Source organism: Nipponia nippon, unplaced genomic scaffold (genome assembly GCF_047370975.1).
Source record: "Nipponia nippon isolate SJK-2023a ecotype South Korea unplaced genomic scaffold, ASM4737097v1 scaffold_3, whole genome shotgun sequence".
NCBI lineage: Eukaryota > Metazoa > Chordata > Aves > Pelecaniformes > Threskiornithidae > Nipponia > Nipponia nippon.
Window position 1 is genome coordinate 91698444 of NW_028262347.1, and position 144179 is coordinate 91842622.

Genomic DNA, 144179 nt, shown 5'->3' on the forward strand with positions numbered 1-144179 from the left:
ACCCCGTGAGAGCAGAGCACAGGTTTCAGACCTCCTCAGTCAACACACAACACTCACAGACAAAGCCCTGACAAGTAGGGAAATGTAAGGGCAGCAGTGGCTGCCAGACCCTTCCCAAGAAAGAAAGGTAAGAAGGCAAAACAATCCTTTCACCATTCAAAGACTGGCTGATAAGAATAAAGTCCTCCTTTGTTTCTCATCTGGCAAGCTGAGTGCTAGAGGATAACCTGCTTTAGACTAAATGCCTAGAGATTGCACAGCAACATAAGTATCTATAGATAATCTCTGTTCAGGCAAATTCTAGTTTCCAGATCATTTTTAATTTGAACATGGTATTAGTAGGCAGGGAGACAGCTTTTTCTTAGCACTACTGATCTAACAAGGTCCTCACAAACAGAAAGAGAAAAATTATGGCCTCATGTCACATCCAGGTAGTAGTTATATGCCTGAGTATGACCTAAGGAACAATGACCCTGAAAAACTGATTGCTCAAGATCCCCTGGGAACTGGTAGGGGGTAGAAGGAATATTGCAGCATCTCTGACACAGTCTAGGTTCAAGTAAAACTGCTTGTTCCTTAGAGATGTAGTGTTTTTATGTGAGCTCTTGATTGCAAAATGTTGGTTTCCTTCCCTCCTCTCCTCTGGTGGTATGTAAATTACATGCAAGAATAACATTCTGCATTAAGCTCCTGTGACTGACTCTTACAAGGCCATTTTAATTATAAAAAAGGGTGGTCCCCAAAGCCCACACCTTTCTTTGTCAAGAATTTATGAACTACCTTTAAGCACCATTGACAGCCTGATACATGGGTCACTTGCAAATCAGTTTTTCTTACTGAATTATTACACTATTAACTCTACAGCTTTCTCAGCTTTACAAAGTGCACTTCTGCAGCGTGTGTGAAGGATGAATAGCCTCAATAAATTCCATTATACAAAGGAACAATGAGGATAGCATATTGCTGACTTTAGGATAATGAAAGCAACACCGGATTTCAGATTGTTTTGATGTGATTAGCATTGTGTTCTCATTTCTCTAGGTGGATGATTTTTAAGACTCTCATTTTCTAGAAGCACATATGAGAAGTGGATTTCAGGAGATGAGACAGGATTTTATTATTATTTATTACAGTATTATTGTTACAGTAGCTTCCATATGAACCATCTGATAAAAGGTCTCATCGTGCTTTATGTTTGATAAGCATATAACAACATGCAAGACACCCCCTGCCTCTGACAGCTTACTTAAAGCACACAACGAGCAGGCAGAAGGAAGCATCAGAGCCCCATTTAGTACTCTGGGAACTTGTCACAGATCCAGTCTTTGCTAAACTTCAACCACTTGCCTGAGTGGCTACAGGACGTGGCAAGATCAAGAATGTCTCTTAAGCCACATTTCTTGACCGTAGTCTATTCTAGACTGCATGCGCCAATCTCAGACCTATATATCATCAATGATACATCAAATATTAGCTGTTTGAGAAGTCACTGCTGTTAAATTTTCTAGATACAGGTTTAGGACTTCACACTAGGGTATGCAAGTTGCCAAATCACTGCTATCAAATAAAGCTTGAGTAAGTAAAAGCCTCAAGTATGGAGCCTTTCATTTCTCTAAGTACCTATTTCAGTTTAGGTCTCACGGTGTCAAGGCTTGCTTCCCCATAAGTGTTAACATTTCTTGGTTAATACTATGTTGAAAATAAAAAAAAAACTACCACAAAAAAAAATTGTTTTATTATGAGTCTCGGCAGAAACAATAGAGAAATTTCATATCCATAACCCATAATCTGGCAATAATTTTAAACCAACCTTTTTAACTTCAGGTCTGTTCACAAAGATCGTTAAGCTACAGTCATGGAAATCTTTTAACAGCAGTAAGCTGCTCCTACTTTTCATCAACACAACTGAGATTCTTTATTTTAACAACCTCTGTAATTGTCTCAGACACACATGCCCTCAGCAACATAGAGAAGCAAAACTCTACATAAATCAAGCAAGCTTTTTTCCCCTACAGGCTGGAAATTAAGAAACTGAGAATGTGATACTTGGAAAACCTCAGGAGCCATGGAATGGGGTTCACACTGTAAAGGTACAAAGCCAGGAAAAGCTAAGTCCCCAAGGACAAAACCTGAAACATTGAAGAAATTTTCTTCATAAACTGCTTTTCTCAAGATCTGCCCCATGACTAACTGGCCATAAGCATATAGGCATCTAAGCTAAATAAGAAAACAAGGACATAATTACTCATAACAGATCTTAAGGTTTATCATCAAATAAGATACTTAGTACCCAAGCGTCTGACAGAAAAATGAAGAAAAACGGTATCTTTTCACTTACCCTGCTAACAGCCAAATCAGCTGCACATGCAGGAAGAGCAATGCTGAAAGTCAGTTTGTGGTGTTACAGTTACACGTTGCCCTGTTTTCTCCTTTTCACTGTTGTATTCCTTGTTCAGCATGCAGAATGAAAACTGTATACTGACAAGTTTTAAGGAGAAACAAAAGTCATTTTAAGAGAAGAACAAGTGCACCGACATTTCAGGCTTTTGGCTGCTTTGTCTGTTTTCTGCAGTACCAGCACAATCACATCTCAGCCCTTCATCTGCTTCATCAAAGCCTTCATCTGCTTTGTACCGTGGACAATACACAAAGTCCCTGAGCTTGACCACCCAAATCACCTATTACAGCTTGCGGTGATCTAGAGGCCAGCTGTTGGCAATGGGGAGAGATCCTCCTTCCCCCTGCTCCCATGCATATGATTTCCTCCTGCTTCCTAGTACTCTAGTGATGCTTGGTGAAGCCTGCACCAAGCCAACCAAGCTTTTTAAGTTCACAGAAAGTTATTTGCTTGTTCTTTTTCTCTTGCCAGGTTGAATTGGCTCAGCAAAGGAATCGAGTAGGGCTGGAGCCAGCACAAAGGATAAAGGGAGGAATGGGCAGCCAGCGCCACCAAGGGATGTGTGTGCGTTGGGAGGAGTAGGAAGTGGGATGTCTCCTTTTGATGGAAGTGAGGTGTTAGTCTGGCTTAGCTGTCTTCTAAGTTTGCTCTATGTGTAAGAAAGTAATATAAAGTTCCTTAGGACAGAGTAGGTCTCTCTCCAATCTGCCAGTTGCTAACATTTGGTAATAGCATGAAGTAGTCATGACACTTGGTCAATGTACAGCAGAAAACCAACATATTATGAATGTATCATGTTAATATTCCAGTTAATAGTTTCAAAGCTCTGAGAATACCTTAAAGAAAACAACACAGATGGCTATCTCTCTGCCTGTCAATGTCTTTAAATATTCGAATACGTAAACAGTGAATGCGCTCCAGGAATGTGAGACAATCAAATATTTTTTTCAACCCTAAAAATGTTTCAGCTGCTCCCTACCAACATCTAGCAAGAGTAGCATTCTGACTGCTGTAAAAAGTATTGATAGGCTGCTCGGCACCTGTAATGAAAGTCAAGCTAGCTTCAAACTAATCAGCTTAGATACTGTTAACAAAGCAAACCATACAGCATAAAACCTGTCCAAGACTACAGGAAATAGCTGTATTAATAAGTAAATAAGAGAAAAAGAAACAGAGTCTGAGACCAAGGAGCCACCCTAAGGTAAGGGTTGTCATAGCTACACAGCTAGTTGTAGTTGAGCCAGCTTGTTTAAAACAAGGTTGGATACGCCTTTGTGACCTGTGGTTGAAGCAGAGCCTGCAGGACAACATGTCTCACCTAGACTGACTAAAGACTGAACAATCTCTACCATCACCCAGGCAATTCCAGCAGAATAGAGCAAACATTCACCTTGGAGTAGGACTGTACAAATACCGGAGCCACCTTCAAGACAGGGAACTACAAAGTCCCCCAGTCTCCAAATGAAAGCAGTCAGATGTTTCGCCACTCATGCCTCCCTCACGCCTGAACAGTGTTACAGCTGAATCCACTTCTGAAGTTATTTTTCCCTTTTAATTTCACTTATAGTCCTTTTTTTTTTTTTTTTTGTCTTTTCAATGGGAAAGTGGGATAAAATTTTACAAATTGGACCTGGAGAATGTAAACAATAGGTAAGCTTTAAAAATACGGTTTATAAACTTATACCAAAATAAAGCTACAAAACATTTACAAACATATGTAAAAAGCCTAAAAAGTAAAATTTCTATTTTAAAAAAGTCCACTGCATTTCTATAAAAATTTTAGTGAGAAGCAAACATTTTCTTTTCTCTCTACATCATTTCAGAGGAAAAACAACACATACTTTTTTTTTTTTTTCCTAATATATAGATACGGTTTTCTCAGATGCCTGGACCTTTGCGGCTGCTTCACACAGCTGTGGACCCAAAGGCTGTGAGCATACAACAACACTTCCCCAATGAAGTAAATCCCAATCAGTGGGAGCCAAAACCTTTTCCGTCAGCAGGAATCAAAGTACAAAATCTTTCTCAAAATTTATGGGAAGGGATGTCCAATGCCCTTACCTAGGACCCTTCAGAGAATTTTTTGGGAGGCCTCAGGCCAAGGCCCTGAGAACGAGCTGTGCTGCGGACAGAGCAGCACTGGCACAGAGCTCAGCGGAGATCCCAAGCACCTCTGCAGCCACAGATGGCAGAGATCCTGGCATAACCTGCAGCTTATCTATAATGATCTAATTATACTATTAGAACTCACTAGGTGAAAGCTTTCATTCTGAAATAAAACGGCCTCAGTTATTTCCAAAGTGACTTAAAATGAAAAGGAGAGACGTTTATAGTGCTCTCCTATAAGTTACAAAGAGAGAATTATATCACTATGCTAATAAACACAAATTTTCCTGCAACCACAAGCCCACAGACAGACCCCTGCTTTCCAGTTCACCTGGACCAAAAAGCTGGAGCTCATGAAGACACAAAGAGATTTTACAGTTATTTCACATCTCCTCTGCTGAGGACTGCTTATGCCCATTCTGCCTATTTAGAGAGACAAAATCACATTCTCGCTACTTCCACAATTATCTGAACAATGCTTTCATTAAAAAAAAAAAAAAAGCCTCTGATCTCCATCCTCATAGATTAATGGTCTCAAAAAGCTTTCAGCATGCCCCAATGACAACCTGTAGCAGCTTTCAAAGTAGAGAACGGATCCCCTCACATTCACATTAAAAATCACCATCAGGTTCCTGCGCAAACTAAAGAGAACAGGACCTTGAATTATCAGTGCTCATTCAAGCAGCTGACACACACATAGTCCAAGGCTTTTTTCTGCTATATGACAACGGGCAGCAGTCATTGCAAGCATGAAAATGCACGAACATCGAGGAGGCATGCTTCCTAGTACTTATTAAATTGATGAAAATGTTTTTACCTAAAATACTAGCTATAGAAAAGCACTAGCAAATTGACTTACTTTACCTAACAACTTGCTAAAATACTCCTTTTTTATACTGAAAGGATATTAAGGATTTATCCTAGGGAAAAAGAGCAGATCCTCTCCTTTCTTCAGTGAACTTAACATACTTAGTTGTACTATATGTATAGATGTAATATTCAGGTACCATGAAGTATCAATTAATTTCAGATTTTTTTTTTCTAGGAAAATAATTAATGCAAATGTTCCGTTTCTAACCACCTCATTTTGTATGAAAATAATTCATTTTAATAAGTCTGCCTATAATGGTTCACTCAGAATTATGTGGAGAAAGTTCTAAATCCATATTTCCCAAGCATATTGCCCTATGGCAACTATATTTGAGACTTACACTTTCTCCTTCTGTTCTGGCTCCCTGGAGGAACGCCTCTCCCACAGGACTCTGCAGCTCTTTAGCCCAACAAGTACCATCAGCTGGGAGAAGGGAGCTTCATGTTCAGTGTAATTCCTTGGCACAGAGCACGTATGCAGAATGTATGCTCAGACATTAGCATGTTTGTGAAGAATTTGCCTCACGCAGTATTTTGCACAGCGCTTAGCAACAAAGGGAACTGATCTCAGCAGGGTATTCTAGATGTTACTGTAATATAGATAAAGAATAATAATGATGTTTATAAAAGCAATGAGGCTTTCAGATGAAATGCACTACATCAATGTAATCTATTACGAGAAATTATTCTTTTCTATGGGAAAACTTCTAAACCTCCACTTAAGAAGTCTGAAAAATGATGCAGCTCCTGCAGATGGAACATGTCTTCCTTTACCACAAAAGCATCCTACTATTTTAGAACGTTAATGACCAAATGATAATTGGACTCTAACAACTATTTTTCATAACTAAGATTCTTAATCCATTTGTCATATGATTAGAAAATAGAATTAGTTTTGGAATACTTATGATAATCCTTAAACTGTGCATAAATAGCATAGAAATGATTAATTCTTAAGAAAACATAAAATTATGAGAAGGCAGCAAACACTTAGTAAAATATGCAGTTGAATATTTTATAGTACATTAACACAGCTGCAGATGACATACAACTTCAATACAACTGAATCAAAGTAGTAAAAGAGGTCATCATGTTCTGTGGGCGTGTTTGTATTTTTGTAATGCAAAACAAAGTGTGTTTTTTGGGTTGGGTGTTTTTTTGGTTTTGGTTGGTTGGGTTTTTTACCCCAAAATATCCTTTATGGGGCTGATTACATAAATGAGCATAAAGTAATGTTTCTCCAGTCCTTCCTGAACTTCAGCAAAAGCATCTTATGGAGAAATTCAACCCACCTTCCATCCCCAAAACATTTCAAGCTCCATTTGCTGCAGAATGCTGATACCCACCATTACCTGACCTAATTGAGAATCATTATGCGCAGCTCTAACTAAAGGTCCCCTGTGATCTCTAAACCTCCTCTAATGTCTTCATAAGAAGCAGCACCCAGAGACCACGATCGGTGTACAGACCTGACTACTAAAATGTAGACCCAGGAGAGATTTCAATTTGTTGTTTTGAAACAGTGTGAGTGGACATTTAATGACTCTGCTTTAAAAGTATACAGGGACTACTGAAAACAGAAGTGGTTAAGAATTCTTTTTTCCGTGACTATTCATAGTATACATTTAAATACTTTACCTTTTATTCTATTTTAGTTTGATTACTCATACAGTAATTTGAGCTATATTTAATTTAACGCACAAAAGCAAACTTTCTTACTTGAAACCTAAAGAATGCAGAAAGTTGTACTTTGTCTTCAGAATTCTAGGCTATAAAATAAAACATCTGCAGGAAAATAAAATAATGACCTTTCTCTAATTTCAATAAAAATCTGCATTAATAATCACAAATTTTAACAGGAATAAATTGTATTTCCGATTTAATTATATTCGTGCTACTATGAAATGTCTATTACCTTATCTTTTTAAGCTTTCAATAAAATGATTTTGGTAGAAATAAGGAAGAGACATTACAGAAACAGTCTGAGCATTTCAATACAGTAGATCACAGTGTTATTTAAAATGTAAAACAAAACAAGTTGAGAAAATTATGAGCAAGAAATAGCAAGTTCTTCTACAAACACTATCAGGTATTACAGAATGACAGGAAACCTGGAAAGTGTTTTGTCTTTAAAAAAGAGGAGAAAACAATTCTAATTTAAAATAATAAACTTGATATATATTGTATCTTTTAAGTAGTCTTTTCAAAATACTTATACAGATTAAGAACAAAGAGAAGGCATTTTTAATAGCATTTTTAGAGAGAGAAAAGTGCTTTTTTTTCCCCTGACAAACAGGCTTTTGAGAGAATTGGATATTTGAGTTCAGATACTAGTCAAAACAAGGTTCAAGACATTGGATTTAAATAACAAATAGAGATAACAGAATTAAGGCCCTTAAAAGACAATACAGACATTTAAATAAATCAGCTGTTTCACAGGCAGCCAACACTAGAATTTAGGTTGTACATAATGCACCTTTTTCAAAATCCACTAATATCAACTGACAGATTCCCACTGACAAAAGAGCTCAAATCAGTCAGCAATCATGCTACTTCACTCAGAGTAAGCAGCAAATGATGAAGTAGCCCAGCTGAGATAAAGACATAACTAAAAATTCAATTTTCAATGAAATCCAACATATTGAGGCACTGAAAGAAAAGATTTAGTCACAAAGCAATGCTAATGTTTGCGGTCTCATTCAGCACATCAAAATAGATCCCCTCCCTTCAGTAAGGGAACATACAGAGGGCCTCCATCAAACAACCAGACTTTTCACGCCCAGGTTAAGGTTTGACTCAGGTCCAGCAAAAATGAACACGGTTTTTGCTTTTCCTCCCAAGAAGAATGAAATTGATGGGGTTGAGACTGACAATGTTGCATCCTGGGGTAGAAAACTACCCCAAATCCTACAATCATGTTAACCACATAGTGATGAAACACTAGTGTTAACCGGTTGTTCATCTGGAACCACTGGACAGCAGTCCCAGTCCCACCAGGCAGGTGACCATGCCCCAGCACACCTTCATCAAAACACTGACAATGCACAATGTCCCTTCCCACAGCCTCTGCCTCCCAGCTATCGGGAGGCATTCACACGTTTACTGCAGGGCAGAGCTCTACACATCCAAGAATACCAAGCAATCATATATTACAAAGAGAAGTAACCCCCATCAGTAATGATATTATGTTAAGAGCTGACATTCCTCATATTATTTTGTTGGGTTTTTTTCACAGCACATTAGTCCTAGCCCTGCACCTCTGTCATTGATGCTGTAAAAATAGAGTAGAACCAGCACATAAATGGTGAGCCTCTCACAACACAGAAACATACAAATATCTCTACTGGAGACAAAATTAAAGTCTCTTATTGTCAAACTGAAAGAGCACAGAACACCTGCAAAGAACGTCACAGGTTTATCACTGCCATCAGCTGCCCAAGTCATTTAGCATCTACACAAAGAGGCTACCTAGTGACTGCTATAAAAACAGAAAAAAGAAGTACTCACCTTTGCCCTATTACTGAAAAGATGATAAAGACAGATGAGGGAGTAAATTATGGATCACAGTGAAAACCACTGAACTCATTACACCAGCCAAATAACTTCCCTTAAGCTTTGCATAAGCATTACGGTGGAGGAGCATTGTCATGAACGATAGGAAGAACAACAGAGGGGAGCTTTAGTGATATTTTTTGGAGCTCTACCTGGTCCCACTGGCATTAGCTACATTGGAAGAAATACAAAGACATTTCAAAAAACTGGTAAGTGGGAGGACAGAAGATGTCAGGATGAACAGTTAAGCAGTAGGGATCACATCTGTACTGGATAAGAAATGACAGAAGGTCAGTCCTAGAAACAGGAAAGGAATTTTTTAAAGCAGAGAAGATAAGTTTTGTTTAATGTCAGATGGGAGAGAACAGAATTGGAAAGAATAAACTTCGAAAATTGCTCTGAATACAAAACTAGAGATAGTCTGTGACAAACGAGAGAGAGACTGAGTGTCTTGTTCCTGGTCACTGACAGAACAAATACGAAAGCTGAAGACATAAATCTGATCCTAAAGTCTTTAATCATTCCGCATTTGCTTTGAAATACAAACTATCCATCTAAAGTACAAGTATCCAAACTCTTTGCAGGTATACTTGTGAAGAGTTAAAGTGTGAAATCTCTTTACGGCTCGCCAGCACCAGGGCATGTTGCACTGTAGTCACTAACCTTCTCCTGATGTCTATGGACCGCAGAAGCAGAAACGTAACGCCATTCCTGGTGTAGCTTACTGAATGCCAGTAAGTCCAAGCCTTACTGATTTTTCCCTACATTAGACCTCAATGTAGAGTTAAAGAACAAGCAGCTTTGTGCAGCACAACATAATATAATGCTCTTCCACCTGACCTCAGAGCAGCATCTACAAAGGCAAAGAAAACATCCAGGGTTTTTCCACAAGCATTATGCACCACAAATAAAATCTGCACTAGGTGACTCTACTCGCAATTTTCATAAGTAGTTATTTGAACGCAGCAAGGCAAAAGGTTGACTAAGTATATTATTTTTGTTTCTTACTTTTCTAAAAAAGACCCCCCCCCTGCACCCCGCTATAAAAATAGTGCAGGGAAAAAAGTCATTTACTTTTTCTACAGGGTTTTGACCCCCACAGTTTTCAGCTTGTTCATGAACTGCTCTTACAGAGTTCTTCCTACTTTCATGAAAATGAAGCCATGTGATTCAGCACGTTACATTTCTCTTTGACCTTCAGTTTACCTACTCTATTGGGATGCAATTTACAGTTCTGCTAGATGAAAGTGGAGTTCAGAAGAAAAAGGATGGAGTTGTTAGCAAAAACAGCTAAGCTAATTTTTGCCTGCAGCAACATTCATAAATCTACTGCAGGCAAAGTCTTAACTCTTTCACCGGCAAAACTAAGGGAAGAAAACTATTTTCCAAAGTCACATTCAAGACAAATGAATCATGTTCACTTTCAAATTTCTTAGAAATGCAGTTTATGAGAAATAAGGCCTGCAATAGCAAATGAAATTTACCAAAGGTCATATAAATACACATCTGTATACTTAAACCTAACATGAAAATGTTTCTGCAAAAGGAAAGAAAAGTAGCTGTTAAAATATAAAGTAACTGCCCATCAAATTACTTCTTTCTGCACTACAGTGAGTATGCTATATTTAATAATAGCCAAAATGCTAACTGAAAAATAATGCATTAGAAGTCTTGGTCTTTATCGATAGGCAGACAGCTTGTGGGTTGTTTGACCCAGTCCTTTTCATCCCACATCGAATCACATCAAGGCATAGCCTTTTTTCTAATGCTCCTTCACCCCTGAAATCTGTTGTTTATTTTACTGCTCTTTTGGCTAATATGGAGTAGGCAAGAACTGCCTTAATCACACATTTTAAAATAATTTCAGTGAGGCCTTTTAGCATTGATATATTGTCTTGCCTTTTGAGAGAAGCCCAGTTTTGATTCTTAGCTCAAGCTAGGTACGTGGTGATTACACATAAGTACCTGTTCAGAAGTACTGTCAGGCAGGATAGCGTTGCTCTCAGAGAAGACTGATAATTGTCTTGTATAGGTTTGATTGTGGGCAAAGCCTGGACAAAGGATCCCATGGGTTTGATAAGCAGTTGATATTCTGGGGATGTTCAAGTTTAATAAGATAATATTTTTATAACACGTATCCTCTGCGAATCTGAAATCCTGAGAAGGCAACCAGCTTGTCAGATGACAAAGATTTTCTTACAGAGGCGGTCTGAAAGGAAATCACTGCATCCCTATTATGTCTTTGTGATAGTACTGGAAACAGGTAGGCTTTTACGCAGTTGCTCCTCACACCTTGGAAGAGTAAAGGCCAAAGAGTAAAGAGCTTTAGAAGAATAGGAATTTGACTGCAGATTTTCAAGCTTGGATCCATTTCTAGTTACCTTCATTATCTGAAGGAAAAAGAAAAGAAGAGAAACTAAGATTTTATCCAAACAGCAACTTCACAGCTGCTTCTGTTGCTAACACGATCATGCCATGGAGGGAAACAGCCCACTTCCTCCTCTTCTCTGGGCTTCTACTGTCAAACACCAGAAGCAGCAACCCAGAGGTGGCTATGTTCTCACTGCTACTACCAACCCAACAAGCTACTAGAAAACAGCATTATCTGGTCAGGTTTCAGTGACAAGCTGTATGCATTACCCTCTTTGTTTCTTGGAATCCTTAATTTCTGGAGTAAAACTGTCAAAACTCAGCAAGAGCAGATAAATATTTCCTTCTTGGGAAGAGCAGCACAGCTCAGCAGGAGGCATTGGAAGCCAGCACACCCTACTAGAGCTGCAAATAAATCTTGTGTTTCTGTTCCCTAGTTACAACAGCAAATGAATGTTTAACTCTTATTGTTGCTCACTGCTAAGACTAAGATCTTTGCTGATCCTCAGTGCTTGTGGAGTGGTTCTGAGGATTAGTTGGTGGAGCCATAACTGAGGCAGACTGCAGAAAACTACTACAAGAGAAAGCAGCGGTACAAGTAGCACTGATTTCTCCATCTCTTCTGGTAGCTTTTACCATCTTAAGCTGCATCTCTCTCTGCAGAAGCAGCATGGATTGCTCACTGTTGTCACCTTGGCTTCAAGGTTTTCTCAAAATTACAGAACACATCTTTTCTCCATAGTTTTAGGTGCATTTTCCAAGAACCACCACCTTTGAACATAGCTCCTTCAGGTTATGGCAGAAGCAACCCAAACTGTAGCAATAGCAAATGTCCTTGAATGCAAACAGGGACAAAACTGAAGAGAGGGAGGAAATAAAAACCAAAGTGTTTAAGATGGAAGTGGCATTAAAATACAACTTATGCTCTTTTGTGCCAAGTATATGGGAAATTATTCAAGTTATGGAAAACTGAACTTTTGAGTCTTTTCCACTAACCTTTCTACCATCTGTTTCTTGATTCTTCCTGTGCTTTACAGGTCACCAGTGTACAAGTTACTGTCATCAGTGTCAGCCTGACTGCTCTAAACTGATCGACTGTCAAAATCACCCAGGTGATCCAAAACAAGACCTTCCTCGAGGTCACCAGTATCTTTCACTCTGGTTCCCTCTCTCAATGGCACTTCTTTCTGTATTCATCTGTATCACTCCAGTTGCTAACACAGGTATATTTCAAAGAGACTGCAAAGAGCCCTCAACTTCTTCTCTCATACAAACATAGGAGAAAGATTATGATCTTTGCAATAGCATGGGATTTTTAATTTATACCTGGGCAAATTAAAAGCCAGTCAAAAGGAAGACAGACATTTTGAAGTTAACTTTACTAATTCTTTCTCAGTACACCTTAGCCTTCTGTGCCAACCTTTCTTCCCATACTCCCTCCTTGCCAAGTATGAAATCTCTTTGGTCAGCCTCTGCCTTTTATCACAGAATTGTCCTTTATCATCACCTATTCAGAAACAGTCTCAACAGTTATAAATGGCCTCACACTTTGTTGTAAGAGGCTAAGATGTAGTTTGGAGTTCGAGTCTTGCGTTTTCTTTTGTTTCCTCTAGAAAGGTGGAATGATTCTTTGAACCAGTTTTAAACAGAAAGACAAACTCTCTTTCTGTGACCCCCAAGGCAACCTGGGACTTAGAAACTGACCTTGATTCCCCTCCTACGCTATTTTCTTCAAAGTGAGAAGCATTTTAAAAAATTCTGCTAGTGTGGGTTTTCTGAAGAAGCAGAATTATATTGTATAGTCAATGATAAATCGGATACTGATACTTACACTGAGCTTGAGGAGGTCAAGCAAGCAAAAGCACACTGGCCAGAAGCATTGCTGTAGTGACATGACGGAGCAGTGCTACTTTTGCACAATGCTCTTGTGCAGAGACATATTTACTAAGACAGACAAATTTAGAAAACTACTATCACCCTCAGTTAGACGTTATCCATGTGTCATTGAACTGCCTTTGATATGTTCATTCACTGGAAGTGAGGGAACTTAGGTACATCGGTTTTCCTGGCATTGAGCTACTTTGTCAGGGAAGGAAAAATTTCACTGCTTGTTCTGGTTGGCAAACACAAAATCCCTGAAAGACTTAACACCTATTGTTTGAGGAGCAGGAACAAAACACATTTTATCAGTGTTTGAAGACTGAGTGGTTTATAAGATTCTGATCTCTAGCTTAATTTTAATTAATTTCTTTATCTACCTCAAAGCTATCCAGGTAGTACAAACTTTCAGGTTGGTTGGTTAGCAGGGACTGTAACTACTGAAGAGATAAAGATTTTGACCCATTCTATTTCCAATTAAATTTTCATCCTCTCACTATAAATGAGGAGTGTGCAAACAAATTGTTTGAGTCTACAGCTGGTTTTGATGCCTGTAGGCCAGAGGTACTGAAATAAGAAGCTGACCTAATTCCACTAATACCAAAGGAAAGACCCTTGTCAACCTTCATGGGCTTTCATCAGCCCATGAAACAACTGCATTTCGATGAACTTGGACAATGCTTTCCTTTTTATTCTAATCTAAATCAAGCTTTTCATAAACTATATCTATTTCGTGTTCAAAAATAAGACAAGGCTGAAGGATAGAACAGTTTTACTGGAACATCTAAGCCAGGCTTAGCCAGCTGTACCTTTGAAACCACTCTTCTGTGTGATTACAGGTAACCAAGTATTACCCAGCGAAGAAATGTCATTCAAGTCAATTTCTATCTAGCTACCAAATTCAGGATTCTGTGCAAATAGCTTGTAGGCATTTCTGCTCTTTTACTGAAATAAATTTGTACTGACACCTAAGAAAAGCCTACCATCTGTTGGGAGCCAGTGAACCCTTATTATTCCTTACCTGAGATGAGCAGGCATTTAAAGGTCATTTTTCCTTGAATGTTCTTCAGGTTCCTTTGGTTAGATAGCAAAGCAAAGCCCATGTCAGTGAGAAGGTCAAGAACAGCCAAGTGACTGCTCTTAATATTAGCAGAATAATTGGGCCTAAAATATAATAAAAAAGTCTGGCACCAATAAAAAAGGAAAAGCCAAGAAAATTTCACTCTACTAACTTTTCTTTACCACCTGTGGAAATGAGCCTCAAAAGTGTTAAAAATAAAGAAATTAAGTAATTGAATACACCAAGATGTCGCATTTTCAGCTTTCAACTCTAAAGCAATCACTTGTGGCTAAATGAATTGTTTGGCTTGGGTCTTGATCCTCTTAATGAACCCAAACCCACCCAAGAGGACAACATAAACATTCATGCAGAAATATTCTGTAGTTATTTTTATCTGAAAATCTCTTCTTCTAACTTTCAGTTTTGATTGCACTGCTTTCAGCTGTGCTAATTAAGAGTCTATAGATGCTGCCTTAGCAAATGATCAAGTAGATGTACTCTGTACCATTCTATCTTTTGTTTCCTTACTCTGAATATCCTCAGTTTCCATCAATAACGCAGTTCCATCTGTTTTCAGTTGCTCTACCTTTACTTAGGACGGTGTCATTATTATCTTATATAAACTGTATCCTAAGGGAATTTAGTTTGTCATCAATTAAAAAAAAAAATAAAATTCAAAGTTGATCCTGTATCATAAACATCTCCAAAACTACACGGAGCTATGCAGCATGTGCATAAGTGACTAGGTGACACAGAGCACTACGTAAGCTTTATTCTCTTGCAATAGCACTGACACGACAAAGTGGAGCACCCTTGGTGATGAGCAGTGAACCCAAAGGTGAAGCACTACCAGAAGGTAGAGGGGAGGGCCACAGAACTGTCTTCTTAATTAGATTTAGGAAACAGCAAGACATGGAACCTTTCTTATGGGTTGCATGAAGTAATTGTATCAGCATATTTTTGTGAAGGGTTTGTTCCCTTCTGAAGTCAATGTTGAAAGCTAAAGTGTAGAGTATGCTTTAAGAACTTTAATAACATTTTGGGTTGCCAAGACCTCTGATTCTTACCAGTTCCCTCAAAAATTAGGGACCCTGGCCAATCTCAAAAATGCATGGGCAACTCTTCCCATTTAGACACCTGAATCAATCTTGCAGTAGTTCAGATCTGTCCCACATTCTATTAATGCAGGCAATATTTCCTAATTACTCTGGCTGATCTGAATAATTAGGACTTCATTCTTTTCATGAAAGTTCCCTAATATGTGTGAGCAAAAGAAGTTAATGCTAATTAACCTACCCTTCAAGTGCCCTACTATCAAAGCACATGCTTTCAACACATTTTGAAATGCAGCCTCTGACTTCAGACATTTATTGACTTACATTCCATGAAAAGGCTACATCCAACAGTAGGGAGGCTCAGACAGTATTAGCTGCCAGCCATCACTGAATAATGACGTTCTGAACCGTATTTGCTTTTACTTATCTGTAAGACAGTTATTTGTGATCCTCTCTAGTACTTTCTGTTTAACATGCAGGTGAAAAGAATCAATCTTTCTCTTGAATATAACTGGTTCACTGAGGCGCAGGTCCCCACCACATTCCAGCAACATAGATTAGGTATCACTTCCTATTGCAGTAGAACTGGGCAAAACCAACAGTTATTAGGCACATGGCAGTTGACCAGACAGCACAGCTGAGCTTGATTACCAAATGAGAATCTGTCCCAGTTCGCCGTGATCCCATACTCAAACAACATGGTAGTAGATACTCTGCAAATCCTTGCCAGATTATTTTCATGAAAATAGTTTTTACTTTTGTTTGATTATACAAATTACATCTGAACCAAAAGTGAGAAAACACTTGACTCTCACAGCCCATACTGAACTCACTACAGTTAATGTAGACGAGCCTGTGATTGGGTTCTGCTGAGGTGAAGGGGTTCACTCTTCCCAGCAATGAAGTACCAGAAAGGAGAACCACATGAAAGCAGATGATATGAAAGGATATAAAGGAGCCCTATGGATTTCCACAAGTTTTATTTTTCTGTGACACTGATGGCATTATGCAAGAAGTTACATTTCTCACTAAAATGGCAGCTTTTAACATCCTCTCTCAGGATATGCACATCACTAGAAATACCCAGGAACACTGCAATTAGAGGCCAAGATTCTGCTCTTCACACTAAGACATGAAGCACTCCACACACATCTACCTTCCAGTCTCTGCCCTCCTCCCTACCCAGGAACTGTCTGGGCTACAGCTGAAACAGGAGCGACCTGAGATCAGAGCCAGCTTGTGTTACACAGGAAACATGCACTCATGTCTCACTGGAATACCACACCACTTTAGCGTCATCCCTACAGCACACATTGGTGTTCATACCCCTAACGTGCTATAAACATTGAAATTCAGTTGTTTGGTGTGGAAACATAATCTGAGTAATTTTCAAGACAGTAAAAATCTGACTTTAGTTGCTATGTGGATTTTCTAATACAGAAAGTATTTGCAAAATAATGCAGAAAACTCTAAGATTTAAATGATTCTTTATACCAGCAGGAGAATGATTTCACCCTCCTCCTCCCAGTTTCAATATGTTTTCTGGATGAACACTGTTGCTTTTGACAGATGAGTATTAATGACACAGTACAAGCAGGAGCTATTTAAGCTTTGGCATTATACAGTACCACTCCGTGGAAATTAAACTCTGTGTGGAAGACCAGTAGCAAGGCGCTCTGTGCCACTGGATTTCTACCATGATGTTGAAGCAAGGATCATCCGGATGACAGAGTGCAGAGAGCACCCAGAACAGAAGTACCGGTAGCTAGAGTCTGTATAAGAAAGCCAAATTCAGGGTTAGGCAGAAAAAATGGTTGGAAATTTGTTGTATACATCCATTTGTTCCATTTCCCTCCAACACGAACAAATACAAGATTTATTTAGTCACAAATATCAGGTTGTGATTATTGCTGAGTCCACAAACTTGTTTGGGCTCATGATTGCAGTAGTAAGTTTTACTATCCTGGCCTGTAACAACACACACACTACTTATTAAAAGCATTCCAAATTAAAATATTTCCTTTTCAAATATTTCATTCACTACACAGCAACTATTTCCCATAACAGAGACTTACTGAAACAAAAGGGAATGCCTTTTCATACACTCAACTTGAAAGACCACTCTCTTTTCTTTCCACTTAGCAGCAACCTTTTTTCTCCCCCCCCCCCCGCCCCCCGCGGCCTTTTTTTTTCCTTTTTAAAATAACTTCTGAGCAAGCTGGTGGTCTTAAAATGTTTCAAAAGAGACAAGATAAATGTTCATCCCATTCTAGAGTCGCCAGTGCAGGATGCTGGCTATAGATGACACTACCAGGTGCTGACAACGCTCTGCCAGTTTCTACAGTTGTTTCTAGACCTGCTCTGTATCATGTGCCATGTGTTGCCTTAAAGTGAATCCTCATTTTGATTTCCTGCCTAATTGCTCAATTCAGCATTCATTTGCTAGTGGAGTCTGTCCTCTGCCAGGCTACCATGTGTTTTTCCATCATTCTGCTTCACTGTTAGAACTGATTGAACAAACAACAATCCATAATTCACTCACATTTCCACATCTAAAATGCCAAGTTGAGTCCACAGTCATATATAAAGATCCTAATAATACTAATTATTTGTAAATATTTGTATTACATATTGGTAAGAAACACACACCAACTCTGATAATTTTGCAAGTTTAAATAAACTATAATTTAGTACTGGTACTATATTGGTCATTATCTGCTATTCATTATCTTGAATCTTCCATTCTGTTAACCCCATCAGAGCACAGACAGACACAGAAACCTTTACGGTATAAATGCAAACAATGCAGGTAGCAAACAGTCTGCCAGCTGAAACTGCTTTTCAAATTAACGGTAAATACTCTTAAATATCCCATCTTCTCCTGTGAACTTCTTTGAGAAGGGCCTTAATTACTGTTCTTTAATGACCTCCAGTCTTCCTGTCCACACCAAACATGCAACAATGGACATTAGAAGTTGAGTTTGAAGCTGCTGTGAACATGAAATTCCCATTGATTTCAAGTGGAAATACACTTAGAGAAAGACATGCTTGGCTCATCAAGTTCAAGCCCTTATTCCTGAAATTAGATAACTTACAAATAGCATCAAGTAAATACAGAAAAGGGGCTCCCACGTGCAGAGTAATCTTCTCCAGCTAACATGTTAAGAGCTAGCAGTTCCAGAATGAGTCTCAGAAAAAGTAATCTTTTATTTTCTTAAGACCAAACCATAATGCCACAGACAGAAGCAATTTACAGCTCAGATTGCAAACTTAACCTTCCCACCCCTAAAATCTAGATTCCTTCCAAAAGAAAATCTGAGTTTGTGCAAAATGGAGAAAGCCACATCAGAAGTGCCTGCATAGCAAGGACAATCCAAGGCACCACAACTGCAGGGAGCCATGCTGATTGTCCTCCCCAGTTAGGTTTCCACGAGCCTATAAATAACTTGTTCTACAGTTTTATTAATTATCTCAGCCTTGAACCAAGCCTCCTAAATCCATCTTTCTTTGGATCTCTAACCTTAGAGAAACTGCACTGAATAAAGGTGTGTGTATTTGACCATTCTGTACTGGTAATCAGGCAGAAAATTGTGGGAGAGAAAGCCAGTGCAAACTGATATATCTCAATTAACCTTGAGACTAATCTGTCTCAATGAGTTTGCATATGTTCAGCCCTTCTCTTCGTAAAACAAAATTAATGTAACTTTTTCCTACATGCAGTTAAAAGACAGGAAGAGTTCTTACCCAGCCAGTTGGACACCAGGTATTTCCCTGAACACCTTCATGTATAATATCCTATTTATTGTGCTTTAAAAACTAAATTCACTCAGAACATTTATTTGTTATCTTGTGGTCAGAAAACCCAGTCCACTCCCTTTACCACTGTTTCCTCTATTTTTCTTACTCAATAGAGTGGAGGGAGCTAGCTAATATCATTGCAAGGCCACTCTCCATTACCTCTGAGAAAGGTCACAGTCACTGGGAGAGGACTGGAAGAACATAAATGTCAGTCCTTTCTTCAAGAGCAGCAAGGAGGATGATCTGGGAACTACAGGCTGGCCAGCCTTACCTCACTCCCAGGGAAGGTGGTGCAGCAAATAATCCTGGAAGCCATTTCCAAATATAGGGAGGACAAGGCGGCGACTGGCAGTAGGTTAGCATGGATTTACAAAGGGGAAATTATGCTTGAACAACCTGATGGCCTTCTGTGATGAGAAGAGTGGCTCAGTGGATGAGGGGAAAGCAGTAGATATTGTTTATTTTGATGCCGGTAAGGCTTTCAGCCCTGTCTCCCATAACATCCTCATTGACACTGATGAAGTACGGACTAGGTAAGTGGAGAGTGTGGTGGACTGGCTGAAGTGTCAGGCTCAAAGGGTTGTGATCAGTGGCAGAAAGTCCAGCCGGAGACAAGTCACTAGCAGAGTACCCCACGGGTTGATACTGGGACCAACACAATTTAACATCTTCATTAATGCCCTCGATGAAGGGACAGAGCGCACCCTCAGCAAGCCTGCAGATGATACAGAAGAGGGAGGAATGGCTGATGCACCATATAGCTGTGCTGCCATTCAGAGGGACCTTGACAAGATGGAGAAATGGGTCAATGGGAACATTGTGAACTTCAACAAAGTTCCCTGTACCTGAGGAGGAATAACTTCAAGTACAGGCTGGGGTCTGAACGGCTGGAAAGCAGCTTTGTAGAAACGTAGCCCTTTGCTGGACTCTCTCCACTATGCCTATGAAGATGATTAAGGATTTGGAGCATTGATCATATGAAAAGAGGCTGAGAGAGCTGGGATTATTCAGTCCTGAGAAGAGAAGGCTCCAGGGCCATCTTATCAACACCTCAGGGGTGAGAAAGAAGATGGAGATAGATTCTTCTCACGGGACAGGACAAGAGGCAATTCCTATTTAAATTTTCATTTAAAACATAAGAAAAAGCTGTTTTATTGCAAGGTTGATTGAACACACTAGATCAGGTTGCCCAGAGACGGTTGTGGGGTCCATATCCTTGGAGATAATCAAAACCTGAACAGACATGGCCCTGAGTAACATGGTCTAACTGACCCTGCTTGAGCAGGGTTATTGGACTAGATCTCCAGAGGTCCCCTCCAGCCCCAATGATTCTGTGAAAAACAAGGCAATAGGATAGCCCATTCCGCTTTGTCCACTCAGAGAATGGCTCATAAAGGAGACAGACCTGAACACTCCAACAGGAAAGTGATTTACAAAACAACATTTGTTCTGGCTGACTCCGCAAGCCTCACATAGCTGCACTGCAGCCTGACAGTACAAACACCAGCCAAACCTTCCTCTCCTTCTGGCTCTTCTGTCAAAAGCAGAAAAGTTTCCAACTAACTGAAAATACATTGGTGAACTGAAGTTCTTCCCTTCCAAACAAGGAAGGCTGCTGTACAAACAAAGAGATGCCAAATGAATATTTTATCTTTATCAAGAGTCTCCAGTAGCTTTTAGTGAAATCCCCAAACAAACAAGAAGTTTCAAAATAATTATATTTTAGTTGCCAGTCTTTTTTTCAGGGGCATCCTAAACCATAAAAAACTAGCCTCTGGCATGAAATTTCCAGTGCACCTTCATGGCCAACTCACCAGTATTCCAAGTCTGATACCATATGTAATCTTTAGTGCTATTTAGTGAAAGAATCATACTGATTCTTCAACTGTTCCTTAATTGAACATGTGTTCATTTGAAATAAATACAACTGCCCCTCCACAGAGTGCTGCTAAAAGTTGGCTCCAGAGGAGCAAGCGGACCGATCCCTCTCACAATGCATTACGAAGAGCACAATTTGCAGCCCTGAACAGGGGTTGCAGACGAGGAAAACTTCAAAGCAAGATTTTAAAATTTTGTATCAGATGTTAAAACTGTCTAAAATCAGAAGTCTAATCACAGGATATAACATCAAATATTCAAATGACTCTGCACTATTACACAAAGAGAATGAGAGAGAGTGGTTAAAAATATTTTGCCATCTTAATCCCAATTTGAAGAAGCTGGGATTTTTCTTCCATCTTACAGATTAGCTAAAAGCCTGCCAAGAAGGTTAGGAGACAAAGAACAACGTAAGGAGCAAAGAAACTGAAGAAATAATTGAAACCTGTCTGAAGATTTGTTTTCTTACGATTTCTATTAAGTTAACAACTTATTCTGCTGTTTCATTGTTAGGGTGTTGGATTTTTATTTTTTTTTTTAAATTCACTGCTTTTCAAATACTAACCTGTTTCTTTCCGTGATATTAAAATTCTGAAACATCCAGATTTAGATTTACACGTTTTGCTAAAATTTTATGGAGTAATAGGCAGCCACAATTCCTGTGAATTTTCCAACTTGGAACAAGGAATTTGTGAACCTGCCTGATGACAGTGGCATGGTTAGAGTGAGGAAGCAACTCTGTTTTCAGAAGAATCCATATGTATGTGGCATGTCATTGTATGCATATTCTGGCAGATTTTTCTAAAATATCACGTAATTTGGGACCATCCTTCAATGAGATTTGTGCTCCTAAATCCCACAGGCAGATTTTAATATCCCTTGTTTTGTGGTATTTAGACCTTCTTTTGCTTACAGGTATAGATCTATATAAATCCATAAAATTAATGATATGAAAAAATATTCTTAAACATGTTGCATCACCTGAAATCAATCTACAACAGCTAAATTAGATACAGATAAGGTATAAAATTCTTACTTTGAACTACAGGAAAGCTTGACTTTCAGCTGGCTAATGCAGCTGGACTTAATCTTAAAAAAGAAGTAAAATATTCTCAGCTTAGGATCTGAGAGAGCAGAAATTACATTTTACCTGTGACAGTTAATTCTGGCATGCTGGAAGCAGAGAAGCAGTAATGACAGCGGCAAGGCAGGGCCAATCTTGTGCTGCAGTTCTACCCTTTCCCTCCCTGCCCACTGCTGCATTTCTCTGTATCTCTCCAGATGCACATCCCTCATCCTAAGTACTAATTCTTTCTCTACTTCAACACACCAGTTGTGAATTCCCTAAAAAAAAACCCCAAACCACCCAACAAAACAAAACCAAAATAAACCCCAAAACAAAAACACCACACAAACAAAAAAACACACACAAAACTTCACAACAATATCAGCATGATGAATCTATAAAGATGAGGTTATCGTGTAGGTTATTTGGATACTCTCCTTTCCCACAACAATTAGTTTGGGTGAAGTGGGCAACCTTTAATGAAACAGACATCTTTTCAAAATTCATCATAGGAATCAGTTAAATTTACAGCTAGCCCTAATTTAATCTTGACCCATGTTTGAACACATTGTTAGCATGTCATTAAAATGGGTAGACCTATCTACATATGGAGATTAATTCCAACAGGTGAAAGTAAATTACAGAATTTATTACGCATATGACAATTAGCAGTATCTTGGGATAAATGTCATGATGTATTTGGAGACAGCAAGCGGGCACAACCATCTGCGATGGCTGGCTACAGCGTGGGAACACATCCAATACACAAACATAGAGAGGTTTCAAGAGCCCGATGGAGGTGTGCAGCATCGCATACCAAAAGCTTCCTGGATGAGATACAGCATGTTCTCAGACCATATGTCTGCTCCAGAGAGGACTGTGAAGTAGTGTTTCACTCATTGTTTTTCACCCTACTCACTCCTAGTAACTCCTGACTCTTCAGTGGAAAGAGGCACTGCTTGTTCACAGATGCCAGACTCCCATATACCATCAGTGCTCCATTACTTGGTGGTATGGACAGGCAGAGCCTAAACAGCAGAACCCAGAAGGCAAATTAATGACAGGGCATTTCGCAGAGCACAGTGCACCCATATGTCTGGGTAGGGAATGCCCATGGCAATAAGCACTTATATGACTCATGCAAAAATATTTGGAAACCCTGTATTATTTTGGGCTGTTTCAGTTCAGGCTCACCATCAAAATATGCACATCTCCCCACAATCACACAACAGAACACCTCCAAAACCCAGAGGACAAGGTGACGTAGTGCTAGGGCATGGATAGCTCTGCACAAATGCCTGATTTCCCATGGAACTAATGCCAAGCTAGACCTAACAAATTCACCTGAACTTCCGCTAATATGGTAAACACGTTAAACTAACACAGTACAGTTCTTTATGTTTCCAGTTCCTGGAGTATAGTAATGACACTGGCTAGCTCTGCTGAAAGTCTATTTCATTCTGGCAGACTTATTAGAGTGGGCTGCAAGCCATGCAAAAGTCAGTTAATTGCTTTCACATCTGAGACCAGCAGAGAGCGGGGCCACTGTTTTTCTGTTGCAGTGCACGTGAGTCACCAGGACCCACTGTACCTAACTTGGCACTACAGGGAGCTACCTGAATCCTGCACCTGCAGCATGGAAAATGCACAATCCAGATAAACTACTCATGGATAACTGAATGTTCATCACACTATATCTAGAAGTACAGAGTATATCACCACAGTGAATACGTGCAGACTTTCGTGCTGTCCCAGCTGAATCCTGACGATGGAAGTTTCCTGCTTTTCTGTAGTACAATCTAGAAACAGTTGTGCAATTTCACAACTGTAAGATCTGTTCTGCTCAGAATGCAACGTTGCTGTCACTCCTGAATACCGTGAAAGCATCACTAGCCTTCTACACGTGTAGTACTGTGCTAAAGCTACAGAAATGCTCACTTGCAAATGATACACAAACTTACATACCTCATTATGTTATTTTATTTTGTCTTTGTTACTCTGCCCACTCTTCTACTCTTCTTGTTCTCTCTGGACCATACAATTACAGACAGAGTCAAGCATAAGTTAACGTTTTACACATAGTACAGGCTCCTTCCATACCTACTGTTTGTGAGCTTCAGCATGCCCCAGTAGAGCAGTGCTATTATTCTAAAGGTTGTTGTCTTCCTTCAGAGTTAATTATGATTTTAACATGGGAAAACTACCTATACTTCTGTCAAACAATATTTAGATTTGCATTAATAAGTGCAAATAGACATATGTTAGAGGCTATTTATTAGGTAACAAACATGAGAAGTGTAAAAAAAAAAATCATAAAACCCCTGAGAAAAATCAGACTTTGATATTTTGACAGTTGTTTAACCTACAAAAAATGTTTCAGTAAAGAAAACTCTCATTGCCTACCCAGTGAAGCATACATGAATCCTTCTTTTCTGAATAGCTTGACAAAAGTGGGATACGGAGTTCATTATTTACGTCAGGAGGCCTGTTGCCTTATGCTTCATTAAATTTGAAGACTGAATTACCACTTGAATGATCTCTAGTAAAAAAGATCACTTAAAACCTTTCCAGCAGATTAATAATTCTAAAGAACTTTGTTAATTTTCCAGTACTACTAAAGAAAAAAAAAATATTTATCAGGTTCAAACTAGAGACTGCAAAAGCAAATACTGACACACGAAGGGGTGAGGGGAAAAAGGTAGGTCTGCAGAATTCAAACATGCCATCACAAGACTAATTTTGCTCCTATTAACATAGGGGATAAGGCTAGAGAAGTTTCAGAAACCCCCCAGCTAAGACAGGTGCTTTGAAAATCAAAAGCTATCAATCCTGGGCTGCAATTTCTGCAAACTGTTGGAGTTGGAACTGTTAACTAACAATACAGTTAATACTCCTACTCACTTTCATGCTTCTGCAAAGCCCTGCAAAAAATAAATAAAAACCTACTCGTCTTCAACAAACCATACAATAAAATTGAGCTCAAGTTTAATGGAGGACTGCAAACATTACGTTTTGCTTGACCCTACTCAAAAGAAGAAAGTCATCACACTCAGCCATCCTCAGCAGCTGTGCCATCCTATCAGTCAGGAGTCTGATATAGTTGGCAGAGTCCACTAAACAGAAGGAAGTCATATGTGACATGCTGATCTGCTTATATTAGGCAAGTAAAACAAATACAACAAATATTTTAAATTTAAATAAATCTGAGCCAGGAGATATAGATGCGAAATACAGATATGACAAACAGGTCATATTCTAAAACATATACCTTTTTATTATTTGGAATTTACTTTACCTCCAATGGCACACATTGCAACGCCTATGCAACAAACCAGGATCCAAATACTGCAAATCTTGCCCCTGCTTTGATCAAGCAACTGATCTGTCTGCTCCTCTCCCCATCTCTCCACTTTCTGTATCCTAGAAAACTTTGATACATACCTCATCCTTATTTTCCTGGTTGAATGGTTTACAAGTGGGTTATCTCCTCAAATAGCTGAGGTATCACGAACGGCTGCCAATCTTACCACTTGCATATGGAGAACAGGAAGGGGCTCAGACATCCGAGAATGCTCTCCCTTAGGAGATCGAGGAAATTAGCTGAGATCTCAACTCATTGCAGAACAGGGACCAGACTTACCCTGCAGAAAGGGTTTGTTCAGGTTCCAGGCATTATTAGCCTCATGCTTATCAGATGCAAATTAATTTTTTCTTGAAGTGAGTATTAGTTTTCCAAAAACAAATAACTACCATATTTTGATGTGATGTATGTTGAATAAGAGAACTTGGATATCCTGAATAAGAGATAACTGAGATAACTTGGGGCCAACTGAATCAGAACAATGACTTGAGACCCCGGAGAGCATAAGAAGCAACCCTAGAATGAAGCAACGTTGAGAAATCCCATTTCATTGTATTGTTTGGTTTCCAGAGGGCTGGTACTGGCTTTCTTCCAGAAATGCCCATTTGGAATTACATAGGCGGAAGCACCTTTAAGCCAGCAAGAATAGCCTGATGGGCTGGAAAACAGTGACATCTATCTTCTTTCCCCAGCTGACAACAGTTTGTTGGAAAGCCTCTGCTGCGTGTTCGTAAACTTCCCTTCTCTAGCTAATTTCCCTGCCCCCTGAAAGGCATACTTTAAACAAAAAGAAAATTTTACTGAGATTTTTATTGTCTACATTCCCATTATCATCAACTTTATTAGGTTTTCTAGAATACCATTTATTGCCACTGGTGAGAAGGTAACCCAGTTCACATTACTGTACCATTTTATAGTTCTCTGTTGGGAGAACACAAGGTTTCAGAGAAAACTATTACAATTATTTATGCAGAAAATTGATATTTTGGGTGGGGCCTTTTTATCATGGTAACAGTTATAGGCCTTGGAAAATTAAATTTATATAGAAAATTATTTTACACTAAAAAAAAAATCTGTCTTTTTTGCTGTCAAAATTGTATATCGCTGTTCATCACAAACTTATGAAAATCAGTGTTCTGATTATAGCATTATTTCTATGAATAACCTTATTTAGACGATGTACTGTGATTTATCTTTAAAGCCATTTCTAAGGCGTTACTATTTTTAAACATTGATCTAACAAAAGTTACAATAAAAAGTTACGAGATTGGTACAAATGAAATAGAGAAAAGATGCAATAGAACAACTAGGAAACCAACTTTTAGAGCATCTTGAAACTCAAAAGAATTATATGATCTTATTTGTCACAGAAGATTTAAAACACGCTGTATCCAGAAGCGCTTTTTTAACCTTTGGTGGTTTTCTATCTTTTTTTTTTATTTATTTTTTCAGTATTCTCTAAAAATGAAATCAAGTAAAAAAATAATAGTTGTAATTAGTAGCTTCGTTTTCTAAAAGGGCTACAATTAAGGACTAAAATTCATTACAAATTTAATGCTAAAGTGTAATTGTGAGCCTTTTATTCAAATATTCTATAGTACTGTGAAATTGTCAGCCAAATACAGCTATGATATTTTGGTACCTGGGGCTCCTTTCTCCCTCCAGCCTAAATCCACGAAGGACACCCCCAATTCCCTAAAACAAAGACGAGGCTAGCTGCGGGGCTGGAATTCTTGAAAGCAACACTCCTGCTGGATTTTTACTTCCTATGCCTCACTCTCAATTCCCCTAGGTTGCATGATCCTCTCCCCGATTGCCAATGTGGGCTATTAGAACAATCTTAATTCAATGTAGCTAAAACAATTCCTGCCTTACCAGTTGCCCCTTTCAAGCACAAAGGTTTAACATACTTTGAATATATGGAGAGTAATTCCAATTCAATACTATTAATCTCTACAGAGAATCTTCAGTGCAAAGTACCTCAGGATTATAAAACAGCCTGGCTGTAGCTCTCTGGTCAAACTGGCTGACCTCCAACCACTTCAATTAACTGTAAAAGTGAAATAGAGTAGTGCTGCACTCAGGGAAAATACTGCAAGGAAAAAGAGCCAAAGAGTTGTTTCAGGAAACCTGAAAGAATCGCAAAGGGCCCAGTACAGTTTACACCAGTCAAAAGCCAATGTTGAGCAACCTGATTTTTCCAAGTATGTTTTTTGGATACTGTCTGTAGCACTAAGATCCTTTTCAAATGTCTTTATATAAAGACCAAACTAATCAGCAACCCACAGATAACCGAGATACAGTATCTTATTAGTCAGCCTTACTGTAAGTGCAAATGCTTGACACAAATCCTTGACATCTGGGAAGAACTCCAACCATTACATCTGGGAGGATTTCTGTATCCTTCTGTATCCTTCGCAGCAGACTGTCAGTTGCTTATGTTTCCCATGTAAATTGGTATCAGCAAGGTTGTAGTCCTTTACATTACGTGTGACAATCCCAAAACATATGTGCTTCTGAATGAAATGTTATTTGGGATTTTAAATATGTTAAAGTTTTAAAGAGAAAATGTAAACTGTGAGGACATTGTAGCTGATAATATGCTAATGGCAGACAGTCAATGTAAAGATTGTCAAAAGTAAGTCATAAAAGAACATTCACAAGACAAGATCTCTTTTCAAGAATTGTTTAAGTGCTGGGAACTTCTCATACTACCATGACCATGCTCCTGTGATGTTCTTTGTGATGTGAGCCATAAGTCTATCTGTCTTATGTTAGCTGTAGCATTTTCAAAGCCCACCCACGAGCAAGCTTTCAAATACACGATGCCTAAGATGCCTAAGGAGGCAAGTTGAGTGATTCTTAAAATATTTAGGAGAATAAACTCGCTTTTTCTCCAAAGAAGCAACAGGGAAACCTAGAGACAGCATATATACTGTATGACTAGCTGAAGACTTCGCAAAGGTCAGTCTATTGTATCATAACGAAGACCATATCCTCAACCAGAGCATGCACAGAGGGCGTGGGGAATGTCAGTAGCTAAACTTTGCTGTTCTTTAAGTACACTTGAAAGCCAGAAATAGGGCTTTGATTTTCCTATTATCACAGTTCAAGCATATGGACAAAATCATACCACATGCCGATGTGAAAGCTCCACTCCACTGACAACGTAGTGCGCCTTTCTGAACTGAAGTCCCCATTCACTGAATCACTTAAGTTTGTACTGAAGAGCTCTACTGAATCAAGTGTGAAGGTTTCGAGTATTAGTAGTTCTCATGTACTAATTTATGAGCAATTCTTTCACAGAAACTCATGGGGTGAAGTCTGCATGAGACACTGCATGAGCCTCACACGCTCAACATTTTCAGCACTCGGGCTGTCTTACTCTAAAGAATAATCCAATACCTATGGTGTAAGAGCTTCTAATTATGGTAAATTACTAGGCTGCCCAGCTTGAGGAGTTTGCCTTTTCTTTACAACTGACCTGAGTCAAACAATATTCTGAGAATATTCTAAAGCAGTGGCACAGCACCTGTCACAGGGGACCAGGGAAGGCAAATTGCAGAACCCATCTTTGTGGTCCACAATGCACAAGTAAGGCTGATACAGCTCTACGAATTCCAGGTGGTACATGCAGTGCCCCAATATTTGTGTGCAGTCTGTTGCACTGACGCATTAGGCCTTCGTTAGCGTATAATACTTCATATACATATAATACCTAGACCTATTGCACGTAATACCTAATATAAATAAAATATGAAAATACTGTTGAGCCTTTCTCAATTTGAAATTTCACATATGCTTCATTTTCAAGAACGTGGGGAGGATGAGATGCTACCAAATGTGAAGAGCAGCTCAATTATTGCAGTATTCATTGATGTTTCTCTTTAAAAAGATCAGATGCTTAATTTCTTACCCCTAACCTCAATACAAATAAATAACACAACATACAGTTTGAAACATACAGTTTCAAAATGCATTTGGGGACACAGAAATGCCCAATCTATTTACAACACAGATTCAATCCACCTCATCGTTATAACCCCTTTAATTTTGTCTGCTGAGCCAGTTCTGTACCCGAAAAGCTTTCACATTTTGATTTGCTAACATGTATGGATTTTCACTATCAAGATTGCTCTTAGTCAACAAAGAAGTAATTACTTTAATGATTATTCTACTAATTGCTCAACTACTCAATAGAAAGGGAAGTAATTACTAAACTAATTCAACCATCACCAAAGAAATGATGGACATACATTGGTTGGAAATACAAAATATAATTTGTAAAAATGATATGTTTATTTAATTAAACAACGAATATTTAAGAATGTGTTTGAAATTCCATGTGATTTAGTTCAATCTAGAAAGACTGCTCTCAAAAATGCAACACTAACTTCAGCAAAAAGGAAAATGCAATATGCACAACTTAACAGTAGGCCCTGGTATTTATTCTCACTGCAGAAAGTACTAACAATTGCGCATCAAAGTGAATCGTATTGATTGAAATTCAGACAGATAAAGCACACTACCAAGGCACTCGGCAGATCAATGTATAACATCCAATCTAGAAAAATACAAATGGCCAAGAAAAAAAAATAATCTCTCCAAGGTTACAACAAACAAACAAACAAATAAAACCCCAAAACCATACAAATAAAAAAATCCCTACCTTTTTCTTGGGTGTGATTGGTTGAATTTTTTTCTTTCATTGAATACAAGTGAGCCTGAAAAAATGAAAAACAAAATTCACAATAATGTTCCATGGGAAACTATTGTAACAACTGATTTGCAGTAGTTTAAGGACTGGCTTTGTTTGGGGTTTTTTGCCAAGTCATTGTATGAGTACTCTCTCAACATTGCAATTATATCTTTTAGGTGAAGTGGACAAATTTCAAGACACCAGTAACACTGACCATAATCACACTGAGTTTCTGACTGATTATATATGGGAAATATATACAAGGCAGATCTACTGATTCAACATGAAGTTTTCTTTAAACTTACTCTGATGGAACATGCATGTGGCTGGCAAATAAAATTATAAATATGAAAAGAATGTCCAGTAATAATTCATTCATCAGATAAACAAACCTATTTAAAATGCAATGTATTATAATAATTCCCTGCATAAATGTTTTGTGACCAAAACCAATCCAACAATTTTAGATTATAAAAATATAAACATTTTTATTTTCAAGTCAAAACAGAACATAAAAGGAACACCGACATTTTTCTAAAAGCATGTTATGACTGACCAGGTATGGCAAAGCAAGAGACTTAAAAGAGAAATTATGATTTGTTAACAGTTTTGGGGCTTCTTGGCTTCGTACAGGTTTCTACCAAAAGAACTTGCTGAAATAATTCTAAATAAAGGGTTATTTTGCCAGTAGATACTTGTGCTTCTTTGATAAATACAATACCATGCAAACGCTGAAAGAAAACTTCCTAGATGAAGAAGAAAAACAGTTAAAGACCACAGAGACAAAAATACAGAAGTGGAGAAGATGGAATGTAAGCATATACAGATAGTCTGGAAATCAATGTACTATTTTATTCTCAGTGCCTTTTCTAAGATTTATTTCTTCAAATTAAAGAAAAAAATCCTCAAGTAGTCCATGTTGATTTAAGATGTGACTCTACCATCTGCAGAGTCTTAAATCCTTTCTTCAGTGTAAGATACCCATGGAAAAAATTCCAGACAGAACAACTGTTTCTCCCAATTATCCCCATCAATAAAACCAGAGCTGTATTTTTAGGGATTATATTTCTAAGTCTAATTGCCTAGTTAATGCATACACGACAGTTGCATTTGACTAGGCTTTCAGAAATCATTGTAATAACTAGAAACTTTGGCCTCTGAGAAATGTAATTCGGTTTTCAGGGATTTCTGAACATCTAGCGACAATATGGCCCATGGTTGACTATCAAAAATGTGAGCTGTTTATAAGAACAACATGGTATAAAATATTGGCACAGTAGACCATCAGTTACAGAGCTGCCAAGCTATTTTATTCACTTGGCTGGGAGGGGGAAGGGGACAAGAGTGTCGGTAAAACCTTGGTAGAAGGCTCCTGCAGAATTGTGTTGCCTTCTCTTTTAATGCATGACATTGACTACCAAATTTTAGGAGTCCAGGATTATTACAACCTGGCCGTCGCAACCAAACCCCACCAAACTGGAGTTCTATCAAAAGGCAGTTCCTTGCACCACAGACCCTCTGCTATAACATGACCTGAAGACATCTCACACATCCGGACAGGGAAACTTTATCTTGGCTACGCCCCTATGTAGAACAGATAAGAACAATCAAATAGTAATTGCAGTTTTGGTAAGCTGCAAAAGTCAACTAACTAAGCTTCTCTGTCCTTCATCAATTCAAGCTGGCAGCAGACACAAACACACACTAATGAGACATTAAGACACTCCCCGATTTCTTCCTGGATCAAGGATGATCCTCTGTTTCCCTTACCCAATCATTTAATATAATTAAAACAGGGAATCTTTCCATTTTGCATCTTATTTGATGCGTTTTTGTCACTTGCTATATGCTAGGTTTCAGTCTGAGCGCAGAGGTTTTTTGGAGCAATTTTGGACTCTTATTCCATCCATTCACATCCATTAGAAAAGGGAAAAGATGAGCAACTTTACCCAAGGATCCTCTCATTTACATTCGGCACAAAGCTGACCAAAAAAAAACCAAAACAAAAAAATCTTTCTAGGACAATGATTTTAAAGAGTTCCTTCCTCCTGTTGACTTTCTTCTCTCTTTTCAACATATTAGCTCAGATGTAGAGTCCTCAGTAGAGCAGCCTGCGCTTGTACAGCTGCCCCTCTCACTGTTAGGCCTTTGATGGATTTCTCTGCTGTGGAGATGCCAGCTTTTGAAGTGGCAACCTGGTCATCTGAGGTAAGATTTCCATCTAGAAGTTCCTCAAAACTCAAAGCCTGATTGATTTCCTCCTCTGTGATGTACTTAAGGGCCTCAGCATAGAAGTCTGAAATGCATTCAAAGCATTAGTGTCTGTGAAGAGAGCATGCTGACTAAAGGCCTAGTTCTACTTTGTCATTAGCTGCCAATCCTTGTCCTCTCCCTGACATTTTCCCGAAAAAAGAAAAGACACTAAATCCAGAGTTCCATCTAACTTTGAGTTGGTGAGTTCAATTTTTGCTTACACATGCAAATCAAGAAATCAAAATGGATTACAGAAAAGAAGATAAGTAAGTAGAACCAGTTCTTTATCATTGATAATTTTCAGCAAGTTCTAACACTACAAAATAAATAACAGCACTTCTGTACATCTGACAGGCAATTATACAACAATTAGGCAGGAGATTTTAATTTTCTGGTCTGCACATTGTATATGGAGATTTAAAAGAAGACCTGAAGATGGCATTCTCTCAATTTCCCATATTTGGGAATAGGATACTGTAAAAATGGGATACTCTCAAGCTTCCAAATTTTTCCCCTCTTTAAATTGTTCTTTGAAGATTGTTTCTCGTTCCCCTTCCAGCCAGGTACTGCCCTTAGCCCTTCCCTTTCTCCTCATTCTATATATCTGTCTCTAAACACTCATTCAACTGCAGCACCTCTGGGAACAACTCATGAATCTCTGTCCATTGGAAATCTCCCATTCTTCTGTCCAAACTGAAGTTTCACTGCATCTCCTTGGTATCTTGAGAACATTTGGATGCCCTTGTTTGCTCAATGTGGCAAACCCACAGCTCTTAATCTCTCTGTGCAAGGCTGTCCTACCACCTCTTTAACACGTCTGAAAACAGGACCAGCTTCCCCATCATTGCAGCCTATAACTGAAAAAGCCGTGTTACAGTACATAACCACACATGTAAACACAATAGTACAGAAGTGTCGTCATTATTCTCCAACAACTAAAGGTTTTCAGCACAAACAAGGAAGTTCTTTATTTATATACAGCCACTATTCTTGAAAAACAGTAAACTTTTTTATCTTTTGTTTTCTAAGATGGCAATTTTAGACTATCTGGCATTTCAGCAATCATATCAGTTCACAGCAATGCGTGATTCATTAATGGGTTCATCTCCATCTGTAAAATTCTAAGGCAATTAAATAGGAATTGGTGTTTCTCCAGAGAGGCTTCTCCAGTTAAAAATAAAATAGAAGTTAGACAGTGACTGACATTATTTATATCAACAATTCTACTGGAATGATAATACAGCAGCTTTCACATGCAAATATACGTACATTTAAATGATTCAGGATGGATTAAAATAAGGAGCTTAATACATTTCTTTGCTTGTGCTCAATCTTTTCATTTGCTTAAGATTCTTATGAAAGATGCCTCTCAAAGCAATTCTTTTGGACTGTGAAGAAATGTCAATACACTACACTGAAAATATTCTTGCCACATACGAAAGAAATAGCAAGTGGTTATAAAGATACATAAACAGCTTGTTATAAAAAAGTTTACTCAAATCAGCATTCAACAACACACAATCTGAAGAAATAACATAGGTTTGTTTATGTCACTAAAATACTAAAACTTCCACAGGGGATAGGATAATTTCCACAGGATTTATCATTAAAAGGTGAACCTCACAAACAGATTTGAATCTACAGTAACTATGCCTCTTAGCACACTTAAAATAACAAAGCGCCAGCACAACAGGCTGGGTCCCACTATTGGTTATCTCAGCAGATGCAATAATGGTTCCTTTCCAGGGTTAAACAACCAAAAATAAGGTCATATCTGGAAACTTACATTTGTGTTTTCTGTGCAGTATTTATTCATTGGACAAATACTGGAAAAAATAATTTACATTGAATTTTCACAAGCATATTTCCTCACTACCCCAAGTTTAATGCCCTTTAACTGTAGCATGAAGCTACATAGAAACAAACAGTAAAACTGAGTTCAGATACTAATATTTCATTCTGTGAAAAACAATACTTTGTTTGCAAGGCACTACAATACAGAGATTAGCATACCATGATGTATCACTACAGAAATACCACAATACATTTCTCAAAAGAGTGACACACACATCTGAGGTTTTCTCTCCTTTCTTGTTTATGCTAAATTCTTTACTTTCAGTTATCTCAGCATTGCCAATAACCAAGCAATTGCACAGTAGTTAAAATTTCTTTTGAAATTTCTGATCCTGACATTCATGTGATCAATAATGAATTATTATAGACACTAAAGTGAAATTTCCATTCCACAAGGCTAGAAAGTAAAGCTTGAGCAACCTCTAAAATGCCTTCATAGAGACAGCAAATAAAACAGATGCTAGTTTAAAAAAGAAAACCCTCATCACTTCAAGCCAATAATGATTTTTAACACTTCAGACTGGCAACAGCGTGATCCAAAGTGTGATTTTTTTAGTTTTATCTGTAAAGTTAACACATTATTAATTAGCATTCTTTTTGAGGTCAAAATTTTGCCTGTCATTACATGGTGTCCATATGTTTGGGTGGGCTTTTTTCATAAAATTCTACAGTGTCTACAGTGTTTGGGTGGGTTGAGAGGGTGATAAGCATTTGTGCCATCAAATATAGAAACATTTTTTTTCTTCATGTTAAGACCTCAAATTTAATGACTTGCATTTGTAAGTTTATCGAAGAAAAATCGTACAAAACAATTATCCAACTGAATAGAACTTAAATGTCCTGTGAGATTTCTTAATTCTATTTCAAAAGGCTTACATGAAAGCAGGCTTCTCTTTTGGACAGCAAAAATACAAATCTTCAAAACTTTGACTTCTTCCTGACCTGCTTATCAGATTCTTCCTATGTCCTCATGAACAATGTCTCTCCTTCTTATATTTAACTAGCATTACAAAATGCTGTTATAAAATCACTCATGCTGTTGTTTGGGCTTCCCTATGAACAGGGTCAGTAGTTCCAAACTGACCTTGCTGCTAAAGACTGGCTGGCCCCAAAGTTTCAATCCGCCAGAGCATGGAGGGGCTGAAGCTTTCCAGTGGAGCCGACAAGGCAACGAAGGCTGACTGGCTCTGCAGGAAACTCCATTAGCCAAGGAGTTGTTCTTCGAAATCTTACTCCACTGTTCAGCAGTCAGGGCTGCTTGCTGGCTGCCACAGCACACTTACTTCAAAACTGTGAGGCTATCTGTACATGCCACCAATAAGAATAGACAATTTCCAGAGTAGCAAGAAAAAGACGTTCTTCTGATCCCTACAAAAGCTACAGAAGAGACAAAGGACAAAGGCTGGAGCAGCTAATTCATTAGCAAAGGTACTCTACTTATAACTCTGATATATCATCGTACAAGAATCAGCAAATAATACCAAACTAGCCACTCTATCTCCCTGGTCTCTTTGGAAAAATGAGTATCATCTCTTGTCCATCATACTTGAAGAATAATGAAATGTGGTGAGAAGAGTCAAAATTCACATCTGCTCTTTGAAAGGAAATGCAGATAGAAGGGAATTCAATCTGCACATTATCTTTTTATATCAGAGAGATTAGCATTATGCATTAAATATATTAACCTGACCCCTTTCTTATTTTCTTTCTCAGTTCACTCCCACACACTCTGTATATAGATTAGAATGGCCTCTTCGTGTCCAAATGTTCACAAACCTAGAACACAGTGCTGAAATGCACTTCAGCACAAACAAGGGGTAAACTCTAAGTACGTTTTCTTTCAAAAAGCTCTGCTGATAGTCTATGGCATTATCTGTAAGTTACAGAGATTCTATGCAGGGTTGTCACTATAACAGGGCATCATGATTTTGCTGCTTTAACTAGCAACGAAGAAATATGATCTGGATTTCCTTGTATTTTAATTGGGAATACAGTATAGCCAACATCCATTTTAAATTGCTGGGATTTCTTAAATATGTTTGTTTTAAGTCATAAACACAATAATCTCAAAGTGACAAATTAAAGTGTTCTGGGGAGACCAATGTGAGCCTCTCTCATTTTTTCACTTTTATTTGAATTGTGAATGTTGTACCACTCACACTAAAGACAGAGCCCTTGGCCAGAAGAGTTTATCATGCTTCCTGGATTTTTTTCCTTGTTGAAAGAAAAGACTAATGATGCTGGGTTCAAGCCTGTATTTTTATTTGTTTTACTCATCCACTTCTATCAATGTTTTAATCTTTCACAGTCCCTCCACAGCAAGTTTGAACTTCACCCCATCACAGATATGTTTACTTACTGAATCATTTCTTGTTGCATCATTACATAATAAGAGGTTATGCTTAGCTTGGTCATAAAACCTGAAAAACAGTTATTTAGACACAAAAGAACTCAGTTCCAACATGACAGAGAAGGTCAGTCCATATTCCAAGTGGAATCGCACCTGTGAAGCCAGGACTAAGCCAGCAGTAGAGCTTGAGGCAGCACAGCTGGGCTGCTACCGGTGAGCACATACAGACAGACTGTCTTCACACCTAAGCCGGTGGGTCCGCCAGTGCCCGAGAGCATCACGCAAGTCTCAGCAACCTCTGTCAGCGCTAGGCAAAATAACTGTGTGCGCCACCCCCCTGCTTGGTCCAGATACAGCCAATTCATAGCTTCACATTCTATTATTATTATTATTAGGTTGTTAGCTCTGATCATCAGCATTTCACACTAAATGTAAGAGAGCTAAAGTTGCCTCTGCCAGCAGTGTCTTGTGCTTGGGATTTGTGTACCTTCCTTTTTTCCCCCGAAGTATTTCCTGAATTATTCCTCAGTTACTATCTACTTGTAGAATATATCTGAAATCTGCTCAAAGTGAATCTCTGAGTCTCCTCACCAAAACCGTGACATTTTTAGAGGATTCCCTTTCCTCACTAAGGTACAGCCAAAACTTTTTTTTTTTTTTTAAAATATAACAGACTTCTGTAGCTCACTTTTCACTTCATTTTCCAGAATTCCAATGGAAAAGGCATGAATCTGTGAAACAGATGATAAGGACTGAATCCCTATAGTAATACATATTTGTATTTAAAAAAAAAAAAAAAAAAGTAAAACGTGAGTAACATACTGGGAATTTTTTTTTCCAGAATAAGTAACCAGGTTTGTGTCTCTTTTTAGCCTCAATCAGACAAAGTTAATGCCAGTACTTAATATCAGCAGTACTGAGCATGCTGGCATTTCTTTCTCCCTCTGGCTACAATCTATCCTGGACCTGGTGAGCTATTTCATTTTGTGTCAAAACCAGAAGAGTTCTGACAAAATTTATTGGGCTTCGCCCCTCCAAGTCTGTATTTTTTAAACAAAAATTATATTGACAGAAAATACACAATTAGCTCTCTAATAAAATGGACCTTTTCACTAGAAAAGATGAAAAAATATTTCAAGTTCTCAATTATTTCACATTTCATGCTTCAAATCACTTAAAAACTTCATTCCCAGCACACACACCCCCCACCCCCCAATTTCCTTATGGCTATAAATATGAATTAAGAAAGCAACCAAACTTTTTTTTTTTTTTTTCCTGAGGGGGGTGGGCAGGGGGCAGGAGCAGGAAGGTTTGCCTGTTTTTTCTTCTTCCAGGCTCTTTGCGCTTACAGCCAAGGTAAACGGCTTATATTTTAAAACCACATAGTAATTGAAAGGGGGAAAAAGAAAGCAACCTTGGTTGCTTTTGTCACTGGAACGACCAGCTTGGGAATCATTTGGGGTTTCACATCAGTGTTTTCGATGCCAAATTGTTAGATGGAAATTCCCAGTGGTGTTCCTTGTAGACATGGAGCCAAGCCTTTAAGTTGTCTGCAGGTAAAACCAGCAGCAGTATTGATATTTGTGATTTTACATGATTATTAGTGAGCTTCCAATTGCATAATCAATCTGCCAGGGAAGCAGAAGCCAAAAGGGAGACAACACATTTGTTACATAAACCCAGCTTTTTGTTACAAAGACCAACCATAGGAGTACATGCATCTTAACAGTATGTTTTCAGACATAGTCAATTTGCAGATAATTGATTCATGACCAAGCCAACCTCTGCAAACAATCTATCCCTTATTTGCATTACTGTAGCACGAAAAAAACATAGTGCTAAGTCAAGACAGTTCCCTATCCTAAACACTGTTCAAACCCACAGTCTGTTTCCAAAAACAAGAACAGAAGAGAGCAAGTCTGAAAGCCAGGAGACAGAACAGCCAAAATGGTCGTATCGCCCGCTGTCACTGAGGAAGGAGGTATTAGATGGAGTCATGGAGGATAAGAAGGATGGTTTGGACATAAAAAGAATAAATTGACCCTAGAAATTAGTAATCAAACTTTCACATATAGGAAACCAGTTCAAATCTGTACAGGCTGTACAATAGTTTACGTTTCATAAATACAGGAAATTTGAGTGGGGAGCTAGACTAGATGACATCCATAGGTCCTTTTCAAACTACATTATTCTTTAATTCTACATGAATAAGTTTCACAACTGCCTATTCCATGGACACTCTCCTCCATACTTTCCAACATTTAGTCCATGTTTTGATTTAAAAAGCTGAAATTATTTTGGTTTTAAACTCTGGTAAGAAACAAACAAACAAAAAATACTCCAGCGGAAATTCTTTTGCAAGTATTTTACTTTTGTCCAAAAATATCCATATTGATTTTTTTCTACAGCTCTCCTAACCGATTGGTGCATCATCATAAAACTATTGACAAAACTGGTTTACTGATCAAAAACCAAGCTTCTGGATGAGAAGAGAGACCAAATTATTCTCACTATCAAAGACGATTTCTCCATGAGAACAAAGAGATAGTCAAGGGGCAACATACGCAGGAGACTAATTTTCACTCGGGTCGTTACAGCAACCTTTACAGGTGTCTGAAGTAAACAGTGTAAGACTTGGTATCTGATTCAAATACTTGCTAACAAAATTGTGAAAAGTCAATGGAGGCCTTTTTGGTGTTTTTTTGCCATTAAGCAGATCCTGCCAACTTCCAGAGGTATACTTAATTCATTTACTGCTCAGAGAAAAATGATCTGTTAGGCTTTCGAGGATGATGGAAGTGTCCGTTGCCATCTACATCTAGTTTTAACTATTCCAGTTAACCCTCTTCCCGAACTTACAAGGCTTCCAGCTGACAGTTCTATTATATGAAGAATAGAAACATCAGCTGTGGGTGACTTTGAATGATGCTGCTGTTCAGTGCCCTCAAGAAATCACATGTATAATACTCAGGTGGCCAGATTTGTAATATAAATGGAGCCAGGTGTCAAGTTGCTCTTTTCAGTAATGAGACACTAATTTGTCCTCAAAAGAACTAGAAAAATTGAATAGATACAAACACAAATTCAGTGCCAAGATCACAGACTCCCAGCTGTTTGGACTTGACAGGAGGGCTAGTATCTTTAAAACCTGTAACAGTAGCATCCTGAATTTCCCAATTAAGAGAGTTCATCTTTAAGACAGGTATTTTAAATGGCAATAAGGCTGACCTCAGCTTAATGCAATAGTGAATGAAATGATCCTTACGTATAACCTTACAAAGCTGTTGCAAAGCTTGTTACCTAATATGGATGACATGCTTTGCACAGCTTAAACAACATATTCTATGGAAGGGCAAAGTATAAAATGAGCTGTAAACTCTTGCAGTTCCAGAAACTATAGAATTGTACATCAAACACAGCACAGGTATTTTTCTTAATTTCAGGTATTTTTCTTAATGATTTTAACAAAAAAAAATCAGATACCTTTAACAAAAATACATGGGGAAAACAGTTACTTTAGTTATTGCTCTCAAGGAGGATAGAAACCTGTGGGTGTTTTGGACACTTGGTACAATATGCTAAAGGCCAAGAACTAACCCTGTCCAGGCCTCCTGTTCTAGGAGAGGGAATGTGACCACAAACCAACAGAAACTTTAGCTTGAAGTAGCCCTGTATTGAAAAAAAGCACTCCCAAAGCCTCTGAAACCCCACATTAGTACAACACTTCAGTAAAACCAGGAAAGCAGCAAACTAGAATAAAGCCCCCATGCTCAGGGGGAAGGCAGAGCTGAACAACAGACCACATTTAATGCAGTGTGTGGTTCCAGAGTGGCTCTTCCCATTTTTCTTTCAAAACCCACAAACTGCAGAGACTGAGTTGAGGCAAACCCCTCCATTGTTCTCTTTCCAGCTACACCTTCCTGCCCCAACAGTTCTGGTTCCTAGAAAGGACCCTTCTGATTTCCCAAGCCTTGAATTTTGGTCCAATTCTCAACTGCACACAGGCTCCTTGTTTTTTTCGGGCATCTGCCAGTCAAGTTGCAAGCTTCCTTTCAGCCTGTGCACTCCACCTCTCCAGACACATGCAGATGCTTCAAAACCCAGAACACAAGAGCCAAATTAAGGTGAAAAGGAACCTTCTCTTCTGGTGCTCACCTACTCAATCTCTTACTTAGAGCATACAAAATATAGCACTTGCATATTAAACAAATTCAGTAAGCCTGCCATCTGTGGCACATGTACTTTGGGTGCGATGCTGAGGACTGAAGTGAGGAGCTTAAGGATACATTTTCCCATGATCACCTCATCCAATTACATCCATCTGCTGAGCAGGACAGTTCTGCTCCCCTACACAGCCTCACCCACCTGCAGCTGGGGGTTGTCCTACTCCCTGCCCACCATCCAATCTAAAGATCAGGTGGCTGCAGGGCAAATGGAATTACTTAGATGATAATAAACACTTCCAAAGACCCACTCAGAGCAATTCGGAGGAAGCTAACAATGCCTAAGGATCTTTTTAGCTATTCAAAATAGTCTGACAGGAGGAAACCCCCTGTCAGGGCTGCGATTCATCCCATTTTGGTCAAATACACAACCCTCAGGAAATGCCTATTTCACTTCATTGACCAGAAGAGGAATATGAGATGATTAGCTCACATCCTTACATTCATATTCTGAATGTATAAAGATAGGTAGGACAGATCTCCCACTTAAGACGTTTAACTGAATTCAAATAGGCTGACAATTGCAACTGTTTCCAGTATAGAAACCTACCTAAAGGGGAAGATGGACAGAAGCAGTTAGAGCATTCCCAGCTTCCTTTTCACTAAGCTGAAAGCTTAGTTCTCAGCTATCTCCTTCTACTTGTATACTGCTTCATGACCAAACAGTATACCATTCCTAATGCTACAACAACAGGACTAGTTCATAAAAATTATACAGCATTAGTTGAATGTCTAAATGTGCTATTAACAAAAATTAAAACCAAACTGACCTCAGTGCCAAAAAAATTTCTTTCTTGTATCTTATGTTTGCTGATTCTTACTGTGGTTTGTTAGGACCATGCCAGTACACTAAACAATACAGCCACCAGAGCTTCCATGAAATGAAAACAATGTTCACTAAATAATATGGCATGCTGCTAACAAAAATATGCAAGAAATATCTGTGTAGTGGAGAGGTTAAATAAAGTAAATGCGAATTAACCATCTATTATTTCAAAGTCTTGATTTATCCATCTTTCTACTTCACAGAAAGTCAACCACCATTATTACTGCGTGGAACACAGATACTGCTTAGAGATCTGCAAAGAATTTTTTTTTTAATTATTATTTTAAGATTTTTATTAAAAGGACATTTTTAGTTAGGTATTGCTGTCTATAAATACTGCTAAGCTGCCATGAGCCAGGTCTGAGTAAAAACCCGCAAACAGGCCTAATTCAGAGATAACTATCAATATTACCTTACTATTCAAATATTCCCTACTGCAACATTGCTGATTCCAATAAGGATGGGCATGGAACCAAATTACTAAGATTTTGATTTTGTAAGCTCCATCAGCACAATTGCAGTCTTTGTTTAATTAGGTGAGTGCCAGAGGATGATAGCTATGTATAATAGGTGCTGTGATGAATGACTGCAAAGGTGCTGCTAAAGTGCAATACACTGCAGGGTGAAGCCTAAGCCACTACTATAAAGCACAAGAAGTGAGCATATGAGGGATCTAGAGGCTTTATATGACAGCCTGACAAGCTTCAATTGTTTAAAAGCAACAGTAAAGTCAGTGAGTTAATTTTTAATATTCTACTGTATTGCACAGTAGAAGCATTTACAGGCAAAGTATTACATTAGCTTTATACTTTCTGAAGTACAGTAATAAATACAGTATTGTTAAAAGTACTGAACTAATATACTGAGCACAGCACTAGCTCTGTTACGTATTACTGATAATATAGGGGTTTGGAGTATATTTGGAGTTTTTTTTGGTTTTGGTTTGGTTTTTTTAATATCCTGACTAGCCTACATGGAACCTTCAATGTGGTAAGAGATATTCTTTGCAAGAGGGAGCCGACTCATTAGACAAGATAGAACATTGAAATGTAGGCAATTAGGAACCTTCCCAACCACAAAATTGGGTTAATCGTATGGGTTTTTCTAATTGGAAACAGAAAGCAGTAACCTTTCTACTGGGCTATGAGTTCTTTTCTCATACTTGCTCAACCACTAAAGTTTCCAACAAACTGCTATTTGAAAGCTAAAGTAGGCCAAATGGGCCACTTAAAGCCTGAGGAATAATAAAAGAAGCCATGCAAGTAAGTGAGGACTGCCCAAGCAACTCATCTTTTCACTGTGTCTTAACACCCAGAAGCTGCTAGTACCACCAGCTAAAACCTGGTTTGCAATGCTATTCAGCTAAGTTTGAGAACTTTTGCTTTACAACTGTAATTTAGCTGTGTTCAGGGACCCTAGCTGTCTCCACATAAAAATATTCTCTAGAAGATACCATGTTAAATACTGTTTGAAAGACAGAAAGGTAGTATGTAATTAAAGCTTAACAGATACTGAAACACTTCTTTGCAAAAGAGCCTAAATAATCAATCATATATGGCAACAAATTATATTTCCATATTTGAAAATTACACAGAATTCATATGGGAGAGAAAAGTGGGACTGGTTATTTTATCTGCTGAATAATAATGAACTGTTATATCTTGAATATGCAAAACATTAATAAGCAATGAGTAACGAGTTAATTTTTTAACCGACAGAGCAGCAGTTTACAGTAGCTCTTTGATGGCACTAAGACATGCCTGTCATAAACCACAAGGCTACATATATAGCTATGTGCTTTTCTTTCCCCACCCATGCTGCATTTCAGCACAGACAGTCAAATATGCAGGATCCTGTGAACAAAGATTTCTGCAGTCCTCTAACAACATGAAAGCTCTCTTCCATCCTGCCAGAGAAGAAAGCTTCAAATAACTGCATTATAAATAAGCTACATCCTTTTGAAACAACTTAAATGTGAAACCTAACAGCTGTTCTGTTTGCTGCTCCATTCCAAGGATCAATGAACTTTGGATATGTCAGTTATGGAGATATAATCCACCAAGAACAATAAAAAAGTTGCTGCTAAAGACTGTAGCTTTTACACAGTGTCTTTGGAGCTAGGAACTATCCAATATAGCTATTCAGTAATTTTGGCCACATTTGCTATATTGAACTACAGTACTCGTTTCAAACAGCTTCCAATAATGTGCACAAAAACATTCTCTACTGTAGTTCAGTTATTAAAACAACAATGAATATGCATAGCAACCAATGGTTTTTAAGGGCCAGTATATATATGAAAATGATTATGATGAATTAAAAGACAGACAAGTTGGATAACAAGCAAAATATAGGAAGTGAAAGCTAAAACAGTTTACAGAAGTTTAAACACACAATCTCTTCTTAAGCTGCCTTCTGCTATTGCAGTCTGTAAGCTATCAATGTACTTCTGTAAGCTTAGCCTTAAAGATTTTGTTGTTTAATATAATTAGTATTTGATTCACGGAGAGAAATGCAGTCTTTGCATTCGTGAGATTTGGATCCTGGAAATTAATGTAGTTCCACACAATAACAACTGCATTCAATTTCGTATTACTCTAAAATAGAAAGATGGGCAGTACCAACTTCCTTTAGTTAGTTTCCAGTATCAAACCAGACTTTCCAGTGAAGAATCCATCTCTCCTTTTCTTGTACGAAGGGGAGGTGTTGGAAGGAACGAAGCTACAGGAGGTTTCTGTATATCACAGAAAGATGGATGAATGGATGGATGGATGGAGCATTCATTCTGTAACAGTGCATAGCAAAGATTTCCAATCTCAACAGATTACCAGTAAAATCAGGAGTTTAAGGTGCTGAAAATAGAGACAAATGAAAAGTAAAAGGTGGTAGAATAAAAAAAAGACTTTTCCCTGATGATTATTATAAGTTATTAGATATTCATAAAGGATGTGCCATCCCTAGCCCCCAGCTCCCCCTTAATGTCACTCTGATTACAGAAAAATATCTGTAAAGCCAGACATCAATTCAGAATTCCTCCTAGGTCTCCTCCCTTCAAAAACCATTATGGGTGAATTTCATTTCTCTCTGATGAAAGAACTAGACACTTGCTTCCAACAAGCTGAGAATATAGGTGGCTGCCTATCAGCACTGAGACCTAAAGAAAAGATGCAATGCATTGAGGAAGTTTCACTGCTGTAATCAGTGTATTATGGAATCAAGTCAATGACAAACATACTTAACATTTTGATCAACCACATGGCTTACCGTAATTGCAAGCAAGCAATTATCAGATGCCACAAATACAAAGACTAAGTTTAGGAATTAACAGTCTAATAGGGAATGCCAAAAAGTATTTTTCACAATTATGAATGTGAGCATAAACATTTATTATTTAGACGTAGTGTTTCTTAAAAGAACAGAAAAGAAGCACTGATATTCAGCTGTAACACACTGAACTGCTGCTTATATAGTTCTTGAACGGAACTGCTTATATCAAAAGAGCACTGACGAGCTTGTGAAGTCAAGCAGTTGAAAGCACCAGATTCGCAATTTTAAAAGCAACCAGGAGACAGCTACCCTATGCATGAGAACTGTTGAACTGAGCGTCTCTCAAATTCTATGGAAATGCAGTAGGTGATGATTTGGTTAGTGATGGCAAGACAGAAGCAACTTTGGCTGAGTTTATACTGACACATCCACTCAGCCTTTGTCCAAAACCAGCCCATAGCCTAGAAAAAAATATAAGATTAGGACACACGGATAACTTTATTCTCATCCCCTTGACTCAAGATCAGTTGTTTTAGCATTGGAAATTAAGTACAACCACTAGATATTTTTAACAAAATTATAGTGCAAGTACTTCTACTAATGCCTTTGGCATCTACCATCACATAAGGCTTCGATACTGCTCCTTTCACGGTGCTGCAAGGCTTCCGCCTGTGCAGAGGAAAACCTGACGCCTTTGAATGAGCAAAAAGCAGCTAACCCTACCAGAGAAAAATCCTTATCATTGGTCCTCTGCTGCATCATCTGTAAAGTACACTCAGATCAAAACCTGAATGCTGCTCACAGAAAATTCATGAGCATTTTCAAATTATTGCTCTTATTTAAAAAGGCTCGTAACTGTCTTAGGAGAGAGTGTCATATCTGCAGCTGCCCTCCATAACTGGAAGCTTGACTTCATAGAATAGATGCGTAAGGGAAGAGAACTAAATCTCTCAAAATCCTCCAAAATTTATAGCCTTTTATAATGACATAGTTTCTTATTTCTTGACAAAGATTTACAAAAATAGGTTTTAGTTTGAAAATTGATCGACTGTTGGTTTCCATTCAACCTATTCACGCTGAATACTTAAGTACTTTGGGATCCTCATGCACAGTCTTGCTGTTAAAAGATTATTCAAACAAACACGCTTTCAGGCTGTACTCCTACACCAGTCCTGTTTACCGACTCTGTGCTAAGGAATAAAAAAAGTTTGAAAGATAGAACATGTTAGAAAACTCTGGCTCCATAAAAAAGGTGGCAATAAGTATTTTTGTAGTGATGGATCAGTTTTGATATACTATTTTTTGGAAATGTTTGCCATGAACTTCCTGTCATATTCACAAAATTGTATGTACAGATTTGAGAGACTGTGGGGGAAGGAGAGATTGTGCATATATATACAAATATATGTATGTATATACATACCTGACAGCCCTGAGTAATCCTGTCAGTGTGAAACATTCCTTGCAGGTTCCATCAGAGAAACACTCCCAGAAAAAAAAAACAAAAACAAAACAAAACAAAAACAAAAACAACTAATCCAGTTCATTTCATTGCATTTCTTTGGAAACATACATTTATTCATTACACAGTTTATTGAGTGCTCAGGAAGGTGCAAGATTCATAAATGAGCAGCTTTCAAGTGCCAGATATCCACATATGCTTGCTATTTGCCCTTTGTCACCACAACAGTGTGCCTCAGTGATAAATCAGAAAAATCTCATCCAAAAGAAAAAATGCGGTCTGTACTTTCACTCAGCTTTTAGCTTTTCTACTGAAACTGATGACATGGACACTTGGAGAAGTTGCTTTTTTAAAGTGAATTTTTATCCACTATATGCTACAGCTAGGAAATAGCTGCGCTAGCTCCTCTGGTCTGTCCAGCTAGAGCTGGGCTGCAGAGAAAGTTCTCAGACAACGGGGATCAAGATGCCTTAATTATCTGCCCCAGCCCTCAAACAGTTCATAGCTGCTACAAACCTTGTTATTTGACTCTAGAACTACTTAAGAACTAGAGATTTCAGGATTTTATACACATGAAAGATGATGTCTGATAAGGAAATCAGCTTAGTCATTAAAAGATGCAAATGAGAAGCCGGTGACAAGCTGCTTCTGTTGATATCCCACGTGAATGTATTTTTTTACTTTAGTTCCTAAAAGTCAAGCGAGAGCCCTGAGCGGGGGTGAGAAATCTTTTTATGGCAGGATATTAACATTGAAACATTTAACCATTAAATCATATCATTAGGGGAAATAATTAGCCACTTCACACAGACAAGACAAGCTACATATCAAAAGGCAGTTTATGAACTATTTTAAAACATTTTGTTTCAATGAATGAATGGGATGTACCAGAATAAAGACAGCAATCACATTTTATTTCCATGCTTAGGAAAATTTTAAAAAGACCGTGAAACAAGGCTTCGTTGAGGGCCTACTCAGTTTTCAAAAGAAGATTTATCTTTGCTTAATCCAGTAAAAAGTCTATTAAACATCACTGATAAGTGGTCTTCTGGAAAAGCTGGAGGGTTCAACCAGTGGACATAATCTACTGTTTTGCAAGTAGGTCCTTTTTCAGCTATGCAAATTTGGTTCTAAATAGTCAAGGAACATTAACACAGAGATACAATGAAAGCAAGCAAGTAGTGAAGGGGGGGGGGGGGCAGAGATAATCACATGACAAAGCTCTGTGTAGAGAAAGGTAACATTTAAGTAGATCAGGGCAATATTCTGACATATGCGACCAGAGCATGAGGTAGTTTGCATTCTTGCTTGACATACTGTTATACCAGGGACAATACAGTCTCCTTTCCCCATGCTACCAACTTCAAATACATTGGTTACTCAGGTCCTACATGACATACTAGGGATTGGGTGTCCTAAATGGTATACAACATACAGGAAAGTCACAAAATACATTGCAGTATAGCTTGACGTCTTTTCACATGTAGACCAAGAGAGCTGGACAATTCATATTTAGAAATAATATCTAGGTTGTGGCATATTTCAAACTTGAACTCTGTAGAACCAACTCTAAATCAACACACAAAATTAGTATCTTTCTCCTCTCCCTGCCCCACCAAATTTAGGACTTACCTACCCTTCAAGAACAGAGGAAACTCACCTTAAAAAAAAAAAAAAAAAAAAAAAAAAAAAGCATGTAACATTCAAATGTTTTTCTCAGTATTTACAAACAATAGAAGGGCAACACAACTTCCCCCTCACAGGTACTCATCTGTTTACCTTAATTGCAATACCTTTCATTTTTATTTTTTGTTAATTTTGTGCACTGTAAAATCTCATATCTTGGCTTCTCATAATGTATTAGTCACAATTCTATGTTGCCACACATCCAGCATCATCATGCCTACCATTTTGTTAAGCTATAATGAAAAATTAGGCCTGTTTGTAGGAAGTCATTCATCTTTATCCCTAAAATTCTATTTGGCTGTCATCTCAAAAAATTTCTGTGCAACATTAAAGATAATGCAATAGCACAGTAACGGGGAAATTACTATTCTTCTTAATGCCTCATTACTGATATTGCTAGTATTGTATATCTGCATCTGATACGAAATGTATCTCAAGGGTAGTTTTAGGAACACGAACGATAAATAATTTTGCCCTCATTTATCTAACAAGAAACACATACAGATTTCTGTATTCATAAGCCATTAAAAGTAATACTGAATGCCATATTCTTTGATTGCCTCATGTTAAGATAGAAGTCATAATTTTAAGCGTCCAGAAACTTGCATTACCAACAGCAATAAGAATTTGGTTCCCATTCCCCATCAGCTACCTTAAGTGTTGCAGCAACTAGTTTGCTTATTGCAAGTCAAAGCCTACAAAAGGCAAATGAAACCACTTAAGTTTCATTAAATGCACCAAACATCGCCTTTATTTAACACTTCCTAAAATATTAAGGGAAATAATAAAGCCTTGGAAACTACATTGCACTAATTGTGTATCAGTAGAAACAATGCTGTAATGGGAAGATTTGAGATTTAATCTTGATTTTCATACCACACTTCCCTGGTTTCAGAATGAGAACTGATCCTCCCAATACACTGCTTATTATCTTAGCGTGTAAAGTTGAGGAGTGGGAAGAAATCAGAACGCTTACTCTGTTCTACTACTTTTACATCCTATTCCCCTAAATGCATAAAGACGACAGACACAGTCTTCAGTCTGTGTTTGAACAGTACAGCTTTGAGAGTGTGGTTATACTGCACAGGCACATACTAAAAGATTTTTCTTTTATGACTGTACTATGCAATGCTCTGGCAATAGAAAGACAACGATATTTACATCTATCCTCTATACTCCAACCTATGGCTCCTGGTAGATCTCACAAAAAACAGTCCAATTTAAATTTTTAGAACTCATTTAACATCAGTAAGAACGCTCTCCAATGAAAAGTTCATTAAGTAAGTTTTAAAAGACCAAGATTTGAAATTAATATCACAGCTTCTTTTAAACCACAGAGGTTAGGAAGTCTGGACATGTCCAGAATTCCTTCCAGGGGAGGTAGTCCTTCTTCACATATCACAGCTCTTCACTTCTATCAGATGTCCAGAACCAAAATTCCTTTCTTAAAACATGCCAAAATAGAATAAAATCAATTCTTAAGATACTAAAAAAATCATCTTTCCTACTCATGTATTCAATTTCAAATATACTATAGTGCAGCATTACCTACTGAAAAGTCCCATGCTTGTGAGTTATTCTACCATATAGTAAAATTGTGACAAAGACAAAAGGTGCACCGGTACATAAACATGAATAAGTCTTCAGTACTATATAACCATCATTTAAACACCAGAGGGCAATCATTTGTCTTCTTATTAATAAAAACATTATTTTAGTCCACCAAAACTTAGTACTTTAAGAGAATTTAGAAGACTCCAACTTAATGTACCCTAGCACTATATTCCTTTCAGAATTTCTATTGCACATTTAATAAACAATACATAAAATCAGCTGTATACAACCAACAATATATTTCCATTACAGAAAAGAAAGAATAAAGAAAGGAAAGGCTGAATGGTTATGCCAAAGTGTGTGACAAAGGATTATAAAACTATCTGGATAATTTAACTACTTATTTCTCATACTGAAAAAAATAGATTATGTATTCTCTGATGGGGAATGCACTTTCACTGTACAATTTCAGGAAAAAATGAGTGATTCGTAAATATTAGCTAAACCTGATATGGATTCAATCCTATGGATTCATATTTCTTGCAGCAAAATCGTCTCAACAATTACACTAAGTTAAATCAGTGTGACTAAACAGAAACCTAATACTGTGGAACATGGTCTGTACTTGCCTTCAGACTCAAAGGAGAGTTGTGCTTTAAGAAGTTGCCTTCTACCTCTTCTAAGTAGAGATCATTTAATGAAGATGTTCCTGAACTAATGTCTTTACCAGGTGTTAGCAGCAGAACACAACGCTGTCAAGAGAAAAAACTTCAAGCAAGATTCCTGATCTTGTTATTAAAAATAAGACATATTTCTAGTAGAAGGAAAGTTACAATTAAAATCTTGATTAAAATCAAATCTGGTGCCAAATGGATTTGAAGTTGAACTGGACAATGTTCTGAACTGAAATGCATTTGCTTCTTTCTTTCTCCTGGCACTAATAGGAGACTCTATCAATACTGCTCCTAAAGTAAGCAGTTCAGTTAGTTCACTAAAATGACATGGGTTCAGTCTGGAACTCCCCATTCTGTAATGAGTTACAATTTGTACTGTTAGTAGAAAGGGGACAGAAATATTTCAAAAATAATGTAAGCAAAAAAGTATTTATGCTATATACTAGACTTCATGGAGTGTTTTGAGCTCTATCTGGAATTTTCCATATTAGAAACTGCAACAGCGCAGTCTGTCCTTACGCCTGTGTTGGTCGTTACATCCTGGAAGATGTGCTCTGCACAAAGTTGAAACTTTGGCTTCAGTTCAGGGAATAAAGGAATAACTGCTCTATCTCCTCTCATTTAGCAAAGGTGGTTTTATTTATTTAGGGATTTAAAAAAAACAAACAAAAAACTTAGAAAACACAGAGTAATAATTATGTATAGATAGTATTCTCATTTGGATGGTTGTATACCACTCCATTCAGGTAAGAGGCACAAGCTGTAGCACTTTCCAAGTATACAGCAAGGACCACATGGAAGCGTTATAAGCTCTGTAATCTGTAGTGATACAAAGGTATAAAACAGCTTATAATCCAGCAGAACATAAAATATTCCCCAAAGCAAAGACACTTATATTAACATAAAATACATTTTTGCCAACTCAAAATCACAATAAATATTTAGGAAAAAAAAGGTACACATTTCTTGTGCTCTGTCTGGTCTTTTGACCTCTGTTGAGGTGTGAGGTATCCAGTTGAAGCTCTAACCTATTTCATCACATTAAGACAGACAGAGCTGTGCCAAAAGCCAGACAAGCATACCTTAATGAGTAGGGGACTTAGAAAACTACAAAGGAAATTTAAAGCAGAAAAGGACACAATGTTGTTTACGGTGCAAATTTAGGACCCAGCCTCAGGAAAAACATATTTCAGTGCAATGTCATATACCAAGACCCATCATTTGGAGATTTTTCCTATTTTGTCCTAGCACCAGAAATGTACTTCTGCTTGCGAAGGACACAGAAGACTGCAGAATGCTAGAAGTTCCTATGAAGAACCTACCAAAGATTAAAAACTTGATTTAAATCCCACAAAGGGACTCGTATTTCAGACTCCTCATGTGGAGCAACTTCAGAAAGCCATCACCAAAACTTTGAATTGACAACAAAGGTGGAGCAAGGCTAAGGGAAGCTAGAACAAAGCTCAAAAGCAACAGGCTCCTGAAAATCTATTAGTAGCCCATGCCATGGCTCTGTTTTGAGGCTCTGTTTGGTTCACATCACTGCTATTGTTTTATGTTATGTTCTATACTAGAAACATAAAAATAAACCTTTTAATTGACCATTCATTTCACAGCTGGCAGCTTGTGCTCAGTCAATAAATGGCCTTATAATTCTAAATTCACACAGTAAAACTCTTAGTTCAACATAATTTGTTAAAAATAAGTTACAACTAAAATTAGGCTAGTAAATCTACAGGTAGCTCTCAAAGCAGGATATACCCTGACTTTCTCATTTGGAACAAGAGCTACTGGGTGCTGTCAGTGGCAACTGCTGACTGCTCATTGTTTCTCAAAATACCTATTTGGGGTATCTAAAGAAGCTCCTAGAGATAGGCCTTTCAGATGCCTTTCAAATTCTGTGACTTTTCTCACTTCCACCTTAGCTGCTTTACAATATAACCACAGCAGATTTTCCACAGGTACTTTCTTCACTCACTCCATTCAAGTAACAGGAGTCTGTCATCTTCCCCTGCCCCAAGATGTTTGCCTTGTAAAAATTTCATTTCTTCCCTCCTAAGCCCTAAACCACTAGTATAAACTGATGCAATTTGTGATTACAATCCAAGCTCTGGAAATTGCTTAAATTTCGAAGTTCAAGTTACAATGGCCTAAATTCTTCTCCTTTATTCCTTCAGGTAACATATCAGAAGTCATTAGCTGATGATCACAGAAAGGCCCAAACCTAAACATTTTCCCAGGCCAAGCTCCCAGTACAAAAAAAGACAATATAAGATCAGATTCAAAACATCTCTAATGAGTAGGTTTTAACAAAACAGGGTATTTTGTCATTTAATTTAGAACTATTATTCTCCCGGTACAGACAAAAAAGGCACAGTATATTTGGAACTGCCTAAAAAGTTATGTTGCCATTTAAAGAGGTATTTTATTATTATTGACTCACGCAGCTCTAAGGAGCACTATATTACTGAAGTACTGGTGCTTTTCAGACATTCACTCAGTAAAGATGACTAAGATTCATGGAATCATCTTCCTATTTCCTTCATGCTTAGGAGGCGAGGGAAGAGAAAGCAGGATGCTGGGTAGGCACAGTGATGACACGAGCAATACCATAGAAAAGGGGCAAGCCAACATACTTGCTCCATTTTAATCTGTTTGCTTGCCTTTGTTACCAGATCAGCAAGGGCCCATTGTAAGTTAGAAGTGTTTTTCTTAATTTAAGCTTTACAGTTAAGCACCACACAACAACAAACCACCTTTCCATAGATTTAATAAAAAATACATTAGATAATTTTGCTAAATCAACTTTCTTACTTTTTTGATGTATCTTACAAATGTCTTCTTCCTCATTTCTTAGGCAGATGGATGCACAGGAACTTACAGAAGCCAAGTTGCAAACATATTCCATACTTCAATGGCTGTTACTCAATAGATCTAAGCCATATCCTTTTTATTTCCAGATTGCCTATTTATAACTGCCTCCAAAAGGTGTTCAATGCACTTTAAATTTCAACTTTTTAAAAGCAGGAAGAAAGTCTTGGGGGGGGGGGGGGGGCGGAGGGGGGGAAGGAGTATTTTGCCTAGGAAAAATATTAATGTTGTACCTCACAAACAATATTTTAGTGCCCAGTGTTCCCACTATGCTCTTGGAGCAGAGTTCCTTGGAAAAACCTTGTCTCCCATGATGAAAACTTTGTACATGCTTGCTATGTAACACTCCAACCAGCCATTGACTTGAGTATTTCCTCAATCATTATAACCTCTCTTCTCCCATCTTCCTTACCCCAAGTACTGATAGCTACCCATCAACACTGCAACAGGACCATGTATTTGGAACCTTTACCCTGAGTTCACACTATCCATCCCTCCAAATGTGCCTGTGTATCATTACAATACATGGTTAAACCAGAGCAGTAGACCTATCACAGCTAAAGCTCTGAGGGAACAGGAAACTTCTGGAGTGGGATTTCTGTTAAGAAAGAAGGTTAACTGACCTGTTTTCTCATACAAAAAGAGGAGGAAAACAGCCTTACAATTTTATGTGTATCCATCAACAAAGCTATAACCACCTTCATGAAACACATCCTGTCAAACTGGCTTACTTTGAAGTAATCACTATTCTGAAAACACTGCACTGGGATCTGCCAGTGTGAAACTGTAGAGCGCTACTGAAGTGAGTTTTATGCCCGAGTATTGACGTACTTTATGGAGCCATCTGGTTGTCTTTGCAGTGCGTGGAAAGAAGCAGGTTAAGCTATTGGACAGAAACATCAATGCAGTATGCTGGAATGCTTCGCGGCTAAAAGCATTTGGTAACGTAACCACTTGATATTCAAGAGACTGAGCTCACATACAGGAGGAACAAAGAAGAACAAATATGAATCAAGCTGTTAAGCTTTGAATTTGTTTCCCCTTAAGGTAGAACCACACCAAATCTCTCTAGTGGCAAGTGTAAATGTTTATCCTGAACTATATTATTTAATATTTCAATCATCTATTTTTAAAGCATTTTGACAATTAAACTACGCCAGATTCCTGCAATGTCAGTTCATTTTTGACAACAATTAGATCACATGGCCACCACTACCAAAGGCACGCACTCAGAAACCAGAGGTACAAGATCCCAGGATGCCCAGTGCTACTAGATTTTTCCAAAGATGATTTGGAAAGATGCGTATCAGTTTATGCTGGAAATTAAGAACAAGTATACTGTAATCTTTTAAGAGGGAGAAGTTTGAAGATTAGCATCTCTGTACACACCAACAGAGCAGATTTTCTTCAGCATGCAACAACTAGCATATGTCATGGTGCTTTAACAGATTTCTTTACAGTACAGACAAGTAGGTATACCACAGTACAGGCAAATCATTCAACTAAAAAACAAAACAAAAAATTGAACTGTTTTAAATTTCAGTTCAATAGCCTGCCTTCTCTAAGACAGACTTGCATATCACTTCTACGTGTTGAATCAAACCATTGGAATTAGACTCATATATTTTCATTATCTATGTGGTTTTTCAATGTATCTCTACATTTTCATACAAGATTCTTTATTACAAGATCCCATGGAGTGGTTCTTTTCCACTATATATTTATTTTTTTTTTAATACTTGTATTTTTTTTTTCTTCTACAACTTTTTGAAAGCATATTCATGGTTCTTGTTTGGAATGTACCAGCATATAGTAGATGCTGCCGATTCTCTTCTCCCTTTCTCTGCTCCCCCAACCTATATCTATTTATCCATATTCCTTTCCTAGAGAAAGCAATAAGTATACCTGACTATTGTGTGAATTCACCTAGAATTTTTATAGAAATTGCACTTGCTGCATTTTCGACTAATCAATAAAAATCACTTAACATCTCCTCTTCTCCTTAGCCCTCAACTTCTGCGACAGAAGGCAGTGGTCATGTTTCATTTACTCCCTAAGGACATTGCTTGAAAGACATGGACTGACACGTCCACAGACACTCTCACTGAATTATGGTTTCTTTACTATTGCTGCTTTCTGCAACTGGTTGCCACGTTTGCTCCCCCTCCACCTTTTTTTGGGGGGGTGGGGGATGAGGGGTGGGGTGCTGGTGTCATCCAGCTGCCAATGAACTCATAAAACAGCATTTCACCACACCTTAGGGCTTATTTCACCCAAAAGCAACAGTTAAATACAGCACATTTGTGCATACTTCATGCGCACAGCAAGTTTGTAGAACAAGCAACAGCTGATGCATGCCATTTACCTGTAGCGTATTTTGTTACTTCTCTCCATATCTCATCAAGAGAAATTATTGAGCCCTGGTGCAGGGGTAAAAGTTCCTTTGTCCACCACACCTGAGTGTAGCTAACATGGCCAGAGATTTGACACCATTTGAGCAGATATTCTGGCAGTTATTCTTGTAATACACATTTTCTGTAGCAGCACAACCCAGGCTGGAAACATTTCTTATTGGGATTATTGCACTCGTCTCCTTCTCTACCAGGAGCTCTGTGCTGAACTTGGGAAAAAACTCATTTAAAACGAAGGAAGTGGAATGAACTGTTTGATACTGATGCAACAGTAATATTTAAAAAAAAAAAAAAACAACAAAAAAAACAAAAAAAAACAAACAAAAAACCCCAACAAAACAAAACACCAGACTCTCAGTTGGCCTTCAACCCCATGTCTGAGAAGGTACAGAATCAAGGATGAGAAACAGGCAAAAATAAGATGGCATTAACAGCTCTGTTTTAAAATGTTATTGGTACATGTTCCGAGTAAGACCCATTAAATTGTTGCATATAATGACTAGATTCTCTTGAATGTTCGAAAGCAAACTGAAAGGAATCTTTTAAATTTGTTTAACCCCACTGGTTTTGTATTTATTTTTATTTATTTTTTTGTTAATTTGTAACGCCATTTCAGCTACAATTTTGGCTGTTAATCCCAATTCTGGGTTTTGGTCACCCACAACATGACCATTATTTAAAGCTGGCTCTCAAGATCATGCATAAGAAAGAGGAAGAACAAATCTTAATTGGCACATCTGAAAACAGTTTCCTGAATGCACCAATATTTTCATGCATGTGCACCAATTATGCGTATTTTCTATATGCACCAATGACAGTTCTTTAGTTCTACAGTTTTCTTCTGTAAGAAATCAAGCAATAGTCTTGAGAGAAAAATACAAACAAGGAGGAAGAGGAAGATGTATTGTTTCACCTAAAAGAAATTTTTGGTACAGCTAGATGTGGCTGAGAAATCCTCAAACTTTTATTTTCAAATTTAAAAATAGGAACATAAAGTTTTTTCCACTGAGATGTTGTGATCTTACAGTTAAGATTATGAATTGCTTTGAATGAACTGCCACTAACAGCCTAAAGCTTTGGTCACATCAATTACTAAAATTAATGACAGCATTATTATTAAATCACAACATTAATGAGAACAAAACACGCTGTTTCAACAGGTGTTTTTTTCAAAACTAAAGTAGGGTAATATGCTATATAGTAATTCAATTTTCGATGATACTAATATGACTCCTAATAGACTTACGGTAAATTTTCATTGGTTTATTCAAGAAGAGTTTTAAAACCTTGAATAAATATTAATTTTTTACTCCCATTACTCTACAAACCATCATTTTCACTTGCTAGGAGTGACTCATTGAGACTGTTGATTAACTGTCTCAAGAGAATACAGATCAACTTAGTTGGTTATCAGAAAACAAAACATAATTTTCACAGAAATACTGATGCAGTATCTCCAGATCTTTACATATATCTATGCTTTATCTGGCACAACAGAGGACCCACTAACCAGTGTTGGACTATCATGTTAATCTTTTCTTAGTTTATTCCCAATGTTCCTTTTTACTCTTTCCTCTGCTGCAACTATACAGATTTTAATGATTCATTTTCATACCTTGCACCCTATTAGCATTACATTGCTAACCTAAACCAAACATATTAAGAATATGTATGGCTAGAGATAGCTTTGTGTAAATTCTGCTTAATACTATAGCTAGGGAATTGTGTTCAATCAATCCCTTCCATCACTGAAAATAAGAACATCTGCATACATTTTTCCATCCAGTTCTACTTTTCAAATCTTAATAATGTTACTGCACATTAACATGCCCTTCTCTGTTAGCTTCAGTGTAAGGTTAGCATTGCTAGTTAAAGTTTAGCAGCTTCTTTGGGAATGGCTGACCCTACACAAGTTGCATTTTTAGTTTCTCTCTTTAGCCTTTTTCATCATCAGAATACACACAGCAAACAAAGCAAAATAAGTATATTGTGCTTTCATTCAATTCTCCAGAAGTTGTGCAATTCATGGGACGGAGCTGCTTTTGGTAGACTAAAGGTGTCGCTAGACAAAAACAAAGAATTTTTTTTCCCCCCTCTAGTGATGCTTGGCCTGTTTTAGCAAAAATAATTCTTGTCTAGTGACGGTGATTTTACATTGCCCTTGAAGAATTTTGGGAGCTACGTGCAGGAAGAATGTAGTATAAGTATCTTTCAGGAAGTTATCCGCCTATTCTGTAAAAAACGTTGTATCTGATTAGAATAAAGGTTCGCATAGCACAGCATTTTGTCTCTGGTAGAGTCTTGAGAAAGAGTGCAAGAACAGATGAAACTCTGCAATTGCCATTTGCGATTCAGGGACATCCTAAGCCAGAAGTGGTGTGTTTGTACTTAAAAGCCCTTGGTGAATTTTCTTGACATGAATTTGCCCAATTATTTTTTGCAACCATGTGGGATCTTATCATCACAGCGTTCTGTGGCAAGGAACTCCACAGCTCAGCAATGAATTTTAATAAAAAACACTGTAGCAGAAGTTCCTCCAACGCATTTATCCAGAATGGATATGATGGTGTTAACAGACAACTACTACCACAACCACCTCCTGAGAGCTGGCCGGGCAAAGACTCATTAGATATAACATCTCAGAATTACCCACAAAAGTCCTAGCACATGACTAAAGAAATACAAGATCTAACGCTAGTCAGCTCATGCAGAATTAACCTCACTTAGTTCAATAAATTTAAAGTACAACAGAAGTTAGAGTCCATGGACTGCAAAAACAACGGTTGAACCTCTGGAATTTGGACTCCAATTCAGTTCATTTACAAGCAAACAATAACTGCCATAAGATTAAAAATTTCATCTTCTTCATCAAGGTAAACAGCAGCATATAAACTATTCAAAAACAATCCTAGCATTCCTCCCCGCCTCCCCCCCCCCCCCCCCCCCTTTTTTTTAATCTCATTTGGATGAAAAACATAAGGCATAGCAGGGAAGGGAAAAGGAGCAAGATCGTTGTACTTCAGACGACTGAGCTGAATAGCATACGATGAAAACTATTAGACATAATTAGATCAATTTAATGGTGAATTCTTCTGCTCAAAATGGAATTTAACAGGAAAAGATAGAGAACCTACTTAAATATTGAAAATATTACATTTACACTTAAAACACAAAATGTTTGATCAGATACTCATTTCTACCAGTTTTGTAATTCAGAGGGTTGGGGGTTTTTTTTGTTCTGCACACCAGTAGTTTCCTAGGTGATAAGTTACCCTCTATTATAAGCAACATACCACTGTTAATTACAGCTTTAGTTATCTGCAGATACAGCACTATGGATTCAGTTAGCTAATGTTGTCTATACAGCACAACTGGATTATATTATGAATGTATGACCTAGACTCAGTTATAGTATGTACCATGACCCTGAATATACTTCTGATCTCGGTAAGTTCCTCATTGCAAGCTAAGGACATTCAGCACCTTAAAGCATAAAGTTTCATCTCAAAATATTTGCAACAGAAGTATGCCTAAATCTGTGAAGAAAAACGGAAGTGACAAAAATAGAAAAATTAGTGTTTACAAAAAGATCAATTTTACCTGTAGATATTAGCTTTTATTTCACTTGTGAGCATGTGTATCTGAGGGGAGGATCTGATCCACAGTGCTACCAATACCATGGTATAGTCCAAAATTAGATCCCAGTTCTACTGATTTGTAAAGCAATTTGCAAATTCCTAAACATTATTAAACTAAGTCATTATGATACACCCACCAATGCAGACTTATCTTACAACTTGTTTAAGACTATACATCAAGCATTAATACAATTTACTCAGTATGCATGGTTTTCTTCCAAAGCAGTAACCATACTCCCACAGAATTTTTCCAGCCTCTACTGTTAAATATCTCCATGTCCTGTACATTTGTTCTTATTTCCAAGGAAGGTGAACAGAATTAAGTAAATTGTACATTTCTAATTCATCTGTACATAACAAGACAATATAATCACCTTTACAATGAAATGCAATTTCAGGACTTTTAGTATAAATTTTCCATTTAAAAGCCAAGCAAGGATCTGTATTTTGATGATGACAATGTCATTGATTGGGGGGGGACAGGACAGGACAGGGACGGAGACAGCTGAATTTCAAGATCCTAGGTGAGACAGAATCAAGTCACCAGATTTCAAACACATCTAGATTTTAGGAAAGTTCAGATCTATATCCAAGTTTCCTGATTAGTCATTCAGCCTTAAGAGAAATTCCATAGAAATTTGTAGCTTTTCCCCAAGATACATTTCCAAAATTTTGACCTGCACCTCTATCACTCATTTTTAGACATGTTTAGTAAAAGCTACCAATCTGTATAAAAAAGAAAAATAGAAGCACCTTAACATGCTTTTGTTTTCCTCTGTATCAATATATTTTAACGATGCTCAATGAACTACCTTCCAAGCTGTTCGTAAATTGAGATTCTCTATTTATTTTGATATGTGAAGGCTTTAGAGAGCAGTGTATCAAATGCCTTTTTGACCCACATTCAGCTGCTCCAAATAATTAATTACAGAATGCGTGTAGTCATATGTCATATAACTGATTAAAAGATAATTGGCAGTCAGTTCAATTTAAAAGAAACAGCCTCGGGAAGTAAAGAGAATGCCATTTTAAAGGTTAAATGTTAATCGCAACTGAATGACTGAAGATGTTTGTCTACTGAGATACCCACTGAACTCCTCTGGTTTGGGACAGTGTCAGTGTATTTCTTCCTAAGGCCATCCTCACTGATCAATGGTTGGCTACCACAGCTAACGTTAATTCCACAGATTTTCTTCAAATATACAGCACACAGACACAATCAGAAATTGCAGAGTTATCCTTCATCTTAAACAGGTTTGAAGATGAGCAGATATGGAACTTCTACACACGCTCTCAGTATCCTGACACACAACTTCCACAGCAGCTGTTCTCTTACCCACCAACTAAGATAGGGTAGGAAGAACTACTACATGTGTAGGTAGAATGATAAATTTAAGTTAGCCTCTTTTCTGACCTCTATGAAGCAACTCCCTTAGGACTCTTGTCTTGTTGTCTTTGCTAGCACAACCACGCAATTTTCCAAAACTCAGGGCCAGCAGATTCTATTTGCTGTTACTCAGCAGATTCAGTTACATATTTTCCCCACAGTCCTGTGCATTGACATGCTGTGACTGAAAACCTTTTCGAAACCAACGTAACGTTAATTTTGTAGTGGAAGCAAAGCTTTCTTGCATAACTATAGACAGTTTTTTTTTAGGTAAAGGATTGACTGCAGACGTCTTATTTCCTCATGATACCACAGACATGTCAGAAAACCCCTGTAGTCTGCTGCAACTTCCACATCAAGGAGAAACTCTCCAAAGCTTTTCCGTTTGCCATGTCTTTGGGCAGTTTCTTGTATTAGCATTGTCTATTAACAATACTCAAGTATTTAGCAGACGGCAGCTTACACTGAACATTATTTCCTCCCACCTTATTTTGTACCTAACTGCCAACTAGTAAAACTAACATTCATGAAGTAACCTAGGACAGTACAGAATTTTCTTGATTTATAAAATAGTTCCCAATACTTCAGTGCATTTTGAGATCTTCTACTGAGCAGGGCATACCATAAAAAAAACAAACAAACAAAAAACATATGCATACATAGAGTAGGTTGCAAAAAGGATGGTGTATCACATAAACAATTCAATAACTGAAATGTACTCCAGTGAATAAACATGCATGTATTAAAAAAAGTTTAACACTGCATTATTACCCTAAGATAACTATTGTATTAGAGAAATTAGTGTCTTAGGAACATTCACATGACAAATACACTGAGAGGTCTCTGATACCCTAGATGCTGTTCAATTTTTTTAATATTGAGCATAGCAAGGATTCCAATTGTCTGTTCTTGTGGTTCAAAGTTAATTCCCTGTGGAAACTGGAGTCTGAGGGGAAAAAAAGAAGCTAATTTATATAAATTACAGAAGCAAGTGACAGGACTCTTGAATTCTTAGCCCTGCAAGGGGAAACAGATCTCCTGAACCAAAGAAAGTCAGTTAAACACAAAAGAATCTCAATTAATGGACACTCCTGTTGCAGATGCTTACTGATTCAAAAAAAGGACAAACTGATAAACTTGAGCAGAGGGATGCCTTTGTTTTGTGCTTTGCAAGCAGATACAAGTAAACCTTGTCAATGCTCCAGGGCAGGAGAAAGCCATGCATGACCAAGCAAGGGTAAGAGTCTAGCCCAAGATTAATGGACCGTGTCTCTAATGCTCCCCCTGCACTGGGTATATCCTTTCAGTTACAGCCACAAACAATTCTTTTTCAACTTGAATTAGATGGAGAATGAGCTTTTATTTGTCCACGGTGTACTGCCTACACATATGCACATGACAGGGCTTCACAGCTAGTGGGTAATAGCCAGCCCTGCTTACTGACTCAACACTCACTTTCTCTATATTGGTTGTTGTCCTAAATAAATACCAATCTCATGAAAGGTGGCTGGTTAACTTTGTCATTACCCCCAAATGATATCAGAACTGAAGATACTGACTAAATTTGTACCAAAGCTATTACTTGACTGCAAAGGGGCATGAGAAGACAGTCACGGTGGGAAAGCACAGAGACATAGGCTATTGCCCCAGAAGAAGAAAATCCCTTAAACCTCCAGCCAGTTCCTAAGCATGGCACCCTTGCAATGCTGTTCACGGTAAAAGAGACCATTCACACTCCTGTGTATTTCCATTCATTAATTTAAACATTGTTGACACTTGAAAAGTAAAGGAGTGATTTGCCTGCAGCAAGACAGCTTCTCTTTAACCACCCAGGTCTCAACACAAGCATTCTGGCCTTTTTTCTAGGTATTTGCAATATATGCCACTATAAAAATACAGTTTTCTCATGACTTAAATCAGAAAGTAAAAGATATCTCAAAAGAGGAGGAAAATTATATAAATTAATAATCACAAATGTAAAGCTAGAGCTTTGAGTGAAAAAGTCATTTTTCCTGTTCTGCTTTTAAACTTTTTTGATAATAAAATGAAAGAAATAATTGATTCGCTAACACATGATATTGAATAAATATGTTCTTAAAACAGTAGTACTTGAATTTGCATTAACACTCAAATTTTCTTATTAAATACTTAAGCCACACACTGACATTACGATCGCTCATGCTATTTTTAAATATCCATCAAACAGTTCTGTTTGCTAAAGTACCGATAGCATGGCTGATATGTGAGGATGCATCCAAATCCTACCAAGAAGCAGCTGATCCTGGGGAGCTCAGAAGAGGATCACTCTGGAGGCAGCAAATCCTGGTTCAGGACAGCAGAATGTATATTCCTGATGCTAACAGCTCCCTTCTGCCGGAGACAGCGCTGCATTGCTAAAACACTCTTCACATTCATGTTCATTTAGGTTTGGTTGTGCCTCGCTAAGCAACAGACAGCACTTGGAATTTGGCTCCAGAAAGCCTTCACGGCAAATTCCAGTGTTAGAAGCTCAGAAATATTTTGTCAACTCCACTCCTTGAACCATCAAGAGCTTTGGGCACAGCCTGTATTGACCCTAGCAGATTTACCCTAACAACCCTTCCACTCCTGTAGCCCAATTCCTGCCTGGCAGTAATGTACACTTGCCACCTCCTGCTGTGGCTGATGACCATCCCTGCTTTGCCCAGTCAGAAAAGGAAAGAGAACGGAGTGAGGAGACCCTCAAAGGGCAAGCAGGAACATTTGCTGGGTTTGCACCTTCCAAGGCACACAGCTTTCTCAGCAAGAGCTGCAGGAGATCTTTCTTCCTCCTGTTGCTGTGCTGACTGATAAGAGCATGCTGAACTCTCTTCATTTCAGCTCTTGCAGTGGTTCTCAAGCAAATTGTTTTAAGACAGTGCAGGTGGGCTTCATTTAAAAGCAGCAAAGCTGCTATGGGAACCCTAAGGAATGCAACGACAGAAAACTCGGGGGAAAAAAACCCCCACAAACAACACACAAAAAAACCCCACACACAACCAAACAAAACAGGTGAACAAGGTAAAAATGCAGGTGAACTATTCACTGTTTTAGTGTCAGTCACACCTCTACCTGCCATAAGTACAGTAAGGTAAATCCGAAGGTCCCATTAATAGGCTGTATTAGAGTAAGAAATCTAGTGAATCAAGGGGATGCTTTATTAATCCAAAACTGTAACAGCATTAACTTAGAAAGTGTCTATACTTCCAACTGATAGTAGTCAATACATTTCCAATTCCCTCTGCCACATTTTAATTAAATTATCTTATGGTAAACACACTAAAACCTCCATTACTCGATGGCATTTCAATTTTAGCTTTCAACTTCTCAGACTTGCTCATGAAAGGCAAGCTTGGAAAACAGTGCCACCTAATGCTAAAGAGCATAAAAATAGGAGATTACTGTAATAACTTCAAAATATAACGTTGCAAGTTTGGTTTACACTGATTTTTCCATGCAATTCTGTAATATTCAGTAATAGCTTAAACAAAAGTTTAAAATGCATCTGTCAAATGACATAACAGATTTGGAAAACAGCACTGCTAGTTCAAAAATATATCTTTTACGAAAGTAAGAACGTCTAATTCAGGTGACTGAGAAGTACTTGCACTTGAATAGCAAATTCCCAAACTACTGCGTTACCTTCATATTGTTTGAGAGCACCAAGGAACCTGAGGATCTGTTCCCAATTAGATCTATTCCTAACCAGTAAATAGAAGATGACAAATAACATTACCTGCAAGTCATGATATTGAACAGCTCTAAAAGAAGATGCAGAATAGTGGTGTCATTAGCCACAATTTATAAAAAAAATAATTTACAGTAAAAGCATGAAGACTCTTGGTCAGCTTTGTACAGTATGTGCTTTTGAGTGCTCTTTTGCCAAACTTCCTGATGCAGGAAAAGCAAAATTAGCAAGATCCTCATCTACACAGAAAGAAACAGAAAGAACATGCATTTTCTAGGACAACTCTCTAGACAGCTATTGGCTTCACATAATCTGGAGTGAGAGCTTTCCTCTCAAGACATTTCACTACACAGTTTCCTCAAGTTGGTTCTTACAGGGCCACGCTGTATGTGCAGAACTGGCAAGACTAGGTTTGTTTTTGATAATCTAAACTATGTATTAAGAACTTATATGCACATAAACATTATACTGAGCGAAGCAAAGGCAGTACAGTAGTGACAAAACTGGGAAGTTCTTCGCAAGTTTAATGAATGAGAAACCACAGAAAGCTGCTCCTTTATAATCTCAAGTAGTTCACATATTAAAATCCAGCCCAGAATATTAAAGAAATTCACAGTGAACTGAATTAATGTATTAATTTTGTAAGGTACTAATTCAAATTACAGGGACAGATCATTTGCATGAATTTTCAGCCATTGAACTTTTAACTCATTCATTGTCACATTTCAGATTGTGAGAAAAATCAGATTTCACTTAAAAATACAAGCACTTTTCAAAAATATATTCAAATAATGCACCTGTACTTGATGACTTTCCTGCCAAGTCATTAAAACATTCAAGTTCTCTCCATAGATGCCATAACCTTTTGCTTTTAATCCTTCCATTAGTTATTGTACATAACAACACTCTTTTCTCCAAGCTGATCTGGTGAGATTCCCCCCCCCCCCCCCCCCAGACATCCTTCATTAAAATCCCCCAAATGTCACTTCTACTTTTTTCAATATTTACTACAGGACTAACCCAAACATAAAAAAGAAATAGAAGATATCTGGCTATGACCACAACCACTGTTTCATAACCTTGTTACGCTCAATGCTTTCACACTGAAATGCTAATAGTTTCACACAACATTAATTTTATCTTACTTGAGAATTAGTCTTATAATCTTCAGCAGGCCTACTAGGGAGAACAAGAATGGACGTAGATCAAGAAGTTTGGTTCTTCATTTCTTTCAACTACCATGGAATACAATGTTACATTAATTAACTGTATGGGTCTTCAATGATGTAGATTTTCTTTAATTGAGGTAAATACCGTCCTGGATTAATCCTTTTATTTATTTTCTTTCTTTTGCAAGTATACTCTAAATATCATGTTGCATTAGAGTGTTATTATCACAACACAAAAGCTTTTGGGTTTAGTTCTAACTTAATTTTAATTAAATTCTCACAGACACACAAAACCACAAAGTACTTTTCCCCACATGGATAATAAGGAAAGACAGTGTTTTGGAGACTCAAGGTAAGTGCTTGCCTTCAAAACCAAAAAGGTGTTAGAATCATCATGCAAAAGCAGACATGGCTAAACAGTGGCTAAAAAGCAGGAAAACATCCTTCAGAAAGCTGAAGGTTTGTCCAAAGCAATAGAAAGGATCATAAATTCTGGCAGGCTAGATGTAAAAGCAAGCAAAGAAAAAGGACACAGAAAGTGTTTTAGGACCAGCTTATAAGAGTCAGAAAACCTACTAATATATCCTTTTTCTAACATATCAGGAACAGAATACCTGTCCTTGAATCTATAGAAGTAATTATCGTTCAAGGTATAAAAGGAGTGCTCAGGGAAGATAAGGTTATTGCATTAAACAAAAATTAAGTTAATTTTTTTTTAATTCATTTTCGCTGTAGGGCAGCTTACAGAGATTCCCTTTTACTGGATTCCCTCATAGTATAAGGCATACAAAGGGATTTTTTTTTTTTTTCCCCCTCTCAAATCAAAGGGCTGCTGGAAGACACTATAACAAGAGAAAAGAACCCTTCTACTCTGACTGCTCTAAACAATAACAAGTCACTGGGCTCAGGTGGTATTCACCTATGACCTTCTGGACAAAATATACAATGAAATAACTGAGCAGTCAGCTGTGCTGTATAACCTCTTACTTAAAAGTGCCTGACTATGAGAAGTCTAGAAGGTCACACATAAGATGCCCATTTTGAAAAACTGTTCCAGAAGAGACAGGGAAATATAAACCAGTAGATCTGATGTCTGTAGATGGAGAACTGGTAGAAACTATAATAAAGATAATTTGTGAGCGCATACATGGGTGTGATATATTGGGAAAGGATCAACATGGATTGTATAAAAGGAAGTTACACCTTAAAAATCTATGGAAATTCTCTGAAGGAGTCAGCAAGCACACAGTTAAAGACGACTCAGTTGATGTCCTGGTTTCAACTGGGATAGAGTTAATTTTCTTCTTAGTAGCTGGCATAGTGCTGTGTTTTGGATTTAGGATGAGAATAATGTTGATAACACACTGATGTTTTGTTTCTTGCTGAGCAGAGTTTACCCTAGTCAAGGACTTTTCAGCTTCCCACACTCTGCCTGGTGCACAAGAAGCTGGGAGGGAGCAGAGCCAGCACAGCTGACCCAGACTGGCCAAGGGGCTATTCCATACCATATGATGTCATGCTCAGCATATAAAGCTGGGGGAAGAAGAGGGAAGGGGGGCACGTTCGGAGTGACGGCGTTTGTCTTCCCAAGTAACCGTTACGCGTGATGGAGCCCTGCTTTCCTGAGGATGGCTGAACACCTGCCTGCCGATGGGAAGCAGTGAATGAATTCCTTGCTTTGCTTTGCTTGCGCGCGCAGCTTTTGCTTTACCTATTAAACTGTCTTTGTCTCAACCCACGAGTTTTCTCACTTTTGCTCTTCTGATTCTCTCCCCCATCCCACCAGGGGGGAGTGAGCGAGCGGCTGTATGGTGCTTAGTTGCCGGCTAAGGTTAAACCACGACAGCTGACAATCTTCCAAAGAAGCTACAAGAAAGTAAGTTGCCATAAGTAGGAAGGAAGAATAGAAGGAAGCATTTATATAACTAAATAACCAGTTGCCATTTCTAAGTAGTTATAAGTAAAAATACACAGTAAATTGCAGCAGAAATAAAAGGATCTTCAAAGTTTCTCTCCTTTTTTTCTCTTATGCAGTCAAGTAATTGACCAGTGATTCTACGCAGAGTTCTTACCGTTCCAAAGCCCACTGTTCTAGCAATGGTCTTTTTGCCAAAACCTCGGATTCCTTCAAAGTGAACTTCCTTCACCTTTTTTTCAGGTGCCCCCAAATTCCCAACCCTACCTTTCCTTTATGATCTCCAAAGATTTAGTCCTCAAATCTACATAGTCCTAATGCTCAGATAGGCTTCCAAGCAATTGCACCAAAGCTAACGTACGCAAAAGAACTTGCTTTGTTTGTGGGGAAAGATCTACCTTTTCCCCAGCAGTTCAGAACAAAGCTCTCCAAATGTAAGAACAAATATTCTTACTCTATTTTTCCAGAACGTGACTGTTAACAGAAGCAGCTACAAAAGATGCAGTTCTGCTTTAAGCTTCCTCACTAGCCTGTTTGCCTAGATAGACACAGAAATGTCTGTCTGTCTCCGTGACTCAGCAGAATGTACCCACCTTTCTCCTTGCAAGATAACGAACTGGTCACAGGACAGGGAATTTCAGCAAACAATGTCACCACAGTGAAACACAAGATAAAGAGGGGGAGAGGGGGAAACCTTTTGGTTTCTGTCTCAAACATTCTGTGATGGCATGACTGGACAAATTAATAATGGCATTAATCAAAGTATGTCTATTTTCCTCTCTGCCATATAAAAAGTGAATAACCCTAGGCACTATGTTTTGTTTAGTTCCCATGCAGTATCTACCTAAACGAATAAGATGAATGAAATGGTTTTCATAGTTCTGCAGCAAAGGCAGCTTTACACTACTCACCGCTTGTACAATGTGTACTTAACACATGAATAGATTTTGCAATATAAAAATACACATTAACATTGTGAACTTTGGTATAAGTTCTATACACTAGAAAATGTATGCAGGTGTGCCCTTCTTTCTATAGAAAAAACTAGTATAAATTATTCTGGCGGCTCATGACACTTTTAAAATGGATTACCTCTAATACACCATGTTCCATTATGAATCATTAGGGGGAGAGTGTTTTGATGATGTATATCACAATTTACAGGCTCTCTGATGAGGCAGATAATACACTGATACAATGCATTCCAGGGATTTAGCACAAAGAAAAAAATCCACTTTTGTTCTCTTTAAATGAATATACATGGCCATATTCCATGCTTAATTCACCCCTGCTGACATCAGAATTTATAAAACAACATAGCCAACATTTTCATGGTGGCAGGAAAGGATAAGGACCATGTCTAGCAAATACACAACCAGCATGTTTATTTTTCTTGTATCTTTCCATGACCTGATCTATCAATTACAAAGGACAGCCTTGATTCCCACTATTCAGCAACGGTATGATTGTTACAGCTCAACATGCACATGATGCAAGTGCGTGGTACATTCCCAGATCTACTCAGGTATACATGCTACAGCCACTTGAAAAAAGAACTGAGAGATTAAAGCATTATAATACTGCAAACTGAACCAAAAGAAAAGATATCATAAAGTCTATAATCAACTTGCCTCTCTAACACTTTCATTAAGATCTACTCTGAAGAGATTATTTAAATTCAGGAACAAGGAAGAGGGGAAAAGTTGAAGAGGATGGAATATCAGACTCTGCTCTGTTGCTTTCCCAGATAAAACAAAACAAAAAAACACCTTGAATTTTACTGCGGTACAATTTTCTTTCTTAAGAGTCTTTTACAACCTGGTAAATATTCAAATAAACAATGTTGTAGGTAAAAGTAATTGATATCACTCTCTGCAGTCAAAAGCAAGACTATTGCTCCTCAGAACACAAAATGCTCTGTAAACGCCTTGAGCATCCCGATTTAGTTGTCTGGTTAACAGCTTGATGTGACATAGTCACATGATATTCAGGATATTTGTTCACCTATATTCAATTCTTGGCAGTATTATTCCTTTGCTGTACCTTCGTGGTCTTCTCTGTGAAATCACGTTGTTTGTTTCACCCAGGGATGGCTGTCCCACAGCTGCTCTAGATTCAGAGCAGGCTCAGTAGGTTTCAGTGTTTCGTTTGTTTTTGTGTCATGCTACAATTCCTGACAGCTTAAAGCATTGGGGAAGATGCACCTCATTTGTAAAGCAGAAGTTTCCAACTATCCTGCTAATGCCACTGGTGTGACCAAGCAAAATCAGATGCAGATTAAAAGTGGGAGGCACGGGGGATTAGGATCATTAGCCTGCATCTCCCACTGTGCTTCAGCACTAACTCATACATTCCCAAAGGCAGCTTTCCTCCAATTCCATAACACAATATATAGGATGCAGATGTTAGTTTTGCACATCAGGTCCCACAGCAGAGAAGCTAAAGCACTGCTTGTAGCTGAGAAATGTGCACCTCTCCTCAGTAAAACACTGGGCTGCGGATCTGCCCTTATCACGTCGGCCTGCATGAGTCCAACATGCAGACAGACAGCATCCCCTCATTCATGTCACGGCAGCCTCTGTCTCCAACTATCTCCTAAAGCTATCAGATTAATTTTTATAATTATATGAATGTGACCAGAAGTATAACCCTATATAATTGCATGTTGCTTCACAGTAAATTTGCTCATCCTGTTTGCAAGTCCCTAGTTCTGGTATGGCCAGCTAAGGCACAAATACTGACACATCTGATACCATGGAGCATTAAAAAATGGATTCTTCTTTTTATTACATTTAATCTGTCATTTTTACATTATTAAGCAACTGCAACACGTGCCTGACTTCTAAATGCCCATCTAGTACATTGTTCTCGCTATCTGATGCCGTTACTAGTATAAACTAAAAATGGTCATTGTAAATTAGTTATGGAGCAATTAGCCATGGAGAAATTCACATATTGCACTGATTTCATACCCACAGTACACAGCTTTTTCAGAAGCTAATTCTTATTTAAGTTGTGACAAGATTGCACTGTCTTCGAGAACTGTAATGAAAAGCTGTTCCTGTGCTCCATTCCTTTGTGCACAGAAGTAACAAGTGAACAGCACAGCTGATATAGATAACTAAGGAGAATTCTGACTCTCAAGCTAAATAGAAACGTGTTTATGACTTCTTAGGTCATCAGACATCTAAAGAGGAAAAACAAAATAAAAGCAATGAGCAACGGGGAGATGATGCTATACTGTTCAGCTAAAACAATGCTAGGATTATAGCATCTGTTATTCTACTCTAGTAAAACTATTTCCATACCATTCTTCCTCTGGCATTTCAGGTGAAGTGAACAGAGATTATTCTATCGTAGAAAAGCATAGGGACTTACCAAATGACCCTACAGCAGCACATACCGATACTAAATCAACACCAAGCTGCTTGTCTTTCTCATATTAAGTATTCCCAGTAATTCAGAGTCCCATTATCCAGGCTGTACTGAGAGTGTTTCTTCAGCATCTCCTCTGTCCTAGCTTGCCAGTTTCCTGGGGTGTCTCTTCCATTTTTGGGGAAAGAAATTTCTATTCCATTTAATGAGCCACATACCCTCAACCACAGCAGTCACTGCTTTGTGCAAATTTTCACGGCAATGATTTCTAGGATCAACATGTCATCTTAGTATAACTACCTTGCAGAAAGTGAAACGCATTCTTGCTAGTTTTACATACTGCAGAAGTGATTAGGTCGTATCTCAGATCATAATATCAGTAACGATTCACTTCTAGTCAGAAAAGCACCAAACTCTCTCAACAGGAATTAAGCTCAATGGTAACAGAATGAGAAGTTTGAACCTGGTCTGAAGCTTTTCATGCTTTGAGCCCCATGATTTAAATCTTGGTAGGTCTCATGCAGAAATACTGAGAAGGCACAGACAGAGATCATTAACTCAGCTTTGCAGTACTACTTCCAACTTAGCTGTTGTTCTTTCTCATTAGAAGACTCAGCAGAATTCATAAACGGAAGCTGATCTGTGAATTAAATTTGTTCCATGATAACAGGTAAGTATCTGCAAACAAAACTGAGTTTTATGTTAGTGCTGTCTCCACAATCTCAGAGAATAAACTGCTCAGTGTGGTCATGAAAACTCCACCACCGTCTGTTCCTTTTTCAAAGGATGCAGTTATTCCTAAAATGCCTGTCAATCAAAACTGGTCAGCCAGCAAGTCTCAGCTATTCTAAGAAAAGAGCTGCACTCAGCCACAGTTTTATCTTGTGCATTACACTTCTTTCAAAGTTTTTGTCTGTCCTTAGACTCTTTACAGATCTCCAGCCTGTAGTTAGATAGAGTTCCTTCTATCCCTTTACTGACAGAAAACCCAACTTAGAGTTGTTCTTCTCTGTCCCTGCATCCTCATGCTGTTAGCCACAGAACAAACTGATCATAGTGAAATACCTCCCTATTTTTGAACTGGATCAGTTCACTGATATAATTTATCAGGCACAGTCATAAATTTATGTGATCTTTCCAGAAGCAAAGGAGGACAACAACTAGTAACCATAACACCAGAACTGTTTCAACAGCCTTCCACTTCATTACAATAAGAACTGACTGTAAACTGTATGTGGACCCACCTTATACTGTGAATACCTCCAGCCCCATGCAGCAGGAACAAATATAGCATTGTATTTCCATTACATATCCCCACCGCTACTTTCAAAAACATGCAACAAGTTTAAGAAAAAGGTAATTTATGACATCACACAGTGCAATGAAGTTGGAACAAGAGATGCCCCCCCGCCAGGACAGTCAGGCACTGCAACATGTTACCCCGAGAGGTTCTGCAGTCTCCATTCTGCCTTCAGCAGTAAGTTGGACTGGAGCCCTCTGGAAGTCCCTTCCAACCTGAGTTATCCTATGACCTTATGATGCAACAAAACCAAATGTATTTCTTTTTATGGAATGTTTGCTCTCTGTTCTTATACATACAAAACAACTTTTTATTCACTGATAGTCATTGATGCTTTGATTACATTAACATAATTAAAAACAGGTATTTGCAGAAAACCAAATGAATTCACAGAATGTTTGGAATACGGCTTCTGGGGACAAATACGTCATCTATAATAAGCAGGAAGAAAAGAAAAAGCAGAGTCTGGACTAGCAATGTATTCAGAGAAATATATTAGAAATCTAAATATCTATGCCCACTTGTCAGGCATCATTTAGAGACTGGCAGGAACAACAGCAGTCTTGATTTTCCACCAGAGCATTTTCTACATTGCCAACTGGGGGGTGAGGGAAGGAAAAAAAAAAAAAAAAAGTAGTATCTCAGATAAATCTGATGGAAATAAATAAAAGTGAAGAAGAGAGCAAGAGAATAGTTGCTTTTTCATTATTATTTGGACTGAAGCACTGAAGCAGTTACGAGAGGGAAGAAAGGGAGACAGGTTTTACTCAATGTTTCCTCTCTCTCAATTGCAAGTAGAATTAATGAATGACAATCCTCCCAGCAGCCTTCTATTTACCCTCAGAGTTTAAAGGTCTTTCTACAGACTGGTATGCTGCCCTTGCCATTTTCATAGCATGTTCTGCAAGAAACCGGTGCTTACTCAGCTGAATAAAACTCTCTCCATGTTCACTGACAGGACATGGACAAATCTCAAACTACGGGACAAGCTATCCTGAAGAAGCACCCCGAGTACATTTTCAGCAAAGCCAGGAACAGGGGCATGACAAGCAGCAGACACAACATAACATCCTCTTTCAGATACCAAGAAGAAAAAGAGCTAGTAATAAGTCTTACCTTACATGCACCCTTCTGCTACTGGGTGCTTTGCAAACATAGCTGGTTCCGCTGCCTCAAAGAGGCAAAAATGAATCTTCATTTCAGGCAAATGGTGGTGGCACATCCTTAACGTTTGAAGGTCCTAAGCCAGGAGTTTACTTAGTTGTTTTTGGCACAAAGGGCTTACGGTGTCTAGTCTAGAGCTAAACATAGAGTGGGAACATTGCCTTGCTCCCTGATAGTTTTCCCTCAATTCTACGATTAGGCTGAGGTATTCCCCTTACCCAGATCTCTGACTTTAAAAGGAAGGGGGCTAGGGGGCTGGAATCACATCCATCCTGGAATTTGGGAAGTCAAGCACAATTTTACAGCTAACTCAGATTCTGGACAGGAACTGTCTGTGGCTGTGACAGCTCAAAAGAAACACCTTCATATAGGATTTAGTGGAGACCCGCTAACCTCTTCATTTCACTAATATCACCACCTAAAGTGGCTGAGCATGCCCCCAGATCCTCATTAAAAAGATCGCTAGCCTTGGACAAAATGCCATTTGTTGTTTCTCCTCCTCTTGCTGCATTCAACCCTACACAGCTAACCTGGCACCAAGGTCTGAGAGGTCAAGAAAAAAAAAAAAATACCCAACTGTGCTGTTATTCTGGAAATACCCAATTCAAAAGTTGTTTCCTACATTTCTTTCAAAGAGTCTACTTTGCTCCAGGGTTGTAAGCAGTCGCAGTGTCAGGCAGATACTCACAAAGACAGACAGACCTGAAGGATGATGTCAGGAAACTACCAGCAAACCAAAAGGATGCTCAATAAATGAACATGGCTCAAAACACTTTTCAGGTGACTCAAAAGTGTTTTTCAGTAGATTCAGTAAAGCTAATATAGATTATATATAGCTAATATAGATTCAGGATCCTGATATAGGATTCAGGTTTGTCACATGGCAGATCATTTTAGCAAAATAGAGAATCATTGAAGAAATAATGACCAATTATGTGGCCAGTTTGCAAACTGATTCTAGTAGCAACAGCACCAAAATATTTTGCTGTAGCGTATTTTAAAACAGCTGTAAAAGAATAAATGCATAGACAGGAAAAGCATCTTAGGTAGAAGTAGTATCTTTCACTAGACCAAATGGTATTCCTGGAAAAGCCAGATGATATTCCAGACATAAAAGCCTTTCTTCATATCAGAAACAGAAGCAGCAGTTTCCAAGGTACACGAGTTCTGCTGAACTGATAGAGTTTAGGGCTAGATCAAGTAGACCATCTTTTAAAGAAATGAGAATTTAAAACAAAAAAAAAAAAATCCTAGCAAAAATATAACTTAAGACCATTGAAAACTTAGGTCTAATCATGCTGAATGAGTATTTCTTGAAGAGAAAAATAATACCAATAAATGTAAGGAATACAGATACAACCGCCACCAGGTTATCTTATTTTTCAGCATAGGACATACAAAGGAAAGTGTGCTCTCAGTAGTGAGCATATTAGACTTCCCTTTTGGTTTAGAAAATTTGATAGAAGTCATAGTTCCAAAACCTTTTCCAAATTCTACATAAACAATTCCCATTGCACAACCATTACAGCTACAGGTAAACAGGAAACCCATTCTAATCTGGGCAAAACATCACTTACATTTTTGTCTACTTCAAACAGGTAAATACACCCACTTTTTAGTTTGCCATTAGAACATTACTGGTTTATGAGCTATGTCTGAGAGCATATACCATCCCTCCAATTTTTCTTCCTTTTCTCCTTCTCATCTACATAAACTGCAAGCAAACCTTTGGCTCTTAACAGACAAATTAACATCCTTTTGCAAAGGAATCAAGGAGTTTGATACATATAAAACCCACTGCTGCAAGCTAAAATAGTCACTCCTTTATTTGAGAGAATATATTTACAAAACAAAGTAAGATATATGTAGACTTTTAGTTACATTATATAAAAATTAGGGTGACTCCTTTTACAACAGCTTGGCTGCATTAGGGAAATACCAATACCTTTCTATCATTTTAATGATGTTGTGGGGTCAGTTGAAGTTAATGGAGTTGCACCATAGATTAATTCAGACCAATTAAAGACAGCAAATTAATTGAAGGCATCTCACTCTTGCAAATCAAAAAAGTAAACCTTTGTTGAAGCTTCAACTACTGTCTGCTCCACCTCTCTGCCAGGACCTGTACCCCCAAAGCAGTGCTGGTGGAAGAGAACATGTGCGTGTGCCTAAGCTACTGCTGAAGTGGCTAAGAGAGTTCATAGGATCCTAAGGTAATTCCGGTTGGAATACAACTCGGAGCTCCCGTCACTGCAGAGGGACCAGCAACCTTGAGCAAAAGGATGCAATAGCACAGTAGTTATCAGAGGTAACAGTCTAAGCCATAATTACTAGATCCATCAGGCCTACCTGGTGACAACCCCAGAAGGATCACAAAAATTATGCACATAGATCCTGCTCTCCATTCTCAGAGAGCTGCCATGTAACAGCATCCATTCTTTTCTGACCATTTTACATTAGCTTTTACCCAGCTGAGCTAACTCTGATCTCATTCAAGTCAAGGAGACTTTTGACACTTAAATGCTGATGGACTTTTACCCTTTTACCTATAACAGTACCCAAGACGTCATACAACTCATTAGAGGTACTACCCTACTGCCTAGAACCTGGAGCACTGCAGGGTGTATTCCCCTACAGTGTTTGTTTCTCCTTGCACTGCATATTTATAGAGATACACAACATGGTGACCACAGTCCTGCACTGCTCTACTTAAAGACACCCTTCATACATTGATGTGAACCATCACTGCCTCTGCACAAGCACAAACCCACCAATCTAGACACCATGATTTGCAGTACATTTTCTTAATTCATATAACTTTTGGCTGATTTGTATTTTCATGTCTTTTAGCAAGTAACAATTAAAGCTATTCAGAGAGACAAAAGAAGCCACAAAGTGAATTCAGAATGTCAAAATGAGTACAACTTTAATTTTGAGGAGCTGCATCATACATTCAGCCTCCATAACAACTGCTTTTAATTGAAACATTTCAAGCGAGTTTTCACTGAATTCTAATTTTTATTTCCAAATGTTTATGATTCAGGATGTTCTGTGATTAGGTGAAGGGTTTCTTCTTTTTTTTCTTCTTTTCCTCCTGATGGACATTGCCATGAGAACTACAGTGAAATGCATTCCTCCTACTCTGGTAATAAGGTACATATTTGATTTTAAATTATAAAAGGCAATACTTTTTTTGGTGGTGTTACTTTTAGTAACACAAATCAGGCCAGCTGGAGATGTTATTTCTACCCTGGAGAGTCTTGTGCAATGTTTTAAATTGTAAAGGGAAATAAGCGATTCTAGCTTTTATGATAACACAATTCACAGTGACTTCTCTTGGTATTATTTTTCTGGGAATTGCTGCACACTGCAGACTAACGTAAACTTCTATGAGCACCTTGAGAGAAATATGCATTTAAAAGTTTATTTAGGCAAGGTAAAAGATTACATTGAGAAGAATACATTAGCATACGCTAGGCAGAATAGAGCCAGATCTCCACCATGGCTTCATTTTCCTCATGTATGAGGAAAGTGTCATGAACAAATGAGTTTAAATTTCCTGCTTCCAATTGGATGCGAAGTCCTAATCTTTACGTTCCAGTCAAGTCCAACAGACAGAAACACACATTCCTTTGTCAGAATAACTGAAAACAGTTCTTCCTGGGCAACATGAGTGACAACCTGAGTGATGTAACTTTAACTGTTTTTTATAAAAGTTTTCCAAAAGTAGTTTAACAATATTGATCCTGAAAAATTAATTTCTCAAGCCAAAATGGAATAAGCATCATGAGGGCTTTTGTGTGTTTATTCAGTATTAGTTCAGTTTAGATCCTGGGATAGATGCCACAAATTTAAAATGAGCAACTACGGTGAAGGTTGATAAGCCTAAAGGAATAATGCTGACACTGCAGAATTCTTGTGTCCTATAGGCAATTTTTTCATTCTAAATAGTCTCTGTAATACCAGTACCCCTACCTTCTGTTTTACATGAAAACATACCTCTCTCCTAAACAATTGTTGTTTGCAGACAATAACAATTACAGTGATTTCCAAATCCATGTGGAAATCAAATTTTCCCACCCACCCACCCCCCCCCCCGCTCCAATGTAGTAAACAGTTTTGAAAGGAAAAGATCCAAGTTGCCTTTACGCTAATAATCTTTAAAAACAGATCTGTACATATTATCAGAGAGGGACAAGAAAAATTATTTGGAAACAGCACTCAGTAGTAACTGGTGGCTCAACACAGAAACGTATCCTATCACATTCTCATATTATAAGTGGAAGTTCTTGCTACAACCTGTAATTCTACAAAGTCCAAGAGATTTGGCCCAAGCTAACTTTTTAAAATCACTTTCAGCCTACATTCCATCCATAAAAAGACCATAACTAAAGCTCAAATAGGTTTTTTTGACAACATATTAGATATCTAACAGGTTCTAATTCTTCTTTCCTTCCACATAACACATCTATCTCTCTTTTTTTAAAGTATGAAGATTAATTTGAATAAACAACCTTCAACAAATGAAATTTAAAGTCAGTTGCATCTCATAATATAAATGATACAAATTGCCCCTTTTCTACCTCTCTTTTTGCTCCCCCAGTTATATTTTCCAAACATTGAAAACAACATTAGCTGTATGGACAGACAGTTAAGATAAGTCTATCTTCTGGCACAGCTGGCAAGAAGCAATGTAAGTAGTAAGAGTTCATTCTGCAATAGGAATTGGTATGAAGTATATATGAAGGAATTACATCAATGAATTTTGTTCACTCAGGAAAAACATCAACCTAATAGTTCTGTAGAAATGGCAGGAAACCGCTGCAAAAGAAACTTCTTTCTCTGGGGGATATGGAAAGAAGTGGACTACTGTACTGCAGACTTTTGAATTTATCCCTGTATCTAATTTGAATGTTATATATTTAAATACTAGATCTGTAGATAAAAGAAGTTAGCCTTCTCCCCCCTAATATGTTCCTACCTTCGCATAAACATACATAGCTACTCCATTAAAAGAGTTAACTGCTTTGACTGAAAGTGAGGATTTTATCTTTTTCACAAAATTGCAGAGATTCCTCACAAAAACATACAAACTAGATTTCCAGTTTGCTGGTTTTGTTACCAAGTCCAGTTCTAAGAAAAGTATCTTTTCATTCACAGTGTCTCTATCCATTGTTTACTCCATCTTTGCCCTTTAATAAAGTTTGGAATAAGCAATTCTAAAGAGTTCTTGTATATAAACATTGGCACAAATAAAAATGACAATAGAACCATAGTAGGAGTAAAAGAATACAGGACACACACATGCTTGGTGTGCTTTTTCACCCTTCTAACAGAAGAGGAGAAAAGGTCTACACCCTAAATTGCTTATAGTTTATAGACAAAGAATTAAAGTTAAAGTATCAGTTAAAAAGTAATTTTCCACACAGGAGACAGAGATGGTCAGAGAAGTTGTATTTGGTTGGTTTTGTTGTTGCTTTTTGTTTGGTCAGGGTTTTTAATATATGACACAGATTGTAATAAGTTTTAATGAATTGCTTCTTAAGGGCTCTTGCTGGAAAAAAGTCCTTATTCTGCAAGAATGTAATATACATATATTTTTAGTTGTTTGCCTGAGTGGAAGTCTAAATTTGTAAATATAAAATGGTTTATTCCCAACATGTGTTCAACAGCTACATTTTTGTGAGACACTGGCATACGGAGAAAGCTCACAGAAATCAGGTTAGGAGAGCTGTCCTATGCAAAGGATTCAATGGGGAAGAAGCACAAGGCATCTCTGTGGGAGCTGGGCAAGTGGGCAGGCAAAGCTCAAAGTTTTAATAGGACAATAGAGATGATGTGCAAAAATAAGATACGAAAAAAACCTAGATGGCAGAAAGAGAATGGTGCAAACCTCCAAAGTCAGAAAGAAGCTTGGAAACAGTAACCTCTCATCGCCCTGTTCTGCCTCTCTGCAGTTCAATTCCTTAATTTATTCTAGTCTGACACATTAGCAACCTCAGTCGTCTCAAAGCAATCAACAAGTCTATTGCTCAGGATGAAGATCAAACTGATTGTTAAATGGTGGTTTGTCAGATTGCCAGGATGCCTCTTTAGAAGAAATATATTATTACAATTTCAGCAAGTCCATTAATGTCACAGTCTAAAGCAAGTACAATGGGCATTCATTTTCCTGTGTCAGTCTTAGGTATAGGTACATATTCCTGGGATGAAGGATAAGCTACTGCTGTAACCATTCTATTTTACTTCTCTCATCTTCCAAACTTCCTCCCACAGATGCACACAAACTATGCTAATTCTTCCCTGCTTTGCAGTCATATGCAGAAGCTCTCAACTAAGATTAGAGCCCCAGTGTGCTGTACATCAGTAGCAAGTCACGATCCTTGCCTCAGAGAGCTCACAGGTTAAATAGCCAAGACAGGCAAATGATAGGAGAAATAATGGAGAAAGCTAGAGATAAAGTTACTTGCCCAAGGTCACACAGCAGGCCAGGAACAGAACCTCTTCCCTTCCTAATAGGTCACATTTCCTCTCACCTTTTGCTGAACTTTCTTCTCTGCCTCTTCTCCTCAGTTATGAATAATTCATTCTCTAGCTCTCAGGTCAAGATTGCTGTTCACATACGATACCATTAACCAGATAAGAAGTCTTATGCTACCATATTAAAAATACTAAAAAGTATGGTAAGATGACAACTTCTCAGCCAAGAATGTTGCTACTGTGGCTTCTTTATCCATATGCATTTAGAATTGTTTCTTATTTACTGTTACCGGTGTAACTAATTTTGTCTCTTTCTGCCTGCCCATAGCAAGGATTTAATTTCTGCAATTTATAGCTTGAAATGTGAAGAAATTCTGCATTCAGATTAGCTGTAACATTTCCTTTGCCCCATAAGTATTTTGAGTTTGTAGAGTTTACTGCAATGTGGTAACGAAATTTAGTAGTGTAAAAGAGAACTGCGAATTCTGCTACTAATAAATTTTGCATTTGCACTTTTCCACATAAGCTAGATCACACATTCAAATGACTTGGAGCCTGAAAGAAATTCTAACTAGTGACTTGCTCTACATAGGTAAACAGAATTGTTGTCTTGACATTAACTAGACTAAATTACTGCACTGAATGAAGTTCACTGACCTGATTTCTGAAAGTGCTAGATACAGCTCCTATTGACCATAACTGTGCTAATAAATTGACGTTTTTTAAATGGAGGTTGTCCATTGCTCAATTTCCCTAAATCAGTTTGTCAAAGAGAGTGTCCTTTGGCTACCTTCTATTAACTATAGTATAACATCCAAAACAGTTATAAATAACATGCCTTAAGCCTTTAATAGAAATGCTGATCACATCATCTTCTGTCATTATCTTTGGACTCCACGCCTAAATTCTGGACTTTTCTTGTTACATTTTCTTAGTTTGAGGGGTACAATACTCGCACTGCACAGAAAACTGCTATATAATTTTAAATCACCCATTAAAAAAAATGGAGACCATGCAATGATTACTAAGGAAATGAGAAGGGTACATTACACAGTGAGGACAAATAAACAGAAACAGTGGCTTTCTTTCAGTTGTCCAAATTGCTGGTGCACATCTCCCACAGCAGAATTATAGCCCTTGGAATTTATGGGCAGAGTGGGCCCTCTTACCCAGCCATCAGTCTCTGGTGAAAACTGCAGGATATTGGGATTCCTTTACCTAAATGTCATGATGTATTGTTTGACTAGAGGATGGTCTGGGTAAAGAAGGTAACATATAACTACTCTTTGTCTAACACTCGCATAAATTACATACCTAACTTTAGATCCTGAAATACACTATACCAAGTATTTCTTAATAGCATACTTTATATAATAAAATTTCAATGTAGCATAAGGTTGCAGACTAGTGAAGAACAAATAGGTGGACTGCTATAGCAACTGTATGAAACAGCTCCAAGTAAACCTAAATGAAAGTGAGATAAATGCATCAGGGACATCTCTCATTTTCAAGTTTAGATGCTGATGCTTGATTGCAATGCACCAACTTAAAGATTGCTCATCAACCTTAGGACTCTATGGGTGATGAAAGAGAAGACAAACACCAAATAAAGGGGTGGCTGTACCTTGGTCAGTATGGCAGATGAGATCGCACAGCTCTTAGTTTGCAATTGAGTATTGTGACTAGCTGGGCAATAAATAAGTTCTTGGGTTCCAAAGCTTTCTCCGACTGAAGTATAATTCTTCTTCACAAACGATTTTGCTTACAACAAAACCCATGTCAAAAAGTAAAGAGAAACACAGAAACAATGAGGCCATAAAACCAAAGAATCATGATCTTCAAGCTGAACAGTGACTTTACTTAGCAACATGTTACAAATTGGCTTGCATGTGAGTGCAGAATTGGACACAGTGACTTCTAGAGACACTTTAGAGTCTACATCATTCCATGGTTCTATACAAGCTGCATGTTTGGCCTCTCATTTCAAAGCTTGCCCTGGCCTCATTCAGGCTCACATACCACTTCTCTTTAACAGAAAAGGAATGGAAAAAGATTTTAAAGGCAGAAAACTCGCACTATTTACTCACATTCAAATGAAGTGAACTTTAGACTAGGAAGTAGAAATAAATCATAATAGATTTTTAAAAACCTATTCATAGAAAAGTTCCTGTCATCCTTTCTGAAAATAATTTCAGAAAGTGCCAGTGGATGTTTCAGTTCCAGCAAATACATGCCTGAGACCTCAGTATTAGAAGCACTAAAGAGAGGGCACTCCTACGGGGGGCAGGGGGAAGGTGTGTAGTTAACTTAATCAATCACTGTTCACGCATATTGGATTTACAATTTAAAAAAAAAAAAAAATCCATGCAGCTTTAATTACTTATCCTTAATCTAAAAGCCTCACATTTTCTACCATTTTCATTTAATTTGAAACTTAAATACTTCAGTTTTGCAATAGTTTTCCCTGTTGTATTGTCTTTTGAAATCCAATAGCAGCACGAGCAGACAGTAAATTAGTCTGTAGTCATTAAAAAGACAAGCTGAAAGATGGACTAGCAATAAAATCAAAACATAGAACCATATTACTATAAGAGAAGTATTTGAGCTGTCTAATACTATATATAATTGAACTGCTAATGCCAGTTTAAGCTTACAGAATCTCATGTGCCTCATGTTAACATTATGAAACAAGAAACAAATCAGGAATTAGATAATAAAGAATAGGTGCTACACGTGACTTTTAACCTCTTGGCAGATAAAGATTGTGCAAAAATTTTCCCACAGGTAGAAACAGTGTTACGCGCTGTACTGCAACTTGCCCCTCACCATTTTCAGCACTGTGCTACAACAGGATGCATGGTAGGATGTGCAGCAGCCCTTTATTGTGAGCTGTTCCTTAGTTTTCAGTGAAGGTTAAACAAAGGTATCCTAAGCAAAATAGATCCTCTCAGCTGGAGCAGGAGGAGGAGAGATCTCAGAATGGCCCCTACCAGTACTGGACCTTAGCCTGAGTAGTCAAAGCAACACTTCTGGCAAATTAACTACTTTGTAACACACAGCAGCAAAGGGAAACAACCATCACACACAGGAAAGACTATTTTAAAAATTTCTTATTGAAAGCAAGATGGTCACATAACTTTTCTGACACAGTACTATTTACGTACCTAAAAAGAACAGGATTTACCTTCAATTTTAATTGACACAAATGCACAGTGACATTGTTCCTTAAAAATTTTAGGAGGAAACTAATGTGAAATGGATCTAATGTGAAACAGACCTAGGATCCTCCAAAATGCAATGTTTCCTGAAAGCATGTTAAAAAGCATCCAGATTCTCTCTCCACTAATTTCACTTAAGCCAGCCAAGAAGACTCAAGACTTCTGTTTACCTAAGTATCTTCAAAATATGTCTACTGCTTTACATAGCCAATTACTTTTCTCTATGATTCTCTAATTACTTTTTGATCCAAGTAGTGCTTACACTCATAAAAACTCACTACAGTTTTAACACACTGATGAATGTAAAAAGTTATATTGTTAAACCAGAGACATACACAAAAAAATTTCTTACTTGTTTTAGGGCAGGTAAATAAAAATCATATGAACAGACTTGGGGTGGGAGGGATGACAAATTTTGGATAACCAGAACCTATTTGCAAGGCGTTTTGTTTTTTTTTTTTTTTATTTATTCGGTGGTATAGACAAGGATACATACCAAGGAATACAGTTTATCTGTTTCAAACCTCCTGTCACAGAACTTGGAAAAACAGATAAACACCTCCCAGTTTGAATGGGAATAATGAAACAGGACATTAATTTTTGTCTGAACAAACATTTCACACCTAGAGTAACAAAACAGAGGGAAAGACAAGCCTCTTACCGCAGCTCAGTTCTGACAGTGGCCTGCAACTCCTGTGAACATTTTTCCACCATCTGTAAAAGATACAAAAATATTTACTGAGGCAAGAAGAGACTGATTTTACACCGTTTAGTAAGGGCATTCACAAAAAAGTCACATTCATGCCTATCACCAATCCCATTTAAAACTAAATACTCCATTCCAAGTGCAACAGCACTAGTACCCTTTAACATTAGGACATTTGATTCAGTGACAGAAGATGGTAAAAAAACCCCACACTCCAAATCAAATCTGAATCACTTTGGAAACAGACTGATACTGATTCATTTCCAAAAACCTCAACTTTTTAAATATTTCTCTAGTCTATGAAATAGTTTACACAAATAAACTACAATCTAGTTATATCTTCATAAAGAAAGAATTAAAGGATGGTAATATAATTAATGCCAACCAGGATACGTTTATGGAAAATGCATCTCAACTAACTTGATGAGATTAAAAGTTGGTATTAAAAAGAAAATTGCTTGATGTAGTTAGAATTTTATGTGGATAAATTAGAGCTGGTACTTCCTGAAATGTTGACTGAGAACCTAGAACAAAACAAAGTCAATACATGTCATGTGCTAATCAAATTAAAAGCTGATTAACTGACAAATCTCAGTTGAAAGTCTAAGCAGAAAAATCTCCATCAGGGGATCAGAATTTTTAATGGGTTCCTGCAGATTTTTAATAATTTATTTTTTACTATTAGCCACCTGATAGGAAAAACTAACTAGTAAAATCTGAAGATGAGACCAAGAAAACAGTAAGCAAGAAGCAGGGTGTGTCGTGGATGCAACAAGGGCATATAGCAGTGGAATCCAGTGCAACACGCACTTTAACACCACTAAATGTAAACACAGGCAAACATTTTGGCACACAGAATGCAGGGTGGAGGATTCTTTCTGAACTACTGCATCACAGGACAGCAGTGGGAGCTCTGACGTGTTTAGGTCTTGCTTGTTTGCTATATTTTGTCTTACAGAAGATCAACTTCAGTTCTTTAACACAATTTTAAATTATTACTATACGTGTGTGTGCGCACTCATCTCGATGCACATACATGTACATATAAAAGTATGTTCTTCCTCAGGGTAACAAATATGCAAGGGGAAAGCATGCTCTTTACACAATAGGATTAATATGTTGCCATTTTTTATGTATTCGTTTTTTATGGATCCAAGTTCCTCACCTTAGTGAGGAATGAAATGAAACACCCCTGCGTCACGACACTCCAATCAGTGTGCTAGAACTAGTGACAACCAGCAATTCCTTCTCTTCAACAAGTATGTTCCTGAGGGCTGGGAAACTGTATTTACAAGAAGATACAATGTTAAAAATCAGCTGAAGATAACAAACCCCCCCCATAAGCCAAAACTTTATTCTCAAAATATTACTGTAATTCCAATATTATTCTTCTCTCTATTATACTTTTCTTAAAAATATCTAGTTCGAAGAGGGCCATGGTCAACATTTTAAGCATCTCCAAAACAACCATTTACAAAACTGATTAAAAAGTACCAAACAGAAACACCACCTATGTGCAACTCTGAGACCAACTGCCAGCAGAATAATTAGACTGAAGAAGAAGCCATATGAATGCACATGGATTTCCCCCATCTGGTTCAGAAACAACGCAGGCAAATTGTTCTTCACATACTTTGTTTTCAGCATCATATCCATTTTTTTAAATTCCAGTCATATCATGATAGATAGGATAGAAAACACATGCTAGCAGAGAAAGTACTAAAAATTAATTTTTGCTTATGATAGTCAATAGTCTGGCATAAGAACTTTTCTGAAAGGTAGTGATTGTCCTTTCTTCAAATAGGACAGTTTCATAAATAATAAATCACATCATCATATTAATCCTAGAGCACAACCTACTATTTGCTTCACAAGCACAGTTCACAGAAATTAGTTTCATCGGCTGTATAGATATATAAAAATAAATAAATGAGCGGGGGAGGGCAGGTAGAGTATCTCAGAAGTTAATTAGGAGTATAAGTTAATTTTCAGAAGTGAAATGTAGTACAATTTAGTGTTGGCTATAACCCAGCCTCCATGCTAACTGCTATCAAAAAGTAGACTCATTCTCATCCTCTGCCCTCAACCACTTGTTTACAGCCCTGCCCCTGCTTTGGGCCTAGCGAGTATGCTGATCTGACACAAAAAAAATCAAACCCAAATATCAAAACAACCCCCATCATCTTTCTATTATTTAAGGGCACCTTAAAGTCATATTTCTCAACTTATTTAGGGACACAAAGACACATATATGTGTAACTACCTTTCCAAATCCAGCCCTTGCTTGTCAAAAATCTACAATGTTCAAATGAATGATGTTATTCAAACTTAATATTAAATGGCACATATGCCTCAGCTATTAGTGTTCGTATCTAATATTCCAGCATCTCTTGTGGTAAATTATTCCCTGTAACTGAAAAGTAATTATCACAAAGTTATTGGGTTATCAGACTTCTAATGATGTTATAATCACTTTCATTATACAATTGATTTGTCACAAACGTTCATATGACAAATATTATTGACCTCCTGGCACTCCTATAATGTAATTAAAGTTTCAGTTATTATTGCCCCCCTGTGCTGCTGAAGACTCATCACAGAAGCCACAAAGTACCTGCAGTCACTTTTTGGCTCAGCAGGAGTAGGAGACGTAGGCAGACATTATTTTGCCACTTATTGTCTGTAACCTTACTTTCTCAATACTTCTGTCTTAGTGTTTCAATACCCTACTCTGTTTCTTTATTTAGCTATGCTTCATTTACCCCAACTACATCATATTTCTCTTCAAATACAAAACTTATTTCCTATTCTGCACTTTTGCTTTGTATGCTTGCTACGCTTGCACCAAAACCAAATTAGTTCCTGCTTTTCTTTGCCTGGTATTTTCCTTCTTGATGAAGTAACAGCCCAATTAATTAACTTTCCAATTTTTTTCCGATTTTTCAACTTCTGCTTTTTAGCACAATTACTTTTCCCATTCATTTCTCTCTGGAGATTTTGCTGAATCTATCCAAAAGTTCAGAAGAACAGACCGAAGGAAGTGCGAGTACACCATCAGTCTTATTTTAGCAGCCCTCCCATCCAAACCTATCAAGCTAGGTAGATTTAGTACGGCATTCTCATCTTCAACAAGCTGTCATTTTGAAACAACATGAGAGCTTTGTGAGTCACCTTTTGAAAAAATGAGAGCCCTAAAATCTAGTATTGTTAATACATTTATTCGAAGTTGCTACTTTCATACAGATCTACCCAAGACCCATCTTTTCTTTTTCTCATCTCACAATTGCTTTGAAGTTTAACTGATTGAGGCTAAAGTGCCTGCTAGCAACAGGGGGTTAATATAGTTTGCATAGTGACTTCTGAAAGTCTATGAGGCCATTAAACTATCCATCTGCCTACACATCTTCTCCTTCATCTCAGAGACGACCACATTTTAAAAGCCATAGAGGATTAAAAACCACAGGATGAGGGAAACTTTTTTCCCTCCCTAATGTTTAACATTTTTCTGTCCTCTAGGACTGATCCAATATGATTAAGCATTAGGGAAGTAGGGAAGAATAGTACTATAAAAAAATATGTCCAAAATAGTAGAAATTCTGCAGAGTGATTGTTAAAGTATATCTTTAAGTTAGTAAAAAGGGAAGCTAATACCAAGAACAAATAATGCTGGAAAAAATAAATCTAAAATATGCAAACCATTAAAAAATTCTAGAGGAAAATCTTGGTCAAAAGGAGTAAAAAGTAATAAGTATTTTAGGGTTTGGGGCATTCCTGGCGTTTAAATTACTGCATTACCAAATGAGATGGAAAGAAAAAAAACGAAAGTTATGTAACAAACATATATTGAAGAAAGGATGAATGAATCCTCATTGTCAGAAGTGAGAAGAATATCCAGTAAGCCTTCTAAATTGTCTTCATATTTAGATGTAATTCTTGCCTGTGCAGGAATCTGCAATGTCATGTCACAAGTAGAATACATCTGATATGGAGAAAAGATTCCAGGAGTAGGTTAACAGCATCTGACTTGCATTGCAGTTAAAACCATGTAGATCAGGAGCAACTTCAGTAAAGTCAAGGGAATGAGAACAAATCTGGCCCATCATTCACTAACCACATATATTCATAATCCATTTTCTGATAGGCAACAAGAACATTAAGCAGCAACCATGCAGATTAATTTTAAAAGGCAAATTTCAGAATCCATATTGTAGTTCTCTAATGTCCTGCACCTTATGTCACCATTTCAATCTTTCCAAAGATCTCCATAAGTTATGAATATTACACTCTAAGAACATATTGCCAGCTGTGTAACAGTTTAAATCACTAGATGAGATCTGTAAACAGGTGAGAATCAGCTGTCTCATTTACCCTGCAGACCACTCTCATTTAGATCACAAAAATGACAGAAACAATAGGAGAAATACACTCTTGTAAAGCGAGAGCTACAATTTCTACCTTGAAACTCAATTTTATTAGTAAGCATAATTGTATCTCCCAAAATAGCATTAATCTGCTCATGAGAGCCACCCATGTCAGAACATACAGCAGCGCGATCAACTTCGAGAGAACAGGAAGTATTTTATATAGCACAAGGCTTTTATAGAATACCTTCAAAACAGACTTAAGTGCTCGAAATTCAGAACAAATAACACAGAAGATCTGGGGGTAGGAGAGGCTGGCTAGAAAATACAAAACTTTCACATAAATAATAAAGCTTATGTCATATACACCTAACTGCTACTGTGCTACCAGCTGCTTAGCAATGTCCTCTGACAAAAAAAAAAAAAAAAAAAAAAAATACAACCAAACTTATCTTTTGGTCATGACGAGTTCACTTACCAAAAATAGTGATATTTGTACTCAGACTTTAAAGACACTTAGCAGGACAGCTGATCTAATCTTAAGAGCTCACTGCACTGCAAAGCGTCTTACTGCTTGTCTCTCTGCAACTTGCTCCATGCCTGGCTATGCAGTCCTGTCTCCTTCCATACCCCCGTATAGCCTCTTATTTGACTGCGCCATGTACAGGTTCAACTCAGTGAGACAGCAGAAAACTACTCGCACTTTCTACTGTGTTCATTTCCTGCAGGCTTAGTGAGCTGAAGCAATTCCTTGAGGGGTCAGACGAACCGAACTGGAGCCACACACAGGCAGAAGTGTGGAAGGAGCGAGATTGCATCTTTTAGTTGCCACAAGCTTAGATCAGTTTAAGCCATTTCATCTAACTTCAACCATAAGGAAGAGTGACCGGAGGTTCGATCTGACTTTCTGTGTTTTCTTGTTACAACAATGCAGGAGAAAGACAATACTGCCAGGCTACCAATGTCTAAGAGCTCTTCACAGGAAATTCAGAAGAATGTTCTCGCTCTTCAGAACAAGTGATTTCTAGCAGCCTGATGATGCTGCATGCAGGGAGGTGGAAGAGTTCAGGCAGAGCCAAAGAAACCCATCAAGCATTTTTTTTCACCAGTTTGGAGGTAGAATTTCAACAAAAGAATTTTCTTTTTGTATGCTCCCTGGCATATCAGTGTTCTGCCTGTGACTGCACAAATAAATATGAATCCCATTTCTGAAGCGTTAAATATCTCTCCACTCTGCTCCATTTGGAAGCAGTTTAGGGATCATTAGGCTAAAATAAGATGCAAAACCAAAGTTACAACAGCAGGACTGAAAATAGAGACCTAGTTTAAAAATATCCAAAGAAAGTTTCTCTCTGAGGATTCACTATTCATATAGCGAGGCATGATCTGATGGTGCAAATGTCCATTTGTATTTGTTTTAAGAAAATTCTAAGCACAATGCTTATTAAAATTATGTCATTAATTCCTTGCTCCTTCCTAGAACCCTGAAACAATATTTCTACCTTTGAAATTCAGCTGAACAAATATAAAGATACATCTATCTTAAACTCTGTCATGGTCACAAATTCCCTCCCCCCCAAAACCCCACTTAAGTAATTGTTTTAATTACATTCAGTGTAACAGTAATTCTGAATTATAGATGCCAAGATCTGAAACTAACTAATTATCATTAAAGATACCTTCCTCTCTTTTCATCAGCTGTCTGTTGGTCAAAAAAATCAATTATATGTTTAACCAACCATGCTATTTTTAAAAAAATAGCAAAAATATAGGTGATTATCCTACTGCTGGTATTTTCATGCTATTCCCAGTTTAAACTTAACAAGTATCTCTTGGGAACATAGTTCTTTATTCTGTGAAGAATGATGCAATTAACTTTCACCAGCATGATTAAGTAATGCTTAGTTATATGATCACATCGCTTCTCTAAGTTTTTCACACCACATTCACATACATGTGCCCCTTTCCATTTCCACATATCATGCTAATGACCACTATAAAAATATTGTGGATACTGTAGATCAATCATTTCAAATAGAATGTATAGAGAAACTGACAGAAGATTATTGATTCTTATCAGATATAATTAATCACTCTGCCAAGTATATTTCCTTATTCCTGTGCTAAATTCAGGCTCAATTGACAATAACCACTCTTGACCAGACTCCCGTCAACCTCTCTGGTATGTGCCAGTGGGCCATCCATCAAAATGGTACCATACAGAATGCAAAGATGTACAAGAGGTTTTGTGTTGGAATACATGCCTCATACAAAGCAATCCCCTAAAATATCTAAAGAACAGTGCAGCAAACTACAATAATGACAGCAGAAACTGTAATCTACAGAGTTTACATGTGATTTCCCATGACATCTTAAGACAGGTTCTGTAAAGTTCAACAAGGGATTACAATCATTATTAGTAGCCTAATGACACTATACTGGAAGGTGTTAATGGCTGCCATCAAGGGTGCCCAGGATCCAAAGGCAGTCCTAAGACGTCAATAAAGCCTGTGGTTGTGCCAATTATACTTCTTTTGCCTCATCAAGAGTAACAAAGTCTCTCAGCACAGCAGCAGACAACACAGACAGCTAGGGCAGAAGTGAATCTCTACAAATACAACGCAAGGGGTATTTGTTGGAAGCAGCATGCTGTCAGTGTTAAGAATACAGTCTTGACAGCAAACGAATATTAGATTTTTATAGCACACAGCTGAGAGACGTAGAAGTTTCTGAGCAAGAAAACTGTTGGTGATCATTACAGGAAAATATCTTACTTTCTATTTTCCCCCGCTTTGTGTGTGCATGAATTATGGTAAGGTGGAAACTGTACCCTGGGATGCATCAAACCCAGTATAACCAGCTGGTCAGAAGAGGCGATTATCCCGCTGTATTCAGCATTGGTGCAGCCTCACCTTGCGTACTGTGTGCAGTTCTGGGCCACACAATTTAAGAGGGGTGTTAAGGTACTCGAATGCATCCAGAGGAGGGCAACAGAGCTGGTGACAGGGCTGGAAGGCCTGTCCTATGAGGAGTGGCTAAGGACTTTGGGCTTGCCTCGGTTGGAGAAAAGGAGGCTGAGGGGCGACCTCATTGCTTTCTGCAGCTTCCTGAAGAGGGAGACGCTGAGCTCTTCTCCCCAGTATCCAGCAGTAGGACATGTGGGAATGGTTCAAAGCTGCGCCAAGGGGAGGTTTAGACTGGAGGTTAGGAAGCATTTCTTTACCAAGAGAGTGGACAAACACTGGAACAGGCTTCCTAGAGAGATGGTCAATGCCACAAGCCTGTCAGTATTTAAGAGGCATTTGGATAATGCCTTTAATAACATGCTTTAACTTTTGGTCTGCCCTGAAGTGGTCAGGCAGTTGGACTAGGTGATTGTTGTAGGTCCCTTCCAACTGAAATTGTCTATTCTATTCTAAGATAGATCACAGCTTCAATCCATCAACGAAAAAATAAAATCAGTGAAACCAGAGTCACCAGCAGCCTCTTATGAGGTCACAATATCCTGGCAGAGTAGGCAAAGTCTCTCAGGTTTATAATACTAAATATTATTTTTGCTGCCCAATCTAGATACTGGCTGTATTTCTGAAGTCCTGACATTTGACGGTATGACATTTTAATATTTATTTAACTTAAAATGGAAAAGTCTCCCCTTGATCACCAGAAAAGCATGACATATATTAGCAGCATGGTAGTGCAGAATGAAAAGGCATATTAGAAAGTCTCCTGACACAGCATAGAATCAAGCCCACGTATTTAAAAGGTAAAACATGAAGAAAGGGAAAAATTACCGGTGGCTCATTTAAACAACTTATCCAGCCCTTGTACCAGACAGAAATGGGAAAATTCCTATTGAAACTAGCTCAGCCAAGCTGACTCCAAACCAGAGTTTCTCTGGGAAAGCTCATATGCACAACCCATCCATGTACTATGAAGAATTATAATCAGCTGCAGGTAAGAAAGTCTTCAAGGCCCTCTCAGGGCTTTACATCCTCTGAAATCCTCAGAAATTTGCTAAAAGCAGTTGGGTGTCTTGTTATATAGGATTTTGTATGTTGGTTTATTGGTATATATGACAGTGAAAACATTTTGCAAAACAGCAGATTTCTAAGGCACTTTAAAATAAGTTTTGAAGGTCTGAAGTGCTGGTAAAACAACAGCAAGTTATAAAGTCTTAGTTTAGAAAAAGAAAATGGAAAAAAGCTAAAAATACTGTGCTTTGTGGAAGACTGTTGACCTGTAGAATAGGTACTTCATGCTCCGCCCCCCAATGGGTTTGTCTTTGTGCAAGATCTGCTCTATGGGGTTTCCCCCTACCCTCACAGTAATATATGCAAAAGACCCTCCCCAGCATATCACAAGCATCAAGGAAGGAACCCCTACCCACCTAGCAAAAGAGACAGGAAGAAATTAAAACTAGTTTCAGTGAAGTCATGCATTGAGCTGACTATCATCTTGAAATATTTTGACCTGATTTCAAACATGCAGAAGAAAAAAAATTTCTACAGACAGGTTTACTTTATAAGAAAACAATCTTTTAACAGAACAAATTTAGCTTTGAAAAGACGTTTCAAAAGGAATCTTTTCACCCAGACTGCAATTTACAAACTATCAGGTTTGTTCATGATAGACAAAAACATTTGTGGTGATGAATCACACCAAAGGCATATTGACCAAATAAGGTATGAGATGCTTCCAGAGGTGAAGGCATGAGGAAAGTTACCACCACACTGTAGAAGACTAATTTTTCACTGTTTTTCTTTTTCTGCTTTTCTTTGTTCATGTGTTTCTCTGTGTAAGCCCCAGTGGAATGGTGCCCCACAACTAGTTGTACACAGCACTATTGCAAATTCAGAGTTTTCACTCAACACAGGATTAAGAAGCTGCTCAAATTACTAAGAAACACACGGTGCTGAATTTCTACTGTATAACACTGGCTTTGCCCAGACTAGTGCATCGCTTTTAGATGACTAAGTGCTATTTCAAGTATCTGTAAATAATCAGTTTGCGCTAACCAAAAAAGCCTTAACTTATTCCCATAAAATAATTTGGTTTTGTTAACTGTCTCCTTGCAAAGTCTGAAGTGTCATACCTAGATGAAATGCAGGACAGCCCAGAGGCAGAGCTGCATGGGCCAGTCCCTTGAAGCCTGCGGAACTCAGCTGTTGATGGAGACTCACAAGAACCACAAATCTCATGGCGCTCAGAACACAGCAGGAATTACTCCAGCTGTCATTGCTCTTCAAAATATGGGATTTTTGTTTCCCCCTCAGATTTCATATTTTTAATTATTTTAAAACTTTAAATGCAGTATACAGCTGTGCTATAGTACATCTTACACAAAAAGGGATGACTGACTATATCTGCCCCTAAACAAGACCGTTCTTTTTCTTAGCTCTGTAAGAACTTCTGCATTTGTAGAAGTCCTCCTTTGTTTTCTCCTTGATTTAGTAACTACCACCATTGTAGAAGGACTCATTTTTCTTCCTTCATATTTTGAAATTAAACCCTGCATGTTTTAAGGGTATTTTTAAACTTTGTTTTCTTATTAATGAGCAGATTTATAATAATGCTGACAGCCACAACACAGACATAGGACCTGTGCTTTGCAGTTCCCTGTAACTGTTCTAGCAGAAAGAAAAATCACCTCTCATGGCTCTTTTTGGTCTTACAGCTTCAAAATGCAAATTGTACAGATTTTGGGGTTCTTGATAGTATACCATCACACAACCAAGAGCCTTCTGCTGAACTCCCCACTCGAGCTGACAAATATGCATGTTAGTTGTGCCTCATAGTACACATACTGAAGTTTCTGTATAACTTTACATTTTTTTTTAATATATTTTTATATAAAAATGAATACTCTCTCTCAAATGAGTACTCCATATGTCTTTAAAATCATAAGTATGAGCAAATAGGAGGACATAAATCTTCTGCTACTGAAAAAATGAGTAATGCATCTTCTAACTAATGGACTGCAAATGCTATAAGAACTCAGGCTTATAGGAGCGTTCTCCTCCCCATCCCCCAGTGCTTTCCAGACAAATATCTAATGATTTGAAACTATAATTTCAATACAAGAATAATCTCACCAGATTGCTATAAGTAGATATTGATGTATTCCTACAAAAATGTCTTTAATGGCTGTAGACCCCATTTACACTTTTTTATACTTTTTGTGTATTTTGAGAAGTGCATTTTTAAAGTCTGCTATCAAAGATCAACACGTATTCTAATATATAGTTTTAAAATGCCAGAGTTTAAATCAATTAGAAATTACTCTGGAATTGACACAAGGTCAGTAGAAGCTATGGGCACCTGTTTTAGATACAACAAAACAATCATAAATCCCATCTGAAAGCTTAATAAAATACTTCAGATAGAGCAGTATTTTAATTATTCTATTAAATAAGGGATAGTACTTATAAAAACAGTTTATACTTGGTAATACCATTCAAAAAATATCAAGCAATTAAAGAAGAGGTAACAGCGTAAAAAAATTCTGAAGTGAAGGATCAGTTATTAACTTCAATACTGTCCATCCTCCTAGCTTCTCTTTATTACACACTCCTGAATAAGCAAGACACACTGCTGACTCCACTGAGGTTTTTCTGGTTTAGAGAGAAAGAAAAAAAGCTACGCCTAAGAAACAAATGGCATTCCAAGTCTGTTGACATATTGAACCTATTGCCCCAAAAAGGTTACAGTAACCTTTTTGGTTAAAAATGAAAAATCAATATATGCTTTTTTTTTTTTGTAAGGTAGATCACTTGGATTGTTAAGAGTGTGTTTTGGTTAACAATGAGATAACCAATGAAAGTTTGAGTAGAATGTATTTAGGCAAATATCTAATACCAAAAGCATTCCAAGCAAAAGGGTTTTTTTTATTGCTACATGAAACTTCAAAATATTTATATGTTTATAGATAATCAGTATACAAAAGAAGGTGCCTCAAAAATGCTTAGAGGAAGGAGAGATTTCCTAGTTTGTCCCTGCCTCCCTGCTGACTGTGCCAGGCTTCTGTTATAACCAGAACATGGTAAGCTTCTGCTGAAGTAAACCTGTGGTTTTCTCTAATAATTTTATAGTGACACATCAGAAGAAAACTCAGCAAAAGGCAAAGAAAATTGGGCACACTGGTCTTAGTCTAATCTGACTAATGCTCAAACATGATCCATTTTTATATACAGTACATAGCAAACTTCAAAAAAATCTGTTTGGCTGACTGCATCCTTTGATGCTGGAATTATGCACCATCTTTCCAGACTGTCAGTTAAGACCTTTCACAGGATCCAATATGAAGCACCTCTGAATTCATTTTATTGACGAAGGATGCTGCTGGGCTGAACACAATGAAGAGGGACAAAATGAAATATTCATGGCAGAAAGTAGTTCTAAGAGGAGGACTTAACAGATTTAAAACTAACACCGACGTTGACAAAGTTGAAGCTACAAACTGGCGGCAATACGAAGCTTAATTGCTGGGCTAAAGCAGAATTAACTGCTGGTCAGTATGTAATTGAACACAATACACTGCAGTACAAGAACACTTAGTAATAAAGATGGGCTGTTCAGTCCCTGGCATAGTTTTGTAAGAGGTTTATCACCCTGAACACATGGTTAGGACTCAGTATAACATCTTCCCTTTCCATATACAATGATTTAGTTCTTTAAGTGAAAAGCAGCACTTAAGTTTACTGTGTTTAAAAAAACAATAAAAATATTGTTGGCACAAATACAGAAGATCGCATCCTGTATTTACAGATACAGTTTGCTAAGAGGTATTTTGCTAAAGAAAGTGCTTGGTTAATGAGATCGTTAATGAGAAATAATAGTATACTGATTCACACTCTGACCTCTTAAGAGGAGACTGGCCAGCTATCCAAGCATACTTGAAACAGAGAGAAAGAGGGAACAATAATTTTGTAAGGCTGACATTACACTGTTGCCCTTTCAAAAGCATTTAGTACAGTTTTTCATCTCAGGAAACTTAAATATGTTTATAAATAAATGTTTTGCATACACAGTGAAGTGAGCTTACAATCCTAGCTCACTTCGCTTTTGCACAGTGGTCACAGCACCAAGCCTGCCAGAGTTCAAGGAGCATATGGACAATGCTCTTAGTCATATGGTTTAACTTTAGGTAGCCCTGCGAGGAGCAGGGAGTTGGACTTGATGGGTCCCTTCCAACCCAAGATATTCTATGATTCTATGATCAGCATCATAAAAAACCAGGAATATTTTACCCGTTACAACTTATATGAAGTCTGACTGCTTGACTCAGTGCTTTGGCTCCTACACTCTTTCCAAACTAATTAGAGATGTGTTATGACACTCACGAGAAATGCCATTGGTAGTTTCCCAAGTTTTAATAAATTAACCATGTCATTTTATTCAGTGTTTTCTTTCCCTGTTGTGTGCTTTCTGTGACATGTATTACATCAATTATTGTTTTTAAGATGACCACATCTGTTAAATGTCAAAATAAAGCAAAACAAATTACTCGATGTATTTGTCATTATACGGTACCTTATTTTATAATAAAAATATTTTTATTGCATGCCAACCTGTAAGATCAACTATTACTTTCTGAAATTCATTGAAGCGTAAGCATGCGAACCGAATACTTTTAAAAATCAATATTCAAATTTGACTGTCATGCAACTCTTGCAATAGTCAATGGTCCTAAACTAGCCAATAAAATTATGAAAGAGGGAATGTTTGCTTTTCTTGACCAATACTAGAAACACTGGTGGCTATGACCTAAAGCTGACTGAAGTAAATGGGAAGCTTTCTACTGCTTTCTTTCATTCTCATTCAACCTAGTCATATTATTTGGTTTTGGCACAGATAACTCAGTTAAAAAGAAAAACAGGAACACAAGAAATCTCATGCAGAAGACAACAGAAATGGAATTAACTGAACAGCTTCAAGAGCACGTTGAAAAGCTCCTTCAAAAAAGATTTCATCTCCATCTGCATAGAAGTAGAATATCTTCGCACCAAATGCTGGAAGGCAGGTGCTATTCCATTTCAACCCCAGGTCAAAAGGAGAAGCTGGTGAAGACACACACAAAAGGACTCCAAGCCCTCTGCCTTACTTTACATAACTCTTTCCATGGAGTCAAATACTCAGTCACATACCAAAAGGAATCATATTTATTTACTACCCTAAGTTGAGCGTCATATCAACAAAGACAGAGTCTTCACATTATATACAATCGTATTCTGATTCTGACCTGCATTTAGTTTACGTTTTTGGGCTGGGTTATTTTTCGGTTTGGTTTTTGTTTTGGAGGGGTGGGGAATATGCTTTATTACTTAATGTTGCAGATCCAAGAGAATGAGAGAATGAGTTTGGAGTTCCTCCAAAAGGGTGGCAGAATGCTGAGAAGAGGATTCTGCAGATTTGGGGCTGGTGAGATAGGCTGGATTGTATACCACACAATAGTTTACCATTGCTCACTATTTTCCCAAAAAAGAGAAAAAAATTTTGACCTTGTGCTGGCAAAATGAACCATAACTAGGGAAAAAAAACCCCAACAAACCAACTAAAAAACCTTGGTGCACTGACCCCTAAAAATTTGTTATTTCGGGTATAACAAACTGATACTCAACAATAATGCTTACTCCAAAGCTGTTTTTATAGACACTTGTTGCAAAATTATAAAACTGAAACAGATGACCTCTAAGATCATGCTCTGTAAATAATAAGAGATGGGGGGGAATCAATTGATTAAAACTATTTTCTCCAATGTAATTAAAGTAATCCCATTTTTTTATGCAAGCTGTACTAAGTTGTTAAGGTACACTACTCTTAACAACACTAAGTCATTCAGTACACCCTCCCATTTAAAGAAAGCTTGGAAGGTCATGTGGGAAGTCATCTGTATATCCGTCACTATAAACGTGAAATTTTCTCTAGTGCCAGATGGAAGAAAGACCACAGAAGAAGTCAGTTTGCCCCATAATTTGAAGCCTTGCCAGGCAAACAAGTCTCAATAGTTTACCGGGCAGAAGCGAAGTGAAAGTGAGTGGTAAGTCAGTTTCTCCAGATCATGCAGCTTTAGCCTTCCCTAGTGCACCTGCCACCATCAGAGAAAAGTATGCTGCACAGAGGCAGGCATCCAGCTCCTTGAAAACTGAGAACTCTTACATCAGACACATAACAGCACAAAACCGAACACTACCCTACTACCTGAACCAGCTCCAGCATGGGATGTGGCAAAATCCTAGGGATAGAAAAAGGTAGCGTGAGATTTCAGAGAGAGGTAGGACTCAGCTTCTTCAGAAGGAAACATGCACATGTTCTTGTGTGCTCCACAGAAGCTGCAGAAAGGCCTCTGGTTGTCCTAGTGAATCAGTTCCTTGTTCTCCCAGGTTAAGAGAAAGGATTCACAGTTTAAGGATTAAGGAACTTAATTAAGGGAGATTGCCTTTGAAAACCAGGGCCCAAGCTCCAGTGCCTGCCAGCAGCTAGAACAGACTAACAACAGGCCTCAGAAACCTGTTGTTCCCTTTGGCTACACAGAGGTGCACTAACTCAAAGGATGGCATGTCCTTTACACTTCTGCAGCAAGATCTTCTGCAAGGAGAAGTATGAAAGCGCTGCTCACCATACTGCTGCAAAAGAGGAACTGCAGTGTTGGGAGGGAATGTTGCTTTGTGCTTCTGCTGCTAAAATATCAGTGCTGGAAAAGCACATTTGTGAGGATGAATGACTGAAGAAGTGTAATGGCAGGGACTTGTTCCAGTGCCAGCGCTGAAATGCAGCCAGTACTGTCCTTGAAGCCTGTAAACGGTTCCAGGAATAACGACAAAAGGCAGCTGATGCTGCTCAGCCACACAGAAAACCAAACTCGCAGTGTTTGCCGACAGCAGTCCACAGTCATAGATGACTGCTTTGGCAAGAAGAATGTCACTTACCTGACAAGACTGCCTGGTGACCCCAGATACTATGACATCTTAACCACAGTCATAGAAAAGCTTAGATATAGCACAGTTGCAAGAAGACAAAAAGGACAGTGGTCTTCTTGCCTGACTCAAAAGATTAGCTCTAGAAGTTTCTGGGGCTGCCAGAGATGAGACTGAACAGTCAAAACTGGACACATCACATCCTTGAAGGGAGAGTTCTGGAGTCTGAGCTGTACACACACTTTATGTGAGACTTGAATGGCTTGCCCACATATCGTTTCTCTCATGGCCAGGGCATTACAGGCTGTGGGAATGAAGATGACCAAGTAACACACAATCAAGACGAAGCCTTGGGCCAAGGTAGGTAGATAGCAAACAGCACAAAACATTTGCTACGCTACTGGAAACGAGTTTCAGAAGCAGAATGCTTCATTTCAGATGGGCAGGAGAAAGGAACCAAAATCACATCCGCCACATCTTACATGTATATGCACCAGGCAGAAAGAAGGAACAAAAGACACATCGGGGGGAGGAACAAAAAAAAAAAACAAGAGAGGAAAAAAACTTTCTAGTCTGAAGTAATTAGGCACAAATATACTCATCATTAGAATGAACATGTGGACACAAAGAAAAATTGTACTCCTTAAAACAGCATGCAGGCATCATAAAATGGATTCTCCACTCCAGAAGAATATTGCTACAGCCCCTTGGTTAACAAATGTGGACTACTGCTGAGATGTATCATTTAGCTATCTTTTTGAGCTGTGCTACCTTGGGTGGTTAATTGGATAGTGCCATGGCATAATTGCACACAACTGTTCAGTGTAAAATCCTCAGTTACTGGAATGAAAAAGTTTTAGAAAAATAAAGAAAAACTCCAATAATTGTTTTAAAATATGTTGACAAGATGCTTTTGCTTCCACTCCACTAAGCAGACTTCTGCCTTTCTTGTCTGCTGTAAATTTTTGCTACCCAGCATGTCAGTTTTCTGCACATGACAGTCTTTTCATTGACTGAAGACAACCTTCGCAATGCAAGGAGGCAACATTAGATTCCAGTTGCTGAAGTTTCAAAGAATTTCTGTGTTGAGACTCAATAACTATTTCCCATATTTATTTTAATAACCCACAATTGCCTACTCAGTTTCAAATTTTGAACTTTAAATTAGTCTAGTAGCTGTTACATGTTTTTGAGGGATGGTTCCAGTGCACTGACACCTTAGATGAAGAAAAACATTCAAAATACGCATACACGAAGTAATTAATTGTTGAAGCAGACCTAAAGCTACAGGAAGCCATATGTGTTGTTACATTGTAGAGATGAACAGACAGACAGAATTACTTACCAGGGGACCACGTTTAAACAATTGTTCTTTGCTAGCAAGTAACGAGGGAAGCGTACCGGGACAGCAGCACTGCAGTCCAGTCATCAGCACTACTACCTGGATCTGTACACACTCCTATTTTGAATTATGGTTCAGAAAGTCAAATACACAGAAAGCTATGGAAGCTGACAAAAAATCAGAGTAACTGTTCAGCATACTAGCTATATGACACACAATCTCTTCGTTACCAGCATGTACAATTAGTTGACCTCAATTTGTTAAATGCTTTTTGATGCTGACATTTACATCCCTGGACAATCAGACACTGCATAAGTGAATCACTGCATCTGTTGGCTGGAATCAATCCTGTCCCGTTTATCATAAAACCATAGAATGTCCTGAGTTGGAAGGGACCCACAAGGATCATCAAATCCAGCTCCTGTCCCTGCACAGGACAACCCCAAAATATCAGTCCTAGGATTTTCAGATCATAAAGATCACCAAATCAAAACTACATTTGATAGTGTTGAGGAAACAATTTGTTTTTAAAAAAAAAGTTATATAATTACTCAAAACAAAGAGCAAGCAAGCTGGCATTTTCTTTGGTGATTAATCCACTCTTCTGAGCCTATTCAGTAGAGAGAAAGTTGGCATCTTTCTCTCTCAGAACCTTCTTACAGCTCTAAACCTCAATGGCACCCTGCTGTATTCCTTGTACATTTCTAATGAATGGTGCAACCACTTTAAACTCTTCCGATTGAGGCAATGGTTTATGACACCTGACCATCACTTCTGATGTTGCAAAACAAAGTTTTGCAAAAATACAGTACCTTCAAAACACCATGTAACTGTAAAGGCAAGAGATGAGCATATGCACAGGCAAGAGCATACATAACAAGAAAAAAGCAAAAGCAGATTAACTTTATGGATTATCAGGTCATTTCAAGAACGATTCATATCAGAACCGCATTGTCACTAATTCTTAGCTATATTTTGGCTTGCGGTCTTGTTGGGAATTTCCATTCCTGCTAAGACAAGCTTGGTGCACTGCAAATAAGATGAAACACACAGTGACCTTAGTCAATGTGATATTGCTACATAACTAAAAAGCAGTAAAGCATATGTAGTTCCTTATCTGTATTACAGTCCTCATTGTTGGTTTACATTTGCTAGAATTTAATTACGTGCAAAGATAAGTTGATGATTTCTGGTGCAGCAAAAATTTTATTTTTTCCAAAAATATTGCTACATCATCTAATTTTATAGTAGAATAGTTGGCAGCTACTTCTGTAATTAAAGCATATAGTTAGTTTTTAAGATCTGGATGCTGATATACTTAATTAGTTATTCTGTATACAGTTTTTCTTCACCAACTAATTTATACATAGATTAGGGCTGTTTTATTATGCTATTACATATTTTATATATGTCAAAATACGCTTGATCTGAAAGAAGAAAACTGGCAGTTAAAAGCAAGAAGAAAATTAATCCTATTAACCTCAAGTTATTTAAGTCACACTAAAAATGCAGCTAAAAAAAAAAAATCTCATGCCAAGATTATTAGCCAGCAGTGATCCTGCTACAACAATGGTGGTAAAATGTTCCAGCAGAGTACTACTATAATCATGAAGTATTGAGTGATTTTAGCTCTGGCTTACCTGAGTTAATCTGATTCTTTTTTTTTTTTGTTTTTGTTTGTTTATTCTATGCACAGTTAGTCTATAATGCATCTTGATGTTTTACATTACTGGATTCTAGAGACAGATTCTAGCACATGTTAATGTGTGTTCTAGAAAAAAAGCATTTATAACATGGACACTGAGAAGAGCTAGAAGACTGTGTTCAATTTAGGAATAAATCCTTTCTGTTGCATGATGTATGGTCACGTGTAGATTACCCAGCCCACATGTTTTCCACGGGGCGTCCATCTTGTTTGGCGAAAAAAGGGAAAAATATAATTTTTAATCTAAATAATTTTGCTGACAAGAGAGCCCGATTTGAGACCACCACGAGCTCAGGAAGGGGCCTCCTCCTCAGGCTGTCATTCCCCCTCCATGGACCATGGCTCCCACCACCTCCTCCCTGCCCAGACTGACCTTTTCTCTGCCACGACCCTTCCTGCTCCTGTTCTTGTGCTTCCCCGCCAAAAACGCTGCTCTCCTCACTGCCTCAGCACAGCCCCCTCACCATTCCTCTTGCCCACTCTATGTTTCAGCCATGCCACGATGCCTTTCCACAAAGCGTGCCCTAACAGCGCCCTGCCTTCTGTTCAGTACCAGTCAGTTCAGTACCTTAGGTAAATTGAGATTTTGGCCAAAACTGCCGAAATTGTCCAAAACCATAAACAACCAAACACCAAAAAGAAAGAAAGAAATCAGTCCCTGAGGACAGAGAGGCAGGCGCCCAGAGGCTCTCCTAGCCCTCCTCACCACAGAACGCCCCGCCCTGAGGCATCCCTCCAGAATGCCCCTCCCCCAGAACCTTCCAGAAGCTTCCGGGCCCTGGGAAACACAGGCCCCATTTTTATGGCAAGGTACCAAAAAAAAAAAAAGAAAAAAAAAAGCAAGGAAGGAGGTGCATGAGGGGAGAAGCAAGAGGAATGATGATAAACATACAAAGTCAAAGGGGCTGCCTTATTGCCAAAGCAGTATTTTGCAAACCACTGCACAAGCCTTCTCCCCACTCCCAACTTCAGAAGCCCTTCACCACACTGCAATCCCAGAAAGCAGACAAAAATTTACAAACAAACCAGCTTTCACACAAAGTCTTCTTTCAAGTCCAAGGTGGGGGGGGGCGGGGGGGGGGGAAGACAGAAACAACCAAACAAGACTGTGCATGGGCCAGGCGGACTGCTATAAACTACCTGCCAGTACCCCACAGAAGCTCCACAACCCACCCTTGGTTCAGCACCACACGCGCACCAGGAAAATCCTCAATTTACAACCCCTTTCTCAACAGGAAGTGGAGCTTCGTTTTGGCTTGGCCCTGAAGACTCAACATGCGTGAGGAAAAGCAGCTATTAAATACCAAACGGTACAATACACCAAAGAAAACTGGTTTGCTTCCTAACATCAGTTCTCTTTTTCAGGTTTTCCCTTTGCTGGATGCTGTTTTATTAAACAGGGCCTCTCCTGCTTTCCCCCCAGACTCTCTTCCCTTAGAGATCTCCCTCCCAGACATGGATATTTTCACAAGATTCCCTTTTTAACAGCAGAAACAGAAAGCCAGCCCCTAAGCCCTGCCAGTGCTTCAAGATCCACAAAGACTCTCCAGATACCACGAAGAAGCCAAAGCTTTTAACTCTCCTGGTATTCTTTCAAGCAACAAAAGGAAGTGTTCCACAAGAAAAAAAAAATGTCACTGGAAAAATTATATATCACTCAGTCTTAAGCTTTTTTCATAAGTTTTCTTACATAGGCATCAAGAAAAGTTATAAATGCACAAATCTCTCACTCCTGAGGACCTCTGATCTACACAGCACTGAAATTTGCCCCTAACGCAGAAAGAGAATTTACGGCAAGGAAGAACATCTTTGAAAAAGACCCCAAACAAGACACTATCTTCTCTTTCCTGTAGTCGAAAGAAATCAAGTTTGTTTGCACAAGAGAACAAATCCAGCAGGCAGAAAGTTGTGACAGATGGACAAAGAGGTCTGCTTTAAAACTCTTACTCTGTACCCCATAGGTAGTTTGCTTACTTGGTGGGGAAAAAAAAGAAAGAGAAAAAAAAGTTACTTGCGTGCATTATGGCTCTATTATGAATGTCTCCTGCATCCAAAGCAATAGTGAATGGACTATTGTGCAGTTTTATAATGCTTTTTATCCAAAGATATGCAAAACACTGCAAAAGATCTCACAGAGGTCTGACTTGTCTCTGAGCTTTGAGAAAGAAGCATGCAGGAATAAAGAACAAAGTATTCACGTACATGCACCGGATTTGTGTCCTCCCATTTGTAGTGACTAAACTTGACATTGCTTCACTGATTCAGAAGAAATGAGCATCCCCCAAACCAGCTGAAGTGAGTGATGCATGCTGTCACCGCCTAGTAACGCTCCACTGTACCAGACCATAGACTTTGTATGTACTAAATTTGCAAGGCTTGTCAGACTTGCTCTGTCTAAAGTTTTTCAGGTCTGCCTGCAGCCATGTTTTGGCTTGCTTAGGTGCAAAAGCAACATTTTTTCTCTGGCCAGGTAGCTCCGATTAACTTGCTTTACTTTTATGAGGTACCATTGTAGTTTTATATAGACAGCAGTAACAAGTAGTTATTCTGCATAGAATGAAATATTTACGGCTAACACCATGATGTAGTAAACAAAAATACAGGCCTGGTATGACAGCAGAGGCCTTTGAGAAGCCTGGACAAAGGATGCAGCACAGAGCAGTACAGCAAGGGATAATGGGGCCCCAGGGCCATAAACAAGTCACCTATGATCAGGTAAAGAAATGCAGACCTGGACCAAAACAGATTTGAGGAATAAGAAAGAGAACAAATAGTATTTAACATGTAAAACGCATGATAGACTACAAATTCAGATGCAGGGTGGAGTTGCAGACCAATTGAGAAAGTGAATATGTATGCAAAAGTGTGCTAGAACACATGAAAACAGCCCCACGCAAAATAAAATGGAGAAGAAAAGGAAGGGGAGGAAAAAGAAGCCATGAACCTAACATTCTCCAGGGCAAAGGGCTGCATCACCCCTATCCCCAAACACCTGACTGAAGCTCTTTATTTTAGTATTCAGAGGAGCAAGAAATGGTGAGCATAACACCAGGAAAAGGGATTGAAACTAGTTAGCATGTGCATAACAATTTTACTTGTATTATTTATTACCGAGACATACTTCTGTATGCAGCATTCATTTCTTTTATTTTTCCTGTGGTAAATGGATGTGGACTAATAATGATTCTTCAATTAGACTGTGAAGGTTTCTATTATACTAGCAATAATCTTGGCTTTATATATACGGTGTGCTTCGTTTTTGCCGACAACAAGATTTTGAGCATAAAAATGCAATTTGGACACTCAACATTAGAGTTAAACCGAATCAAATGTTCTACTTGAGACTTTTACCTCATCCCTTGCTCATAGCAGGACCAAGACACAAGAACCTCCAAAAGAAAAAGCCTTCACGCTTGCCCAAATTATCAGGTCAGCTTTCCAATACTGCAGGAGGGACTATTGGGCAGAGTCAAAACACAGCTTTTACTCCTTTCATGATCCCTTTTCTTTAATCAACATGAAGAAGGTGATTGTAACAAACCAGATATATTCCTGGAATAGATTATCTCTATTTCTTTGTATTTTTTTTTTTTTTTTAAGAAGTGATTTATCTCTTACATAAGAAATTTCAGTCATGAAACAAAACTGCAGGGATCTTTGAAAACAGTTTTTTCTCCCTTAAGATTTTTCCCTCTAAGGTATATATTATCAGTAATACCAGCCGAAAAACATACAAGAAAATTGTTCAGTGAACTTTCTTGCCCTGATTACTTGAAGTGGTTAATCACATGCTAGCAAAGTCAATACACATATAGCAGTATATCTATACTCCATTACTGGCAATTATAAATATAATTGTGAACAGAACTCCCAATTTTGCTGTGCTATAGAATTAAATATGCAATTTTTCAGAAACTAAGCAAAAATATTTGTTTGGTATGCGAAAAAGGAGGGAAGCAAAGAGCAGCAAATCGCCCCCATCTGGCAAATCATATCTGAAACCTACGGCTAAACATCACTTCGTTATCCCGCATCTTTGGAAGCACATAAAAGGTGAACATTGTAAAGATGAATGTAATAAACTGAGTATACAACATAAGGCATGGCGTATTACATCTATACTACTATTGCAATGGGATCTGATTTTGAGCATGATCTGAGTAACTCCTGCCTGAAAGGCCCCTGTTGACAGGGAGCTCTCTTGTACCTCTTCCCCTACTGATCTTACTTAATGGAACAATAGTGAAAATTAGGAAGATGACAAGATAAAACTGAGAGCTGACTTAGTAATTAGATCTCCTGGAACTCCTTTATGCTTTACCTTAGTAAGCTACAGGTCATCACCATCCCTTTTATTTACCTTTTACTCATTTGAGCAAACATTTCTTTCTGCCTACTTGCAAGCACAGTAATTCCCATAGTTACAGTTTTCTGTAAACGTAATGGCTAAAAATCAATAGTCACTATGATTCTTTTGAAGTTCATTACAGATTTCAGTGCAACCAAAACTAGTTAAGATCCCCTGGCTACAAAGACTCAAATACATGAATAAATCTACACAAACAAATAACTATTTTGGGGTCAATGCAACTTTTCATCAGTGTGAAGAAAGTTTCAAAGAACTTTTTATAAACCAAAGAATAGGAACAAAGCAAAAAATTTTCCTGGGAGAATTAACACTTAAGTGTATTCCCTACTGCACTTTTGTTCTGACCTGTATTTTAGTAATGGATGTTTAGTTTTTCTTAAGTTTCTATGCTCTTAACATCCCCCCCCATCTGCCTCCATCCTCAAGAATGCCTCCTATAAAATATCCAGCACTTCTTAGTTCAAAACCCTAACACTCTTAACATTGGAATATTATCTCTCTGGTTTCACTAAGGAGCCTCAGTTATCCCATTACATTGTAGGAATACCATGCATGTGTGTTGCCTGAAAACATAAAATATTAAACTAAATGAAATTATCTTCCTTATCTCGAAGTTTGTATTTTCAAACTGGGGGGACGGGGCAGAGGGAATCCACCTTCCTGTTACCACCAGCAAATGGGAAGCAGAAGACACCAACTTCTGCAGCACAAATTCCGAAGGTTTTCTAAGCACATGCCATTCTTTTTATCTCTGAAGAAAATCTCCACAAAAGCAGCACAGAATCTCTGGGGACAGCAAGCAGCCAGCATATACTAACAAAATAGCTTGTGTTTCTGCTGCCTTTTACAGATTTGCTGAGCAGCAGCAGAATGGAATTGGCAGCCCTAATCAGGTCCTGCTTGGAGTCCAGGAGGCAGCAGGGAAACTGAACAATTGTGTCAGTAGGCTCTCCAGAAACCACCAGGTAGTTCTACTCAATGAGTCTGTGCATGCTGTCTTTTTTTTCCTGGCCACGCTGTCCTTTTGCATGAGTCTGCCAATGAAATGAAGGTTTTGTGGGAAAGCTGAAATGACAAGGCAAATGTCTCTGCAATGGTAAAGGCTTCTGAAATCGGTGGATGCCTTACACGTATGCGGTTCTCTCCCAAAACTTTGCATAACTTACACCAGGCTGGGAATTCAGTTCTCCAAGAACCTCTTTGAAGCAGTACAATTGCTGTTGCCAGTTTTGTAAAACATCTTTTTTCCATAGTTTTCATCTCATTGGCAGGTGTCAATGTGTACTTTTTATGCTCTATAAAACAAATTTATTTTAAACACCTTCTCAAACTCCGTGTTTATAACTACTATTTTTAATCTCATGTATTTTACTATACATTCTTTTTCTTTTACAATTCGCTAGGACAAAGTGGGAAACATCAGACGTTATTCCTATGAAGAATATGGCCTATTTCATCACCCTTGCTTCCCTTTATTATTCTTTCAATTTAGACACCAGCACATCACCTCAAGATGCTCATAAGTCCAGCCAAAAATTCAGTTGGGTGACTCAAGCTATCAGACCTTTGTGAGGTTCCACAAAAAAAACAAGATCTTTCATATGGAAGAGGAAAACATCCAAAGTTACAACAGGAAATAACTTCTAAATCATCCACCTGTGGAAAAGAAATAATTTCTAACATTCCAGGCTGTAAGGCAGCCTCAGTTTAACAAGAGTCAGGGTGAACGCTCTCCTTTGCAAAGCTTTTCCATTATTCTCCATTTCATGACTGTTGATTTCCCTTTGAAGGTGAAGTCCCCCACACAGAACACACCAAACCGCCTGGACCTCTGGTCCAAGTTATGTCAGCCTGTCTAGTCACATACTACTCAACTCCAAGCAAACAACAAAAGAATAAACAGACCAACTGTTAGGTGGGATTGTTTTTCTTCCCTCTCCACCAGCACAGCAGCACTGATCAGGTTTTCCCTAAATAGGCTGGCATGGCGTGGAGCGAGCTTACATAACCTAATGGAAATTACGTGCACAGGAAAGCCATATAAGTGACTGAGGGCTCTTGAGTAACGGCAGCGTTCTATGAAGGCTGTGTAAACAAAGTACTTCACAATATCTTGATCCTTTCTTACTGCTTTGTAGCTGTGTATAATCAATATAGCACTATCACAAGGATGAAAAACATGACTGTAAATCTTTTACTGGTGTCATATACCATTCTACAAGTGCCATTACAGACCTAAGTTTTTACAGTGCCTCAGAATATTATTATAAAGTTATTTTTCTAAGTATATTACATGAAAGAATATAATGTACAGAGCTTTAAAATTCAAGTAGTAAAATATTAGGTTTCTGAAGTAAGAATAAAAGCCTTTTAAGGCTGAGAGAAGAAGAAATTACAAAAAGCAATTCCAGAGCCAAAGTTTCTGTTTCAAAAAAGTGACAAGCATTTAATAACCATGCCCGGATTGCTTTCAACAAAACTTACACTCAAAACTGCTTGTCAGTTTTGAGACGGGAACTCTGGATTATAATTTTCAAAACTACCAGTCAACCAACTGACACATATCCTTACTTTTACTACCAGGAGCAATTTCAGACTACTCCACTTGGCAGCATTTGAAGGTCTGAAGATCCTCTGAATTTTACCAGAAGTCAGGTATTTACTCTCTCTCATCGTGAAGATCAGGCCAATATGCTTTTTCCCCCTCTCAATATTTCATGAAGTTTACTACAAAAGAACGACCATTACAGAAACATCAACAAATTCATTCCAGAAATTACCGATAAACCTGTAGAGAATGCTTAAAGCTCAGTTTTATACTGACTACTGCTATGATACCGTGGATATTTATATCTCAGAAGATAGTATGAATGCAGAGAGGCTCACTTATCATGACAATGAAAAATCTGTTCTTACAAATGATTGAAGGAGTAATGGAAGAGAAAGAATGAACTTTAGACAAAACTGAAGATAACCTTATGCATGATATATGTACACATTGTCACTGACTATGACTCATATGTTGTTTTATGCTGTAGCATTTATATTTATATCTTGTATCTACTTGAAAGTACTCAAAGTCAGCCTTTGATATATTTCTCTTTGTAAACTATTTCTTATAATAATGTAGTTTGGTTCTCATTTTCCTGGATGCAATCCAAAGTGATTTAGGAACTTAATAACAGAAACTATAATTTGTAGGACAGTGATTGCCTTATAATTAACTTTGCTATGCATTTTGACAGGCAGTCCATAAGACTGAAACTCTTGCTGATGAAAAAGGGCTCCCTATTGCATGTCTGTCAGTTCTCGCTCTATCAAAAAATACAGTTCTTGCGCGGTCTTCTGTCAGAAGCCTAACGGAACTCTTCAATGTTTCTCCTGGTAAACAACATTTGTTTTATACCCAATTCCAAAATCCTTTGTATTACACAAAAGACTTTATTCTTCACTATATTGAAATACAGGGAAGCATGCCCTTCTGCTCTCATAAAGCTTTAACTATTTTCACTACTATGCTATTTCAACAAACTTAGGGTTAGCAACAGCAAAGGACGTGCAGACTATTAAATCACCCACGAATCCTCCCTAAGAAATATGAAGTGCGTGAGCAACGGAGTCTAAATTGCACTAGCTTGTCTGAGCTGCTTGAAGGACGCAGCCTGACCAGACTCATTTGTTGCTTGAGTGCCTCGGACATCATTCCCTCCCCGAGGAAGTCTGAAAGGAGCAGATTTACAGGTACCCTTCAGAGGCCTTGCACAAGAGCCGGGATGGCTCTACAGTGGCCGAGAGCGCTTTGGCTTCCATAGTGCTCCTCAGACACTGCTCTCTGGGCTGGCAGAGATCACAGGAGTGAGGAGCAAACCATCATCAGCTTTCCACTGTGCAAAGTGAGGCTAACAAAACAAGAGTGTTTAAGTGACTTGCCCAAACTTGAATGTACATTGAGCTTCAGAAAGTTTATGTGCTTTTGGCTCTAGAGTTATAGCCAGGTGATAATGCCTCCTTTATTTCTCACAACTCCACAGGAAAGTGATGTAGTAGTAGCTTCAGATATCTTAAATTCTGTCTGATAATTTTCAGTTTTCACCTCTGTCAAGGCTACTATGTCAGAGATACCAGATACAAAAAGAGTGAAAAGTTCAAAAGATTTGTTCAGGAATATTGTAATCCAATGACTTAAATACTACGATAATACTTGAGAGAGCCATAAAACAATCTCCCTTTTTTGTTACCATCTTGGTGATGAGATATATCCTTTAATACCATGATATATCCCTTAATACCATGATGCCCAGACTGTCACGTGTAAAACAAGGACCACAGTACTTAACTGAACAATTAAACAGTGCTTATGAAAGTAGTATCTAATGCAAGGGTTCCAAGTCTAGGTGTACTCGGGTATCACAACCAGCAGCAAGACCCAGCTCTGTGCAAAGCAAGGCACAGCTCATGAGGAGTTGGGCTTTCATACTTTCCAGAGCTTCACACATACGCATACACACAAACTCCCACATATAGTGAGTTAGGTGACAGCCATTTTTCATGCAGGTGGGAAGACTGAAAGACTTTATGCAACAGCTAGGGGTAAACATGTTTAATGGCACTTAATGATGTTCAAAGAAACTCAGTTAATACAATGACATCAGACTCCCTACACCAGAGAGATGTCAGACTGTCTCAAGCGGCTACAGTCCAGAAGAGAAAGTATAAGATCATTCAACATGCTAAATTTAGATTCTAGTCCAGGCTACAAAATCTACATAGTTTGGAAGAGCAACCTTCCAAATGCACTGACCCAGCACTTGGCTTTAAATAAAGAAGCTTCAAAAAATTCCAAACACCCTTTACATGTTGTATTGAAATTTTCTAAGTTGACTTTCCCCTGCAAAGTTGCCTCAGCTTTGTTAATTTGCAGTAATTATCTTATTTCTTCCTTCTTTGATTATACATATTGTCTAGTGGCTTTGCTTACAACACTGACCATTATTAGCCACTTGTGCTCCATAGCATCTTAGCACAGCAATTCATTACACAATAAATCATTTCAAAACATCTGAGTCACAGAAATGTGGCCATCTGTTTTAGCATTCTTTTAACCCTTAAATTTCAGATTTGCAACTACAGTTCACACTCCTGGAAGCTACGAGGTTTTGGTTTCACTTGCATCTCATCAGAAGAAACCCCAAATATTTTCACTGAAGACACAGAACATAAGCAAGCATGATCTCCAAGGTAGTTACAGAGCAGCTGAGAATCCTGCTAAGCAATAAGAACTTAACACTCAAAATGTCTGGGCAACTAAGTTGTCTCAACAGCAACAATTCATTTTAAATGCAATCCTACTTTGAAATCTCTTGGCTACATTAACCAATATGTGAAATGGCTACAACACATAAAGGTTTAGATGCCACTCAGAACTAAATACTTCAGTGAATCTCTTCTGTTAAATCATTTTGCTTTTACAGTACTCCCATCAAGTCTAAATCTGGCTGAGCTGCTTTTGAAAGCAGTTATCTTATAGCTAGCAGTAGGAACTCATATAGATATTTTCGTAAAGGTATTTTACTTATTTTCAAAATAAGACATGCCACAACAAGAAAACAATGGAAATATGAAAAAAGCAAGCTGCGATATTTCTGTTTACATTTGCAAGCTAGACTAGATGAAATATGAAAAACTTCTAGTCCTTGGTGTAAACAACTATTTCATACATTTTAATAAAGATATAAGCTCATCCAAGGAATTGCCCCTAGATAACATAGGGAAATTGGAAAGTGAAATGCATAGCATTTCAAACAAGTGAAAATGGATTGACATTTTATTCAAAGCTCTGTCAAAAAACACATCTCAAACTGCCAATTATTTGGGGTGTTAAAAAAAAAAACCAAAAAAACACAAGTCTTCGGTTTAGATCAGATCAGTTCCACCCACAGAAGGCTCCATATGGGAGCTTTTATACTGAGTCCAGCTTAACACTCATTTGAAAAAATATAATGAGGAAACCATTATGCAAAGTGTTATACCAAGGTCCTGGCCTGTTTACCTTACTCTTTTCTTGCCCACCTGCCCTAAGCACATGGTGTGAATAATTTTCCAAGTAAAACAAATAGCCCTTACCAGCTTCGCTGTATACAAGATGCTTCATGAAAATTCTAATACTAGTGGTCACTAGATAGCAGAATATTTCATGTTGCACTCTTGTTCTGATACAATTCATTAATTTTCTTCTGAACATGTACGTTTTTATTAATACTATGTGGAAGCACCTGTTATTAACATTACAATTACTTGTAGAAAGAGGCAAAAATCACTGTGATATTTAATATATTTTATTAAATAAAAATATTCAAGACTAATCAGATTACTGTGCAAATTCATACATCTGCCTCAAAATATTCACATGTTCAGTACACCACTGCAATACAAATATCACAAGATAATGTCACAAGTAATAAGCTAGAGCAGTATCCTCAGATATGCTATCAAAACAGGAGCCAATTTACATTTACTGCTTGGAATGGTATTCCAGGCTTGACAAGCAGTTGCACAAAGGCAGTGAGAATCAGATTGCTCTGTCTGTTATAAGACATTTCTTAAAATTTCTTCTTTCACACACTATTAAAATGAAAGTGAATATCCCTGTGATACCTATATTGCCTTTGATATCCCAGCTAAAGATCCACTACTAGTGGATTTCCACGCTGGTTTTGTTCATTTTTTTTAAAACAAAAACAAATACACACACTCTTATATCACTGTCCCTTATCTAATTATTACTACAAGGTGTGATGGATGCGCTCGACCCCTTGACCAGACCGGCAGTGGCTTGGTGCAGGCTCCAGAAGAGGTAAAGACCTGAGCCGTAGCTGGGCCATGAACTCCTCTAGTTTCAATCCATGCTCTGAAAACCCACAAAGGAGCAGACCAACACAGTGAGCATTGATGAACACAAGCTTGGAACACCAATCATCCGATTGACACATGAATAGTGGGTGGCTCTTCCAAGGAACATGTTCATTTATCATGGAACAAAGAAAGTTGTGGGTACAAGGAGTCTCCTGCATACCCTTTCCATTGCATGTAATTTGACTGCAAGCCACCCACTTCACGCTACAAATATGACAGCCTAAGTGAGCCTTCTTTGAGCTCTCCCTGCTAGGCAGTGTGGCTGCATGGCGGTGATCTCCCCCTGAGCTGGGACACCTCTCAAAGTTGCTCCTCAAGGCAGAGATACCTTTTACCAATGACGGATCTTTGGTAAGCGACCGATATCACACATAACCTTGTAGTATGGTAACTTTCATTTTGTCTTGATAACTTTGATTGCATGCTGAATTGATGCTAATGAAACATTATATAAACTTCGCATGTACAATCTCTTAGACATAAACTGTTGACCAAGTCTGATACTAAGATTAGACCTAGCCACACCTAAGCTCCATCAGGAGTTTAGAAAGCAAGGGGGTCTACTCTGAACCTCCTGACTCAACAGGAGGGTCTTCCTTACTCTTTGCATCTCTGGTCTCTCTGTGAATCATGCTAACTTGAGTGTAACTCAATTTCCCTTTGTATTGTTCTTCCATGCAGTAATCAATAGAGTGAACCTTGCCACCAAACTTTGCTAAGTCGTACTTTTACAACATCATATTAAAACCACTTTTGCTAATACCTTTGTCAGTGATTCCTCAAGCATTCTGAACCACCCATTCACAAAACAAGGCTATCTGTAGATACATTCTCTCTCCAGCAAGAATCTCACCTAATGCATCTCTTCTTTCTGCTTGTTTCTGACCAGTTCAGTCTCTACATACTATGATTGATAAGCCCTCACCTTACTGAGTTCCCCCTAAGCCATAACATTGAGTCCCTGACATTAGCTCCTCCAAACATCAGGAGTGTCTTTTCAGCCTGCTGCGTAAGAGGGAAATCTCTTTTCCTTTCTCGGCTCTTCTTTCATACTCTGGAGCCAAAAGAGGGCTTTTCTTCCAAGCAGCTGACTCCACAGCCCTAACATCATCAATACTTGGATATGTTCTGCCAGAAGAGATGCTTATGTCATAGTGTACGACACTTTTGGCAAGTCACCTCATGCTGTGCTTCAAGCTGCTGCAGAGAGATTTCAACCAGTTCCAACTTGGGTATCTTTGTATTACACCACAGTTATTGCTGGAAGCCATTAGGTAACTTGGATATTGGACAGGATCCAGAACTAGGCTAAAACATGGAACAGGCAGCTGGTCTGTACCCTGTTGCCACCATGATAAAAAACAGACCAATTCTGAAAGCTGTCACTAGTGAAACTGTACCCATGTCATTTACTTCCTTCTAGAGATTTGCACTACTTCTCTGAAAATCTCAGGTACCTGTGAGTTCAAAATACTTATGATGTTGAAATGTTAGTAAACGTATGTAACAGAACAGAGCACACAGCCACACCTTTCCTCACACACCTAATAAAGCAAGATTAAGATACATAAACACATAACATCCATTTGCTTGCTTGCTCTCTTGGATTTGGACTGTCTGATGACAACTGCATCTCCTGCTGTAAACCAGCAGCTTCCCACGGTGACTAACAGAGAATGTTTTCACCCCTATTCTCATGCTGCTGTGCAGGGCTCAGCGATGATAGAGACAAGCAGATGGCTGTGGACATCTTCCCTTTGCAAGCAAAGACACTTCGCTGTATACCTAAACAAACATGTTACCATGTTTCCGCCTCCTACTGTCAACTTCAACATCAGGGTACAGTAAGCCATAACAGTGGAAGGTGGTTGAGCTGTTGAAATAGCAATGGATTAGTATATTCAGACACTTGGAAAATCATCCCATCTGGGGAGAACAAGAGCTCTGCTTATCCTAACAGACTGTCGTGGTTTAACCCCAGCCGGCAGCTAAACACCACGCAGCCGCTCGCTCACTCCCCTCACCCCAGTGGGATGGGAGAGAGAACTGGAAGGGTGAAAGTCTGGAAACTCATGGGTTGAGATAAGAACAGTTTAATAAACTGAAGCAAAATGAAATAGAATAGTAGTAATAACAATAATACAATAATAATATACAAAGCAAGTGATACACGATACAATTGCTCACCACCTGCTGACTGATGCCCAGCCCATCCCTGAGCAGCAATCACTGCCCCCCAGCCAACTCCCCCCAGTTCATATACTGAGCATGACATCATACGGTCTGGAATAGCCCTTTGGCCAGTCTGGGTCAGCTGTCCCGGGCTGTGCCCCCTCCCAGCTTCTTGTGCACCTGGCAGATCATGGGAAGCTGAAAAGTCCTTGACTAGGGTAAACTCTGCTCAGCAAGAACCAAAACATCAGTGTGTTATCAACATTATTCTCATCCTAAATCCAAAACACAGCACTATGCCAGCTACTAAGAAGAAAATCAACTCTATCCCAGCTGAAACCAGGACACAGACAAATCATTATCAGATTATCAAGAACTCTTGTTCAGGAACTTGTCTTTCCAATTAGCCCAAGTTCACACAGAAACTGAAGAGCACCTCTTTCTGCTGATATATTTCCACTCTCCTTCTGGCTACCATCTGAATGCCTGTAGTTGGTCCCAGAAGAGTTTGGAAACTTCACTCCTTTAAAGCCTATTGTCGTTTTGGCCTATTAGCAGTCTGGCAGTTGAGAGTGAACTATGGTATCAATTGCCTCACAAACTCTCACTACCAAAGCATGCAGATTTAATTTGGCCCAAATCAGCCTAGTTAGGGACTGAGCTGCCTCACATAGCTGCTGAAGCTTATCGCAAGCCAGTTTCTGCACAGCTGTCAGATCCCTTAGTTAGGTACCATGGCAGAAGAGAACCAGTACAAACCCTCTACGAATACAGCCTCATACCAAAGACCAGCCAAGTCTTGTCCATCTCACTGTCAGCTCCTAAAACCAGATTCTCACTGGGACCACAAGAGACACAAACAGGAGAACTCAACACCAGAAACACTTTATGAAAAATCACCCATATCTAAAAAAACTTAGGACAGAACAAACACATGTCTTTGACACTAAGAGGAATTGCCCTTTTGCCATACATAGTTTTAAATGTTCTAGTCTCTTATTCTAGGCATCCTGTGAAATAGCAATTGTAGTGGATTCTCAAGAATCTAGAAAATAAACATTCTGTGTGCACACTGCTGGTCTCTCCAGAGAAGTTCTTTGCCTGACGAAAACCATCACCCAGCATTCAATGGCTAAACAGCCCTCCTGCCACTCAGTCACTGTCCTTGCTCTTCCTTCCTCCACAACAGTGCAGGAGACAGCAAGATGGAAGAGCACTGAGAATAGTAGGTGTTTGCAATGGAAACATCAGACATGGCCAAACTCTCAGTGAAGTCTGTTTTGTTTGAAAAACACAGCTTTTATTAACAACATTATTGTACCACTCAAAAATAGTTGAGCAATATAACCCAATCCTAAAATCTGAACAGGTAATCTCTAACCACTCTCTTCATTTAATGTATTAACAATGCCCGATTTCATTGCAATATTTTATTTTTTCTCTAAAATAGTAAACCATAAACTCTTCAGCAAATTAAAACAATTAAAAATTTAAGTGAGCACTAAGTCAACAATTCGGTGATACAATCATGTATGTTCAATTAGATATTCACAGTCTGCAAGTGAATTTATTTAGGCCAATGTATCAACAAAAATATTCATCATCATTACCACTTTCATCTGGCAGAAATTAGTAGCAGATGTTATGGAACTTTTCCATGTTTATATTCATAGATGCTTGACGCTCCCCCATTGAGTTCAAAATAAGAAACCACAATGAATAATAATCCTACGTTCACAGAACACTATTTTGTATCTTAATCTACACCTACTTTCAAGTCACATCTCAGACTGCAGCAGCCATTGCTTTTCGGACTCAGTCTTCAGCAAGACAATTTGCTCCGCATAAAGGATGCGAAACACTAAAACGGAATATTGGCTTGCAGTTCAATTACTGCCCAATCACTACAATTATTCCTTGGCAAGTCTGATTTGCATAAAAACCATACACTTACTCCACACACCAGTAAGAAGTGTCAATCCTTCTACTCTGTAGTCTACTGGTAACCAGCAGTATTAGATTTACTTGCGTAGTAGGACAGATCTTTACATTATGTACAGCAAACTATTCTACATTAAAGAGTATTTTCTTAGCCCAACCACACTTCCAATTGCAAACATTTATTCAGTAATGATAAAAATTGTGATTTAGGATTAAAAAAACCAAACAAACCAACCAAAACAAACTCAAACCCCAATACGCAATAAACATGACCCCATTGGCTGCCCAAGCAAAGTTATACCTGTTCTTTCTGCTGGTTAGGAACCACACAGCACAGACTGGCGACAAAGTTTGGGAAGGGCAGGGAGGCAGCTTCTCATATGAACCTGCATAGGACACGGGGAAATCTAGCAATTTCAAGAATCAGACAGTGAAACTGTTAAACTTCATAACATACCTACAGACTCTTCTTGCTTTCACATGACTATATTGTCCAGGAACTAAGCCCACCAAAAGTGGCTTTTTTTCCTTTTCTTCTTCAAAGGATTAGTTTTTTCAATAAATTAGTTTACTGCATGGCAACGGGAACATAAGTGCTAAGACAAGGGAAGTAAGCAGGGACTTGTGGAAAGGAGCACAGACGAGGGAAGGAGACAGCTGCCTTTTTCTTGGAGGCCACATGTGTTTGCACTCCTGAGATACAGCAGCCCGGGATTAAAATGCAAAGGACCCACGCTATAAAGACATAATAGGAACAGACAGATTTATTTCCACATCTTTTTAATCCACCTTGCTCTTCCAGATAATCTGAATTCTCCAAGATGACACTGTTCTGTTTTCCTAGTTTACTATTTTGCAGTCTGCTACAGTCTAGCTCCATAGGCTGGGCAGTGTGAGGACTTGCAGCACACCCACAGAACAGGCAGGGGATTGTTACAGTGGGAAGGAAAAAAAGACTGGTGGGGAGGAAAGCCAACGCGAAAGCTTAATTTTTATTCTCTTTCAAATCAAGCAGGTACACCTACCAGCACCCTAGAAGATACCGTACTCCATAGAGATGAAGAACTAGAGAAGCTGGCAGGGAGGCCAATAGGAATTACAAGATCAACAGTGTCACTCTAGCAAGGAGGTAAAAAGAAAGCCATGGTACCTTAGATAAAATACTGCCAACTCTAGCCCATAGCTAGCAAGGTACTGAAAAACTCCTGATACGCCCTTAACTCCTATTTTACAGTAGACAATACAAACAGAGAATCGGATCAAAAGACAGCATTGTACAAAGAATATACAGACAATGTAAACTTGTAATAAAACTGAAATATTCATGCAATGTCAGTCTGTCAAAGCATCTATTCGGTCTACCAGCTAAAACACTAGCAGGAAAAAACCCACAGCATTGCAGTACTCCCTTCCATTTATGACTGAAAAATATAGTAATACATCTATTTTCATCTTACTGAAATCCTGTATTTCCTTGAAATTAGAGATTATTATACTTTTAATTAAATACAATGATGGCAGTATTTGAATTTAGGTATGATTATAATTACAAATAATTATAAATCTGTACTTGGAGTTAAATCTTCCTGCAAATAGATGTAAAATGTCACATCTACTGAACTAGATGTAACAGTAACTGGATAAGTACCAAGATAGAAATTTCAAAATTGTGTATGTATACATTTAAGTATGGTTGATCATTTAAAATGTAGCTATATTTATAATTTTTAATTAATGGTGAATATTTTTTTAATCCAACATAAATTGTTACTGAGAACTAGAAACACATGGAGCTTTGTTGTGTTGGTTTGTTTGTTGGGGTTTTTTTGTTTGTGTTTTTTTTCTTTTTCATTAAAAAAAAAAAAACACACCCAAAAAACCAAACCAAACCATAGCCCTCCTTGCAAGCATCACTTGACTTACTCCTCAAAGTAAGTGAGGAGACTCTGCTCCCATCCCACATGTAGGGCTGAACCACTCTGAAGGGAGCAGTGGCTCATTAGGAGAGTAGCAGAAAGAAGTACCTGCTGCCAGTGTTTGAGTCACTCACATGCTTCCCAGGCTGGCAGTCTGTTCTCTCTCACATTCACCTTTACACATTATTTTGTGAACAAACCAAACCCCACAAACACAGCTCACCACCAAAGACCAAACTGAAGGTACCACTCCACAGCTAGAACGACCAACTCTTGCTACTGTAAAGGTACAAATGTAACAAAGCTCTTAAAAAATGCTTAGCCATAGGCTTTTATCACAGTTCTTGTAAGTCTCCTGTTTAATGAAATACCAATGAAGTGGTAATTATAAACAGTAACCTGGAGTGTATGAGAGCAGGAACCAGTTGTATTGTTCCCAAAGCCAGCTCAGACATCTAACAGAAAGGTAAATCTGACAGAGAGCGAGCATTGCAATATTAACTATTAATGCATTTTAATCAATGTTTTCTAGATTGTTCTGGGAAAATGTAATTTAGCAGGGGAAGGTAGCAATACACTCACATACCCACTGAGCTCTCAACTTTACTTTTTATACAATATTCCTGAACATTTCTCTATAAATAGTACTTTTTACAAACATAAAAGTAAAAGCTTCTCGTGTCTAGCAGCAGCACTATCCATAGGATACCTCTGCTCCCTCTTGAGCTCATTCCTGATTCACAAGGCCTCTTTATTCCTCAGCTACATGCCATTTTTCCTTTACTCTTCTTGATATTTTCAAACCCTTAAGCTGCCCACAGATAAACATCCCCAGTAGAATGCAGGAAGATCCACAAGTTTTCAAATAACTCATCTCTCTGATAATCCCATTCTCATTAGTTTTCGTTTGTAACCAAATAGTTTCTTTTTCTACCAAGTGAAATTTTGGCTAAGCTTTCTGTTAAAAAGCTTGACACAGAAGAGACATGTGAATTGCCCAGCCTTCCTAAAGACAGCAGAAATATTACTTCATGATATATATACCAACAAGATGATGAAAGGGCAAGTTAAATACTATAGCTGTATATATTCCAAGTATTTCATTAATATGAAGGACTAAGTACCACATTAATGGAGGTTGTCTACCAAATACAAGGAACATGGCTATTCCACTCAGAATCGGTGTTACAGGGGAATAGCCAAAGCAACTGCCCATGTTGGAATGACGCACTGTATCAGGTCAGGGAAAAGCACAACTCATCCACTGTGAAAATGAAAAATAGAAGGCAGTTATATCTTTGGGTCATACCCACCACAGCACGTGTGAAATTCCAATTCTCATTCTATGAATTCCCTTAAAAAAGCAGAAAAAAAAAATCCTCCCATTACCACTGAATTACATGTGCACCTTGTTTTTGATAGCAGCTTCCTCTTGGAAGCAAGTATTTGCATTTCCAAGTGGTTTTGTTTTTTCTACTGGGCCAATATTTAGCCAGTATTAATCAGGTTGAGAATATCAATAGTTCCATTTGTCTAAACCACAGCTGTTCCAGCATGCACAGGTACCTCCCCATACAAGCTGAACAGGTAGAGCAGATCAGAAAAAAATCTAAGAAACAGTCCACCTTCCTCAGAAAATCTTCTACGAGCTAAGGCCAATGTACTTTGTGAACATACTACACATCTCAAAACGCAGTCATGCACGTTGTCTACCTCTGATAAAAATTCAAGGCAAGAAGGGGGCACATCACCATATAAATTTAACTAAGAAAGGATTTTTCATTGTTGTACACAACATAGAGAAACATGAGATAAAAAGGAGCAAGAGGAAACCTGTATCCATCTGAACACGGGTTCCCCAGCGTAGACCCGGTGGCCCAGCAGGGCAAGGCAAAGAACAGGCTTCTCTTCCTGCTGAGCAGCACAATCCCACAGGACGCCCAGCACAAGGTCTAGCGAGGGCCAGCAGAGGCTCACGTTGTGCCGTGCAACAATCCACCTTAGGGAAACCCAAATAAAAGTTTCCCGTATTTGCTTGGAGGGGCTCAGTGCAATGCAAAGATACTAATTTGGGTTCTGGCCTTTGTGATTGCGTAGTCATTGCCAATGTTATAAGAGTTTGGAGATCCATTTGCCTTCATCTCCCTGCTCAGAGTGCTGCACAATCCCTCAAAGAGGTATTTTCTTTGTTTCAGCCCTCCATAATGAGTCTTTCCATATCTGAGTTTTCCCTTCACTGCCTGCAGACTGATATTGTTTAAAGTCAGTGAAGCAGAGAATGTGAAAGACTGAAGTAAATATAGATAAAGCAAACGAGTGCTAGACTGCCTTATTTGGCTTTAAGAAAGCCAAAGGTGGTGGAGAGACAAAACGAGCTGTGAAAATTATACATATTACAACGCTAATTAAACCTTGTCTCTTCAATTTCACTAGAATATTTCAGGTTTCCTACAACCTACAGCTCATACCAACTTCAGAGATCTGCAACTTCCAACAAAATTGGACAGCGTCTCAGGTACCCAAGTATAGATTTTTGAGCCTAGATTTAGTTGCCTGGTTTGAAAAATTTTTATCCTGAAAGGGATTCTGGAGGAAGCTTCTCAATTGTAAATGCTGGGTCCAGATTGAAACAAAGGACACCATTCAGGAGCAGAGCTCATTTACTTGAAAATGTCTCTCACATCAGACTTATGCTGTCAGTCACACATTCTCACAGATTTAAAAAAAAGATTCAAGATTCAGGGCTGACTGAGTAGAAAAACGTAGAATTACACTGAGCCTGTAAAACACTGCATTTTGGAGAACTTTTCCCCACACAAGAATAAAAATATTGTACTGTTTGGTTTTGAAATACTAGTGAGAAGGCACATCAAATCCCATAGACAGAAGTTATCCTTAATTAAGCAATACAAAATTATCTGTGATGACCCGGTTGATAAATCACAGCAGAGTGAGTGACTACAACTACATCAGTAGGAAAAAGAAAAAATAAGTCTTAAATTGTTGGATGTGATCAGCATTTAGCGATAGGAAAGCGCATCTCACACGTAGAAAGTGAAAAAGAGAATTACTTAGTTTTGCCGCTCCACATAGCTGAGAGCTGATCAGAAAGCCCCAACTGTGCTATAAGGAAATGTTAAAAACAATTCATGCAATGTGCGTATTGCATCCTAATGAATACTAAAAGCCTACATTGTAATGTATAACCATCCTGGAAACAATCATGAAGAAACTGTGCGTGGACAGAGGCCAGAAGAGATTGGATTGCAAAGGGAATTCTCTCCATCAATGAAACTGTAAATGTAACATCCTAAAAAGAGCTCTGATCACTGAAGCACATTTATGTCCACTAAGAAAACAAAGCAACACCTTTAAAGTTATCTTCTACTTTTCCTTGAGTTTTAGAAGATGCTTCATTTTTGGCAGTATATCTTTTGCTAATACAGCTTTGCTAGCCTAACTGCTGATTTTCCCAAAGAGTTCTAAAAATGAGCAGAACACAAAAATCAAACCTCTGCGGAAGCACCTAGAGCCAACAGGCTGGTAAACCAGCTTCTGTATTTGGACACCCGAATTAAAGTGCTCGCTCCCATGCACTGACTTTGCCACTGAACAATGAACTATGCGGAATGTTTGCGCAGCAGATGAGACCATCTAAAACTTGGGCTGTTTATAAAAACATACCATATCTACAAACATTCATTAGACTCAGGATGAGTCAGTTTATGTGGCTTTAGTAAACAACATTACATTTTTAAACTGTTTTATTTTTTTAAAATAATAAAAGTTTAGGACATTTTAAAACTTTAAAGATGTGTAGGAGTTTCAAACTGAACATCAGGCATTTCAAACATTTTTCTTATTTTCAAAAGGCACCTACAGAACAGTTTTGTTTAAGACACTGCTTAAATGATACTCATATTTCACACACAATAGAAATTGTCAGTTCCTGACCCCACAGATCAGACAGCTGGACATCTAAGGCTTTTGCCTATAATGAATTGCAGGAGATGGATTTAATAACAAAATGTTTTAGGCCTGGCTTTAAAGTGAACGGAACTACAGTTTTACTTGTGTTATAAAATGTGAATCAAATTATTTTGTAGGGTTCACAGTTTGCTTCAATACTCTTTAATCATAGTATGTTCAGACTGTTTTAATCAACATCTTTATGAAAGCCAGACAATGTTCCTTCTTGCTGCCACACATCACCATTAATGACTCTGCAATGGGGAATACAGCAGAAGTAGAATTTAGGACTGTTATAGCGGAGAACAGCAAAACCTAGCTTCTGTTTTCAAATTCACACTCACCACGAAGCACTGACAGATACAAAAAAACCAAACGCCTTTTAGGGCCTGAGCCCTCAATCTTATCCACACAAATGGAGCCTTGGGTGCATGTGGGATCTTGTTCAACTCTAAGTCACTACTATTGTACAGTGATTTGTACCGATTAGGACTAGAGCTTTGGTCATTGAAGTCCACATTTGTAAGCTGGGTTGAGAAAGGCAGTTTTTTACAACCATTTCTTCAGATGAAAATCACAGAATCAATTTTAAGTCTGGGGGGAATTGCAAGGGATTGCTACAGCTAAGAGAGCACCCAGCTGAAAAAAAAAATTCCCTTAGACATGCAAAGAGCAGACTTAATTTAGTTCTGTTGTGGAGTTAAGGCCTCTTCCTCCCATCCCAATCACATCCCTACGAATAAATGCGAGTAAATACTGGGGCAGATGAGAAGCTACAGCCAGTGCCTGCACCCGCACAACACTCTCCCACACTTACCCTCTGCCAGAAGAGGGAGGACACATGGTGGAAATCGATGTGCAGGCAATACTAAGAGACTGCAGTTATCCCTTCCTCTTCTGAAGAAAGAGGATGAGGAGCTCACACTGCTTTTAATGTAGACCAGGACCCAAATGTTGACACAAGGCTAGCATCAGTCCTGTTCTTAACAGTTACCTACTTGTTTAAAATCAGTAGAAAGATGTTGATTTACAGGAACTGATGACCTGTTATTGACCTTATAATAGAAAAACACAAACAAGACAGGACCCATCATGATCCCCATGTCAGGTTTATAATTACTCCATTTCAGTAAGATACTTGCAGGAACATACAGACAGTACACTCAAGCCAGTATTAGAATAAGAACAACGCTCTCGCTTAATGCTTTTTACTTTGCCGGAAGTTAAATATATCTTTGTGATTGCAGACATAAGCACACTTGCTCCAGACCTTCAACTGGCCTGATAAATGGTATGGTGGTTTTCCAAATCAACTGGGACAAGTCAGGTGACAAATGATTTCCATTAGCTTCAGCAGAATGGAAACAAAACAGATCAATACAAATGATTTGCAGCAAGTTCAGATCATAAATTTTCTTTTGCCCAGTTCCATCATTTTAAAATAGAAGCATTCTCCCCACACAATATGAAAGAAGGTGGTAGTGATCCAGAGATTTGATCATTCCAGTTACAACAAACTGCTCATGATTTCAGCTTGGAGTGCTTTTTAATCAAGCGTTAATTTTACTCAGTGATACAAAATGATATTATTTTAAGAGATGGCAAACAATAAAAATGATAATGACCATATTTTTGGAAAATGAATTCAATCCTGCTGTTACGTAAAAGCCATAACAGTCCTAGATTCCACTTTTACTGTACTAAAATTACTTATTATTTTGCTTTTGCCTTTCCTCATTTGCTTATGACCATTTCTAAACCCTGTTTGGGAAGGATATTTTGGGGTCACCAATTCTTATATCTTTGAAATCAAACAACAACAAATTTTGAGCATGCACTGCAAGGAATAGCTTGCACATATTTCCTTGTTCTTCATAGCTAGCTAAATTAACTCCTGTTTAACAAAGTGGAGTCCCAAAATATACTTACCTACTGTAACGTTGAGAGGAGGTACACAGTGATTAATGAATCCGCTCTTATGAGTAAGTGATCTATACTAATGAAAAAGACATTCAAAAACGAAGAAAATATTTCAGTGAAGCAGGAAAACCATTAATTCTCTCAGAGCAGGCTCAGCGCACTCCACTTTTAGTGGTACATAATACACTTCCACAGGAAGATGTTTTGGGGAAAATTCCTTTGTAAAATAGTTAACATAGTGATAAACAAGACAGAAGTTTGTCATTTGCAGTTACATTCTCTCAATATATCTATATAGTTATCAACATTAGTGATGTCTCTTTAACTGGCTCTGATTCTGGGTTCATTTTCCTGCAATAGCTAGTTCCACAGGTTAATTCTTAATATTAAAAAGGAAAATACACTTCCCATAAAATTAAGTATTCTCCCTTTCAGTTTCAGTGTGTTGTCTTTAGCTCTTTTATTACTAAAAAAAAAGAACAGAGAAAAATAGAGGGGAAAAGTTATCTCTTTTCTACATCCATACATTAATAACACCTTTTCAAAACATCTCTCCTCTTGACATATGGGAAGGTGGAGGCTGTGATTTCCTCCTCAGGACCTCTACCTGTCACCCTGCACGGGGGCATACCCCCGCCTGCCTTGTCATGACACTTGTCCCTGTCTCTTACCTGTCATTATTCAGAAGTCACACAAACAGGCCATTGGTAGAAAAAAAGACCTTTCCCTGATATAAAGCAATCCCACATTTTCCTTTTAGTACTTGACAACGTAAACCAAACAATTGCTACGTATCACAAGTGGATTCCATTATGAGCTGGAATTCTATTTCTAGAAACAAAGCTTAAGAAAACAGTGAATTGAATCAAAATAGCATTATGGATTAGATGATATAGCAAGTACTGTAGTCTATTTGTACATACTAAATATTTCTCTGGAGGAAAAAAAGAGAAAAAAGAAAAAAAATCACCAAGCTGTGATTTTAGAGTTTGTTTAAATAAACTAGAGCTGTCTAGAAGCTAATTAGAATGAAAATCTCTCTTCAAAAGGTAGAATAAAAAAAATAAGAAAATACATGTTTATACACACACCTATGCCATAGCCTGCCAAACATTCAGTGTCACATCACTGACTTTCTGTGACTCAGTTATTGCATTGAGAAATCCTGTAACAGCTTTGGCCGGCTCTGCAGGACACTTTAAGGTCATTTGCTGAGAAATTCCACATGAGTCAGCTTGTGGGCACTACCCCATCCAATACCTGCTAAACAGATCAAGCAACACAATGCAGACTGGTAGATTTAATTTCAGTTTTTCAATCTGTCAAGAAGTACGAACTACATTGGAGGACGGGAAGCAGTTATCTGCTGTCCATCAGTACTATTTTGGATCTCCCCTTCCCACCCACATTCACCCACAGTCCTCCTCTTTGTTCAATCCAATTCAAGTCATTCTGTACTCCTTTAAATCAAAAGCTCAGATTTTTTTATTCCTAAGTAGATCTAGACCACAGAAATTACCTTTTTTTCACCTTAGCAGATATATACAGAAAAAGCAAGTTAACCCAGTTCACAGTATATTTCATCAGTTGGTTTAACATCTAGGAAGAAGGATTTTTAAATCGGTTTTACAAATGTCAGCTCACTGACAACAATTTGCAAATGTCAACGCACTACATCAGGAAGACAGAATAAAAGCCAGCCATATTAGAGCATTTGAGAGGTAGCGATTGCATTTACTCAATACTTTTTTAACAGATCAGGAATAGAATAATGAATTATATTGCGTATTCTTATGCCTATATGGAAATAAATGCAGTATTTATACCAGTAACGTTATGCTTCACAACTGAACTGTGGTATTTTTCTGCTTTGGAAGAAAAAAAAAATAAAATAGACTGACAAAACCATCAATAGAAAGGACTGCAAGAGGCTGTCTGTCAACTTTTCTAAAAGCCTCCATTTGGCTTCCAGCTTCTTAGGAGGAAAATAAGAGAAAAATAAACAGAAAGAAGAGATGCAGCCTCTAAAGTGGTGAGCAAATGGTCACTTTAGGACTGCAGCTGCTTCTCTCTACAGGGAGTACAGTCAAGATATCAGAAGAATATTTGGCAAAGACGTTCAATATGGAGAGAAATACATAATGTGTGATCTATGGTACTATGCTTTCCCCTTAAACAAATCCCATTCCCAGATGGCCTGCAAGATATTAAACTATTGCTTATGTTTGCAGTTCCAGCTGGAGACTGTATATAAACAAAACCACTTCTGTAACCCTCTTCACAGGTCAGTAGAATGTTTATTCTTACTTTTAAATAAATCCCTTTAACAATATTAGATATAAATACAAAAACATAGAATTTCAACACTAACTTCTCTCTACACTGCAGTTATTTAAAAAAAAAAAAAAAGGCAATAACTTCTCTTGATCCAGCCTATTAAAAAGAAAAATCAGGTGTTATAATTGGGTACTAATGGCATCAGTGCCTTAGAAGCCTCTTCTAAACACCAATGCAAGAATGAAAGCAGGAACAAAGATCCAATGAATCCAGGACACTTCTCAATTTGAAGCAATTTATTAAATATTTGCTCTGTCTTTGCTAAATATACTATGAAATATGGAAAGCTCATTACTGTAATTGTTTTTTGTTGCTTAATGTTTAATCAAACAGTTGCACCTAAAAAAAGTGTGGGAAAAACACACCCCATAAGAGGAATTCCTGGGTACAACATATATTTGTAATTGTTGGGCTCCAAATTAAGTTTCCATGCGTGTACACAAGGGAAAAAACGTGATGCTGGAAGACAAGACTGAGAGCATAGAATAGATCTAGAGACAGCCAAGTATTTTAAAGGAAATAAAAGACAGAAGAATGCTAAAAATATACTCGGGATACCAAAACCTGGAGCTAAGTGAATAAGAAAAGTAATTAGCTCTCCCTGCTGACATTGCTTTCCTGTCAGTAGCATCACAGCACCTCATGACAGAGGCAGCTGGCCAAGCATTTGACAGCTGTCCACGTTGTGGGGAGTGTAGGAGAGCAAAAAAAAGCTTAGACGATGGAACTAGAGAGCTTTAAAAAAAAATTATGAATGTTCAAAATATTACTTCATGAACGAGCTGATGTACAAGTTTAATATTAGAGTTGAGCTGGTTTACTTAAAAAAAAATCCAAGCCAATATGTAACAATCATTAATCAAAGTTCACCAAAACAACCAAAATTTTAACCGGTACGTTCATCCACAGGCCTGTTTGTACTATTTTCAATTGAAAGTTTATATGCTGACAAACCGTTTTGTTAAGTGATAATAAGAACGTTTATACTTAGAAATGTATTTGCCCAAGGTTTTACGAAGTCCGCCTCCTTCTCCTCCAAGTAGCAGAGTCCCTGATCAGCAAGTACATCTGTGATGCTAAGTCTACACTAAAGTCAGAGGTCAACAGAAGTCACTCCCAATGGCTTTGTTTAGGGTTGAGACCTCATTAAAAAAGGAAGATCCTTCCTCCCAATTGGAATGGAAAGTCAGTCTATTAAGCATAGCCCTGCTTCCCCGTTACAGACTGCATTATGAAACTATCAGCTGCATCCCCTAGGCCTTCCAGAGAGCATAATTAACATTTCTCTGCGCTGCGATCTTTGAAGCTCTTTTCCTTCCTGTAAACCTCTGATCCTGCTTTTACTTTCTGCCTTTCTGAATTCTGGTAATCCATCTGTTCTCTGCTGCTTTCCTTCATCTCTCCTCAGAGCTCTCTCCAACTAGAAGACTAATTCAAGGTGCAGAATTTCAAACACACAGTACTTCTATGCTCGCTTGTTTGCTGACGGAAGTTCAAAGACTATTCCAGAATGTATTTGTCCTCTTTAACAATACATTCCCTGTGCATCATCTCATTTGCGCGTGTAACCTGTACAGTTGCGTGCTAGCTATGAGATATATGCTATTCTATCAACCTGGCATCAGGGGACCATGCAAAGTGATTCCTTGACAAGGGAAAAAATCCAGTGCTATGCTAAATTGTTCCTCTATTTCTTCCCATCCCTTTCTGTTACCTCCTCTCCCTGCCTTTCCTTTGTTTCTGAATGTCAGTGTGTACCAGTCATGCTTATAGCTCTACAGGTGATGCAGCCTCGAGAACTACTTTTAGCTTTAGAGTTGGGCACTGTTTTTTGGTTTTTGTTTTTTGTTTTTGTTTTTGTTTTTTCCGCTGATGGTAGCTTCTTCTTGCTCATTTTATTTATGCTGCTATAAGTTTGGAACAACAGCTGCTCAACACATTTGTGTAACAAATCACTATAGCCAGAGTAAACAGATAACAAATCTTAAAAGAATATAGGGATTATTCTACAGGTGTTTTTCTTAGAGCAGTAAAAGTCAAATGAAGGCCTCCATCAACAGAAAAATCTGAACACTATGAACTCCATTTAGCAGTACAGATAGTGCCCATCCACTTTCTCTACTTTTTTTTTTTTTAAAGGCAGAAGAGTCTGACTTTTAATTTCCATGTCTAAAAAGCCTTAACATAGTGATACAGTACATGCTTCCATTTGTCCAAATCCCATTCTACAACATATTTACTGCCTGCTGGATGACTGTCTCCATTTTACTTATACCTATAATATGAAACTCTCAGCATTTGTTGTACTGCTAAAATGACTGAGATCAAATACTGTAAAAGCTGACTGATTTTGAAAGAGCATATTTACTTGCTATTTAAAACATTCTCATAATTTTACTCCACTCAACAATACATTCCAAGTTTACTTTTTTATTCAAGGCTTCAGCATTTATCGGTTCTTTGTCTGAGTCTGTATACCTCTCCTGTCAGGCAGGATTTGAGCTGCATACAGCCTAAGGACATCAAGAATCCGAGAAGAACGTGGAGCTTCCTGCCGAGGCCTTTCTTCTAGCTCTAGTGCAAGACATACAATTTCAAATGAACGCTTTGGCAGAGGAACACCCACCAAAAAAACCACCAAACCCCACAATAAACCACCTTACTTAAGCACGAAGGCCTTTCAAATTCTTGTTCACTAGCTTATGTCAACTCTCAAACTGTAGTTTCCCCATTTCAGGTTTCATTCACAGACAGAGCAAGTTTCAGTAGATATTTTGCTAAGTATTTCACTACTGCAGCTTTACAAATATCCTTGGAAGCAGCGCAGGAGTTACTGAAGATGCCAGGACCCCTCGGTTATCATTTCCTCCAGGTTAGTGCCAGTCACTGCTATTGCAGCCACCCACCTCCTAGGACTCCAGCATCTGCCAGTCCTGCCCACACCATACGGTCTCTTGGCTAGATGAGGGAGCAGAAGCCCTGACCCTGTTCTCAGCTTTAGGCAAAGCCATTGCAGAAGACCACTTCAGGTTTAACAGGGATATGGGCCTCCCTCTGGAGTAAGGAACTGCACCAGGCACTTGCCAGCAGCTAAAAGGAAGCACATCCCCTGCCCCTTCCCAGCAGACCCCAAAGTAACAGGGAAGAGACAAAAACCCCAGTTAAAACAACACAGAGAAAACCAAGAGAATGACAAAAAAACAACCTCAAAGGATAAAACCCCATAATTTTGTGTCAAGCCCCAAGACAGTAACGTTTTCAGGAAAGCAAGCAACCCTCTCTTTAATGAACCCCAAAGGTGAAACTGCTGTAAAGGTGAGGGTACCAGGGCTGGGGAGACTCAACTCCTGCACTTCCACTTGCAGAGATGGAGGCCAACACAACGCCCAAACCCCACAGTCTTCCCCACCAGCTTTGCTTGCGAATCCGCAGGTCCCTCTCTGCCCCCAATAGCTGAATTTCAGACGTACCATTCAAAACCCAACCTGCTGGAGTTTACTTACTTAGCCCTCAGTGACCAGAGCATTTCGCAGCTGCTGTTCTGCGTTCTCCGCTCTAGCTTTACTGAGCAAATACTTTTGGATTCAGTTCTTTTAGCTGTATTGCCGCCTTCTATTTCCTGGAAAGTCACTACCTTTTTTGATCATCTGTCTTAAAATAAAACAAACATCCCCCAACAAACTGAAAAACCTCACCCAGCACAAAAATAGTGTTGCAATCTTGTTCTCTAAACCAGGGATGTGCAACACTTGGTTGAAACAAAACCGCTTTGTTTTATTAGCTATATAAACATTTCAGTTTAAGCCTTCTCAGGCTTCCAGAAGGAACCCATATTAGTATAATTACGCTACAAATCACTCCTGCTTGATTAACACAACAACTGATTTTAAAGGGCAGTTCTATTTTGGGGCTGAAAGTAGCAGAATTAGCGGCTGATGATTTGCCAAAGTCAAAACATCACAGGTAACATCCTATTGAACACAAATAGAGATGGAAAAGTCAAGTAGCTCTATTGATCTGTGTGAGCGCTCACTGCCAGGAGAGTACTGCAGTCACCCCACACTGAATTCTTAAACACACTGCATAGATACTGCTTCAGTCGGCGTCAGCTCTTTCACCTACGCAGGCCAAAGTTAGCCCCCAAAACACATACTAACATCCAGAAATAACAGCAGTTGTCAAACTCTGCTTTAATCTGTCCATGAATTTGCGTTCTTTTTGTTAATAGTACTTGTAATTAGGATTAAGTACAAAGTCTGCTTTGATAGCTCTATCTAATGATAACCAGCATAAAGCACTTCAATAGGGAGGGTGGAGAAGAGAGCGGGTCAAACTGCTTGTGGTTTTGCATTAAATGGCCTGGATTGCCAAACTGCTTACTCCCAGCATTAGCCATTACCTCTAAAGCCAGAGCTGCCAGTATTAAGCTAGAATAAAAAGCAGTCAGCTTGATCACTGAACACATATTGGTCATTTCAAAAATACAAAGTAGCAAAGTCAGGTACTGAAGAATTTTTATCTGCAGAGCAGTATTGACCGAGCGTAAACCTGCAATAAAACCTTTGGCTGTGGATACAGGCTATTGGAAAACACAGCTAGCCCAACCGCACCGAGAGCAGTCCACAGCATGCTCCCCCCACAGAGAATACAAAAGCCGTTTCCTTGGCAGAGACCTGCAGCTCTGCTTTCCTTGGCTCACACCATCCCAGCACATCATACAGCTACCCAGAGGCACAAACCGTGTATTTGCGACGCTGCGCTGTGCGTAAGGAGGAGCCATTGCTGAGCATTTATACCACGCATGACTAAGGTGCTTTTGCTGTGTATGCCACGCTGCTGTTTGTGATGCACAAAACATAGGTGCTGTTTTTTCCCCCCCCTCTCTCCACCCATGCACCAGCAGCTGGAAAGGTCAAGCCCATCTCATCCCATATTGTTCATATTTACTGGTAATAAAGCTGTGTCACTTGCTTTCCGGCTGCTTCATTTCTACACGCTCAGTTCCGTAAACACAGCAACACTCATCAGTCAGCTTTCACAATTAGTAAGTCCAGTCATGGAAATTGTACTACTATCCAGAGATGGTATCATGTATTTTGAAAGGCCATAATATCATCTGACTAATGCTCTAGGACTCGATTCTCCTCTCATTGGCATCATGAATGAGGAACAAATTGGCATATGCTAGAGGATTTATGTTAAATAAAAAACAAACAAAAAAAACCCCACACAAACCAGAACAGAAAACTAAATGTCAGTTACAAATAAGTCAGCAAAAACACTCACATGGAAGCAGGCAATGGAGATACAGAACCACATGAACTTACTTGAGGTTCAAAGTAAAAAGTACTATTTTTGGTCACTCCAAAAGTCTCCATTTTGCCAGAAGTAAATATTTTAAATAGAAATGCTCGGGGAAGGTTTCCAAAATCTAGCCTACATTAATATGCCTTTTGTTTCCTGTCTGGCCTGTTGAGACACTAAAGCCTTTTTAGAATGATGACAGCGATGTTATCTTTTTTTTAATGCCTATTGAGAGTAGAGCAGCTAATACATGTAAACAAAATTAAATATATACTCATCCTTATTATAAATGGATTTGGAGTTCGAGTGTAAAGGAAAACAACTATATTCTCTCAACAAACAGATACTTGGTTAATTCCTAGCAAGCCCTAATCTCCACATCAACTCCCACAGCTCTGCAGAAGAAACTGTACAAGGCTAAAAGATGCAAAACCAATGGATTCCTTGCATTTTCTCCCACATGAAAAGGGAAAATGAGATGCTTACTGTATCATATTATCCCATCCGTTTTAGAAAGTGGAGTAAAATTATACAAGTCTACATCCTGGGAGGAATGGAGGGAAGGAGGGAATCATATTTGGACATCTGTGTTATTTTATCAGGTAAGAAGCGTGAGAAACCTATTTGGCTTTTTTTGACTGATGATTCTTCAATGGAAGAACTGAGGTTCAGCCCTTGCCCGCTGCCAGACCTTGGTCTTCTGTCACCCGCAGTCACAGCCTGCAGTGTAGCGAGTCTTCTAATGCAGGAAAACGCCATTTGAATCTCCATACACTCAAACCAGCTACTCTAGGACAAACATTTTTAATGCATTCAAGCACATTATGCTCAAGCACACCAACTTTCTCCAGAGTACTCCAAGAGCACAGATACAAGTCCTAGTACTTCTGTTTTTAAAAGTGACAGATGGGCCTGACAGCTCTCAGTTGCCTCAGTAGATAAATATCAGTCAGAAAAATTTCTTGCACTTAGAACATACTGAATGTTTTTTATGTTTGCACAGTGTATTCATATTTAGAAATATACAGCATTTCAAATGAACAATAAAGATATATTAAAATAGAGCCAAATGTTTTGAGGACAAAAGTCTTTTCAAGTTTAAACAAGATCTACAGACGACAAGCCAGTCTTTTTAAAAATAATTTCTTAAATAGCATTTTTCATTTGATGTTCCTGAAATACAAGTTAACTTCTCATTTTATGAACAGAAGAAAAGCCAAAAACAGCAGAGTAAGGTCTACAGAAACACCCGTGTTATGCTCATATAAACATGTGCCCATCCTCACTGTATCCTGTTGTTTCTTCTAAAGACTATAAAAGCATAATAAAATATGAATTATATACGCTCACACTGACATTTCTTTGTCATGTCAAGGAAAATAGTTTTCCAGATTCAATCTGAAGAGCAGAAGGCAAGAACTATGGGCAAATCAATGTCTATGTGATGTTGTCTTTGAAAACAGTTTTTAAAAACAGTATATAGACATGATCCTCTGAGCAACCCAGCACTAACAACCCAGGGCAGCCTGAATAGAGGGCTTGCAGCCATGATCATATTCCACAGCAGAAAGGCCACGCGCTCACCCATTAACGACATGATCGCAAAAACCATCTTTCTGAACCCTTTCCCAGTAAATCCACCTTGTGGAATAGCAGCTGTACACCAAAAAGCTACGTAAAGCACCTAAGGTAAAGAACAAACTCTTAAAAAGGCACACAGCTTGAAACTTGCATCCCCATGTTTAACAGCCCCACCTAACACCTCTCGCCAACCACAGAAATCTCACCTATGGTGCAGTTCCTACATTTCCTTGACACAAACAGGAAAAGGTTCTAACTACCAAGGGATGCCTGTTCCTGCAACTGTCCCATAAAGGAATTCCACACAAAATCCTCACTCCTGGATCCACTCAGGATCCACTTATTTTCCTCTTTCCCTGCCTTTATGCTTAGACATCTGAATAGATTTATCAGCTATCTTGTGATACAGCAGCTATAAGACAGGACAGCTTCATTCACATAGTAGCCCCCACTTCTTTAAGAGCAAAATCCTGGATTTTGCTGTTGAAAAGATCTGGTTATTTCATTAAAGCACAAAACAAGTTGGACTACAGATCAGTTTAAGACTCCACACTACACAATGTTTTTCCAAACTGGAGCTTGCGTGTAAAAGTCAGTTTGTGTTACAACCAAGGCTATCAAGAAATGCTTAGTGGAGAGAAAGAACCTTCTCAGTTACGTTGCCAACGAATGTGAAAACCAACATTTGCTGACAGACACTTTCCATTCATTCTGTACAAAGAACCCAAAACCAACCCACCAACCAACCAAAAAAAAAAGTCCCCCTGGGGTTTCCCCCCCCCCTCCTTAGAACACAAATGCTTTCTGAGGAATTCCTGTCTTCCCTGAGGAAAAATGGTCTCCTTCAAGATAACAATCACTAGCAGTTTGAAATAAATAAATGTTACAGCCATCATACAAAGTCATAATTAAAAGAGAAAATTCATCATTCTGGTCTATTAATATTCATAGAACCAGAATACAGTTCACAACATATCTTCCAGCCTAGGTCTGTAGATTGCTAAACTTGGTTTTTAATTTGTTTGAGGTGCAATAGTTAAATTCTTCTAGAATTGCTACAGACACTTGAAGGTTAACCTAATAGAATTATAATTTATGGGTTTTAGCACATAACCACCACCCGATTGCTACAGAAATTTGATAAGGCTCTTATCTTTCAAACCAACCACACTACAGGATGCGCAAATCACAAGCTATTATCCTTTAGTTCCCCCTTTTTCCGGGAGAAAGGCCAGAGTGCCTGTGTTCAATATAGATGAAGGCAGTGCAAGATGTCACCACTGTTTCAAATTCCAGCTGCAGTAGATTCAGCATGCATTACGTTAAAACTAAAGGGTTTTGGCTTTTTTGTTTGTTCTTTTCCTTTTTTAACACACTGTGTCCTACTGTGGACAAACTGCCTGTTTCTTCTGGGGGCAGAAAGGTAGAGGGCACCTAAGAACAAATTCACTTATTCAGTTACCAACGCTCCCCTGCTGCCTCTCCTCAAGGTGACCTGTTGCAACTCAGAGAAGGAGCATCCAAAGCCAGTACAGCCACTTCATGTCGTATTTCAAGTCCTTTTAATTCCTTTCCTTTCTGCCAAAAAATTCAACTGCAAAATCTCCCCCGGCCTGCCCACCCCCAACCTTCCCACCCAGATGCACCTCTTCATACTTTGCTGGGCCCATTTCAGTCATCCAAGCTGTGGGACTGCACAGCTTCTCCTATATACAGCAACTCTGCATTGAAACTTCTCCCCTTAGCTGTCTCCATTAGTTTGTAACAAAGTAGTTGATTTTGTTTTAGTCTTCTCTAACAAAAGTTTATCTTGTATATCTTTAACAATATTTAGTACATTCACTATTTTGTAACAGCATAATGGACTAGAAACCATTGCCTCGATTCTCAATGCACCTGGTCTTCATTCATTTCCACTGAAGAATAAACCAAACACATCATGACTGGAATATTTTGCCGCCTTTGTAGTGAGATAAATGACTAATAACATACAGAGCAAGAGAGATGCAATTCTAACATGCTTAGTTCACTTCTTTCTTTTTGTAAGAGCATATCTGCTGCGGTATACCCTAAACAGAAAACAGAACTGTGTTAGAAGAGAGTGAATTTTATTAGCCACCAAAACAAAGTACTGAGCAGAAATGTAAGGATACTCAAATGGCAATTATCCAAGCTGGTACTCTAAACTAGCTCTGGTGACCAAAGTACAGAAAACCATTTCCCCTTTAGCTGTCTACGGGAACCTGATTTACCTCAGTAGCCACCTGCACCAAAAATGTTAATATTCTCCAACATACAAATTCTTCTTTCCCTTCTCCATCTATTTACACAGCATCTGCACATGAAATGCTCCCATACACTTTAGACAGCATTAATCGTGGCTAGATTTCAGTAATGGATATAACACGTCCTTACCAGTTTAACAGCAGACAGCAACCATACAAGAGCCACTTAAGCCAGCAAAGACAAGTAGCAAGTAAATACAAATATTTCACTTAATCCAAAAAAGTGTGTCTGCATATATATAAAATGCACAGAGCTCCCCAACAGGTTTTCAGTGTTTTCCTTAAGTGTTCCTTTTATTTGTGTTTTACCAGACTCATAGGTCTTCATGATTAATATAAGAAAAACAGACAAAAAGGGGGTGTTATTATATTCCAGCTGTTGAGATGATACTGTCTGTGTTGCCATAAAAAAATGCTTTAGTACTGTGCCTCTCTCCCTGATGTCTTTGCATTATGGAAGCATCTACCCCTTTGTTCTTGGTCTGAATTCCACTCTTCCCCAATCTTTTTCAATTCAGTGCTTCCTTTCCTTTACCTTTGTTTTAAGGACACGAAGCTGCAAACCAAACCCACAATTCACAGAGCGTGGGCCAGCCAACAGGGCGATCAAATGAGTGCAGTCCCGAGGACGCGATACAGGACACGAACTCTGTATCAGTCATGAAATCAGCAAAGCAGCTTCAACGCAGCCTCGTGCCAGAACTACCAAGCCCTGTTTTGCCAGGTGCATTAGCTCAAGTACAGTAGTACACTGATGTTACTATATTGCTTTCTACTCTGCAGCTAGCCTGCTGTCTGCCAGCTTGTATGTCTTTGTCCAATACTTCAGTACATAGTAAAAATACATATACTATTTGCTTAAATTTCACAGCTCATGCTAAACATTGACTTGTCAAAGCATCTGGAAGAGAAGTAGTAATGTGGTTGAGACACAGTGGTAGAAAAAAAAAAAATTATACTCTCAGACAGATCTACCACTAATGCCGCAGAACATTTCCTCCTCCTGCAACTCACCATCATCTCTTTTCTTCTCACCACCCTGTCACTGCCACCGAGACTACTCTTATAGAAGTACTTTATCATGTTTTGCTTTAGAGGTTTTTTCCCCCCATGAAAAATCTCAGTGTAACAGAGCATTACATCAGGAGGCCCACAGCACATAGCCAGGCCACTGAAAGGGAGTTTGATGATAGATAATGGTAATTATAGTGTAACGTTTGCCATACTACAATTTAAGGCTATGTCAGCACTTTCCCTCCTTTAAGAGGCTTATAACTCTATGAGAGCCTCTGGCCTGAAACTTGATAAATACATCCAGTGAAAAATAATCTGAAATGTGGAGTCAATGAGATGCCTTGAATTGAAAAGCAGTAATGCCAAAAGTAGTCTTGGAGTGATAGCAGATGGAAGATTACATACAGGTTGCAAAGAGATCTGATGAAAACAAATATCAAAAATACATCACTTTTCTACTTGTGTATTTTGAAGAACTGCCAGTGGACAAAGTTTTTAGAATATATACTGTAAGTTTCTTGGTAAAATTAAAATTATATTAAGAATGAAAAGTAGGACTGAACACATGTTCCAGAGCTCAGCAATTGCTGAGCAAGAGCTCTACCAAGCCAACAAAATATTTCCCTTTCCCAGGGCAGTTTTGCTATTTCCCCTCTGTGCCTGCCCCCACACATCCTACTACTTTAGGTAAATCGTTGTAATTGTACAATTCTCATTTTTCTGTTAAAAACGTGCACGTAAGCCGTGAAATCATGAGTGCACGTTATGGATGACACTCAAAGCGCGTCTGTACAGTTGGGTACAGGCTACATGAATACAGACCTGGACCCCTCTGGCCCTGTACGCAGTAGTAGCCCCAAGCTAACTCTGGTCCAGGAGTCCTGTCGACACATCAGTTGGGTGATGCACCTCAGCTAGTATTTCACTACAGAAAAACTGAGGGGGGGGAAAAAAAAAAAAAAAAGCAATAAGATGAGTCAGTTTCCTGCAGTTGCCACAGCCTAAGGATGGTTCCATTTGCTCAAGGCAGTTTAATTACAAATCCAGAAGTACTGAACAGGAATACCTCTATTTAATTTGGCAGAGTTTTTTCCTATGTATCCTCCCAAAACCAAGCCCAAGTAGCTGAATTTAAGCATCCTGAACCAGAGCTCTACCCAGGCTCCAACTCATTTGGCAAAGCAGCTTAGCCGGTATAAAGATATGTGATATACCTCAGTTTCCATCAAAGAAAGGGAAATGTGATGACAAGCATGGGTCAGGACATTGCCGAGAAAAATAGACAACCTGAACCATAAAATTCACAACAATGGTCTTATAGATGTTTTTGATCATGACTTGCAAAGCTGCCACAATGGGCTGCACTACATTTTTTTAAGTCCCCAAATACATTTGTTTTACCATCAAGCTTCTACAAATCCTACAGCATCCTCCGGAGCAGGACAGAAGCCATGACAGTCTCCCTTCCCCCCAGGATATAATTTCTGGATCGTGCCTTTTATAAGAACAGCATGAAATTTCACCAGTTGTGTTTTCAATGAAAACAAGAGAGGAATTTCATGTAGTCATAAAACACAGTCTTTGACTAGAATCTGTCGTCATTAGGTACAAAACATCCCCTTCTTTTCAAAGGAGTCTCTCATACAGTAGGAAAAATACCACTCAAGTCAGTAAAGTTACACTATTGTGAAATTTTAAAAATTGGAGAACACCGCAGTGTTTAGCATTTCTTCTTAAAAGTCATCACAAATAGCAGGAGCAGCACCACCTACTAACCTAACCCATAAAGCAATGTGAAAAATCACATTCTGATAAATCCCATCACCACTTCATAGCCAGAAGTCCTTGAAGAAGCAGTGATCTGTCTGTTATTTAGCAGACACTGTAAAAATACAACCTGGTACCAGCCTTCTCTGTAAAAATTGTGTCAGTTGGTTAAAACTTCCCCTTTATTTGAAACCTGTAGGATACGGACAGAGCAGATAACTCTACATTGCTCCTCTCATAGTAACTTTTGGGAATGGTCACCAGATTAGATCTGGTTCCAAGTGCACAGGCAGAGGAAAGAATAAACATACCCCTTACCACCAGCTCACAGATGATAAAAATCTAAGCACAATAAACGTGGAGGTTGGGACCTTTGGCAGAATAGATTAAGTGTTCCTAGAGAAGTTTCCTTTGCTGTCAAGGGTCCCCCGTCTGTGTCGTCGTCATCCCCCTCCTCCCCCCATGAACACCCACATGCTGCCAGCAGACAGAATTGTTTCACCAAGAAGATCTGGCAAGTTTAAGTCAATATACAAATTAAATGATATTAGACTTGAGAGATTGAGATTGTGAAGGAGAAATCACAGTAGTAATGATCCCAGTGAGACTGCGGAGGAAAGAGAGACTTATCTGGCTCTGTGGATTTATACGGGATGAAACTAAATGGACATGGGAATGTTGTTAACAGCATTTCAGAAGAGCTTTTGATATGGGTGGCTGAAAAAGAAAGCATAAACTAACTTATTTTGGCCACTGCAGTTTGTAATTGCAGAGTAAAGGAAGGATAAATGAAAGACAGAAGAGAGAAGACCGTTTCTTTCTAAGGAAATATGGACAGAGTTTTTTATGATCATCTCCACATTCCATAGAGAGTCTATGGAGAAGGTGATTTTATTAACTTGCTACATACGTAAGAATTACATTGTAAAGTAAGGTGACGCCAAATATACATGTGTAAGGTGGCGAAAAAACTATAGGAAAACTCACTTAGACTGGAAATAAGGACGATGTGAGGAGATAAAATAGCAGTAAAAAGAGGAATATATTAACCCAGCTTAAAATGGAAACCAAAATGGTGGAAAAGCTATTTTAAAAGAAATTATATGACAGTATTAAGAATCAAGTTCCTCTTCAATTCCCTTCTTTTCACTTTCTGTTTAAGACAGTCCACAAGTGGCTGCAATGGGACTGAAGGATGGAAAAGTCACTAGTTGCCAAAGGGTCTTGTATTTTACTCTCACAGGGTTAAAAGCAGACAGCACTCAGCTAGTAGTAAAAGAAGGTCCAATTAAAATTCACAGAGCTATTGATCCTACCCTGCTCCAGTGAACCCTCTTTCTACTTCTAGCTCATAAACAAGATGACACAGAAAAGAACTATTGATTTTCATATGATATCTTTTTGGATACATTTTCTTAGAATCTTAAAATTGCATCAAGTGTTCGTAAAACAAATGGATTTAATGTGGTCATGTCTGGCAGACAGCACAACCCATTTGCCAAGTGTTATAGATGGGGGAGTTAAACCAGGTAGATAGCTTCAACTTAACACAAACTCAAGCTTCCCACCTGGAAACCAAAACACACCATCCTATATCCACTTGCCGCCTTGTTACATGACAGAGCAATAGCTTTTTACTCCAAATTAAGTATATGCTGATCACAACACTCCCAGCTGACACTTCTTGCAACCATAAGTGAGGCTGAAACTCACTGAACATACCCACAAGCCCTGCAGAGAAGAGCTTCCCATAGACTGGAGCCTTCGTCCCCTGGGGCACCTGAAAGGCTGCTGGGGTAACTCCTCACCTTGATCACCTCCTGGTGTTGACAACAGGCCTCAACTACAATACTTTTAGGCAGAAATTCATGAAATAGCTGAGCTCAAGTTTAACATTTGAGTCAAAAAAAGCAGTTAAAGCACAAGCACCAGAGAAAACAAACACCACACTGCCTCTGCTAAAGCACTTGGACAACAAGCAATTCTACCCAGGCTGTTCTGGATGAGGTCAAAGCTTGGCCCGTTTCCCTGACATCTTCTCCTGATGAGTTTCAGGTCACAGTGCCCACAGTGGTAATATTAGCAATTATAATTGTCACTATTAGAAGAGGTAGAAATACTCTCCCCTCCTTCCTTTTCAGCCTTCCAGCATTTTCTGTCAGCCCGAGTCAGAATGATACACTGACTGGCTTGCCATTTTTAAACTATGCCTAAAGTAATGAAGCATACCTATATGGGATAAACAAGCATTCACCAGTGAAAATGCAAGAGCTGTGGTTGTTCAGACTGTAGGCATTAAAACTGCTATTTTTATTACTGCCCTCTCAGTTGAGTAACTCGCTACATAAACTGGGCAGCCAAAAATCAGTAACTGTGTAAAAAATGCTGGCTTTCTTATCTACTTACTTACAACCTGATGCAAAACTGATCGTGCCTAGAACTTGCATAAGTGAGTCACCATATATGCAAGCATTTCTATAACAGGATACGTGATAAGCTCAAATATCACATGCCTTTCCTCAGACTAAATTTTGAATAAGGGTCAACATACTGGTAATATTAAGGGTAGCTAAGAGAGCAAATAGAACCACAAGCACCTTAGAGGGAGTATAATGAATGTCTTACTTGCAGGAATAAAAAGTAGAAAAATACCTTATTTGAGGAATCCTTTTATCTGCAAATTGCTTTAGTCTTGTAAAAAAGAAAAAACCCACATAAGTAATGACAGAATAGTCCGACAGAATTATTTTGTGATCTCCTGTTTTTAAGCAGAGACCACTTCAAAACATTCATTTGCTTCTGGGATTTGTTTAAAGCAGAGCAGGTTCATAAACATTTTCTTTTCAAGATAGAGACTAAATTGTGGGCTGTTTTGATTCCCCTTTCACAGTCATCTTACTCCATATTATTTAAATAACTACAGAATTTGCCTATAAACAAGTGAGACTCCTAAATCTTTGCTTTCTGCTGTACTGGTGATTTCCCTAGAAGGCAGTATATAGCCTCTCTGTTTCCTATCACCAAAATTGAGTTAGAAGGGATGTCCTTACTGACAGGCTTTTAACTAGCACTGAAGATCTCTGACAGTGAAGAGCCCACACCTTCCCAGGCACTCTGTCCTTCTGCCGTCTTACCGCTAGCAAGTTCTTCAACCCCTACCTTGCATCTTTCTTGCTGAAATCTGGCCTTTTTACTTTTTAACCACTACAGATATGTGGAACATATGAGACTGTTCCACTTTCAAAATCCATTTTAGGCATCCTCTCCCCACCCAACCACTCCACCACCTTCTGTTTTCACTTCTCTGGACAGTTATTCTCGTTGGTCATGCTCTCAACCCATCTGTTCTACCACTCTACAGACTTGCCAGCTGGGTCATACACCAAAACGTTTACTGGTTTTCAGCTAAAGCTGTATCTGGCTGTAGTTATTTCATGATTATCTTCAGGTTGTCACTGCTGGTTTTGGAGAATCTTACATGGGATGTCAAAAGCTTTACTAGAGGTACTGCCCCTGCTTCTCCTGTCACAAAGTCCTATTTTTCTGCTTAGAAGGAAGTCAGAGAAGTTTACCAAGAACAAATTGTGTCAGTGTGGGCTACTAGTTATCTCCTCATCTTATCAATGCTGACAAAGAGATTAATTCTTCCAGGTTAAGCAGGTAAGTGACATTCTAGGTGTCCGTCCCGTTCCCCCCCCCCTTTCAAAAGAATGATGTTATGCTTGCTTTTCTCTGCACCACACCTGACCACTACAGTTTCTCAAAAGTTAACTGCTAACAGGCTGAATCAACAGTGAGGAATGAAAGCAGTAACTCTAAAAATAATTTTATTGCAACAGTAGTAAGCCACAAGGTACATTCCTTGGTTTCATTTGTACTCGCTTTGATTCCTATGTATCCCACTCAACACAAGAACAGTAAGAAGATGCAATGCCTGTGCATTGACAAAACAGTTCAACGACCTCAACTAAGATGGAGAACAGTAACCACAGCTTTTACTTTTACAAGTTTCTGATTATAAAAGTACTTCAACTAAAATCAGAAGGGCAGCTCCTAGCACCTGATCAGCTTAGGATGGCTGCATTTCCCTGCAAGAAAAAAAAAAAAAAAAAAACAAAACACCAAACCAACCAACCCAACAACAACCCACACAACTTAAAAAATTATAAGCCATTAAATCTTACTTCAGGCAAACAGTTCAATTCAGTATTAATACCATTTATATTGCAAACCAGTGCCATCTGTCAGGACCCCAGATTACGAACAGGCCATATAATGTTGCAAACATGATCAAGAATGACTATTCTTTCTCCTAACTGCTCACAGCTGAGGTCATGTTAAGGGACAAAAGGAGAGTAAGTTATGAGAATATGGTAAAGGTGAAAAACTATTTTTCAAGTGTCTGATAAAGGCCTGACACTACAGAATGCCAGGTGCTGCTAAGAAAGCAGAAAATGTATAATAGCTGCTATTAAATTCTGTCAGTTGAAAAGTACACACTGTTTACACAGACATCCTGTAATTTTATGTTGCAACTTTCAGGCTCTATTTTGGCCCACAATCTATACTTTCTTCAGACTGAAACTTCGAAACATATTTAAGTAAAAAAAAAGTCACTGACCTTTCCTAGCATGCACTCAACAGCAAACCTTCCAACAGAACAATAACATACTCATTGGTCATTTCATCAATTTAGTTTTTGCTGGTTTCTCTTATCATCATCATCATAATAAACAACTGTGTTTCATGGGACACACAGGAGCTTTTCTAGCTTTTTCAGACCAGAAAAAG

General features: G+C 38.3%; 1 long non-coding RNA gene across 1 annotated transcript; it reads right to left on the reverse strand.

Moving 5' to 3' along the window:
* Nucleotides 1-16416: 16416 nt before the first annotated feature.
* Nucleotides 16417-84842, reverse strand: LOC148054769 (uncharacterized). The gene is made up of 4 exons (XR_015706987.1): nucleotides 84746-84842; nucleotides 83536-83588; nucleotides 30062-30116; nucleotides 16417-17061 (listed from the first exon to the last, which is right to left on the reverse strand). It is a non-coding gene; the product is annotated as an uncharacterized LOC148054769 (long non-coding RNA).
* Between the last annotated feature and the right edge of the window lie 59337 nt (nucleotides 84843-144179).